At 44.4% G+C, this 144,179-nt stretch overlaps 2 protein-coding genes and 1 pseudogene across 2 annotated transcripts; all 3 read right to left on the bottom strand.

Annotated features, from left to right (window-relative positions):
* Positions 1 to 36,361: 36,361 nt before the first annotated feature.
* LOC132321033 (E3 ubiquitin-protein ligase RBBP6-like) lies at positions 36,362 to 54,950 on the bottom strand. The gene is made up of 11 exons (XM_059834637.1): positions 54,785 to 54,950; positions 51,481 to 51,580; positions 48,813 to 48,849; positions 45,342 to 45,386; positions 42,880 to 42,968; positions 42,665 to 42,761; positions 41,685 to 41,824; positions 40,922 to 41,112; positions 38,998 to 39,101; positions 38,423 to 38,551; positions 36,362 to 36,376 (listed from the first exon to the last, which is right to left on the bottom strand). Exons 1-11 carry the CDS (start codon positions 54,948 to 54,950, stop codon positions 36,362 to 36,364), a joined length of 1,113 nt encoding a protein of 370 aa, XP_059690620.1.
* Positions 54,951 to 60,460: 5,510 nt separating this feature from the next.
* Positions 60,461 to 63,899, bottom strand: LOC132321034 (outer dense fiber protein 3-like). Its single transcript, XM_059834638.1, has 6 exons — positions 63,794 to 63,899; positions 62,792 to 62,992; positions 62,469 to 62,570; positions 61,634 to 61,755; positions 61,062 to 61,202; positions 60,461 to 60,547 (listed from the first exon to the last, which is right to left on the bottom strand). Exons 1-6 carry the CDS (start codon positions 63,897 to 63,899, stop codon positions 60,461 to 60,463), a joined length of 759 nt encoding a protein of 252 aa, XP_059690621.1.
* An 11,245-nt stretch (positions 63,900 to 75,144) lies between these two features.
* Positions 75,145 to 100,990, bottom strand: LOC132321035 (ATPase family AAA domain-containing protein 2-like; annotated as a pseudogene).
* Positions 100,991 to 144,179: the final 43,189 nt, after the last annotated feature.

Raw genomic sequence — 144,179 nt, forward strand, 5'->3', positions numbered from 1 at the left:
ATGTCTAAGTGCCAGGCGCAGTTGTTACGAAGCATCTTCTTTACATTCTTCTAATTCTTCTTACTTGCTTTTAATACTTATTTTTCAAGAAGTCCTGTAACATTCTCCCCTTTTCTGTCCCCTAAGCAAATTCTTTGGCTTTTAAAAGTGGTTTGTTATGTTTCATCATTATTTTTAGTGTCCACACTTGTCCAGTAAGTTCCTTGAGTTTACACCAAAGGGTAAGATTTACTATTGTTAATGTTGTCACAGCTATTAGTAACACCAATATCGGGTGGGTCATTATGTTTAAGATTTTGGTAGCTGACGGGGAATAACCCCTAAACACATCCCATCTGCATCATGATGGACAGTAATTAAAGTCTTTCTTCCACTTTCTTCAACTTAACAACCTTTTTAAATTTTCATGATGCAATAGTTTTCTTATTAGAGTGAGATTCATTCCAATAGGGGTGGGCTTTTAAAATCAAAAGAATTTGCTTAGGGGAAAGAAAAGAGGGGAATGTTACAGGACGTCTTGAAAAACAAGGGTTAAAAGCAAGTACGAAGAATGTAAAGAAGATGCTTCATAACAACTGCACCTGGCACTTAGACATATTAGAGATAAAGACTGTCTGCACTGACTCTCTGCTAACTAGCTGTACCGATTAGCACAAGGACGAATCTTAGAAAAATAGAATGGACTGCCAAAATAGTGCCCTAGAGTTAACCTGTCTCATTATAATCTCATTCTAATGCTAAGGAACACACCTCCTAGCTAGAAAAGCCCCAACCCATTTAAGGCCCCTACTCTCTGAGCGTGCGTGGTGAATTAAAAGAGAACTGTAATTTTAAGATGAAGTAAGAAAAGTATTAACCAATAGTTAATTAAGGGGTAGCACCAGGAGGCTAAACTAACTTTGTTAACTGTTTTAAATACCTGTCATGATTTTAACCCGGTGTGCATGTTAGGAGGAGAAATCCCCCTTGCACCCGGCGCTGCAATAAACCAATGTCAGCTTTATAACTCTGTGTGAGTTGTGAAGTTTGTTTCCGCATGTCAATCTCCCACATACAATCCCAGCAGCACGCAGATATCAATCCGTCTTACCTGAAATTCTTATTCCGACACCGACAGAGGATGTGACCTGAGCAGCTGAGGTTTACAAGAAGTCTGTGCGCTCAACAGTGAAGTGACACAGGATATACGTCTGGATCCGCATCGCCTGAAAGAAAATGACTCGCCGCTAAAAGGCACAGAAGGGGTCCAGAACTGGACTTCAGTTTCAGGGGGGAGTGGGGTTTTTTTTTGGGGTGGTGGTGTTACACAAAGACGTACCTGTCCAGTGCCAGCAGAACACAAGTTGGCGAGATCTCTGTTTCAAACGTTTTTGAAGCCGTTTTCAGCACTAAACAAGCATCGCAAACACACGTCGGTGAAGGATCCACAGCCGTCAGCAACTAAATGAAGTAAATCCGACATGAATTTCATACCTGGACTTGAACTGGGGCTTCTGGCCCCCGCGCACCCCCCCCGCGAGCAAACCCGAGGGGCGGCCCGAGGGAAGGAGGCAGGGCCCCCCTTCTCTCCAGCACCTCCAGCCGGGGCTTCTTCCGCAGCCGCTCCCCAGCCCCGCGTCTGCTCCGCCCGCCCCCCCCGCCCCGCTCCGTGCCGGAGAAGACCTTTCCCCGACGCCGTCCACCCGGGGAAGAAGCGGAGCCGAACCCCCGCGGGAAGGCGTTCCGGGCGAGCGCTGCCCGCAGCCCCGCAGCCCCTCAGGCCCGCTCGCCCCGGGCAGGGCGGAGGGCAGCGCAGCCCTCGGCTCAGCGCGGGGGGCGAGGGGACGCGGCCCGGCCGAGCGGCAGATGTCCCTGCCCGCGGCAGGGGCGGCCCGGACGGCCCTGAGGGGTCCCTTCCGACCCAGGCCCGGGCCCGGGCCAGGCCCGTGGGGCCCCGCGCGGGCGGCGGCACAGCCCACGCCGCGGCCGCGCCGGGGAGCGAAGCGAACGAGGCCGCGTTCCCCGCCGCTCCGCTCCGGGCCGGGCCGGGCCGGGCCGGAGAAGACCTTTCCCAGACGCCGTCCACCCGGGGAAGAAGTGGAGCCGAACCCCGGCGGGAAGGCGCCGGCCCCCCCCTCACCTCCGCCGAGCCGCGCCCGCCCCGCCCGCGCCAGGGAGGGCTCCGGCAGCGCCCCGCCGCCCTCAGCGCGGGCCGGGGGGCCCGGCGGGACCGGCCCTCCGCGGCGGGGCCCCTCCTCGGGGGCGGCTCTCCCGCGGCGAGCCCGCCCCGGGAGCGGGCCGGCGGGGCAGGGCGCCGGCCCCCGCCGCCGCCTCGTCGGGGCCGGCGGGAGTCGCTCGGGAGCGCCCGGCCTGCGGGAGGGCAGTCTGCGGACCCCCCCGCGAGGGGTTCCGCGGCCCGGGGGGAAGCGCCGGGAGGGCAGCCGGCAGCCGGCAGCTCCCCCCCGCCGCCCCCCCGGGTCTGCAGCGCCGGGGGCCGAGCGCGGAGCGCAGACGGGGCGAGCGGGCGCCCGCGCTGCCGCCTCCCGCGGGGCCCTGCCGGGGTTTCCCCGGGGACGACCGGCGGCTCGAGAGGCGAAGGAGCAGCCGCCCGTACAGCGGGAGGGAAAGCACCGTCCCTGGGGCCAGACCCAGCCCTGCCGCGGCGGCAGAGCTTGGCGAGGGGCGAATCCGGTCCCTTGGCCGGGAGGGGAGTGGGGCGGGAAGGTGCGCGCTGGGTCACCCCTCCTCCCCTGTCTTTAATGCACAGCTTTAGCTCCCTTCCCCGTACCCAGCTCCGCCGGAGCTTCACCAGAGGTTTCTTCTTTGCAGGAAGAACCCGCAGCACAAGCTAGAACACAAGCGCCGTGCACCTCCAGGTAAGCCAAGTTGTTTAACACAGCTCAAAGGTGGGGGGGGGGGGGGGGGAAGCCAACCCCAACCCAGCAATGGATGGAAAAAAAAGGGAATGAAATGCTTTCAGCTACTGTAAGTGAAGAGCACTGTATTTGCAGCTTGCTGCGTATTACGCTTCGCTCTCGCGAATTAAAGATGGTATAGTGTGGTATTACCGGATCTCTGTATTCTGCTTCCCCCCCTTCAGAGCTGGAGTCTCACAGTGAAAACAGGGAATATATTCAGGAGTTACTGAAGTGTTTCTCAGCATTTCCAATGGACACTTTGCCTTTTTTGGTGCTTTTTCTTGATGATTGGAGTTGGAGACTTTTTCCGCTTGAAATCCCAATGCAATAAACAATTCAGAGCGGAGCAGAGCCGTCATGGCAATTTAATGATAATGTGTTTTACTGCAAACAATCGGGATTATGACATTTTTAAGGAGAAATTGCACCCCGGCTGTTACTGAAATTCGTAACCAAGAAAACTCTCCAAACCAAATGATAGTTTAGAAAGCCGACACTGGTTTATTGCAGCGCCGGGTGCATGGGGGATTTCTCCCACACCGGGTTAAAATCATGACAGGTATTTAAAACAGTTGACAAAGTTAGTTATGCTTACTGGCTCTACCCCTTAATTAACTCTTGGTTAATACCTTTCTTACTTCATCTTGTAGTTCTCTTTTAATTCACCACGCATGCTCAGAGAGTAGGAGTCTTAACTGGGTTGGGGGCTTTTCTAGCCAGGAGGTGTGTTCTTTAGCATTATCATGAGGTTATAGTGAGACAGGTTAACTCTAGGGCACTATTTTGGCATTCCATTCTATTTTTCTAAGATTCGTCCTTGCGTTAATCATTATTGCTAGTCAGTAGAGAGTTAGTGAAGACAATCTTTATCTCTAATATGTCTAAGAGCCAGGTGCATTTGTTATGAAGTATCTTCTTTACGTTCTTCTAACTCTTCTTACTTGTTCTTAACACTTGTTTTTGACCTTGTTTTTCAAGATGTTCTGTAACATTTCCCCCCTTTGAAACGTACGGATATATTTTATAATGTCCAGAAGTCTGAATCCTTCTTACTTGGATTTCAGCAACTAAACAAAAGGTGATTAACCTTGTCACACATTCTCAAATCTATCCCGTCCTCTTACAACCTGGAAAAAGAAATAGAATATAAAATATTTCAACTCTAACCTGATTATGCACGCAATAATACTATTAATATCATAATACTATCAATATTATTAATAATAATTTCTAAGAGCCTTACTGAAGCAATTGTGTGGAGAAATCAGTTATCTTATGCATAGTCGATACCAAATCTTCTCAGTGGTTTAGATAGTAGTTCAGTCTGAAGTTCTGGTATTATCATTATATCAGTTCAGCGATGCAGTTAGGGTCATTAATTGCTCGTATGTGATCACGGTTTAGGCTTGGCAACTTTGTTTTTTTTCTTAATTCTTTGGTATCAGTCCCCCCTTTTGAAGTAGTTAGATTTTTACTACTTCCATATGTTTCTTTCAGTGGTTCTTTTAGTACAGCCTATGCAGATTCCTAGAATAATGACAATCACAACCACATGAATTATTCCCTCCAACAATGTAGCTAACCATCCTTTTAGAGACCACCCACCTAATTCTTGGAGAATTTTGATAAACCAATTATTTTCCGCTGCCTCTTTTATCACTCTATTGTCTTTTGCTACTTTTCTCATTTTGTCTAATTGTTCTTGCAGGTTTTCAGTGATATTTGGGATGTGGATACAGCAGTGCTCTTTGTCTAACGTACGATATCCACACACTCCTTGTTCTTTGACTAATAGCAAGTCTAAGGCCAGCCTATTTTGTAATGTCATTTTAGTGTTAGCTTGGATTTGTTTGTTGATAATTTGGAATCCTTTCTGAGTGGTTCTTGCTAAGGCTTCCACCTGCCAAGTCAGATTTTCTATTAACATTCGATTTTCTAAAGCCCTGGTAATGGGAAACTTTGGAGTGCCCACTCAAATTGTACTGCTGCAGAAGGCTCCGTCCAAGTATCGGGGTCCTTTTCTGTCTCGGTATCTCTTTTAATTCGTCCCCAATATTGAGCTTTGATTGGATTCTTTTTCCATATAGGACATAAGGTCAGTAATCCTAAAATTACTTGTCTAGTTATTGTACTAAGTCGTAGTCAGGTAGTCCAATAGCCATCTGATGTGACCCAGGTCGTGTAGCCTGGGGTTGGAACGTCTTGTTTACAATCATTAGTTGAAAAAATTTGTTTTTTACAACGTTCTATCTTTGTCAAGGTAGAATTTAGGATTAATATTTCACTATAATTTAGAACATCGGGGCACATCCAATTGGTTCGGCTAACATAAGTAGCCTTCGTTCCCCAATTAAAGCACCAGTCCACATTCCCTTTATGTTTCCAATGTCCTTCCAAAGGTCTAGTCCAAATTTTGAGTTCTGTTCTAAGGTTAGTACATTCTGGAGCAGAGGTTACGTTAGGTACTGTATTATTAGTGACACAGAGTTTCAGTAATCCTGCGGCCTGTCCGCCAGAGGCTGCCAATGCTATTTGCAGAAAATGGCCATCTAAGGGGTGTGATCCCTTGGGACGTTGTTTTTCCGAGCCTCTCCCAAATACTGTTCTGTTGTCCCCTCATCTCCAAAAAGTAGCATCTTGTAACACATCGCTTCCTCTCTGTCTACATTTCTTGTCTTTGTCTAAATAATAAGAGACACTGGCCTGCTTAAAGGCTCCTGTGACGTTGTCATATTCCTCTAGTAAAGATAAATTTACCGGTATAGTGCCCCATGGGATGGGCTGACTGGCCAAGTGAGGGATTGGGATGCATGCTGTAACACTGGTAAGATTATGCATTTTACCAAACCCTTGTATCAAAGTTAGCATTAGGTTTTCATCCAAATCTGTATTGACCTCTCCATCTGTATTGACTTCCGCACTTCCTGACATCGCTGCAAGAGATATAATCCAGAACTTCATGATTCCTGCATTAATTGTAAACGTAAAGGTCTCTCTTGTTTGACAGACTACTGTGGTGACGCGACTGGCTTGATCCTGCTGTGCTGTGTCCACGGAGCGACTCCCTCAAGCTTGACAGCAGTATGGGTGGTGAGTAAAACTTGAAGAGGTCCTTTCCACTTCTCTTTCAACGGCTCGTCTGACCATGTCCTCAGATACACCCCGTCCCCTGGTTGGTAGTGATGCACAGGCACGTCCAAAGATAGTGGCGTGCTCACAGTGATGCACCTGTGGAGAGAGGACAGAACCTTTCCCAGAGAGATAACATATTCTTTTAGGTAATGTCGTCCTGCAATTTCAGGATTAACTCCTGTTTCAGTCATCTGATAAGGTTTACCGTATGTGATCTCAAAAGGACTAACCTTTTCTTTGGTTCTAGGCTGGATGCGTATCCGTAGCAAAGCTAAGGGGAAAGCATCCAGCCATTTCATCTGAGCCTCCTGGCAAATATTACTTCTCTGTCTTTTTAGGTTTTGATTCATTCTTTCTACTTTTCCACTTGCTTGAGGTCTCCATGGGGTATGGAGAGCCCATTTTACCCCTAATGCTTTAGTCAAACTTTGAACAGCTTCTGCTATGAAGTGTGGGCCCCTATCTGAAGATAGTCCTATGGGTACCCGAAATCTTGGTATTCTTTCCTTCAGTAGCACTTTTGCTACTTCTTTTGCCTTGTTGGTGCGACAAGGGAAAGCTTCTGGCCAACCTGAGAAAGTGTCTAACATTACTAAAAGATACCGGTACCCATTTTGCCGCAGTAATTCGGAAAAATCTATTTGCCAATAGTCTCCTGGACTGTTTCCTCGCTTTGTCACCCTTGGTAAAGGTCTTCAGGGTAGGTGAGGATTATTCTTCAGGCATAACTCACATTTCTTCGCTATGCTCTTAATTATTCCAGTCATTCGAACACTTAGCACTTGTGTTTTTAGTGCTTCCACCATGGTTTCTATTCCCCAGTGAGTTTCTTGGTGTTGTCTATTGGCTATTTCACGCACGATTTCTTGTGTAACTATAACTTGGTGCGAAGGGTTCACCCACCATCCTTCTTGATTTTTGTTTGCTTTCAGTAGGTTAGCCAATGGATTGTCTTCTGGTGTATATTGCGGACTCTTAGGTCCCAACCTCTGAACCTTTTCTGGCCAAACTAGCAATATTTGACCTTCAGCTGCTTCTCTCGCAGCTCTGTCTGCCTTGCGGTCCCCTACATGCGTTGGGCTATTTCCAGTTTGATGTGCCTTGCAATGCATAATTGCCACTAATCGGGGTAGATGAATTGCTTGTAATAGTTGTTGGATCCTTGGCCTGTATTTGACTGGGGATCCCTGCGATGTTAGAAGTCCCCTTTCTTTCCAAATGGCTCCGTGAGCGTGGACCGCTCCGAAGGCAAATTTTGAATCTGTCCATATATTAACAGTTTTACCTTTTGACAGTTCTAATGCTCTCAGTAAGGCTATGAGTTCTGCTTTCTGGGCTGAAGTGTTAGATGGCAGAGCTTTGGCCTCAATGACTTCCTTACCACTTATTACTGCATAACCTGATTTTCGTGTTCCATTCTGCATAAAGCTGCTACCATCTACGAACGGGTCCCAGTCCGCATTTTCTATTGGTAGGTCTTTCAGGTCTGGTCTGCTGGACTACGTCTGTTCTACCGTTTGCAGACAGTCGTGTGCTAATTCTTCTCCACCAGCATCAGTAGTTAGGAAGGTCGATGGATTCAGGAACGTGGTTACTTTCAGCTCCACATCGTCTTGTTCCAGAAGAACGGCTTGATATTTCAGCATCCGGCTTGGTGACAACCAGTGTCCTCCTTTTTGTTCCAGCACTGCTGACAACCAGTGTCCTCCTTTTTGTTCCAGCACTGCTGTAACTGCATGGGGTACCAATACAGTTAAGTTTTGCCCGAGCGTCAATTTTCAGGCCTCTTGGATCAGTAATACTGTAGCCGCCGCTGCTCGGAGACATGCTGGCCATCCTTTGCTAACATTGTCTAGTTGTTTTGAAAAATCTCCCACGGATCTTCTCCATGATCCCAGCTTCTGGGCCGATACCCCTGAGGCAATATGCAGTCTTTCATGTACAGATAATTCAAATGGTTTTTCCAAATTCGGAAGGCCTAGGGCTGGAGCATTCATTAAGGCCTGTTTCAATTTTGTGAATGCTTCTCTGCACTCCTGAGTCCAGACAAGGAGATTTCCTCCCCTCGTACAGCTTCCTATAGGGGTTTGGCAGCGAGTCCAAAATTTATTATCCACAGGCGACACCATGCGTCCATTCCGGGAAATGCTCTGAGCTCTTGTTTGGATGTAGGTTCGGGCGTTCTGTGCCTTTTTCCGGGATACTTTGTACCCTGCCAACCCTAAAAAGTTTAGGAGATCTATGGTAATTTGTATGGAATCTTCCTTGTTACTTGCTGCTAGCAGTGTGTCATCTCCATATTGCAGTAAGGTGATCTTTTTATGCATCTTTTGCCAGTCTTCTAATTCTTTGGCTAATTGATTTCCAAGGATCATAGGACTATTCTTAAATCCTTGTGGTAATACTGTCCAGCACAAGTGAGTTTTTCTACCAGTCTTAGGGCTTTCCTACTCAAAAGCGAACGGTTCCTGACTCTCAGATGCTAACGGAAGGGGTGTTTTATTCTGACTGACATTCTGTTAGTAATCCAAAATTTACAAATTGTTCTATTAATGGTTCTAAGCCTTTTCTTGCTTCTAATTTAATTGGATACTGTTTTTGTCTTACCGGTCTGGCGCCTGGTTTCAACTGAACGATTACTGGTTCTGCCGCTCGGGATCGTCCTGGTGTTCCTGAAGGCCATACTAGAGGGGTTACAGCATTTTCAACTTCTTCTGGTATTTCCTGTAACTCGGCTTCCTTCTGTAACATAAAAAGTTGAGGGTCCAAAGCTTTATTTTCAGGAATATGGATTTGGATTTTTCCTTTTGAAAAAGTAATTTGTGCATTCAATTTACTTAATATGTCTCGTCCTAATAGCGGCACAGGGCAATTAGGAATATAAAGAAATTGATGGGTTAACACCCTTTTGCCAATTCCAAACTTCAAAGGCCGGAAAAATGGCCTATTTTCTTTCCGCCCTGTGGCACCAATAATTGATGTGCTTTGATTACTCAAATTAGCCTTGCCTGTATTCAATACTGAGTAAGTGGCCCCCATATCTACTAAAAATTTTACTTTTTCATTCCTCAACTTTACTATAACCAGGGGTTCGGTTGGGGAGGGTTTCTGAATCTTCCCCCGGTCTCCCTCAGTCTGACTCTAATGTCATCATGTTAACAGCCTGACTTGGCATTTCCTCCAGGCCTTGTCCTCTTAACTGTGGACGCTCCCTTTTCCAGTGTCCTTTCTGCTTACAGAAAGCACACTGATCTTTCTCCAAGGATATTCCGGCCCTTTGTGCTTTACAGGGAAATCTCCTCCCCTTCTTAAATCTGTTATCACGTATTTAAGAATTATCATTAAAATCCACATTCATCACACAATCTTTACAAACTTCACTCACAGCAACAAAAAGAATTCCCCACGCCAAAATCAAACCCACAATTACAACAACAGAAATCCACATTCATCCCACTCTCTAACATTGTCCAGTCCATGCTTTGCCCATTGCCTCTCCCAATTACTATCCTTATCTCAAATTCCTCCTCCTGTTGCTCTTCTTCCCATTTCTCTTTATATTTCTTGCATCGCCTGCCGATGCTACATGCTGAACAACAACGCTTAGGTGTTTTCTTATTTTCTGCCTCTAGCGCCAATACAGCACTTTCACCTTCCATCAAGCCACGCTCCCTATGTATATCATAATTATCCCGCAACGCAAAGAACAAATTCACATATGGTATCTCATGCCATTTTCCTTCGCATCTACAGAACAGCATTAATTGCAACACAGTATTGTAGCTTATACTTCCATTCTTAGGCCATTTCTCCTGATCATCCGGAGTATACAAGGGCCACCAATGACTGCAATATTCTACCAGCTTTTTCTGAGCAAGGGATCACCCCCCAACTTGCTCCAGTGGTTTAGTATACACCCTAGAGGAGAGCGCTTAAGAATTCCCCCTTCAGTAGACTGTCCATCTCCCACTGTATAAAATTACCACGTACGTGTGCCCAAGCCAAACCAAAATCCAGACTCCGGGCGTCCCCGTAGTAGTGTACGGATTACACAGTCATGCACTGCCAATACCAATAGCTCAACAACGCGTACTTAATTCAGATATGACTTCCTTGCAGGCAACCAATATCAATACCAATCCAATATCAATACCAATCCCAATACTAATGCCAATACCAATGATGTCGTTAGTCTCCCAGAGACTCTTCTCCAGCCTATGTTGGCCGTGCATTGGTTTACGTGCCTCCCCCCTACCCCCCCCACCCTACCCCCCCACAGTATAGACTCTGCAGGTGTGTTCTCTTCTCCAGCCTATGTTGGCCGTGCATTGGTTTACGTGCCTCCCCAGAGAGCTGTCGCAGAAACTCACCCGACCAGGGAATCGGAGGGCCTCCCCGAAAATACTCCGGTGCGTGCTGGAAAATCGTAGCGAAGAAAACTCTCCAAACCAAATGATAGTTTAGAAAGCCGACCTTGGTTTATTGCAGTGCCTAACATGCACAGCGGCTTAAAACCATGGCAGGTATTTAAAACAGTTAACAAAGTTAGTTACGCCTACTGGTGCTACCCCTAAATTAACTATTGGTTAGTACCTTTCTTACTTCATCTTAAAGATACAGTTCTCTTTTAATTCAATACGCATGCTGAGAGTAGGGGGCTTATTTGGGTTGGGGGTGTTTTCTAGCTAGGAGGTGTGGTTTTCACATTACAATGAGATTATAATGAGGCAGGTTAACTTTAGGGCACTATTTTGGCAGTCCATTCTATTTTTCTAAGATTCGTCCTTGCATTAATCATTATTGCTAGTTAGTGGAGAGTTAGTGGAGACAGTTTTTATCTTTAATATGTCTAAGTGCCAGGTGCATTTGTTATGAAGTATCTTCTTTCCATTCTTTCCCTTCTTTTCCACTTGTTTGTGACCTTGTGTTTTGAGATGTTCTGTAACACTGTGGCAGTACCTTGCTGCCTGAACTTCATCCAGAGCCTGCCCATCTTCTTGTGCATTGTCTCCAGGCAATCCCAGCCTCAGTTACTGCCCTGCTAACCTCTATGTCAGACATTCCCCTTGAAATGGGATTACCTTCTTGAGGCTTGTCAATTTTCTTCTGCATTTACAGAAAGAGAGCTGGCTGGATTAAATGGTTTCATAGTATTAAGGATAAGGAAAACCTAGGAAGCATTACACTTGTTGGGGCCAAGGACTTTGTTTTAAAAAGCAGTGGGGAAAAAACCATTTACTCTTTTTGGGTTTCATGGCTGTACGGCTAATGTCAGGGTCTCCAAAATGTAGGCATTTGAAATCTTGTCTTGATTCAGAGCAGGAGTAGAGAAACAGTTCAGGGTTTGGAAGTGAGATGTAAACTAAGCAAAAAGTGAGGAAACAAAACAGATTCCCAGCATGGGAATAAAAAGGGAGAAAGGAAACCCAGGGCTGTGCCTTGAGGTCTGTGCTACCAGAAGGATCAATGTTCTCTCCTGCAATGGGGGATTGCATTGCTCAGAGGAAGTCAGGGGGAAACATGGCTGAAAGGGGCCAACTTTATTGTCCTTCTTTTTTCAGAAGAAAACAAGTATGAACGCTGCTTGGACAAAGAGGATTATGGGCTGCCTGTTTGGGACTTCATGATTGGCACTTCATGAGGTTGCAGTTAGGTAAGTGATCTCACTGCAGTTATTCAGAAGGAAAAGTTTTGATAGCATCTAAAATGAATGAGTGTTGCAGTCGTATTCCTTTCTTTAACCGAGTGCTGGAGTTTTTCCTTTATGGGTTGAAGTGGGGGTAGTGGATGCTCCCATCTGCATCCCTGTGGTGGTGTAAGCTGTCTGCGCCAGCACTTCCCTGCTCTCCCTGGATCCTCATTGCAGCTCTGGTCGTTGCCTTTGCTGTGGCTCTGTCCTCTGCAAGACGCCAGACATGTCCAATTATTCTGTGGGTTTGGTCTGGTGAGTGCAGCACTGGTGACAGGAAAGCTATGTTTCTGATGTGCCTGTTTCAACCCCCGCCAGGGGCTCTGGTGTTGGTGTTCAGAAGCTAGACAGTGCCTGTGCTGTCAGGTCTCATCTCAGAGCCTGCAGCAGGGCTTTTGGGGATGCTGGCTGATAGTGCTCTGTGTCCCTCTAGCACTGCAGCAAAGGAGAGGTTACTAATGCAACATGGCTGCCTGTTGCCCTTGGCTGTATGCTCATTTGTTTCTGCAGGAGGGTAAGAGCTATGTAAACAACACTTCTCAGGGGTTGGGGGGAAGGTTTTGGAGCCCTGTAGAGCAGCTCCCTGCATGGCTTAACTGTTACCTGTGCCTCTAAGGAGACCAGGGCCAAGAGCCTGCTTTGGTCAGACCCTGCTAGGGTGGAGAAGGGTGGCTTGTCTGAAGTGCTGAGGTGGGTGGCTTGCTTCTGCGCTGGGCTGTGTGCAAGTGTGATCCTCCCCTCTCCGTTTTCTTGGGACTAGCTGCAGTCTGTGCTGCTTGAAACGTGTCCTTTGAGCCAGAAACACAGGCAGCCAACTGAGAGCCACGTGTGAATCGGGAATGGTGGCTCCAAGCTGACCCTAATGGTGAGAGTTGGATATTGTGAAGGAAAACAGAGGCGAGCTCATGGGGCAGAGAGGGTGTTGGCAAGGGGAGAGGGGCTTGTTGGTCCCTGTGGGGTTGTATGTACAGCCCCAGGAATGGAGAAGGAGCAGCGATGTAAACCCTGTAGCTCCTCTGAGTTCATGGTCCTGAGCTACCGTGGTGGTGTGAATTTCAGCTTCTGGGCTCTCTTTTTGAAAGCGTGGGTCTCCCCTGGGGAAGACGGCTGATGCTTCATTTTGTGGCTAGCTTGCAAGTGTTCTTGGAACTGATAAGCCCTGTCCTGAGGAAGAAGCCTGGAAGAGACGTGGTCTTCCCTGTCTCAGCTACAACTGTGCATCTGGCAGCAAGCTCTGTGAGAGGGATGGTCTGTCTTATGACTTTCCACCTGCAAGCATGGTGAAGCCCAGGACTGGGTCAGAAAGCGGTGGCTGCAGTCTTCTACATCCTGCAGGGCATCCTGAACCGTGTGTGTAGGTTTGCAAAGTACGTACACCCATGTTGATTTTAATTTCAGGTCTGTTGCTGTTTAAAAATGGCAGCTGGGCAGGGCTGCCTGGTGTCTGTATCCACCAAGAGCCATGGTTATGGTGAAGAAGCTACTGGACAAGCTGGCTGTGGCCTCCCCCTGCTCAGCTGCCAGCACTCTGGCTGGTAGCGTACACCTGCAGCGACACCTCCCCACTGTGCTCTCTGGGAATGCAGTGTATTCCTACCCCTCAAAGTCCCCGTTAGCTCGAAAAAGTAATAATCTGCAGTGTTCACCTTCTGTGCCATCAGAAATGAAGCAGCTTTGGCAGAACGTGTGTGTTTTGCAAAACGCCGGAGTCCACTGAGGGCTTTGTGTGCAAAAGCCGAGAGAATCCAAGAAAGCTGCTTTTTGCAGAGAGCAGCGGTCCCCTTCAGCTTGCTCACGAGGGTCTCCGTGGCTCCCCTTTCATGGGGCTGCATCAGCTATTCTGTGCTGCCTGCCAGGATTTCGTCTGGGTGTTTAAGGCCCTGGCAAAGGGAGTTGACCTCCCTCGGGGCTGGGAGCAGGTTTTGCAAGGGTTACCCAGGCTCTCCCTGTAGTGATGGGTGCTGCAGGGAGGCTGAAGAGCCTGGCTGAGCGCAGGGATAGAGCTGGGGCCCTCTGGGTGCTGCGCTTCTGTAGCCTGGGTGGCTGAAATTAGCTCCTGCAGAGTGTCTTGGTGTGGTCTTCCCAAGTGGTGACCTCTTCAGGGCTGTCATTTGGAATTTCCAGTGATAAACCGTGTTGCTGTGTGTGCTGGTGTAGTTGCCCTCCAGGTGATGGGCTTGGGTCTGTCCAGCCCAGGGTCTGGCAAGAGCGGATGGAGATTTGCTGGGAGTTGAAATAAGGGAGTTAATGTATGAGAGTTGGGATGTGGGAAGAGGAGCCAAGGAGAAAAAGGCTTTGGAGTCAAGGCATGCGCATAAAAAAATGTCAGCATATGTTTCTCCCTGTCCGGCATGTTTGAGCTCCCCTGTCCCAGGCTTCTCTTGTACTGTGAGTTCTGCTTTACTTTGGATTGAACCTGTCTAGGAAAAAAAAACCGCCTAAACTTTGTGCAACATCTGTAAGATCTCGATGGTCTTCATCTAGATGAGAAAGTACAATGAAATAGCCAGGCTATGGGATCCATATCCCAATGTCCACCTGGTAGAGTGGGGGTGAATAAGCTGGCCTCTGCTGCTGTGAGGCGGATGGAAGGACAGCAGTGGCTGGGAAGAACTGCAGGTCACATCTTGCCCCGGTTACCTGACCTCGGAGCCCTGCGTTTCCCTCTGTCAGTTAATGACCGGCTCGTCTCTGTGGCAGTGTAGGGAACATAAGGCAAAAATGAGTTGACGCATGGTGGGAGGAGGATGAGCCCAGGTTGTGCTCATGCTGAAGGCACCGGAGGGTGATGTGCTGCCTACCAGGGGTGACACTTTATTGCGTGCATTTGTATTTTGTCGCTCAGTCCTTGGAAGAGACTGTACGCTGAGAAGCAGACGTTGCGCTACGTGCCTGTCCTGTGGCACTGGGTGAGCCCTGCCTGAAGGCTTGCTGTTCCCCAGGAGCAGAATGCACGTGCCCCCAGGTGAAGTGCGTTAACGGCTGTGGGACTTCTCAGGTCTAGTTGTTTAGGCAGGAGCCTTTTTGTTGGAGAGGAAGTGTGGGGAAGAGGAACAGGTGACCTGTTCTTTTAGATAATGATTTCACACTTTGCAGTCCTGTGGCATTTGCCCAAGGCTCAGAGTTTGAAGTGTCCTGGATGGCTTCTTAATGAAATACCAGTGATGCTGACTGTGAAGCGGGAATTAACCTCCAGATATCTGCTTTGGAAGTGCTCTTGTTTGCCATCGTAGGCAACTTGAGTTTTCCACCATGATGGAAACAGCCGGTTCTGTTTTCCTAGTCGCAGAAGCATCTCTGGCCTTGAAATGGGCATGAGGGATTTGAGGAGAACTCTGCAAGCCCTGAGCTCCCTTCAGCCCTGTGTCAGACCCTGCACAAGAGTGCTGGGCAGAGGCACTCGGGTGAAATGCATCCGTTTGAGTGGACCAGGAGTGTGCCCCGTGATGGAGCTCAGAGCCCATCTGGAGCTCCTCAGTGAGGGAGTGAGGGGGAGCCTGGCTTCAGCGAAGAGTGTAGAGCTGTGTCTGTTGGGCTGTGCTTGTCGGGGTGTACTTATTACAGCGCTTCCCTGAGAAATGACAAGGTTGGCTGTGCCGGTTTGTGCATCGGTGTCACCTGTGCCGAGCGCCCCGCCACAGGCAGACTGGGAGGTGCGAGGTGGCAGCCGAGCAGGTGAGCCGGTTGGACTGGGGTGCGAGTTATCACCCAGTGAGCAGGAGAGGAGCAGATAGTCCCTTTTGAGGGCAGAGCTGGCACCTCCGTGGGGCGTGTGTGAGTTGATTTTTAGGCTCTGTTGGCACACGGGCTGTGTCCAGGTGACGTGTGGCTCTTTTCATGATCAGTGCTGCGTGCTCGCTTGCTTGCTTTTCCCCATGGGATGCAGATGTGACTGCACCGGGGCTGCGGGTTAAATGTGGAGGGGGATGGAGGCTGCCTGCCTCGCCGCTGCTGGTCTTGCCCCCCTCGTCTCGCACGTGGGCTTTCGGATGTTTTGGCCTTAAATCTTTGTGTGGCCCAGTCTGTAAATGAGGCACAAGACGATTTATTCTTGCTCTGTCTATAAAATACCGTGAAGGCTTGTGATGCAAAACGCAACAAATGGCCTAGCTCGAAGCGACTGCACAGCCAACTCACCCTAACTATCCTTTCCTTGCCTTCTAAATCCATAGGTGATTTCCTGAGAAGCAATTCCTGTCTACGTCGAGGGAAAATCCAAAGGCTAGACTACTCCAGGAGGGTGCAGCTTGCTCCTAACAGGTTGTCCAGCCTTGCCCCCTGACTGAAGGGTGGGAAATAACTCGGTGAAGCCAAAGTCTGCTCTGTAGCACCTCGGGGTTACAGCCAGTGCTGTAGTGTTACAGTAGTAATCCAGTCAATAGGGAATATTTGCTATTCTGGCGGCCAGTAACATATGTGTGCTGGACCATTGGGTACGAGGCTGGAGCCTGCCAAAGTGAGGCCGTGGGGTGGTGGTCCTGCCTCTGCTTACCTGTCTGCTGTTTAGCACCTTTGAATTCAATTAATGTTGATGTTTTTCCAGAGCTTGAAACTCCTTTGAGATCTGGGCATGAATACGCATAAATATTTCACTCGGAAGGTTTTGAAAATTGAGATTAAAAGAGCTTGGCTTGGCTTGAGGTTCACAGGAGCTTGTCAGAGAACTCGGCTGATGCCTGACCTCTCAGGGTCCTGGCTGGTGAAGGCAGCTGGTCAGGATGTGAACATCATCAGCTCTGACCCTGCCTATGGCCACTTGCTCCTGACCTGCAGACCGATTCGTAGTCCTTTGGTTTCTGCTTTTCCACTCCAAAGTTGCTGCCTGCATGGAAGATGCGATGCATTGTGAACCAGAATGAAATGTGGTCGAGCTGCCAGGAAAAGAGTAAATAAAAAGGGAGAGCTGTTGCAAGTAGCAAAGCCAGGATAGCAGAGATCAGGTGCTGGGAGAGGCAGTTGGGAAAGGGAAAACAGTACTGTAAATACTTAAGGCAGGAGCCACAGTTGTGAATTATAGCATGCGGAGCTGTGGAATCTCCAGCAGACCCTTGGAAGGGAGCTTGGTCCACCTCACTGACAGCTGAGGATTGAAAGTTTATTAAAAGAAAGAAGAGGAAGGTATAACACTAGGCTCCTATTAACTATCTCGGCTGTGGTAGAGCTTTTGTAATAAATGGCAGGATGAAAAGCTGGGTATGGTGTGTTGTAGTGCAGAGTATCTGTAGAGTATCCCCACCCTTTAAGTTTGGAGGGCGATGGGTTGGTATCGGACCAGCTCAGAGGTTGGTGCTGCTGCTTCAGCACAAGTGATGTGGGGTCCCTTGAAATAAGAGCACTGGCACGTGGCATAGTGCCAGCCACAGGATCTGTATAGACATGAAGCTGTGCCTTTAGGTGAAACTTCCCGTTTTTTTTCTTACCGCCCATCAAGAAATTGACTGTTTATTCTTAATTTCCTGTCTTTTTCAGCACAGCATCATCAGAGAGCAGTTTAGTTCTATTGTGATGAGGGAAGCTGTTGGACACATGCACAAAGGGATCTGGATGCTTAAGGGCCATAGCAAAGTGCTCACCTTAACTTTTTCCTGAGCGCAGCTTTTGCCAAGCTCACGGGCCCTGAAGGGCCCCTCTGTGCCTGTATTTGTGCTGCTGAGCCTTCTGAATTTTCCAGGTCCTGGCATGACTGTGTGACATATCCACACACGTGTTGGTTGTGAGCGTTGTGCAAGGATGGAGTTCAGGGATTTCTGATAACTCCTCCCCACTCTCTTCAAAGGCTCAGTCTGGCTCAATCCAGCAAAACTAAAGAGAAAACAAATGCCCAAAGAGAAGTAATCCCCCAAACATGTCACATCGAATCATGAAGGAGAAGCTAATGGGGCAGAGCCACTTGGTTAGAGCGTGTGTATTCCGCTCTATATCATTAATTTCCTGGTGTTAAATATTTCAGCAGAAACTTGGGGACTTCCAGGACTATCCAGGTGGCTGTGATCACAAATTATTCATCAGTGGCACTTGACCAAGAAAAGTCTTTCTGAAGAAAGGCATTTCTGTAGCTCTTGCTGGTGTTTTGCATTTCAGCTGACTCCCTCCGCCTTCCTGAAAGAGATATGTCTCTCACCACGGAGCAGAGGCTGGCCAGCACTGGGGAGATGAGGCGGCCCCGGATTATCCAGCTTCTAGAGAGGAGTGAAAGCTCCCATTGAAAGGTAGCCTTTTCCTTGCTCTTTGATGTGGCATTTGAAGAGGGTGCGTGCTTGTGACAGGCTTGCCTCCAGCTTATCTGAATAACTCAGTGACTAGGTCCTGTTGTCCTTTCAAACTGCTGGTGGTGGTGGAGTTCCTTCTGCCTTCTGCTGGGGGAAAGGTAAAACATTTTTCCCCGGTGAGACATTGAAGTCCTGATATGCTTAGTAGCCAATACAGATAACCTCTGGTGAACTTGGTGGGTTTTGCTGGAATTTAGCTACCAGTGCTAAAGCCCGATACTGGGGGAAGGCTGGGGCAGGACACCAGGGTGCGAGCTTGCCATTTTCCATCCTCCTGCTGAAATAGCCACATCTCGCTTTGGTGTAGCCTCTGTCAAATGCTTGGGGTCATAGGACTCCCTCAGCGGTGGCAGCATTGGCCTTCGAAGGCTGAAGGCCTATGGCAAGTATTAAAGATTTAACAAAACCAACTGCATTAATGCTGTGGGTTGGAACAATGTGTGGGACCCTTGCAGGTGTTAGAATTTGCAGGCTGCCATATATACAGGGGAATGACCCTGGGCAGAGGGGCGTGGATGTGCTCTATCTGGCTCAGTGTTTACTCAGATGTATGTTTAAAGCTGCTTTTCTTTACAGGACTGCTCAGTACAACGCGCAGTCCAAATGGGTAGATTACTGAGGTAGGCTGTTGAGTGGGAAATTGCCAGCCAGAGACCTGTAACAAATTGGTTAAGGATTGCCCTAGACAGCACGGGAGGTTGGGAATGTGTCAGACGAGTGCACAACTAACTGGCAGTGTGGCGTAGCTACTAGCTTCCGCGCGACTCTGACTTCTGTGGAGAAGCAGGAGACCTGCCCGTGTCTTTTGAGTGGGAAAAGTGCAGCTGGAACAGGGGAGGCAAAGCAGGGAGGAATTTCCTCAAAGTAATGCCTCTGCTCTGTAAGCATTTGCTGTTTGTGTATGTTTTCAGCCATGCTTCTGCAGTGGTATGAAATACAACAGCAAAACCAGAATACAAAAAAGCATCCCATTAAAGCCCATGGAAAAAGGAGATACCAAGTCCAGTCTTGTTCAAGTTGCCCAGTAATGCTGAGAAAAGAGCTAAACTTTATCACCATCCACCGTTCACCTCACTTGTCTTTTTCCTAACTAGTGTGTTACTTTCTTGTTGGCCTTACCCCCCCTGGTACTGTTCCCTTCTTACTGGTTTCTAGGCTCTATATCAAAAAATGTATTTGGGGATGTGTGGGGCTCTGTCTCAGAGTAAAGATCATCCCAAAATGGTTTCCCATGGAGTCTCACGTAAATTCTTGGGTTTCGCTTTCTCCGTGAGCGCTCGTGGCTCTTTCAGTAAATGCTCCGGCACTGTGTGACCCCATTAGCACAGGGCTCTGCTGGAGGTAAGCGCTGCCTTGCATTTTGGAGAAGGAAACCTGTAGCAACACCTCCCAAAAGAGCTTCTTAGCTTGAGCCTGCTGAGCATGGTGCTGAGCTCAGAACACAGGTGGGTGAGCTCCTGCTTCCCTAGTGTGAGCTGGGCAGACGTACTCACCAAGAGACTGTACTTCACTGGAGATCAATATAGGAGTCTCATTCATGAATCTTTCTCCCAGTAGCTGAACCTCTCACTGCCCTCTCTTGCATCTCCAGGTCTCCTCAGTTGACCTGGAACAGAGCTTGTTTCAGCCTTTCCCATCCGAGGTGGTATTTCAGAGCTACGTCCCCTGCGAGGTCTATGAAGTGCCCCTGATTCTGAGGAACACCGACAAGGTAAGTGCTGGGAGGTGGAGGTTTAATGCTGTGCTGGAAGAGGAGAGCAGTGTAGTTCACGTGGTATACAGCATAGCAAGGTATCTGCCGCAGCACAGCATGTCAGAATAAAAAGCCTCACCACCTTTATTTTGCAAGATGGTGGAAATCTTCCCATGCTGGGGCTTCTCCCCCTGATTTTGGCCATGTGTTGGTGGTATCTAGCAGCAAGGAGCTTTTCTAGTCAGCATCCTTCCCCTCGAGAGCCCCGGACTGAGGGGAATGTTGAGGGCTGTACAGTTCTTGCCTGCCGCATGCTTGACCTCGAGCGTGTATCACGTCTTGGTGGCTCCTTGGTTAACCTTGGCTTCTGGCAGGGCATCTCTGCCTCTCACAACCTGTTTAGCTGCCTCTGTGCAGCTCAGTGTCAGAGCACAGGGGTTGAGTCTTCTCCGCTTTATGCTGGAATAAGTTACAATTAGTGGTGTTAGCACTCCAGGAAGGGTGTTTTGAAGCAGCAGTGGAAACGGACTGATTTAGGAGGAGCAGTGGGAGGCCTTTAGGGGCCACTTTAGGCTCCTGCTAAGTTTAATTCAGTTCTGCCCAGGTTTTTCTAAGGCAACGTGGCTCTCTGCTTTCGCTTTGGAGAACCACAGCCCATCCACAGTAACATGCTCTTGAAGGTCTCCACCTTTGCTTGAAAAAATTGTGATTGTTTTGAGATTTCCCAAGGAAGTTGAGAAGGGAAAAGTTGAAAAATATCAGCAATTTTGTTCCACTGTAAAGAGGAAAATTGAGACCTTTTGAACTTCAGCAGGGGAAACATTTGCTGGAGTGAGGCATGTGCCAAGAGCAAGCTGGTGGGAAAAGACAGGAGCAAGGAAAGGAGCTGAGTTAGAAGGTGCTCTGGGAGAGAACATTGTACAGGCAAGGGTTTCTCTTGACATGTAACAGTAAGTGTGCTGGCAGCAGAGAAGGGTCAGAAAAAGAAAGGTGTAATTAAAGACACTCTTGTGTACTGAAGAGTAAGATGTATCCATGAGAGGAGGGCAGGATGGGAAGATGGAAGTGTGCACAAGAGCAGGTGAATTAACTCCTTCTCCAAATCTGCCTGTTGGGGGAACAAACAGGTGGACAAAAAAAAGCTGTCGGGGCATATGGCAGGTGGAAGAACAGCAAGAGAAGTCGAAGTATATTCGGAGATGACAGGTTTTGACATGGACACAGTTGAAAATGGAAGCCCCTTTGGCAAGGAAGGATGCAGGCGTGGTCCCTCAGTTACTCCTGGAGAGTGCTGCACCATCCCTGGTCTGGCGTTCAGCTCGGGGATATTGGAATAATGCAGTGTGGATGCCCATGCCCCAGGGATACCATTTGTGTGGTCCACAGTGATTCTGGGCACTCTTTGCTGTAGGTATCCTCTTTCCTGATTAAAGTGTGCCTCAGTTTCTCTTTCCCTATGGCTCATTCCCACTAAGTCTTTTGGCTTCAGCTGCTCCGTTATCCATGTGGCACTTCAAAATGTTTGTCTTTGCCAAGTAGCAGCCAACAGGCAAACAGTTAATTTGCTCTTTTCCTGCTTCCTCAAGTGGAAAGGAGCATCTGCATCAACACTTTTGCCATTCCCAGTAAAAAATCATAAACTTGTACAGCTGCACCTTGGGATTTGTATGCCCTGTAAAGGGGAGGCAATGTGTGAACTGTTGATTTTTTTTTTTTCCCCACAATGAATTAGTTTTGAAGCTAGTAAGACTTCAACCATTGGACAGCACTGTGGTAAAAGTAAGATCAGCTCTAAGGAAAATCCTTGGCATATTTAAGTACACACAGATAGAGATGATAATGCCAAGAGAGGTTAAATCATATCCGTATGTTGTTGGCTTTTCGGAATGTCCTAGAGAAAAGCAACATGGTGCTGTGTCTCAAAGTTTTCTCACCAGTTTCCCAGATTCCTCTGAATCACACTGACTTATACTGCGTGGTAGCCTGAGGTTGTCTGCTCCATCAAAATCCAGCTGACAGCAAAGTATATTCCAAAGAGAGGCTCTGTAATCATTCAAATACAGAAGCGCTTCGCCATACACTTACTGCTCTTACTTGTGTGTTGTAAAATTGCTTTTCTGTCTTCAGGCTGCTCCTCGCCACCCTCACATCTTCTGGGTGGCTTTTGGTGAAGGTCTTGGCCACGTGCACTCCTCTCCCAAGGGACTTGGTGACCAAAATGTTTGTCTGCAGTGTGAAATTGGCCCTGGGAACCCGCTGCCTCACGGCATTGCTGGGAGCAAAGGGCGTTTGGAGAGTTCAGGACTGCCTCAGTCATGGGTTATCAGGCTCGGGTGGGTGGTGCAGAATGAATCTCCACTTTTGCCAAGCCTCACGTGGGTTTGTTGTTTCTCAGTGAAGCTGCCTGTCAGTCAAAATCACCTGTTTTAGACTTTCTGAGATGAGATTTGGTGCTCAGGGGTTGATACCCGTGTGCTAGAAAACACCTGTGTGCTGTCTCTGTGCTTGTGGCATCCCAGAGGGCAGAAACTTGCAGCAGGGTGCCTGCAGGGACTCCCGGGTGTGGGGAGGAATGCCCAGAGATCTGCCTTGCCTGCACTGGCAGCTGCCTGGCTACAATCAGCAGGCAGTGAGAGCCTCCGGAGAGCTGAGATTGGCTTTTAGTAATGAAACCACAGTGTGAGTCAGTGCTGGTCATGTATCTCAGAAAATGCCTTTGAAGCCCATAATTGATAGGCATAGGCTGGGGGGTCGTCTGGCTTGCCATTAATTGGGTAAGTTGACTCCTCGGTCTTCTGCATCAACCTTTCCTTGTAGAGTATCATGCTTCTTCCTTGCTTCTTTACAGCCCCCTTTAAATTCTCTTAGCCATCTCCTTGTTTGTGGGGTTGTCCCTTTGTTTTCCTATGTTCCTCCTTTTGCTCCTCAGCTTGCTTTTATTCCCAGTAAGGCCACAATGTCTGTGGTCTCCTTCTCTTGTTGGTCTGCCTGCACAACTCTGTAGCACTGCAGCTTGATTGCCCCGCTCAAACCAGGTAGGTTAGAAGTTAATTTCTTCCTTGCCCCAGTATAACACATCCTGTTTTGCCTTCAGATAATACATTCCCCCTCTAGAGGCGTGATGGCATGGATGTGCGCAGGCAGAAGCAAGCAGGTTCTATGGGCTTGTTGACTATGCGGATGACTTGATTCGGGTATCATATCGCCATGCTGCTGGTGTCTTATCTGCTTGGCACTTCCTTCACAGCAGGGCATTGCCCTACTGCCTCTGGCCTGGAGCTATTTTGCCCGGGCAGAAGGGATTCAGGTCCACCCTTGTGTATTATGTGCATGTACCTCGAGAGCTAAAAGTGCTTTGGAAAGGTGGTTGAGGAAGGATGTCACCAGGGCATGGCCAGGTCTCTTCTCCTCGTGTTTCCACAACTGGCAAAGTCACAGTTTCATGTCTTTCCTGCAGGTTCCTCAGCTGGTGAAGGTCATCTTGGAGAGCTCACCTTATTTCAAGTTGATCGGCCCCAAGGTTGTGTACCGTAAGGTAGCACCTGGCATGTGTTCCACTTTCTGCATCCTTTTCACCCCTGAGGAGAACAAGGTGAGACTGGAGGTGCCAAGAGGTTGGTGCCTTCAGGGGAAGCTGCACCTGCAGGGCCGGATTCAGACCAGGGCATCTGGTGTGGGTTTTGAGGACCCATCCTGGTTTTGGTGGGGTTGCACTGGATCTGGAACTGGGGGAAACTCTTTCCTCATGGTGAAGATTATGCTCTCATAGGCTGGAGGCTCTTGTGTGTTTCAGGCTGTTTTTATCCTTCAGCGCTGGCACATTTGATGTAATGTCTATTGGCTTCAGGGATAAGAGAGTCTACTGTCTGTGGTGGGGCAGCCTCTCAAGGTGTCGGTTTCTAGTATCTGTCTGTTGCTGCATAATTATGGGTTTGCTCCACTAATTATAGATACAAAGGTCTGTTTAAAAGTGACCTGTTATTTGGAGGACCCGAAGTGAGCCTGATCAGATTGAGGACCACCACCTTCGAAAACTGCAGTCACCTTGATGTATATCATGTTGGACACAGTAGTGACACAGCTGAACGTGGTGTCTAAAGTAATCACTTTTTTTGCACGTTGGTTCTAGTCCACCCCCTGCTGTGAGGTCTGCTCCAGGCTATGGTCAGGCAGTCTGCAGCTGGTCACATCTTGGCATTGCACGGTGCTGCTAGGCGCTGCACAGGGACTCGCAGGCTGTGCTTTCCCTCCCTGCGCTTTCTTGAATGTTCGTGAGGGAAGGTGCAGGTGGAAGAGTGGGAAAGTGTCAGGGAGGGGTGTTGATAAGATGTTTAGCCATCTCAGTGGTAGGAGTTTAATTCTTATGGAAAATCCTAGAGGCACAAGTAGATCCAGAGAGCTTTTCTCTTTCCCATCTGGCAGCCACTTCCCTGCCTGGCTCTGGACTGGAGCAAAGATGATGCTTTTTCATCCCCTGTGTTTCCAAGCCTTGCAGCCGTGCTGTCCCTGAGCATACTTGCCTGCCTGCGATCCAGCTGCGAGTCTAGGGGAGAGGGAGTGCTGTGCCCGTGGCAGGTGGCCAGCCTGGTGCAGAGACACTGAGCTCTAGATGTCCTTAACTCAGCAGGAGGGTGGTGTGCTGCAGATGACAGTGAGACATCTGCCTGACAGAGCATGTCTAGCAATAAAGGGGCAGATACAGTCTGCAGGCAGACACCTTACTCCAGAGCCTGTAGTACTGGCAGTGGTACTGGGCAGTAGTACTGGTGTGGCTGTGTCTTCATGCTTGTTATTGTGGTTGCTCTGTCCACTGGCACCTATTCCGTGCCACACATGCATTTGCTTGGAGGTTTGAACATCAGTGCTGTGGCCCTGGCAAGTCTGATTCTCAGTGCAGTGATGTGAAGGGTCAGTGCTGTTACCGGGAGGCTTGTTAATACAGAGGATTTAGTCCATGGCGCGGAAGGGAGGAAGCATTGCAGGCAGACAAAGACAGGCAGGCTGACTCCTTCCATCAGCATCCTGCCACCTCTGAGCACTGTTTTTCGCATGACTTGGTTGGAGAGGCCAGGTTAGGGCATAGCTCTGAGCCAGCTGGTGTTTCTGCACCAGGCCAGAGGTGCAAGATCTCTTTGGGCAGAGCTGTTTTCTCATCTTCCATTTGCAGCTTAGATTCAGTTTAACACTTTGTCCTGTCCTCAAACAGTATGGATATAGAAAACTAAAGAGGAAGTGCCCTGTGGTGCCTGGCTCCCCATGCTTGTGAAATAATCTGTTCCTTTGGAGGGACTGAGAAATTACTTCACATGAACCTTATTTAGGGTAAAAATTATGTTGGCCTAGGGCAGATTTCTATGCTACCCAAGTGACACAAGAGCTTAATCTCACTGAGGTAGGCTTTGCAACGTACACTGGTGCCTTTAATATGTGATTTATTAGTATAAATTACTGTTGATTTTTGGGATGGCAGAGGTAAACGGGCGCCCATGAAGGGCGGCAAAGTGCTGCTCTTCAAGTTTCAAGAGGCAGCAGAGCAACACGTGAACATCACCACAAGTAGAAGTAGGGTGACATAACCCTCAAGAGCACTGATGTCCAATACTTTGTCCCTTGTCTTGCCCTTGAACAGGCGAGTGTCTGGAGTAGGGAGCTCTGCCAGCGAGAGGTCCTCCTCACAGCTTCGGCGACACCCTGGCAGGGTTCTGAACTGGGTTTTGTGCCCCTTGCAGGGGTTGTGCAGGGCATTGGGAGAGGGGTGAGTGCTGCTCGGTGAGGAGCACGTGGGGATTTATACAGCAGAATCAGCATTTGGTACAAATGGAACGTTTTGTCTCGTCCTTGGTGGAGCGTGAGTCAGCGAAGTACCCGAGTGCTGTAGCTCAGCTAGAAATGCATGAGTAGCGCGGTCAGGAGGTGCACAGCACCTTGAAAACCCCTTAGCAAAGAGGCAGGCTCTGGGAAATGGTTCTGTAAAGTCACCTGCATTGGGCTTGCAGTTGCTTGCATGCAGAATATCTGTGGTTTAGCTGTGGAAGGCTTATGAGTGTTCCCTTTGAACAACATCTGCCTCTCTGCTGCTCCATGATCCACCGGGATTGTGGACAACCCAGTGAATCGGGATGCAGGTATAAACGCCTCCATCAAGGTTGGTGAGTCTTCCTGGTGTGGAGCTGGTTTCTATAATTCTCTTGCTTGGAATCTGTTTTTCCCCAGGGTACGTCTGACTTCAGTGAAGTCAGTCATGCTTCAAGGGAGTAAAATTGCGGCTAAGCCCTAAATAAAAAGACCATGTGAGTTGTTAGTGGCTGAAGACCAAAGGACCCTAGAAACAGCAAGAAAGGAGGCCACCTACCAAACTCCTCGACCACAGACAACTAAAGAACTCCATATGTTTTTAGGGATGACGGGGTGGTGTCGTCTATGGATCTATAACTACGGACTCTCGGTAAGACCACTCTATAAACTGTTAAAATCTAATCCAAAAGACCTCACCTGGAATGGGGAAGCAGAAAGAGCATTCCAGCAACTGAAAAGGAAATTAATGGAAGCCCCTGCTTTGGGGTTACCAGATATTACTAAGACATTCTGGTTGTTCTCCCATGAGAAACAGGGAATAGCCCTGGGAATCTTAGCCCAAAACTTGGGACCATATAGAAGAGCAGTGGCATATTTCTCCAGACAACTTGATGAAGTAAGTAAAGGTTGGCATAGCTGCTTAAGGGCGGTAGCAGCATCGGTGCTAAATATTCAGGAAGCACGTAAATTTACATTGGGCCAAAAGATTACAGTGCTGACATCTCATACTGTATCCACAGTATTAGAGGTGAAAGGGGGGCATTGGCTCTTACTGCAGAGATTCCTTAAATATCAGGCTGTTCTGGTGGAACAGGATGATGTGGAAATAATTGTTACTAACATTGTCAATCCAGCAACTTTCCTCAATGGAACCACGGGAGAACCGGTATCACATGACTGCCTGGAAACGATTGAAGCGGTCTATTCCAGCTGACCAGATCTAAAGGAGGAGCCACTGGAAGGCGCTGAGGATTCCTGGTACACAGATGGAAGTAGCTTTGTTCGACAAGGTGTCTGCAGAGCAGGGTATGCAATAACCACCATGAATCAGGTAATAGAATCCGCAGCCCTTGCCCCAAATACCTCGGCACAAAAAGCAGAAATAATCACTTTAACCCGAACGTTGGAGCTAGGCAAAGACAAAAAGATTAATATCTGGATGGACTCCAAATACGCTTTTGGGGTAGTCCATGCCCATGGAGCCATATGGAAAGAAAGGGGACTCCTATCCTCCCAGGGGAAACATATAAAACACGCTGAAGAAGTTCTTAGGCTCCTGGAAGCAGTGCAGCAACCCGAAAAAGTGGGTATCATGCACTGCAAGGCTCATCAGAAAGGAGGTACCGCTCAAGAGTTGGGCAATGCTATGGTGGTCGAGAAGCCAAAAGAGCAGCTGAGAAAGGTGAATTAGAGGTGCAGTCATTGGTTCCAGACAGTAAAATACAAATTGATTGTGAACCCAGGTATTCCAAAGAAGATCAGAAATTAGTTGAAGACGTAGGTGGAGAAATAGAGAAAGGCAAGTGGGCAAAGGCTCCGCAGGGCAAAATAATAATCCCATTTGCGTTATTGTGGGCCATAGTTATAGCAGAACACAGGAAATCCCACTGGGGAGCTGAGGCATTGTATAAACATTTGAGTCAGCGCATAGTTGCCCGGAACCTCTACACCACTGTTAAACAAGTGACAGAACAGTGTGCGATATGTTTGAAAAATAATCCTAAGGTAAGCCCTAAAGTCCAACCTGGACGAATAGGGAAAGGAAACTATCCAGGGCAGCAGTGGCAAATTGACTTCTCTGAACTTCCAAGAAAAGGGGGGTTTCGATATCTGCTGGTTCTAACAGACACCTTTTCAGGCTGGCCAGAAGCATTCCCTTGCCAAACTAATAAGGCTAGGGAAGCAGCTAAAGCACTATTACAAGAAATAATACTGAGATTTGGAATTCCTGCAACAATATCCTCAGATAGAGGATCACATTTCATTGCAAAAAATTGTTCAGCAAGTTAGTAAACTCTTGGGAATAGATTGGCAGTTACATACCTCATATAGGCCACAAGCAAGTGGTCAAGTGGAAAAGATGAACCACTTAATTAAGTTACAGATTGTAAAATTGAGCAGGAGAAGGCCGGATTGTCTTGGCCACAATCATTATCTTTGGCACTCCTGAGGATTAGAACTAAGCCCAGAACTAAAGAGGAGTTCAGCCCTTTTGAAATACTGTACAGGAGGCCCTATATTGTACAGGCGGGAATATCAACTCAGATTGGAGACGAAATGTTATCTGATTATATTGTAAACCTGCAAAAACAACCTCGGGAGACAGAGAAACTTGTCTTAGGAACCAGAGCCAGAGGTCTTGATGGGCCGGTGCATAATATTAAGCCTGGTGATTACGTGTATGTGAAGTCCTTTACAGATTCACCTCTGAAACTTAAATGGGAAGGCCCCTTCCAGGTGCTGCTGACATCCCATACAGCGATCAAGATTAAAGAGCAGACCTCGTGGGTGCATCACACCAGAGTGAAGAAAGGCCCTAAGCCACGATGGGAATCGACACCTATGGGACCATTGAAGCTTCGCATTCGAAAGCGATGATATGGATTCTTATGACTCTGCTGAACTGTAACCACTGTTGGGAGTGGCCTTGGACAGACGCTTATTTTGGGTATACGGGAAGCTCGGGAATGGGTTGAATTTGGCAACTGTGGCAATATGTAATAATAACATGACACTGTGACCAACTAAATGGGAAAGAATAGAATTGGTCTATACCTGGATGATTGAGAAAGGAAAGGAGGTCCAGATAGGTTGTTGACTCCTTAAAGTAAGTAACCCGCCTCCTCTCCAGACCCAAATTACTGCCAAGAACGGTGCTGTCTGGGACTCTGCCAATAGAACAGGCAGCACGATATGTGAAAGCAAGGAGGCTTGTTGGTATCCCTTCAATATAACTCAAACGGTGACCATAGTATGTCTGGGGGCAACTCAAGAGGGGGCCCAAGCTCTAACTTTTAGATTTCGGTTGCAGACACCAGAGGAAACCACCACTCGCCCTGCCTACACTACCTCGACTCAGGCTACTAAATCAAGTCCCACAGAGCCTGAGCAAATGGGACCATATGTGTATCCGACAGGACCATACGTAATTAAATATGTCAGTCAGCAACAGATAATGTCTAATCCAATATGGTCTCTTAAGCAAGTGGAATTATTAATACAGAACGATATTTGCACCGTTCAACCAGCCTGTTCATCATTTATAAGACCCTTACACATAGGGTGGGTGTCATGGTTACATAAAAGGACCCTTCCTTCCCAAATGAGGAAAAGGAGACATGCGATTGGTGCAGTAGGAACAGGACTGGGAGTTTTAAATCGTATAGATACTGCGATAATAAGGAACAAACTCGCCACAGTGACCGGTGGTCTGAACAAAATACAGAACCCTTTAAGATCTTCCCTCCTAACTTTAGGAACCGGCCAATGGCTTACAGCAAATGTGTTCCCACAGTGGGAAAAGCTTAATGAAAAGGACAATGAATTGATTATAAATGCATTAGACGTGGCTCAGACTAATGTTTCTACAGCACCTAGTTGTATCCAAGCTCAATTATGGATACAGACAATAGCAGCTGCAATCATTAGGGAAGGTGGAGACGGAATCCTACCAAAAGAAATCCAAAAGGTGATTTGGAGTAACGCAACAGAATTTGAAAGGAGATTCCCATCGTGGTGGCATTTGGTTAATTTTACCTTTGACCCTACTAACAACACAGCTACAGCTTTTGTACTAACAATATATAAAGCTTTAGTGTATAACATATACCGGATTGTTGCACTAGGATTAAATTACCATGGAACTGTACTTCATCCCCTAGAACATAGGGTATGGGCTATGAAAACCAGGAATAAGTGGCAAACTATTGATGTCGAGGCCTGTGTCGTACGAGACCAGCAAGGATTTATTTGTGAAGGAAACACCATCAAAGGGCAAGATATTTGTCTTGACACTGAACAAAATGTTTGTCACTTTGAGGTGCATCCCAACGAGACCCTAAGAACCATCATAATTTACAGGGGTATGGGATGTGTTTGTCGGAGAAGTCAATGGGATTTTGTACAAGTAGATGATCAAATGGTGGACACGAGCAACCATTCAAATATTTGCATTTGCAACTTTGTTAGTCTTACAGGATGTGATTTTACCTACACGGCTCCTGTTACTACTTATCAATTGCTACAGTTTAATTATACATTGGTTCAGGATATACAGCCCACCCCTATTGGAATGAATCTCACTCTAATAAGAAAACTATTGCATCATGAAAATTTAAAAAGGTTGTTAAAACAAGTTGAAGAAAGTGGAAGAAAGACTTTAATTACTGTCCATCATGATGCAGATGGGATGTGTTTAGGGGTTATTCCCCGTCAGCTACCAAAATCTTAAACATAATGACCCACCCGATATTGGTGTTACTGATAGCTACGACAACATTAACAATAGTAAATCTTATCCTTTGGTGTAAACTCAAGGAACTTACTGGACAAGTGTGGACACTAAAAATAATGATGAAACATAACAAACCACTTTTAAAAGCCAAAGAATTTGCTTAGGGGACAGAAAAGGGGAGAATGTTACAGGGCATTTTGAGAGACAAGGGTTAAAAGTAAGAAAGAAAAGTTTAGAGAAGATACTTTGTAACAACTGCACCCGGTACTTAGACATATTAGAGATAAAGACTGTCTGCACTGACTCTCTGCTGATAAAGATTGTCTTCACTGACTCTCTGCTAACTAGCAATAATGATTAGCACAAGGACGAATCGTAGAAAAATAGAAAAGACTGCCAAAATAGTGCCCTAGAGTTAACCTGTCTCATTATAATCTCATTCTAATGCTAAGGAACACACCTCCCAGATAGAGAAGCCTCAACCCAATTTAGCCCCCTACTCTCTGAGCATGCGTGGTGAATTGAGAAAGAACTGTAACTTTAAGATGAAGTAAGAAAAGTATTAACCAATAGTTAATTAAGGGGTAGAACCAGTAGGAATAACTAACTTTGTTAACTGTTTTAAATACCTGTCATGATTTTAACCCGGTGTGCATGTTAGGAGGAGAAATCCCCTTGCACCCGGCGCCGCCAGAAACATGCCTGCTTTACAACTCTGTGTGAGTTGTCAAGTTCGTTTCCGCGTGTCACTGCCCACTCGAAGGCCCTCGCACAGCACCGCTGTCTTCGCCAGGACGCGTATCCCAGCGACCAGGGTGAGTCTCCGTCCCCGTCCTCAGGGATACCTGATACAGACAATAGCAGCTGCAATCATTAGGGAAGGTGGAGACGGAATCCCACCAAAAGAAATCCGAAAGGTGATTTGGAATAACGCAACGGAATTTGAAAGGAGATTCCAATTGTGGTGGCATTTGGTTAATTTTACCTTTGACCCTACTAACAACACAGCTACAGCTTTTGTATTAACAATATATAAAGCTTTAGTGTATAACATATACATCCGATTGTTGCGCTAGGATTAAATTACCATGGAACTGTACTTCATCCCCCAAAACATAGGGTATGGGCTATGAAAACCAGGAATAAGTGGCAAACTATTGATGTCGAGGCCTGTGTCGTACGAGACCAGCAAGGATTTATTTGTGAAGGAAACCCCATCAAAGGGCAAGAGATTTGTCTTGACACTGAACAAAATGTTTGTCACTTTGAGGTGCATCCCAATGAGACCCTAAGAACCATCATAATTTACAGGGGTATGGGATGTGTTTGTCTGAGAAGTCAATGGGATTTTGTACAAGTAGATGATCAAATGGTGGACACGAGCAACCATTCAAATATTTGCATTTGCAACTTTGTTAGTCTTACAGGATGTGATTTTACCTACACGGCTCCTGTTACTACTTATCAATTGCTACAGTTTAATTATACATCGATTCAGGATATACAGCCCACCCCTATTGGAATGAATCTCACTCTAATAAGAAAACTATTGCATCATGAAAATTTAAAAAGGTTGTTAAAACAAGTTGAAGAAAGTGGAAGAAAGACTTTAATTACTGTCCATCATGATGCAGATGGGATGTGTTTAGGGGTTATTCCCTGTCAGCTACCAAAATCTTAAACATAATGACCCACCCAATATTGGTGTTACTAAGAGCCACCTCAACATTAACAACGGTGAATCTTATCCTTTGGTGTAAACTAAAGGAAATTATTGGGCAAGTGTGGACACTAAAAGTAATGATGAAACATAACGAACCACTGTTAAGAGAAAAAGAATTTGCTTAAGGGAAAGAAAAGGGGGGAATGTTACAGGGCATTTTGAGAAACAAGGGTTAAAAGTAAGAAAGAAAAGTGTAGAGAAGATACTTTGTAACAACTGCACCCGGTACTTAGACATATTAGAGATAAAGACTGTCTGCACTGACTCTCTGCTGATAAAGATTGTCTTCACTGACTCTCTGCTAACTAGCAATAATGATTAGCACAAGGACGAATAGTAGAAAAATAGAAAAGACTGCCAAAATAGTGCCCTAGAGTTAACCTGTCTCATTATAATCTCATTCTAATGCTAAGGAACACACCTCCTGGCTAGAGAAGCCCCAACCCAATTTAGCCCCCTACTCTCTGAGCATGCGTGGTGAATTAAAAGAGAACTGTAAGTTTAAGATGAAGTAAGAAAAGTATTAACCAAGAGTTAATTAAGGGGTAGAACCAGGAGGCGTAACTAACTTTGTTAATTGTTTTAAATACCTGTCATGTTTTTAAGCCGGTGTGCATGTTAGGAGGAGAAATCCCCTTGCACCCGGCGCCGCCATAAACATGCCTGCTTTATAACTCTGTGTGAGTTGTCAAGTTCGTTTCCGCGTGTCACTGCCCACTCGAAGGCCCTCGCACAGCACCGCTGTCTTTGCCAGGACGCGTATCCCAGCGACCAGGGTGAGTCTCCGTCCTCAGGGATACCTGAATTCCGTTGCTATAATCTGGTTCCAGTCACAGCGATTTCCCCCCTTTTGAGACTTATGGATATGTCCTCTAGCAGAGGACAAGGTTTTCAGTGCGATTTCTGTATTTGATACCCAAGGGAAATTTTTCCCTCTGCGAGGGTTTCTGTGCAGGCACGTGCATGAAACACGGGTGTTTCTCTGTGCCCTAACTGGGACTGGTGACAGCCGGGTGGGTGGGAACGTGTGCAGTCAGGGAAGGAACTTCACTCTGTTCACAAAATTGTAAACACAGATTCAAGTTCTACGGTCAAAACAGAGCAATAGTTAACCTCTACTGTAGCCTGAAAGTCTGCACTGTATCCTCTGAGTGTCCCTGACAGAGGCATTTCCAACCTAGTGTAATTTGTACTTGTTCAAAACAAAGTCCAAACCTATTGCAGCTTAAGAGTACCTATGTGGTTAGTGAGAAGAAACTAAAATAACCAAACGCGCTTGAGATCAACTTATTGTTCCGGAGTATCTCAGAGAGGGACCCTTGTCAAAGGGTCTTGTGAAACTTGTGAAAGTCCTTAAAAGTCGAAGGGGTAAGGAAGCTGTCAATTTGCTGCTAAAAAAGCATTTAAAAAAATATTTCCGTTTATTTGAGAAGGAAGCATCACTACAGGAAACTGTTTTTCAGTGTAGTTTGTAAATTAATCAGTTAATATCTCATCATTTATAAATGCACAGGGCTGTACTTTATGAACACAGTATAGTTGCCTGTCAAAATAAAGCACGGGTGTATCAGCCCTGAAACATGAACTCTGCCCCTCCTGTCAGTAAGTTTAAAAATGCCAAACTCACCGTACCCCACAAAACCCAAATAAAAACACCAATCCAAAACATCAGCCATTAAAGTAACCCACCACTTTGCCTAGAAAAAAATAAACTGCTGAAGGTATTGAAATGAAGGTGTTCACCACAACAGAGTAGCCCATAAAGACTGAGAAAACGGGTTTCTTGTATTTTATTAGACCACAGGCCATACTATCCCAGTTTGTTTGGGAATTGTGAAAACTTAATATTATTCTCCTTGCTATCAGACCAAAACCCATTTCTACTGATGATGTAAACATGGATTCAGAGCACAATCCTGTAATAGTTTTCTCCACTGCAACCACACTCCTCCCTCCCAGCTACCTACTGGAACAGCTTGCAGGAATGAAGTCCTCAGGCCACTGGTTAGTAATGGACTGCAGTGTTTAGTGAGAACTAATGCTGAAGGGCAGTTTTTCCACAAGTAAAAAGGGTAACTCTTGTCTTGCTCCTTTTCCAGTATATTGAATTACATTACGCCACAAGCAGCAGCAGTTAAGCTTACACTAGTAAAACATTATCAGAAAGACACATCGCTGCTCATTATGTCTGAAGTTGTTCAAAAACATAGAAGAACATTTCACCGTGTAAACTGAACAGCTCTCCTCAAGAGGCCACTAAATCGATCAGCAGAGAGATTAAAACCCCTCCTTGGAAAAAGCTCCTGTCCTTTATTCCCTCATGTGGTGGAAGAATTCAAGAATTCAAGGGAGCAGTTTTAGCAGTCTCGGGGGGGAAAAAATACCTACATGCAGAAGAGGATTCCTCACTCCAGTTAATCCTTCCTTCTCCATATATTTAGGAAAGCACATACAACATTTCTGTATTACCAGCTCAACAGTTCTTGAAGATGTGCCTTTGGAGAGGAGCACCCAGATCTGGAAACAGACACCTTCTTTCCATTGCAAGTCTTACCATAAGACCCACCCTTCCGTCTTTTCAGAACATTTTGCACCCAGTTCTGTTAAAAAGGAAGCCTGATCAAGTACTTTGAAGCTTCATGCACCGTATGCCACTCTTTTTTACATGTGGGAAAGACAGGCCTATGTTTTTACCACTATCATTTTGTGTTTTTTCAGAAGCCAACAAGAAATTAGGAAAACTCTCAATTGGAGTCTTGCGTTAAACAGTCCAGTATTGGTAAGATGCTACTTAGAAATGTAATGCAGATGTGCCAGGGAACACACGAGTCTAAAAGAATGAGAACTCTATTTATGAACATGTGAGTTGTGTTTATGCACATGCTAGTAAACAAAGAGAAAAAACAGCCATGCAATTGTCCATGTTCCAGAAACGCTTCTATTTTGGCTCTTGCAACCCCCCCTGAAATGTCCATAACTTACAGCTAATTAAAATCCTCTGCGAACATTGTCTTAGTTAAATTAACGCAAAATTAACAAAACATACGAAAACCAGTAAACATCCTTTTAAGAGGAAGACGTTTTAACAGTGCCTGTCTTTGGCGACTGCCCCTTCACTTTTTTCACAGGTGGTTCCATTCGAGGAGATTTTTCACAATCTCTCTCTGCCTTCCCTTGGGAAGCTTCAGCTCGTTTTCTGATATTGCCTTTCTTAGGAGATGAAGCCCTATAGGGAGACTTGGACCTTAAAAAAACCACAGGAAACATAAATGAAGTTAATTCAAAACAGTCACTCTTCCCATTTTTTTCCTTCCCAAATTTGGTTTGGTTTTCTTCTCCCTCTCCATATGCTTATGTCAAAGCTTCTTTCAGCTGTTGCCATAATGCTCCTGCAAACTGAAGATCTTGATCACATGTAAAAGGTTCTGCTTACAAGACAGAAGAGCTGCTGCTTTGGTAGTGTGAAAACAAACAGGAAGGGTAAGGCTATTTCCACTCCCTTCTAGCACATGAAACTCCCACAGCTATTGATTGGTTTCAGGTGGTGTATCCTGGCCTCTACTGGTACGTGAACACGCACATTTTTCACTACTCCGCAACGACATGGGGTGCAACTCATTTTTGCTGCAGTAAGATGCAAAAAGAGCAAGTCTTAGTGGCTACAGTGCCCTATCAAACATCAAGAAAACGCCATTTAGCCTGAAGAGAGTAAAACTCCATTTTAAAATGCCAGCTTAGTCTATTTACCTTCACTACTTATTTGGCAAATTGTACAGGGTGCAAAATACTTGTACTGCAATCCTACGTACAGGACTATTTAATCAACACTTCTAGCCAGACATCCTAGCAATATCTTGCATGTACCTCTGGCTCTAACCAAGGATAGTGACCGCATTTCAAGAAAAGTCCTATCTAAAAGCTTCTGAGCTCAGCCTCTTGCACTATGACTCAATGCCATTCCTCTAGGAATATGAGCCTCCTATCACTCCTCTAGGAATATGAAACTCCTATCACTGCTAATCCCTTGACTCATCCAGTCCACCTAACGATAGAGGGGTGGAGTGGAACTCCTCCCGATTTTTCTCGACAGTCTGCTTCCCCATTACAGACGTGCAAAGCAGTTACCTGGAAAACGAGCGCCTGCGCTCCTCTTGAATCTTTTTATATTCCATCAGCTCCTTAGCAAAATCATCTGTAAACTCCTCAGGCTTGGACTTTTTCTCTTCCCTGTTAAAACAAGTTTGACCTTTATTACAATTAGAGTTTGACCTTTCTTACAGGCAGACACCAAGAAACAAAACATGGCCCATATGAGAAAATGTATGCTGCATGCAAATGCAGAAGGTGAACATCCAATTTAAGCAAAAACAGTTTAGAATTCCTACAAGTTTTAGGGAAAGTGTTAGAATGACGTTTGTCTTGGTTTAGTTTTAGATGTTTACCATCTGCAACGCAAAAGCACGGTGGAGAAAACACTGTGTCATTTTTGCTTATGTCACATGCACTTCAGTGTAACTGCAGTCCGACACACCGTTGAAATACAAAAATGAAAGCCAATGCAACTTGATTGAGCCAAACACTTACTCCTCTTTAAGTCTCCGTTGTTCTCTGTAAAACTCCTCCCTAGATAAGGGAGGCCAAGAGCCCCCTGGCTTGTATCAGAAACAGAGTGGCCAGCAGGACTAGGGAAGCGATCGTCCCCCTGCACTCGGCACTGCTGAGGCCGCACCTCAAATACTGTGTTCAGGATTGGGCCCCTCACTACAAGAAAGACATTGAGGTGCTGGAGCGCATCCAAAGAAGAGCAACGAAGCTGATGAAGGGTCTGGAGAGCAAGTTCTACGAGGAGCGGCTGAGGGAACGGGATTTGTTCAGCCTGGAGCAAAGGAGGCTCAGGAGAGACCTCATCGCTCTCAACAACTACCTGAAAGGAAGTTGTAGCCAGGTGGGTGTTGGTCTCTTTTCCCACGTAACAAGTGATAGGACGAGAGGAAACGGCCTCAAGTTGCACCAGGGGAGGTTTACATTGAATACTAGGAAAAATTGTCTTCACCGAAAGAGTTATCAAGCACTGGAACAGGCTGCCCAGGGAAGTGGTTGAGTCACCATCCCTGGAGGTAGTGAAAAGAGGCGTAGATGTGGCACTTGGGGACAGGGTTTAGTGGTGGACTTGGCAGTGTTAGGTTTGCGGTCGGACTCGATGCTCTTAAAGGTCTTTTCCAACCTAAATGATCCTGTGATTGTATAAAGGAGGTGCTTGTGTCGTTGGGATGGTATTTGCATGAGCCGTTGGTACTGCTGTTGGTAGCCAAGCTGATGACATGCTTGCAGGAGCTGGGGGATTTCCTGGAGGGGGGACAGTGTACCCAGCAGATGGAGGCTGACCAGGTGGAAACTGAGCAGGAAACTGTGGTGGTGGTACCCGCAGCGGAAGAGGAGTGCATGGGGTGGTGGAGGAAACAAGGGATGGGTCCTGGGTTTTGTTTTGATTTATCTTTAAGAGTTTATAAACGCAATGCACCCTGACAATCGATGTATAACAGACATATACCAAAAGGAAGGACTAACTTGACACGGCAATAATAGCTACAATAGACTCCTCTCTCGCCAGCTGAGAGAAAGCAGCTTGGCCATGCGAGATGACTAAATTGAAGAAATTCAGATTTGCCCTAAAATGACAGCGTTGACTTTTCCAATAGTTTGGTCAATCAGTATCAATTGAGTTGTTAAAAAAAGAATGTTGGCGGCTGATTCCTATTGGGAAATCAAGTTCTTCTCCAGCCCTATTCAGCCAGTAACCAAAGGGTGGCTTTCCACCTGATCCTTTAACTGTATTTCATTTTTATATGCAATTACGGTTTCCCCAAAAAGCCTTCATTTTTCAGAGTCCTCTTTTAAGTCATGTACTGGAGGTGTTTTTTCAATAATCTCACTGCAAGCGCCGATCCCCTTTGTTAATGCCAATTCAAATGAAGCCATTTAAAAATTCATTACCCTTTGTGTTCTCCACAGCAGTCTGTGCACACTTATTTCATTATAAATCAGCTGTTGTGTAAGTTATGTGTTACCGCCTCATTTAACAGGTTACAAGTAGTAAGATACTGAATGTCTGCGGAATACTTACAGTTCCCAGCCTGGTCTGCCACCTGCTGAGCGAGTTGTACTGGCTCTCGTTGGACGACCTTTTGGAGTGGGGAGAGGAAAAAGCAAAAAATCCCATTCAGTTTCTCTGAAGACAGCTTCTTCAAAGAAATTCTGCGGTTACAGGTACTTACCAGTTGTGGGTATGGATTGTCCTCGGGGGCCCAGAAGACTTGGTAACGCAGGTTGTTCGGGAACCCGACAGCCCTTGTGAATCAATGCAAAGAGTTGGGAAATAAGCTCTACTAAAATACAAGAATGACTGCGTGTGTTGAGATACAACTTCCCTTCTCTTCCAACAAACTGCTGACTGTCAGAGGGGAAGATTTAGAAAGTTCAGCAGCACTCACCAGAGCAGCAGGAGATATAACAGTCATGAGCGGTGGTGGAGGTGGCGGCAGTGGCGGCTGCTGTGGCTGTTGAATCTGCTGACGGAGCCTTTTTGTGTAGCCAGTTCCATTTTTGAAGTTGTTCACAGCCTAGAGGCAGAAAAACATTGACAGAAAGGTAGTATGAAACTTCAGTAGACAGACGGAGAAAAGCCTGCACAGAGTAAAATTCCTTGCGTCCTTGCTTGGTAAATGCTACCAATCCTAAAATAAATCAGCATACAGATACATGAACACATCACATTAAACCCTGATATTAATGATTGGTAACTCAGAGTATCTGTATTTAAAGTACTTCTGTGTAAACCCCAAACTTGAAAGTGAGGCAATCATGTCAAACAAAAGGGTGACCTGAATTTGCCAGATTGTCTCTAGAGTTGTAAGCTTCTGTGACAACAGATAATGTATTTGAGCAGTAAATTGAGCCTCATTCAATTCAGCCTTGCTTAAGGAGATGGAAATTCTTATTTTCTTCCCTTTCCGCTTTTTACAGAGACTTTTCCTACGAACAGTTTACGTAACAGTCATCAGGTTACCTTGCGTAGGAACTGGTTGGCAATTAAAGAATCAGGAGAAACATCTGTCTGATGACACGTTGGGCATGTATGTTCCTCAGAGTCCAGTAACACTGTTCTAATACCTGTGAATCATTAGAATCGTCAAAATAGTTTTCAGCCAAACTAAGGAAATTTTGGGGGGTTCTAATCCATTATAAAAACACGCATATGATTAATGGGTGAATATGGTCTTGAATTGAAGGAACATGAAGCTCTAAATGTTCAATCGTGCAAAAGATTTCTAGTATGCAGCAAATGACTCTACAGTTTTGATATTTCACTATTGTAACATTTGAAGATGTCTTGATGTTTCGACTAGCCTTTTTCGCACTACCTAGTACAGTGAGAAGTCACCAACCACAACGTTCATGAATAAAACACATCTCAAAAAGCCATTAGTAGGTTTGAGTTGGGAAGGTTTTGAGCAACTCTCCTGTGGAGAAGAATGTGGATTAAATGCCTAACCATCCATTTGTGGCAGACCACAGCAAGTCACCGGAGCTGGCTATATAATTTTGTGTGAGAGAACAGGCTGTGGACAAACAAAATGCGCTCGATATCTAACACTGTGATCACCTGCACAATTCTGCACTCTTCTCACGCTCGTTCTTCTGCACGTAAAGAGGATTTAACTAGAGACGCAGAAAGGGAAAAAAGCTCTCTGCCTTTTTTTTTTCCTTTCCATGAGAAGAGTCCTTTCCTATCCAGGGTATTGTGGCGAACGAGTGGTTTAGGCCACTTAAAGAATCACCGTCAAGGGTATTGGCAAAAGGGATTTTAATAGAAGTTTATGAAAAGGTGACTGATGAGAATTCATTGGCAAGGTTCACTCTATTACTTACTAAAACATAGAAAGGAAAATGGAATTAGAAACAAATCAGAATGATTTCTACAGAGAGACGAGAGAAACAAAAGGGTAAAGAGGACCCTCCCGTTGAGTCACGAGGTTCAGAATGCACCCCCTTGCTTTCTAAACTCCTGCTCAGAGAGGAGTTTAAGTGCGACTGAATCCAGACTTAGTCTCAGACTTGGTCAATGGTTCATGTCTAAAGGATTCTATGTATTTAGCAGCAATCTAAGGTTCGTTCACAGTTTAAGGTGGATCACAAGATTTTAGCAGCACTTCATCATTGATGAGTCTAACGTTTGCAAAGTGAGTTAATAGAATTTACTACAATCACAACAGTGACTTGATTACAGATTTGAAATGGTAATATTTATACTGTGCTTGTTATCGGGTATTCAAATTGATTCACACACTCACGCACACAGTCACAAATAGAGAGTGAGAGATGTACAAAGGTACCTGTTAAAAATTCCCCTCGAGTTCTATGAAATATTCCCTTGTCAGCATTTCTCAACGGGCGAGGGTTGAGCCTCCAGGAGGAGAGGTTTTCAGCCCATGTCCCATCGCCAGCTTTCGGCGGCAGTCCTCTGAATTTCGCAAACTGGAGAGTCTGCGAACTCCGAGAGGCGTCCCACTTGGAGGGAGATGCTGCTTGCTGCCCGCTGTGGTCCAGGAGAGCTCAAAGGGCCTCACTTGGGACCGCTGTTTAAAGGTTTGCAAGATGATTGGCTTTAGTCACTAGCAAAATGATGGAATTTGGGTAACCGTGGTGTCATTCCACTTGGGCTACGATCCTGATAAGGAATGTCCAGGGCTGTCGGGGAGTGACTGATTATTCCATTGTTCCCGCTCCCGCTACCAGCCTCGGTCAGGTAACAGCAGTGCTTGGTACGGTCAGAGCGGCCCATGACGGGGTGGGGGGGAGCCATGCACTACCACAGGTATACTTAAGTATTAAATGGAACTGGGAACAAAGTCATTTCATTATCGCCTCTTTCTGCTTTGAGAAGATCAGACGTGATGTTTTGAATTAACAAACATGGGAGTAACACTTACATTCGTCACAAAAACTGTTTCCGCAGCAGGGAATAACAGCGGCATCAGTCATGATATCTTTACAAATGACACATGACAGCTCCTCTGGAAGAGGATCATCTGAGAGGGCGGAGGAGGAGAAAGAGGAGGAGGAGGAGGGCTCCTCTGGTAGAAAGGGAGGCTTTTCCTTCTTTCCTCTAGCATAAGCTTCCCTGGAGGGGGGGTGAGGAAGGAAAAAGAAAACAGTTAGAGGTGGGTAAAGGAAAACTTTTCCGAGCTTTGGATTTAATCCAAGGAAGATAACAAATGGAATTCTCCTCACTCTACATTTGCCTTCTAAAACGTAGGCATTTAGTTTAAACTACTTTCCTCGAGCCACCATACTAGAAGAGGGAGGGGGGGACAATTTTCCTTCTGCAGAACTCTGCCATTCAATGGATCAACTAAGACATTAGCTCAGACTAGACAAGTCCTTTTTGACAGCTAGAAAGCAGGTGAAATGAATCTCACCTCTCTTTGCCAGAGGGTAAATGTAAATTGCAGGCTCAGGAGAAAGTTAGTCTCCGAGTAATTACGTTTTATAAAGGGAAGAAGTCTGTGTTACAGCTTCTACAAAAGGAGATCCATGACAGAAAACCAGAAATGCTACCAAGTGCGTTTTCAAACAGCCCCTCTTGTCAGCACACAGTAATATGCTGGCCAACTTGGTTGCGCTGCCACTCAAACATTTATGCATGGTTTCTCTCGCTCACTTTTTGGTCAGTCCAATTAATGCCATACTTACGCATTAATCGTTGGGATTGCATATTTTCCCCTGCTTGTCAGCATAGCACCCTTTATACTGGGATCTTCCACCTCCATCATGAAACTCCTTGGAATTCCGGTGCTCATTTTAATTCTGGGAACAGACTCAAATTTTTTGTCCTGTTCAGAAAAGAAATGCAGACATATCTCATCTTAAGACCCACACGTAAAATGGCATTTCAATGATTATTTGAAGCATCAAAAGCCTGTAATCCTCTCCTGTTGCCTAGCGTAAGGGTTGCTTGACTAAAAGACTGATTTTCCTAAATGAATATAGCCAAGACGTTCCAAAGGCTTGAGCAGCATTTTGAACTCAATCGACATTCTTTGGCTCATCTTCAGGTTCCTTAAGGGTGAAATATCCCTCAGCTCACCATCCATTCAGAGAAGAGACACAAACCCGCTGCTCCTCCACAGCGCAATTCAGAGTGAGAGCTTAATTTGGTGCTCTGAATCAGTCACTGGAGAAACTTACATTCACCACCTAGACAGGAAGGTTGAATTCATAGCTCAAGCACATACATTCCGTGACTAACCTTAAATGGCATGAATACTCACCCAGAGACTTGTGTAATTAACACATGCAAATATTCAATAGATGGGGTCAACAGAAACCGCCTATTCTTATACAAAATACTACAAACTGTGAACTGCCATTAAAGAGAGTCAAAAGCATAAAAATTTCCCCTAATATTGCAATATATAAAAATATGCATGAAAGTTCACAGAGAAAGCTCTATGCACACCTTTAATGTCTATGACCTCGAAAAAAGAAAATTTCACATTTGTGATTCCAGGTTTCCCTTGAATTTTGAAGGGCTTTGCAAAATTGCCACATAACCTCTATATTTCACCCCAAGAGAAACAATTCTTCCTAGGAGCGTTCATGGACTTGTTACCTAACTGCCAAGATAAAAAAATGAAAAACTAAGTCACACCACAAGTCCCCCACAATCTTACCCCAGTTGTTGGGCAGTTCTTCCTATAGTGGCCCGGTTTTCCACAACGAAAGCAAGTATATGATGGTGGAGGTGGAGCCAAGGGTTTCTTCATGTAACTAAAAGGTTTTGGGGAAAAAAAGAACAAGGTATGCCTGTGTCTCTCGTGTTGAAACAAACATCTCTACAATTTTTCCATCAGCTTCAAAGGACAGATTTGACATTATCAACACTTACTTGATTGGATCATACGCACAGCAAGACTGCATCATCATAGCTTTTATTTTCTCTTCTTCAGAAGCATTGGCTTCAGCCAGATCGGCGGTCTGTCGAAGAGGTAATTATTGGACACACACATTAGAAACACATTTAAGCCCACCCAGCCAAAGACACCACCACTCACCCAGTCCTGTAAAGAGCAGCACAACGCTAGCTGAGGTTGCATGAAAACAGCTGCTTATATAAAATATAGTTGCCCTGAAGACGTTCTGGGGAGTCCTGATGCCATTCCGTGCTGTTTATGTGCCTCTTAACCTACTTGAAAAGAGCACTCTTGGGCACTCAAAAGCTTAGGCTCTGTTTGGACCTTATGTAAAGACCTCTGTAAGCAATCCCATTTTCTGCCAAGTGGACTGAGGCGATGTGTAGAAAAAATGAGACTATCCCCGATGTTTAAACTGATTTTTAAGCTCCAGACTATTTGCAGGGGAAGATGTCCACTGGACATTTAATTGAGAAAGATGTATGCAAGTATCATTATTTACATTTTGCAGCACTAAAGGACACACAAGAGTCGGGGGAGTTGTTTCTGCTTACTGAAAGGCAGCTTCAGACACAGACGCCTTAAAAGGAATCCAGCTTTTTATAATCCCTCAGCAGGACAAAAGATGCTTTCCAGTAGAAATTTGACCATCATGTGCAGCAGGCAGTCACAACTGCATGCCCCCCCCGCCTCCTAACTTCTTCATGGAAAGTGAGTTAACTACAGTAAGCAAAACCTGCACTTTTTTCCAGATGACTGTGGCCTTTTAACATACAAATTGTAATCTAAACCTTATGCAGAACTAGAACTTCAACTTAATGAAGCCAGCTGATGGTTCTTCAGTAGTATTTGTTCAAACCTTTTTATTACACACTGGTCCAGGCACAAGCAGGGTCTAAGGGAGTGACTGTAAATGATGTGGACCTTCAAGCACCTAGCATTCAGATCAACCTCTCATGTTTTTGTTTTTCTAGGCATGCAACCAGCTAGTTTCCACGTTTTACTAAATGGGAGTTTCACAGACACAGTTTTTTCTCAATAGTAACATAATCCAGGTCGACATCTATGAAATCATCTCCATTAACATATAGAGAAAACTTTACAGATACTTGACTAATTTCTCTGAACCCAAATGGCTTACAAAACACATCCAAACCCCACAAAACATTCCTAGGAATAGACCAAATCTCCAATATGGCATTTAATACACAGTAAGAATAAAACAGAAAACTTCTTACAACGCATTGCCTCCACGCTAAGCCAGACTGCACTAAAGAGGTTAGAGGAAGTCATAGTTTTGAGCTGCTTTAGGTTATGTTCCTGCATTTTTCTGAAATACTTGAATTTTCTCAAAAGCTGAAATGTGTACTCCACTTGGACAGGTTTTCACATTTCAGAGTAAAACTTCACATGAGTTTACAGAACCAAGGACACGTTTAGGGACAGCACTAATGGAGACCGCTTTCTTTTGGAGGTTACCTTCCAAACTAATTTTTTTGGATTTTTTTTGCCAAATGTACACAATTTAATTTCTGCACTGAGAGTGGGAAGAAGTTACCAGAGGGAAGAGATTTCTCTTTCTTGGAAATGAACCCCTGCCTCACTTTTCAGATGAAAGAACTAGCTCCTCTGCATTAGGCCCTGCCTTCTCTCATCTTTGTAACTCTAAAGACTAGGCATTTCATTGGCTAGCACTGTGCCTTTTCACAAAGCACGATCGCTAGTGCTTTCCCAGACAAAGTTACCCATTGTTGAGCAAAAAATACAAGCAGTTCCGTAGCAAAACATGGCATTACAGCAGTTTCAGAAGCTCACATCTGCTAATATGCCACACATGCACCTGGGTATGTTCCTCTAAACAATTAGGTACATTTATGCAATTTACACAGTCTGCGATCAAGCAAATTAGATTGTGTTGTCCACACTCTATATACTACAATTTAAGAAATTGTGCAGCATTCAAATAATGGATCTACAGTCTGTAAGGACTAGAAATCCAAAAACAGCCATGCAATTGTCCACGTTCCGGAAACGCTTCTCTTTTGGCTCTTGCAAACCCCCCTGAAATGTCCATACCTTAGAGCCAATTAAATTCTTCTGTGAAAATCCTGTTAGTTTCCAACACAAAATTAGTGAAACATATGAAAAACAGTAAACAGCTTCTGAAGTGCTGCTTCTTTGTGTCTTGAAGATGAGTAATACTGCAACGTTACATTGAGCCTGGAAAGGTACTCCCCTTCTATCTTCCCAAACTGGCAACTACTCTTTACGGGATAGTAGCAGAACATACAGACATTTTACAGTTAAAATAAATACTTTAAATGATTGAAAATTAAATTCAAGCTTTGCTCACATTACAAAGGTTATCCAGCCCTAGATCACAGTATAAGGTCTAAAAGTACGAAGCAAATGTTGTTTGAAGAGAATATGTATGTACCTTAATAAGCTGGGCCAGCGAAAGAGGTGCAGAAGGGTCATCAATCTGTTCACAAAAAAATAAACACATATTCAAGTTCTACAGTCAAAACAGAGCAATAGTTAACCTCTACTGTAGCCTGAAAGTCTGCACTATATCCTCTGAGTGTCCCTGAAAGAGGCATTTCCAACCTAGTGTGATTTGCACTTGTTCAAAACAAAGTCCAAACCCATGACAGCTTAAGAGTGCCTATGTGGTTAGTGAGAAGAAACTGAAACAACCAAACCCGCCTGAGATCAATTTATTGCTCCGCAGTATCTCAGAGAGGGACCCTTGTCAAATGCTCACAAGTCCTTAAAAGTCGAAGGGGTAAGGAAACTGTCAATTTTCTGCTTAAAAGGATTAAAAAACATATTTAAGTTTATTTGAGAAGGAAAATGTGCCTTTGGAGAGGAGCACTCCGATCTGGGAAAAGAGACCATTGCAAGTCTTACCAGAAGATCCACCTTTCCTTCTTTTCAGAACATTTTGCACCCAGTTCTGTTAAAAAGGAAGCCTGATCAAGTACTTTGAAGCTTCATGCACCGTATGCCACTCTTTTTTACGTGTGGGAAAGACAGGCCTATGTTTTCTCCTGGCAGGCACAGCCACTATCATTCTGTGGTTTTTCAGAACCCAATGAGTAATTAGGAAACCTCTCGATTGGAGTCTTGCATTAAACAGTCCAGTATTGACCAGTAACTGAAACATAACAGTTAATAAACTAATAGTGAGTTCTTGTATTTTTTCAGGAAGCAGTTATGCTCTGGCCTGCAGGCAACAGTCTCGTTTCTTCGAGGAGGTGATAGCACTCCTTTCTACTGAACAGTTACCAAAAGCAGCAAATAGATAATTAATGTGCTATTTAGAACGTTTGCGCAACAACCATCTTCCAGTGATCCAACATTCGTGGGTCTTTTGTTTTTTCCTTTAAATTTCCATGGAATTATATCCTGCCAGTCCCTCCAGTCAGTCACGTTGAAACAACATCTCCATGAAACTTGTATACAACCCCAAGATAATACTGCAGAAGAATTGGGAAAAAAAACCCCAACCAACAAACAAACGTAAAACCCCAGACTCGACAGTCAATGTATTAACTCCCATTTCAAACAGAAGACTAAACAGCAACGAACACAAAGCAAGTGGGAAAGGGGAGGCAAAATGGGAGGAAAAGGCTATTCTCACTGCTGGAGTGCCACATTTAAATTACAGTGGTTTTCTAAAACCTGATAGCTTGGCTAAACTAAAAATTCAGCCAGGAAGGATCCCAGCTGTGCTTGACGGTGCTAAATCAATGGGCACAACTCTCTGCATTTCTGCAGCCTCTAAGGACAAACACCAACTAGAGCTCCTTGCAGTTACTGAACTCGTAATCCTAAACCAAAAGGGATCCCCTTTCTTGCTTTGGCTGTAGTTAACAGTAGGACAGCAGCACAAATGTGGAAGTCTAGGTTGCCAGCTAACATAAGAGCAAGACAATTAAGAGTCAAAGTATAAGCTATTGTGCATCCTTTTTAAAAAAATGTTAACTCATTTTCACTTTGCTGCTTTACTGTTCAACAACAATTGCCAAGCTTTCCAGTGATTTATTCCCACAACACTAAGATCCAGGTTCTGCTTTGAAATACATACAGAAATACGTGTATTAACAAACCCAACCAAACAATAGAAACCCCCCACCCTTTAGACCAAGACCTGAGCTAGCTTTAAGAATAGAGCTCAGTGTGTCTCCAGCGCTAGAAGCACCTGAGGCTGCTGTGCTTTGACAGGGAGAGAGAGAGAGGGCTTGTAAGGAGAGGTGCAAGGCTTCCACCCACCCTGTGGCTACCCACAACCCAAACCAGGAACAGTCAGAGTAAAGAAGAAGGGAATGATTTTGCCTCGAATTTCATTTGCTTTAATTAGTTCTAACTAGTCTTCCCTCCCACCTCAGGGTTTTTACTTTTCTTTTTTTGTTTTTTGAGACATCTATGTTAGCTTATGGTAAGATGCTACTTAGAAATGTAATGCAGACATGCCAGGGAACACACGAGGCTAAAAGAATGTTTTTTTTCTGAACACGTGAGTTGTGTTTATACACATGCAAGGATACAAAGAGAAAAATAACTGTTTTCAGGAAAGAAAAACCCGTCAGAATTAGATCAACTACTATAAACGTGGTTTATATAAATGCATTACATTGACTACTAGGGTCACTGGGCCAGTTAAACTAACTCAAACTCACAAGGAGAGGCATTAAAAACACCACATGGAAATTTTTACAGTATATGGAATATTTTGAAATGCAGAGTTACACATCGTATTCGAGCCAAGTGGCAAATCAAGATCTAGACCACTACCAGTCAAGTATTTCCTTCTATTACTTATTTATATTTAGCAGCAGAATGACAGTGTTTTCAAACCTGAAGAAAAATGCTGCCCCTTTTCCAAATGTACATTCAGAATGGTGCTATACTAAAGAAGGGCTTAACCTTTGGGAAATTAAAGCAGCATCCAACCCTGAAGTCACCCAGATCCAAAAATGGACTGCAGGCAGAAGTTAAGAGAAATGACAGGGATTACACCCACTAATGCACCAGGCTCTAACCTTGTGCCAAAATTTGTACACTGGGTTTTAGATGCTTTCGTTTGCAGGCAAACTATTAAGCTAAACTGATTAGTCAGATGAAGTGATCAAATGCAGAACTTGACAATATCACTTTGTGTAGCAATGCTATTTAAATTCACCGCCATCTATTAAAGGCATTTACGTACTCAGAGGGGCCCAAACAATATAATTTCAATTATACAGTTTTTGGAACAAATACCCAAGTATTTACAGACCTGAAAAGGAATCATTTAGCTGCACAGAACTGTCCTCACAATGTACGGGATATGTTGGTTTTGGTATTTGTTTGAAGCCCCAAGTCAAAATTAAGAAAGAGTACCAAGTTTAACAAGAATGGTTTCTCAGCTGTTTTTGATAACACTTTCAAGAACCATTAGGCAAAAAAGGTATTTAAAAACAACAGCTAAGTGATAGACTGTGAAAATGGCAAAAAATACACTCCAAACAATTTGTATTTCGAGAAAGACAAAGCACCCAACACCCGATACAAACATCCAGAGTACTAGCAGTAGACAGACAGCTGCAGAACATGGCGCCATGTTCTAACACGTTCTAAAAACCATCATACATTATCTGTACAACACACAGTCACACAGGAAATATTCTGGCATAGTCAGTATGAAATACAATGCATTACTAGGCACAAATACCAAGATTCCCATGAGAACTGTGCAAATGATGGCATGACTCAGTTTTTACTATGTTGAATCAAGGACATGCTATTTACAACATATTTACTGGAAAATATATTAAGCTAATGTTTGGAAAATTAATACAAGGCTACATTGTTTAGAGTGAAGTGCAGTGTGTAGGAAAAAGCCTGAGATTGTGTTTTTACATACTGCTTTTGGTGTTCCGCTCACTGGCGCAGTTCGACTTCTAGAAGAAGAAATAAAGGTGATCAGAACTTCAAATAAAGCACTTGTACCCAACATCGAGCAGTGAAAGCACGTTGTAAAACCACAACATCAGAAACATTATCTTCTCATAGTCTAGTGAATATGGAAATTTATTCATATACATAAACTCTTCTCTCTTTTGATAACACTCAGTGCCACTAATAAAACCACCCAAAATCCCATTTCTACTTTGTCACAAATTCCTCTAAGACTTACAGATCTAGAACACAACAGTGCAAGAGGAAGTCCTCGGATATTTTGTCTCTGCTGCATTAAGTATCTAAAATATGAAGTCTGTAGTACAGCTTTGTGTTCTTAAATAATCGAGCATCAACATCTGAAGGTAACTTTAGCCAAGCTGTATGCCCCTAGTCTTACAAATAGGCACCAGAGAGAGCACTTCAGTTTCTAAGAAAGAACAGGGATAGTCGAGACCCTTTGAAGTGCAAGTTTACTTAAGAGTAAAAAATCAGTCCTCTGACAAAGAAATAACAACAATGTCAGCAGCATAGTCTTTAGAACAGTGTTTCTTTGTGGAAGCCCAAGCACTGTGTTCAGACATTGACCATACTTAGCCATGAAAGTGCCAAAATACTACATGTGTTACATATGCTATGTTAACTAAGAATAGTAGTAGAAATGTCACCTGAAAGCAGCTCCTAGGATTTTGTGCGATTTAGGAGCCCTGTGGGGAAAAAAAAAAAAAAAAGGTCTTAATTGCCAGAATTTGCTTTAAGATAGTCTTGAACATGCTACAATATCTTAGGAAATATTTATTGTGTTTGAAAACCTGCTGAGATTCCACATACTCATTGATCTGTATCTGCAGGCTGCTCATCATGAATCAGACATTCAACCACTGATGTAGTTAACAAACAATTCAGACATCATCCAAATTGTCCCATGAGCAGAGGCAATTCCGAGGCTGCTGTGGAACTGAGGCACAAATAGAAAGGCTCATGCTTCCTGCCACTACTACAACAGCACCAGGCTCGCAGCTACAGCCACGTACCTCCTGAAGACGAGGAAGCATGAGGAAATACTTTAGATGGCCACACATGGGTTTCTTCATCCACTGAACCTGAAGAACATACTACAAGGGGAGTAACGCACTTTGAAGGCCTCTCCACCATTTCAGCACACATTCATCATTCCCAAACACTAACCACTCTACCAGCTGTTTCTGCAGTGCTTCCAGCTGAAGGAATAGAAAGTTGATCTGCCTGGTTAATTTTCAATGTTAGAACAGCAGTACCATTCTTTCCTTATCCCCACATCCAGCTATTTATTTGACCTTTGATGCTAGCAGCACCTATCCTCTCATTTTAGGGCAGCATTACAATAGCAAGAGAGGGCACCATCCAACCAGAAACAGAGGATGCACTGACGAGGCAGCACTAAGCATACGTATTTCAATTAATCCCCCAAACAAGGCCATGTTTATAAGCACCACGCTGTGGCGTCCAGAATTACTAGCGAGTGCCTGAAAGCAGTGCAACAACCATGGCACTAATATGCCCAGAGTTTACGTGCAGAGCCACATAACTTCAGGGGTTTTTGCTTGCAAATGCTTCATGGACACCAGGATGCTGCTGTACTGTTTCTTCCAGACACACTAACTCATCAGTCTACTTTATTTCTTGAGAACCCACGTTACAAAGACGTGGCAAAACCACAAGCTAGTAACAGCTACTCATTGTGGTGGAGACGCATATCTTTAAGGCGGCTGCAAAACATGACCATTCAAACAATGCTAATGTAGCTGATACAGAACTGGACTGTATGAATACAGAAATGACAGCCATAATCCTGCAGTCACGATTGCATTTGCATAGCTGTAATTGTAATCAATGTACCCCATTCTCTGTCCTCCATAAATCTTAGGAACACAGAATTAAACCCTGGAGCAGAGATATCTGCTTAGGGGAAAAGCAGGCTTAGACAGACAACTAGTAACATTTGGGAAGGTCCTAAACTGCTTACACAGTTTCAGGTTTGGAAAGGATTCACTGTTCCTTCATCGTACTCGCACAAAAGGCAGTACACTTTAGGATATTGTTCTTTTTCTCTGCCTGAAACGGGCATTGTCTTTAGGAAACTAAGAGGAATCACTTATGAATGCCACTTGTTGTTTGCGTGGTTCATCAGCAGGCAACCTTGGTCTTTCCTCTCTAGCTAGTATGCAAAACCCCCAGATTTGGGGCAAAAGAAAACCTGCCATATCCTACCCCCTGCTCCTCCAAATGCCAGAAATAGTCAAACACTCAGAATCAGACTCTTCTGAGATGGCAACAAATTCGAAGTTTACACTACAATGCATATCTCCCTCTACTATAAAAGCAATAAAAGCAAACACACAGAATGAGGAATCTCTCCACCGAGAGGAAACGGGGTCTACAACTTGGCCCTCAGAACAACCAACCCCAAGAAGAAACACAAAAGAATCATCGCACAGATTACCAATGTGGGAGTTCGAACCCCATGTCCCAGCAGGCCCAAAAATGTAAGTCTACTTTGGGACAGATGCATTAAAATCTACCCCACGACAACAAAACTTGACAGCAGCTTTAACAAGAAAGAGCCCATCTGAATGTGCTTTATGGATACTTACAGAACACAGGTTTTGCTGGTAGCTTTAACTCCTCCCGCAGGGATTCTTCTAACAATTACTGAGGAATTCTTAGGAATCAGGGCCCGATCATCGGTGTATTCTGAAAACAACATAAAACCAGAAAAAAACAGGAGTCAATTCCTAAGAATGTGTATTAATCTGCAATTATATAGCACTTCAGAGAATCCCTTTAGGGATACAGAAGCAAAACTTTATACGTAACATCACGCTGTTACCGTCTCAACACACTAATGGTACATTTCAAGAAATCTTCAGGTTTGATAATCAAACACAAGCAGCAAAATCTTTTCCAGTTTTTTACAATAGTTTGAACGCCAACAGCAAAATAGTCTCAAAGGTCACTAAAGGAGAGCCTGCTAATGCACGAGGTTCTTTCCTGACCTAGCTTAAGTTGCTTTTGCTTCCATTAGGCTACAAAACCAATAGATCTTTGGAGAAAACCAAAGCACAGCAAAGTCTCACCTGCATAAACCAGACTCTAAAGTCTGACTAGCTTGCCCCGCAACAAAACAGGCACTTAGCTAAAGCATGAAAACTGCGCCAGCGCTTTTGTGGCTGTTGACTAAAACCGATACACCTACACTGCTAGTGCTCCAGACTGATAGAACAGAGAAGAGAGTCTGCCATCGCTGCCTATTTCTTGGAGCTTAATCCATCAACAACCACACTTCTCAGCTGCTCAGTGCTTTCCATTGAAATGGAAACGAAACTGGCAGGGCTAGAGGAGTCTTTCTGGTCCAGATCACAAACCACTGGATGAAGACCAGTTCAGAGCCCCATTTTTGGGTTTCTAGCATTTTTTTTTTGTATTTTCCCTGATAAGCAGAATAGCACATTCTCCGAGTGCTTGGAGTCAGAATGTTAGAGGGCAGGAAAGAGTACTCAAGAGACCTGAGTTCTGGAGTCTGCAGCCCTTCCACTATATTGTGAGAACATCTAGTATAAAAAACAGGTCAAGAAATTCAGATCAAATTCAAAGGAGGCAAGTTTAAATGCCTCATTCCTGAGTACAGGCTTTTTGAAGGGAATTCTGCCTTTCTAGAATGTGTCTCTAGAGTAAGCGTGGAAGAGGACACACAACCCCCCACCTTTTAAAATGGGTCCTAACCATCCATTTTGCTTTCCCAGCATCTTAAAAAGAGTCCATCAGAAATTTTTTTTCCACTGATACTTAAAATCCTGTTTACTTTTAGCTTGTATTAGCATTGCTTCTATGACTAGATTTCCATTATGAAAAGTAACAGTTACTGAACTGTAAAAGCTTAGAGGAGTACTCAGAAAAATCTGAACAAGTAGGCCATCTTCACTCAAGGTCCACTTGGTTCTTTCCAAGATCACGTCAGCGTTTAGTCAGTCACAGATTATGTTATAAAAACCCAATACTTCATGACCACATGTAAGAATTCCAAACATCCCATTTAGGCAGAATATCCGGGCCTAGTTTGTTCCTTTATCTTCCGAAGGTGAGTTTAAGCATCTACGTCTGATTAATAACAACTGAAATTCATGGTTACCCATCTAAACCAAAAATTTGACGTAGACATAGATGACACTGAAATGTATTCTCCAGCTTTAGCTCTGAAAACCCCTGGGGGATTTTTGCGTTTTCACAAGGAAAACACCCTTACCCCTTCCTTCAGTAAGCACCTGTGTCTCTAATATAGCAAGCGTAAGATTTTATGCTCATTTTACAAAGGTCAAAGTGCAACACAACCTGCCTAGAGGAGGATCTTGTCGCTGTTAAACAAGAGTGATGCTCTTTAAAGCAGGAAAGATACTCCTGCTTGAACTTCACCTTCAGGCAACGCCACATTTAGCAGAACCTAGTGAAGCAGATACTTTGTCTTCACTGTCTTCGGCTTACATATGAAAACAAAGCAACACACTTTGTAAAATGGCTATTATGGATATTAGAGTAACGCTTTGTGGGGGAACATATTTACGAGCATAAATTTTTCTTCTGAAATGTTGCGTTCTGTTCCTCACCTGCTATAACAGAACCCACGTGCTTAGCCTATTTCAAAACATTTTTTCTTCTAGTGATAATAATTGGGCTCCTTCAAAGTTTATTACCATCCAGCATTCTGGTTTTAAGGCTCTGTTTGACACAGACCCAACTACTACAGGACTGACGTCAGCCAGTCGGCCATTCAGCCTGCTAGCATTTGTGAAGCTGGAGGTACGTTAGCAACTGATGAAAAAATTCAGAGACCCTTCTGCAGCAAAGCCCTTAAAGCAAATTAAACACTGTTCAAAAGGTCTTGACCATTTTCTTCAATACTACTAGAAAAATTCAAGCCTTGTGAAATGTCTCTCTGCCTACGCATGTCATGCAATGCAATGGCATCCCTAAGACCCCTAACATCGTGCCCTTAAGTCTCTTCGCAGACATTCTCCTGAAATAGTTTCAATACCTGTAGATACACAGCGAGCTTTAAGTCCAATCACTTGAAAGGCCAGGGCTGAAGTTACAGTTACCGCAGCGTACATATTTTTCTGTTTAAGTTTTAATACATCAAAGAGGAAGAGGAAAAAAACCACTAGTCCACATTTCAAAGAAAGGCTGTTGTAAGAGTGTCAGAGAACCACAGGAAAAAAACAAAAAAAGAACTTTAAGGACTGAAAACACTTTATAAGTCTTTTTATTTCTGAAAAGTCACAACCCAGAGTCTTTAATCACATTTAAACTTACCAAGATGGCAGATTACCAAACTAAAATGTCATGCCAAAACCATTATCACCTCTGAGAAAGAAGCACCATTTATTAGATTTAAAAGAATTTATGACTGCTCTAAGAACATTTCTTACGTATATTCACCGTAAATGTTCTGCCATAAAACCTCAGTATTGCCCTGATGTGGTTAGCATGTAGTACCAGGAAAAAAATCACAGTTAGAAATGGATGATACAATGATGTTCAATAGCATCACTTTCAGCTTACTCTGTTTTTATAAGATATCCTCCCACATTTCCTTATCATTTTACCTAGAGGAATTCCAGGAAACCAAAACTTTGGTAAGCACTACATGTCGCACGTCAACCACGTCTCCTTCTACGCCTAGCTCCGTGTCTAAAACACAGATCTGAAGGTAGCTGTCGGAAGAGCAACTACAAAAGAACAGCTCTGTGAGGCCCCCAACACAAGTCACAGCTACCGATCGTGGCCGAATCGCATTACCGCTTCCCATCCCGCTTCAGCCCCGGCGCCGCTTGCCCTCCTGGTCCCCCGCACGCCGGCGGGATGGGCCCCAGGCTGACTCCCCCCCCGGCTGCCCCCACGCACCTTCTTTGCTCTGGGCGTTGGTGATCTGCAGGTCGCAGTTGGCCGCCTTCAGCTTCTCGCGGCCCATGATCTGGCGCTTGAGGTCGCACAGGGAGATGTGGAGGCCGTTGAAGGTGACCGTGGCATAGTTCAGCTGGGAGGAGAACTTATAATGGACGCACGACATGGTCGGGGCCAGGCGGTGCCTGCTTTGCGATGGTGTCTACCACGGCAGACCGCGTCACGACCTCTGTGCTGGCGGCTTGAGGAAGGGCCCACTGAGGGGGTCGGGGAAAGCAGCACCCCCTGAGGTCGAGCTCCTCCTCGCAGCCCAGGCGGGCGTCAGGCAACGGGGAGAGGCCTCTGCAGCCCCGGCTCAGACCCACTCCCTCTCTCGCACACAGCACTTCCAGGCCCAACCGCTCGCTGTGGCGACTCAGGCGCCCCTGCCTCAACATTCCGCAGAGGGGTTTCCCTTGCCTCAACATTCCGCAGAGGGGTTTCCCCTGCCTCAACATTCCGCAGAGGGGTTTCTGGGCCTCAACATTCCGCAGAGGGGTTTCCCTTGCCTCAACATTCCGCAGAGGGGTTTCCCTTGCCTCAACATTCCGCAGAGGGGTTTCCCTTGCCTCAACATTCCGCAGAGGGGTTTCCCTTGCCTCAACATTCCGCAGAGGGGTTTCCCTTGCCTCAACATTCCGCAGAGGGGTTTCCCTTGCCTCAACATTCCGCAGAGGGGTTTCCCTTGCCTCAACATTCCGCAGAGGGGTTTCTGGGCCGACAACCGTTGCGCACGCACAACAGCCCCCCGCACCCGGTGCATTTTGACAACAGGCCCGTGTCACGTGAGCGCGGCGGCCCCGCCGTCTTCTTCCGAAGTCTGAGCGCCCCATAGGGGAGGGCCGTTACCAGTCCATGTCACCGCCCGTCAGCCCCGGGCCTGTCACTGCCCCCGGCTGCTCGTGTCCCTGCTGCCCCCCGGCCCATCACCGCCCGGTGTCCTGTCACCCCCCAGGCCTCTCACCACCCGCTGTCCCTCCTGTCACCCCAGGCTGGCACCACCCGCTGTCCCCTCCTCTCAGCAGCCAGGCAGGGCAAGGCAGCCTGGGGAGATGCAGCGGCCTTTTCCTGGGGCCCTCGGCTAACGAGGACGAGCTTCCACGACAGCTTAGTTTAGATCTTTCAATGCCTTTTGGGTTTCCTAAGTCAGGAAAGCCTTTTGATTTCAGTGCTGTCCTCTATATCCAAGGGAGAGTTGGTTTTGCTCTTTGTGTCTGTTTGTTTTTCCTGTTCGTAGTGGTTTGGAAGCCCAGGTTTTAATAGGGTAGCATTGCTTAAAAGCCAGTGGTGGAATATGGATTATACATATTCGTTCCATAATCCGGCCATAGCCACAGTCCAGCTACAGCAGCAGAGGCAAATAAGCCCGACTGTTGCATATGCCCTAAAAGCCCATCCTCTTCCAGAAATCAACTCCCCTGGGTATCTGTCCCATTGAATTCTCAGTGGTACAAGGACGGGCATCTACATTAGGAATTTTCACTGAAGAAAGGAAGGATACCACCCTGCTGCCAAGAAGGGTTTGTCGCTAGTCTGAAAGGAGACCCCTGGGTCTATCTACTGCTATCTACAAGAAAAAGTGTTACAGCCCTCTGATAGCATGTGGCACTAAGTTCCACCTGCCTGTAACAGCTTTTATCCCACAGTTAGGGGTTGCAGAACTAGAAAGAGCTATTGCAAATGTGTCAAGGGAATTAGAAAAAGCCATTACTGAAAGCACAGCTAGTATTACAGCCCTACGGGAAGAAATCAAATTCTTATCACAAATGGTAATATAGAATCCATTAGCCCTAGACCACTTTTTAGAAGTACAGGACAGAGTATGTGCATCATTGAATAACAGCTGCTGGGGTCTTATGTAAATCACGCCCAGAAAAGTGAAACTGATAGAAGCAAGTGTCTCTAGTGATCTCCTTGCCCATCCACCTGTGGTCACATCTACCTGGCTGGCTGTGCCTCCTCATCCCATGCCCACCTCTAGCAAATGAAGGTGGGGTGTTGCATGGGAACATTTTACAGTCAATGTTCAAAGCATTCCTGAGTTAGGACTGAGAAAGAAATGAACCTGTGTGGCATCAGGTGCTTGTTAACGTCATCACACTTAGCAAAAGCCTTCCTAGAAGATGGTCTCTCCTGGAAGTCCCTCTGCAACCACGCTGAAATTGAGATGCAAGAATAAATTCATTACCGTTGCTGCACACTTACCATCTCCCAGGGGAAAGTCACTGAGCGTGGAAGGCCATAGCAGGAATCAAGTGTCCTGGACGTTTAGTAGGGCCTGCTGAGGGCTTCTCATAAATGAGTGGTTTAGGCCGCTTAAAGAATCACCATCAAGGGTATTGGGAAAAGCGATTTTAATAGAAGTTTATAAAAATGCGACTCAACAGAATTCGATGGCAAGGTTCACTCTACTACTTACTAAAACATACAAAGGGAAATCAAATGAGAATCAACTCAGAATGATTTATACAGAGGGAGAGAGCGGAGAAACAAAGGGGTAAAGAATAAGGAAGACCCTCCCATTGAGTCACAAGGTTGAGAATGGACTCCCTTGCTTTCTAAACTTCTCAAAGAGGAGATTAGCTGCCGCTGAACCCAGACTCATTCCAAGGCTTGGTCAACGCTTTATCTCTAAAGGAAAAGAGAAGATACAAGGGATGAAGAGTTCCTCCCGTTGAGTCACGAGGGTCGGAATTGACCCCCTTGCTTTCTAAGCTCCTTCTCAGAGAGCAGTCTAGGTGCGGCTAGGTGTAATCCTAGTCCCAGACTTGGTCAATGCGTTTCATCTAAGGATTATGTGTATTTAGCAGCAATTTGAGGTTCATTCACTGTTTGAGGTAAATTATAAGATTTAGGCAGCACTTAATCAAGGATTAATTTTAGGATTTACAAAGCGAGCTAATCACAACAATAGCCTGAAGCGAGCTAATCACAACAATAGCCTGATTACAGATTGATCCACGCACGCACGCACACAGACATAAAGCTATAGATACATATACAAAGGTATACCTGTTAAAAATTCCCCTCGAGTTCCGTGAAATATTCACTTCAAATGTCTCAGTATTTCTCAGGGGGCCAGGGTTGAGCCTCCAGGAGGGGAGGGTTTCAGCCCAGGTTTCGTCGCCAGCTTTCGGTGGCAGTCCTCCAAATTTCACAAACTGGAGAGTTTGCGAACTCTGAGAGGCGTCCCACTTGGAGGGAGATGCTGGTCGCAGCCCGCTGCGGTCCAGGAGAGCTCAAAGGGCCTCCCTTGGGACCGCTGTTTGTAGGTTTGCAAGATGATTGGCTTTAGTCATTAGTAAAATGATGGCATTTCGGTAACCGTGGTGTCGTTCCACTTGGGTTACGATCCTGATAAGGAGTGCTCCAGGGCTGTTAGGGAATGACAGATCATCCCATGCTAACACTAATGCCAAAGCTGAACCCCTCACCAGATGCCTGAAGCCTAAACCCTCACCCAACTCCCTAATCCTGTCCCTCACCCTCCCTCATCTTCAACCCCTCTCCTAAGCCTAACTGATGTTTCCCAGGATCTAGAAGCAGGGCAGGGATTGTGAGGTTCTGAAGGGAAAGGCCAGGGAGATGAGATGAGAGGTTAGGCAAGAGGAAGGTGAAGGCATAGGTGACATTGCCGGAGAGTAGGTTGTGATGTCATTTCTGCCGGAGGAAGCTGGCTGGTGAGGAGCAGCATTGTGAGGATGCTTGTGAGTGACATCAAAGAGAGAGATGGGACAACGGGGTAGGCCAAAGGAGAGGCATGTGAGAGGGACAGCACTTGCTTGTTGTCTGTGAGGTCCCTACCCCTCAAACGCTAGCCTTAACGGCAGCCCTCACCTCTAGCCTTAATGGCAGCCCTCACATCTAGCCCTAACCCAACCCCTCAACCCACAAAGCTAGTCAGTGCTCAAATCAATTACAAGAAGCTCTAAGCAGAATCACAAACCCTCACACTGAGCCTCACCCTGATCCCTAACCCTAAAAGGGGAGCTCTCAGCCCTAGCCCTGCCCTGAGCACAAAGCCCAAAGCAGAAACTCTCCCCAGATGCCCGAACCCAAGCTGCTGACATAAACCCCTAACCCCTAAGCCCTAGCACCCTCCCTCGAAGCCCCTAACCTTCCACCTGTCCTCCATGGCACTGCAGATGCCATTCCGCGTGCAAATACCAAGAGAGAGAGCACTGCAGGCGAACACACTATCGCAGAAGGAGATACCCCTGGAGGTGCAGATGTCGATGCAGATACCTTTGCAGATGGATGATCCATTCCTAGTAACATTGCAGATGCAGGTGCCACTGCAGCACAGGAGGCTTTCCTGGGCCCTGTGCACTTGCTAAGGTGCACTTTTATAAGGCGACCTGGAGGACGCATCCATCATCAGGTCTGTTGATGTCATCAAATGGGGAGAAGCATTCCTGTGCCTTAAGGATGCCATTCAGAGAAGCCCTGCCGGGTGGGAGGGATGTCTTGCCACAAACCTCCTGAAATTCCACAAGAACTAGCACTGGGTCCTGCACCTGGGCCAGACCGGCCCCCTCCAGTGATATGGGCTGGGGATCATCTGACCAGGATGCAGTTCTGTGGAACATACCCTGATGCTCCTGGGCGACAGAAGACAAAACACCTTCCAGCAGTGTGCCCTGGTAGCAAAGAAGTGTCCTGGGCTGTATGAACGGGGGCCTCACCCAAAGATGGAGGGAAGCGATTATCTCCCCCTACTCGTCACTCATTAGACCACATGCACAATACGGGGTCAATTTTTGGGCTCCCGGTACAAGAAAGATGTTAATAAGTGGGAGCAAGATCAGCAGAGGGCCATGAAGATGCTCGGGGCCTGGAGCACTTCCCTGCAAGGAGATGCTGCAGGACAGGGCATTTTCATTCTCTAGAATGGGAGGGCTTTGGGACCCTGCCAGCAGCCTGGCCAGTCCCTAGGCAGAGGTTTTCAGGAAAATGGATCCAAATTCATCCCTGTGGTGCTTGGCAGGAGGACAATAGTCTAGACGATGTTGAAATATGAAAGCTTCAGACTAGAGGTAAGGAAAACCTTCTTCCCCTTTGGAGCAGCCCAGCATTGAAGCAGGTTGCCCAGAGGGGCTGTACCATCTTCATCCTGCCATATTGCCAATTCCTTTCTGGATAGCTAGCTTTTATAAGGCAACCTGGAGGACGCAACCATCATCCTGTCTGTTTAACGGTCAGTGTTTTGGGGACTTGCCTGTGGCATTTAGCCCATGGCAAGAGGTCACGCAGAGCAGCTGTGTTTCTGGCCGCACCCTGGAGAGAAGCCACCTGTGTGCACTGAAAAGGGGGGGTGCCAAGATGGGCTGTGTCCCTGGGGGCAAGCCTGTGCCTGCGGGATGCTCGGCCATGGGGTGAGAGCATGTAGGGAAGGGCTGGACTGCTTTCACGGGGCAGTGTTTAGGTTCGGTCAGGTGAAACGGTGCTGTCAGAGCTCTCTGCCTTGCTTATGCTGTTGATCTCGGTGCTCTCCTCTCGTCCTTGTCTTGCAATGTTTTGGCTGAGGCATAGACATGAAATGGAGGGAGCTGATCGTCCTCACTCACGCACATGCCCTCTCCCTGCAGCTGAAGGTGACCAGACAAGGTCTTTGCGGGGGGTGTTGTTTTATTAGTCTCATATCAGAGGTATTAGAGGAATTGTGTAGAGGGAATGTCGGAGTCCAAAAGTGGGAGCAGGTGCCTGGGGCTTGATCAGCGTCACCTGGAAGGGGAAAAGTGAGGAAAAAATCGGGTGACCGTGGTGCCTTGTTCTTAAGAAGACTTGTCTTCAGAGAAGGCCGTCTGGCATAACAAGTTGATGTAGGTGCATTTGCCCAGAGCTGAGCTGGCACTGGAACTGGCTCCAAGTCCAGAGTCCTTCTAGCTCCAGCCAGACTTTGCTAGATGCCCCTGCCCTCCCAGCTGATCCCCAGTGCATAAGAAAGGTCTGCTCTTGGGTCTGCTTGTCCCTTCTGCGGCAGTGTGTCCTCCTGAAGAGCTTGTGATGTGTGAGCGCCTATCAGCATTGAATGGCTCAGCTAGGGGAGATGCAAAGATGGGGGTTTTGGCCTCCCTCTGCTCGGCTTTGGGCCAAGGCCAGGGAGCAGGCCTGCTGTCCTGTGTTTTGTCACTCCACTAAGGTGGTCTTGAGTTCTCAGAAGCCCCGTCGGAAGGGGGAGATGCTTAAGGGTTGGTTGTTGCAAAGCGAAGGAGGAGAGGTGGGCAGGCTGCCTTACCTTTCCCGGGTGGTAGTCTGCTGGCCCCGGCTTCACTGTTTTGTCACCTCCGAGTCTACTGTTGGTTCCCATCGTGTACACGGGAGCCCTTTTTTTGTAGACGTCCAGTTCCACCTTGGGGAATGCAGCAGGACCTGGCGTCTGTAAGAGAGGCAGGGAGGTTGTTGGGTACAGAAGGCGGGTGTTGATTCTTGCTGGGTGCCCACACGGGCTGTGCTACTTGAGCTGGCTGGCCAGAGAAGTGGTGTGAGAGGCACGGAGCGATTGTAACAAGGGAACCTCCATTTAACCTGCCAAGAGGCAGATTTCCCAGACGAGGAGGGAGATTCCCATTAGTGCTGATGAGCTTTGCCCCACCAAAACCGTTAGTGTTAGGAAACGAGGGACCGCAGGTGTCGGCAGAGCCTCCCCTTTCCCGCTGTTAAGAGCAGGAGAGCCAGGGGACCCGAGGCTTCTTGGGTTTTGCTGCTGGTGCAGGGAAGTGCGCGTTAAGAGAGGCTGCAGCAGGCGCTGGAGCCCTTCTAACCTGAGCTTCAGCTGCTGACGTGAGAGAGCAGAGAAGCATAGCTCACCTTGGAGAGGTCTTCAGCAAAGCCATTGTGCTTACTCTTCCCTTTCATGGAGTAGCACGGGCTGGCGTGGGTGTAGGCTGTGTTGGGTCCCACCAGCCGAGGCAGGGTGTAGGTGCCAGGACCTGGAAGGGGAATGGGAAGAACGCCTGTGTGAGTCCTGCGGGGAGAGCAGCAGCGCTGGGGTGGGAGAGGAGCAGCCTGTCAAGGCTGCTGCCAGGAGCAGGAAGGATGTTTTGCCCCTCCTCCCAATGTATTCGTCTTCGGTCACACGTGGCATGTGTCGGCAGCTCCAAGCCTGAGTTGCCGCTTCTTCTATGGGATGAGAGAAGTTGGTGGTGTGGAATAATTGCTGGAGGTAACTTAGGAATTAGATTTATATTCGCATTTTACGGAAAGGCACTATTCACTAATCTAGCCGTGAGAGTTCTCACTGAACGCCATAAATCCCTTAAGTGTGGCCATGCTAGGTCATGGAACACGACTGGACTGAAAGTGCATGGTGTTACGAGTGCATCTGTAATCATGAGAGTTCAATACATTGAACGTGACCGGACTTGTAACACAGAGCATTGGGCATCACTCAGAATCTAAGCCTCGCCGCCCCCAGCCCCTCTGATATCTGAGGACAAGCTGGAACGCAAGGGGGTTTATTTTCTGCCAAATTGCCTTGCCCTTTAGCGCAACAGGTGGTCTGGGACATCAAGCAAGCTTGTCAAGAGGCTGTTGCGTCCTGCTGTGCAGGCTTTTCCCTAGGCCTGTTGAATAAGCTGTCCAGCAGATTTTCCTGGGAGGACACGCAGGCTGCAAGTGTGTGTATTTCCCCAAGTTCCTCTACCTGGAGTTTGGTCGGTTTTGACAGCCTTGTGCCGGAAGGCCATGGACTGTGCCGGCGCGCATTTGTAGAGGTGTTTGTTGGCCTTGTCGGTGGAGTAGTCGCCTAGGGCAGAGGAGAAATGGAGAAAAGCAGTGAAGCTGAGCTCTTTTCCTCAAGCCAAAGAGGAAGGGTCAGGTGGAGGTCTCAGCCTTGTTTGCTTTCTGTCTGGAAACCTCTGAAGCTCCTTCAGGGCGTGAGCTGATGGTTTTGTACCCCGGTAGCACAGGGCAAAAGGAAGGCGTGCTTGTCTTGCCTGAAAGAAGTGCTGGAGAAATGGTACTCACTCGGTCCAGGGGTGACCTCGGTCTTTATCTTGGGAAGTCCGCACATGTGATGTGCTGGAGCCACGTACTTCCCGTTCCTGGTGATGGAGGGCTGGACGTAGTACCGAGGACCCGGAGAACAACTGTCTGCGACGGGACGTTTGGCCCCTTGAAACGTGTACGCAGGTGCTTTGGTTTTGCTGGGATTGTGAGCCAGGTAACCTAGGAAGAAAAGCCTGTGAAAGGACACCTGCCTGCAACTGCCTATTTAAAGCTAGTTTCTAAGTGGAGGAGTCGGAGTTGCCGGCCTCAAGAAAGTCCCTTCCTGTGTGACTTTTTCCTCCAAGGAGGATACCAGCAGGCCAATACAATGGTACAATGACCTCCAGCAAGAACAATGTAGGCACCGTGCAATTAATCAGCATATCTCCAAAATGCTATTGTTATGAAGTAGTAAACCCCAAAACAGTTGCTAAGTTAACTTAAAGCAAACGTAAAGATCGCTTCTGTGACATTTTGCTTTCCCAGCGCCCTGATGGAAAAGAAAATGAAACTTTACTGCTATGACAGAGGAGGAGAAGAAGAAAGTGAAGGAGAAGAAGCAGAGAAGTTGAAAAAGAAGGAGAAGAAGAACAGGAAGAGAAGATGAAGTACAAGAGGAGAAGATGAAGGAGGAGAAGAAGAGAAGGAGGAGAAGCAGAAAAAGAGGAAGAGGAGGAGGAGGAGAAGAAGAGAAGAAGAAAAGGGTGAAGTGGGAGCAACAAGTTTGTGGCAAAGATACAGAACAAGCTTCCTCCTGTGCACTCAGGCGTTAAGGGGCTGCTAAGGCCACCTCTGGGCTTTGCAGAGCCAGGCAGCTCTTCTCCGGGGCTTTCCCATGAGCAGCCTGAGCTTCCTCTGGCAGGCCTGTGTCCTTGCTGCAGCTGAGAACATGGAGGATTGGAGCAAAGGGGAATGGGGCAGTGGCTACTTGTCCCCTGGAGGTAGTGGATGTGGCGCTCCCCCCTTGTATGGTGGTTTTACCTGTGGTCCCGGGGATTGAGTACTTGGGTCCTGGGCTGGTAAACTGGGCCATGATGGGGCCGCGTGGGCGATGAGGTCTCCAGGTGCCCACCCAGGCTCCGTCCATCTTGGAGGTGGCTACAAAGCCTATGGCAAGAGCAGGAGAGTTGTTGAGGGGCTTCTCTGACAGAGGCCCGGTGTGAAACCTCCCCGGGAGGAGCAGCGACGCGTCACCTTTCTTAGCCTTGGCCATCGGACTGGGTGCGGACGAGCTCGTTGGCTGCTGCAGCTCTCGGTCGCAGAGCACAGTGAGGGTGAGGGCAGGCAGCGATCGGGCAGGAGAGGTTGTGCTGTCAGCTGCCAGGTGGCCTTGGGAAGAGGCCTTCACTCATCATGGGGACGCACTGTGACATCATACAGGCTCCTGGCGCCTGGCATACGTGCTGTTGCGTGATACGGCTGATCAGGAGCTGGGGTTGTCCAACTTGCAGGGCTAGACCTTCATGAGGTCTGCATGGCAGAAACATGCAAGGAGGGAAAAACTGATGTGATTTGTGCATTTCATCTAGCAGCCTTAGACTGTTGGGCTCACGTAATAGCATGAATGTGCATTTGAGCACCTGGAATTTTCTATTTCATGTCTTATTTTCCAGATGTCCCTGAATCTACCTTTTTTTCTTGGGGAGGGCAAATTGGGCCTGATGTTAGTAAGAGGAAATTGCCGCTGGCAGCTCTCAGTTACCAAGGCTGAGGAATACCTCTGCAGTGCCACTTTTAGGAGGTTGTCCTTGGAAACACAGGCACGAGAGGCCTTTCCCAAGGTGCAGAAGAAACCGTGCAGACTTGTGTGTACTTTCTTGGTCATGCAAGGAAAGCTAGATGCCAGCCACAGATCAGGAGCGTTTTCACATTTCTCCCCAGGAAGTCACATGTCCTATATTACATGGGTTTCTCATAGGAATAAAAATTGTGAGAGGGCACAGAAGGGTTTCTGTACTGGGCCTGGCTGGGATGCAGGTAATTTTTTTCCTCGCAGCCTGCATGATGCTGTCTTGAGTATTGAGGGTGAATAGGGAATGGGAATCAATGAGAAATGCAGGAATGAAGGGATGTCTTGCAGCTGTGCTGGACGGCGTGGAACTGTTTGAGGAAGATGTCAGCAAATGGGATGACCTGGAAGAAAAAAAATGTGAAAACTTTCCTAAGGAAGAAGTCTTTTTCTCAGAGAAATGTTCTTGGAGCTCGTCAGCTTGGCCCCATTTCCACCCTTTTTGTTTGTCCACTTGTCTAATTCTGTACTGCCAACAGTTCAGATAGTACAGAATCATAGAATCACAGAATCATTTAGGTTGGAGAAGACCTTTAAGATCATCCAGTCTAATGGCAAATAAACACTGCCATGTCCACCACTAAGCCATGTCCCTAAGTGCCACATCTACACCTCTTTTAAATACCTCCAGGTACCACTTCCCTGGGCAGCCTGTTCCAGTGCTTGATAACCCTTTCAGTGAAGAAGTTTTTCCTAACATGCAATCTAAACCTCCCCTGGCACAACTTGAGGCCGTTTCCTCTCGTCCTATCACTTGTTACCTGGGAAAAGAGACCGACACCCACCTGGCTACAACCTCCTTTCAGGTAGTTGTAGAGAGTGATAAGGTCTCCCCTGAGCCTCCTTTGCTTCAGACTAAAGAACTGCAGTTCCCTCAGCCGCTCCTCGTAGAACTTGCTCTCCAGACCCTTCACCAGCTTCGTTGCCCTTCTTTGGACTCACTCTAGCACCTCAGTGCCTGCCTTGTAGCGAGTGGCCCAGAGCTAATCACAGTATTCGAGGTGCGGCCTCACCAGTGCCGAGTATACAAAGGTACAATCATTCCCAGTGGGTCTTGCTGGCCCCACTGTTTCTGATACAAGCCAGGATGTCATTGGCCTTCTTGGCCACCTGGGCACGCTGCTGGCTCATAATCAGCTGGCTGTTGATCAACACCCCTAAGTCCTCTTCCACCAGGCAGCTTTCCAGCCACTCTTCCCCAAGCCTGTAGCGTTGCATGGGGTCGTTGTGACACGAGTGCAGGACCTGGCACTCAGCCTTGTTGAACTTCATACGATTGGCCTCGGCCCATCGATCCAGCCTGTCCAGATCCCTCTGCAGAGCCTTCCCACCCTCAAGCAGATCAACACTCCCGCCCAACTTGGTGTCGTCTGCAAACCTACTGACGGTGCATGCGATCCCCTCATCCAGATCACTGATAAAGATATTAAACAGAACTGGCCCCAATACTGAGCCCTGGAGAACACCACTTGTAACCGGCCATCCACTGGAGATAACTCCATTCCCCACAAGCCTTTGGGCCCGGCCATCCAGCCAGCTTTTTACCCAGTAAAGAGTATGGCTGTCCAAGCCATGAGCAGCCAGGAGGAGAAGGAGGGAAAAACAAGAGGCCACAGGAAGGAAGAGAAGGAGGAAGGCAAAGGAGGCTACGGGAGGAAAAGGGAGAAGGAGAAGGAGGAGGAACAAACAGAGGCTACAGGAAGGAAGAGAAGGAGGAGGCAAAGGAGGCTACAGGAGGAAAAGGGAGAAGGAGAAGGAGGAGGCAACAGGAGGCCACAGGAGGAGAAGGCAAAAGAATGCAAAACGAGCCAACAAGAGGTGGTTTCAACATGAGGAAACAGCAGGAGGATGAGGAGGCAAAAGGAGGCAATAGGAGGAAGGGGAGGAGGAGGAAACAGGAGGCAACAGGAGGCAAAAGGAGGAGGAGGAAGAAGAGGAAAATAGAGGCAACAGGAAGAAACAAGAGGAGGAAGAAGAGGAGGAGCAGGAAATGGGAAGCAAAAGGAGGGAACAGGAGGAGGAGGCAAAAGGAGGCAATAGGAGGAGAGGTTACAGGAGGCAATAGGTAGCAAAAGGAGGACACAGAGGAAGGAAGAGGATGAGGCAACAGGAGGTAACAGGAGGCAACTGGAGGAGGAGGAGGATGAGGAAGCAACAGAAGGCAACAGGAGGCAGCTATAGGTAACAGAAGGAGGAGGAGGGAACAGGACGAGGAAGAGGAGGCAACAGGAGGAGGAGGAAACAGGAGGCAAAGGAGAAGGAGCAGGAGGGGGAAAGAGGAGGCAAAAGGAGAAGGTAGAGGAGGATGTAACAGGACGCAGGTGGAGGCAGTAGGAGGACAAGGAAAAGGAGGCAAGAGGAGGCAGTAGGAGACAACATGAGGAGTGGGAGGAAGAGGAAACAGGAGGCAACAGGTGCCAACATGAGGAGGAGGAGGAGGAGGAGGAGGAGGAGGAGGAGGAGGAGGAGGAGGAGGAGGAGGGAACAGGAAGCAACATGTGGCAACAAGAGGAGGAGGCAAGAGGAGGCCACAATAAGAAGGAGGCAAAAGAACGCAAGAGAAGAGGAAGGGACCAGGAGACAAAAGATGGAGGAAGAGGCAACAGGAGGCAAGCAGAGGAGGTGGGAAGAGGAGAGAAGAGGAGGCGAGGGGAGGCAAGAGAAGGCAACAGGATGCAAAAGGTAGAGGAGTCCACAAGAAGAAACAAGAGGAAGGAGGCTACAGGAGAAGAAGGGTGGCGATGAGGAGGAAGCAATAGGAGGAGGAAGAAACATGAGGCAACAGGAGAAAATAGGATGAGGAGTAGGAGGAGGCAACAGGAGGCAAGAGGAAGCAACAAGAGGAAAGAGGAGGAGGAGGAAGAGGAGGCAGTAGGAGGCCACAGGAGAAGGCAACAGGATACAACAGGAGGACAAAGGAGGAGAAGGAGGATTCAGCATGAGGAAACAGCAGAAGGAAGAGGGTGAGGAGGCAACAGGAGGAGGAGGAGGAAGAGTAGGAGAAGGAAACAGAAGGAAACCGGAGGCAACAGGAGGAGAAGGAGGAGGAGAAAAGAGGAGGCCACAGGAGGCAAAAGGAGGAAGAGGAGGAGGCAACAGGAGGCAATGGTAAGAGATGGGAGAAGAGGAGGAGGAGAAAGAAGAGGAGGCAACAGGAGAAAACAGGAGGAGGAGGAAGGGTGACAGGAGGCAACAGGTAGCAAGATGAGGAGGAGGAAGAGGAGGCATAGACACAACAGGAAGTAACTGGAGGAGGAAGAAGAGGAGGACACAGGAGGCAAAATAAGGAAAGAGGAAGATGAGGAGGCAACAAGAGGCAACAGGAAGAGGAGGAGGGAGCAGAAGACAAATCATCCCCATATTCCCTCTATATTTTAAGCACATCAAAACTCAGGGATGGAGCACCTGCCATGTCTGGCTCTCTTCAGCAATTCAGAAAATCCAAGCCTAGTGCTGAAGTCGTTACTCACAGCAGTCCACATCACAACCATCGCTCCTCTTGGCCACACAGGGGAAACCTCTGGATGACAGCGGATGTCAGGACGCACTCCAGAAAGAGACGATCAGGGCAAGAAGATCCCCGTCACCTAATCGCAAAGAAATAATTCTAGCTCAATGAAATGACTACCCAAAACAAAACGCACAGAACAGCATCCGCCATCAGAATTATTTCAGCGGTAGTTTTAACTGCTGCAGAGCTGCAGGCTGACGACCTTACCATCACTGTCACAGGGCCCCAGTTATCAGGAGGTACAAAGGCCCTTTTGAGAGAGTCCAATGCATGTCACCTTCTCTGAAGAGGACCTGCTGCTTACCTGTTGCCAGCATTAGCAGCAGAGCCCTCCGGCTCTCCAGCCCACACTTTCCCACCTTGTATGCAGCAGCGACCAGCTTTCAGCTGCTACTTTAACAGCTCTCCTGGCCGCGCTCCTTTTCTGTCTCCCTTCCTACCATATCAGTCAGGGTGGGCTTCTGGTCATTCTAGACTGGGCCCAGCTTCTCAGTAGGAGGACTACACTGCTGTCCCATTGCTTGCCTGTTTTAGCATACGAAAAGAAATTACAATTAGCAAACAGGAACTCTACCCATGGCCCATATCTATCTCGTCTACAGCCCACAGCTCTGAAGGTATAGAACAGCCTATACTTATATCCTGTATTACAGGGCATTTTGAGAAACAAGGGTTAAAAGTAAGAAAGAAAAGTGTAGAGAAGATACTTTGTAACAACTGCACCCGGTACTTAGACATATTCGAGATAAAGACTGTCTGCACTGACTCTCTGTGATAAAGACTGTCTTCACTGACTCTCTGCCAACTAGCAATAATGATTAGCACAAGGACGAATCGTAGAAATATAGAAAAGACTGCCAAAATAGTGCCCTAGAGTTAACTCGTCTCATTATATTCTCATTCGAATGCTAAGGAACACACCTCCCAGATAGAAAAGCCCCAACCCAATTTAGCCCCCTACTCTCTGAGCATATGTGGTGAAATAAAAGAGAACTGTAACTTTCAGATGAAGTAAGAAAAGTATTAACCAAGAGTTAATTAAGGGGTAGAACCAGGAGGCGTAACTAACTTTGTTAACTGTTTTAAATACCTGTCATGATTTTAACCCGGTGTGCATGTTAGGAGGAGAAATCCCCTTGCACCCGGCGCCGCAATAAACCAATGTCAGCTTTATAACTCTGTGTGAGTTGTGAAGTTTGTTTCCGCGTGTCACCTGCCAGGACAGACTGGGCCCTGTCCCAGTCCGAACTGGATGCCCTGGCCCCCTCCCTGGACAGACTGGGATCATTCCCAGTCCAAACTGAATCCAATGGCCTCCTCCCAGTATGGACTGGGATCATTCCCAGTCCAAACTGGAGCCCCTGGCCACCTCCCAGTACAGACTGGGATCATTACCAGTCCAAACAGGATCCCCTGCCCCACCCCCAGTATGGAGTGGAATCATTCCCAGTCCAAAGTGGATCCTCTACACCCCCCTCCCAGGACAGGCTGGGATCATTCCCAGTCCAAATTGGATCCCTTGGCCCCCTCCCAGGACAGAATGGGATCATTCCCAGTCCAAACTGAATCCCCTGGCCCCTCCCAGTACAGACTGGGATCATTCCTAGTCCAAATTGGATCCCCTGGCCCCCTCCCAGGACAGACTGGGATCATTCCCAGTCCAAACTGGATCCCCTGGCCCCCTCCCAGGACAGACTGGGATCATTCCCAGTCCAAACTGGATCCCCTGGCCCCTCTCCCATTCCAGACTGGGATCATTCCCAGTCCAAAATGGATCCCCTGGCCCCCTCCCAGTCCAGAACGGGATCATTCCCAGTCCAAACTGGATCCCCTGGCCCCCTCCCCGTACAATCTTGACCCTGTCCCAGTACAAACTGGATCCCCTGTCCCCGTCCCAGGACAGACTGGGCCGTGTCCCAGTCCAAACTGGAGCCCCTGGTCTCTTCCCAGTACAGACTGCAATCATTCCCAGTTCCATCTGGAGCCCCTGGCCCCTCCCAGGACAGAATGGGCCCTGTCTCAGTCCAAACTGGATCCCCTGGCCCCCTCCCAGGAAAGACTGGGCCCTGTCCCAATCCAAACTGGATCCCCTGGCCCCCTCCCAGGACACACTGGGCTATAACCCACTCCAAACTGGATCCCATGGCCGCCTCCAGGACAGACTGGGATCATTCCCAGTCCAAACTGGATCCCCTGGCCCCATCCCAGGACAGACTGGGCCCTGTCCCATTCCAAACTGGATCCCCTGGCCCCCACCGAGGACAGACACGGATCATTCCCAATCCAAAATGGATCCCCTGGCCCCATCCCAGGACAGACTGGGCCCTGTCCCAGTCCAAACTGGTTCCCCTGGCCCCCTCCCAGGACAGAATGGGATCATTCCCAGTCCAAACTGAATCCCCTGGCCCCTCCCAGTACAGACTGTGATCATTCCCAGTCCAACCTGGATCCCCTGGCCCAAACACAGGACAGACTGGGATCATTCCCAGTCAAAGCTGGATGCCCTGGCCCCCTCATAGGACAGACTGGGCCCTGTCCCACTCCAAACTGGATCCAATGGCCCCTCCCAGGACAGACTGGGCCCTGTCCCAGTCCAAACTGGATCCCGTGGCACCCTCCCAGTACAGAGTGGGATCATTCCCAGTCCAAACTGGATCCCCTGGCCCCCTCACAGTACAGACGTGGCCGTGTCCCAGTCCAAACTGGATCCCCTGGCCCCGTCCCAGGACAGACTGGGCCTTGTCCCAGTGCAAACTGGAGCCCCTGGTCTCTTCCAAGGACAGATTGGGATCATTCCCAGTCCAAACTGGATCCCCTGGCCCCCTCCCAGGACAGAATGGGCCCTGTCCCAATCCAAACTGTATCCCCTGGCCACTCCCCGTACAGACTTGGCCCTGTCCCAGTCCAAACTGGATCGCCCGGCCCACTCCCAGGACAGACTGGGATCATTCCCAGTCCAAACTGGATCCCCTGGCCCCCTCCCTGGACAGACTGGGATCATGCCCAGTCCTAACTGGATCCCCTGGCCCCTCTCCCATTCCGGACTGGGATCATTCCCAGTCCAAAATGGATCCCCTGGCCCCCTCCCAGTCCAGAACGGGATCATTCCCTGTCCAAAATGGATCCCCTGGCCCCCTCCCCGTACAGACTTGGCCCTGTCCCAGTCCAAACTGGATCCCCTGGCCCCGTCCCAGGACAGACTGGGCCGTGTCCCAGTCCAAACTGGAGCCCCTGGTCTGCTCCCAGTACAGACTGCAATCATTCCCAGTTTCATCTGGAGCCCCTGGCCCCTCCCAGGACAGAATGGGCCCTGTCTCAGTCCAAAGTGGATCCCCTGGCCCCCTCCCAGGAAAGACTGGGCCCTGTCCCAATCCAAACTGGATCCCCTGGCTCCCTCCCAGGACAGACTGGGCCCTGTCCCAATCCAAACTGGATCCCCTGGCCCCTCCCCGTACAGACTTGGCCCTGTCCCAGTCCAAACTGGATCCCCTGGCCCCCTCCCAGGACAGACTGGGATCGTTCCCAGTCCAAACTGGATCCCCTGGCCCCCTCCCAGGACACACTGGGCTATATCCCACTCCAAACTGGATCCCATGGCCGCCTCCAGGACAGACTGGGATCATTCCCAGTCCAAACTGAATCCCATTGCCCCCTCCCAGGACACACTGGGCCCTGTCCCAGTCCAAACTGGATCCCGTGGCACCCTCCCAGTATAGAGTGGGATCATTCCCAGTCCAAACTGGATCCAGTAGCCCCCTCCCAGTCCAGACCGGGATCATTCCCAGTCCAAAGTGCATACCCTGGCTTCCTCCCAGTATGGACTAGAATCATTCCCAGTCCAAAATGGATCCCCTGGCCCCCTCACAGGACAGACTGGGCCCTGTCCCAGTCCAAACTTAATCCCCTGGCCCCCTCCCAGGACAGATTGGGCCCTGCCCCAGTCTAGATTGGATCCCCTGGCCCCCTCTCAGGACAGACTGGGATCATTCCCAGTCCCAACTGGATTACCTGGCCCCCTCCCTGGACAGAGTGGGCCCTGTCCCAGTCCAAACTGGATCCCCTGTCCCCACCGAGGACAGACACGGATCATTCCCAGTCCAAAATGGATCCCCTGGCCCCCTCCCAGGACAGTTTGGAATCATTCCCACGTCACACTGGTTCCCCTGGCCCCCTCCCAGGACAGACTGGTATCATTCCCAGTCCAAACTGGATCCACTGGCCCCTCCCAGGACAGACTGGGCCCTGTCCAAGTCCAAAGTGCATACCCTGGCTTCCTCCCAGGACAGACTGGGATCATTCCCAGTCCAAACTGGATCCACTGGCCCCTGCTAGTTGTATTGTGTTTGCATGGCAGCGCTTTGGTAGCAGAGGGGGCTACAGGGGTGGGTTCTGTGAGAAGCTGCTAGAAGCTTCTCCTATGTCTGATAGAGCCAATGCCAGCCGACTCCAAGACGGATCTGCCACTGGCTAAGGCTGAGCTAATCAGCAACAGTGGTAGCGCCTCTGTGATAACATATTTAAGAAGGGGGAAAAAAACAGGAAGCGGCAGCCGGAGAAGAGAGGAGTGAGAATATGTGAGAGAAACAACTCTGCAGACACCAAGGTCAGTGAAGAAGGAGGGGGAGGAGAGGCTCCAGGCGCCGGAGCAGAGATTCCCCTGCAGCCCGTGGTGAAGACCATGGTGAGGCAGGTTGTCCCCCTGCAGCCCACGGAGGTCCACGGTGGAGCAGATATCCACCTGCAGCCCGTGGAGGACCCCACGCTGGAGCAGGTGGATGTGCCTGAAGGAGGCTGTGGTCCTGTGGGAAGCCCATGCTGGAGCAGGCTCCTGGCAGGACCTGTGGAGCCGTGGAGAGAGGAGCCCACGCTGGAGCAGGTTTGCTGGCAGGACTTGCGATCCCGCGGGGGACCCATGCTGGAGCAGTCTGTTCCTGAAGGACTGCACCCCATGGAACGGACCCATGCTGGAGCAGTTCGTGAAGAACTGCAGCCCGTGGGAAGAACCCACGTTGGAGAAGTTCGTGGAGACCTGTCTCCTGTGGGAGGGACCCCACGCTGGAGCAGGGGAAGAGTGTGAGGAGGAAGGAGCGGCAGAAACAATGTGTGGTGAACTGACCGCAACCCCCATTCCCCGTCCCCCTGCGCCGCTCGGGGGGGAGGAAGTAGGAAAAATCGGGAGTGAAGTTGAGCCCGGGAAGAAGGGAGGGATGGGGGGAAGGTGTTGTTATTTTAAGATTTGGTTTTACTTCTCATTATCCTACTCTGATTTTGATTGGTAATAAATTAAACTAATTTCCCCAAGTTAAGTCTGTTTTGCCCATGATGGTAATTGGTGAGTGATCTCCCTATGTCCTTATCTCGACCTACGAGCCTTTTCCTCATATTTTCTCTCTCCTGTCCAGCTGAGGAAGGGGAGTGAGTGAGCAGCTGTGTGGTGATTAGTCCGGCTGGGCTTAAACCACGACACTATGGCATATGTTTGCCTGTCAAAAAAACCTAACTTGAAACAAAGCAAGATGTACTACTGTAACTTTCTAAGGTAAAGTTGAGTCTTGCTTGTAATAATGACAATCTTCTTGATACCAGAGAATTGCATTTTAATATGAATTGTTAGTTACAGGTCAGGTGGCTTGTAGTTGAATTAAACTGTAAATAGTTTTCTAGTTACCTGGGGAGAATTACATCTGTTTATTACATAAAAGTGAATATATTGTTAGTGATAAGTATGTTTAAGTAAAAGCAAAGCAGTACCCCGTTTTGAAGATGTATGCCTCTTCAAACCAGCAGAGAAAATGTCTCTGTTAATTTGACAGCTATTTTTTAAAAAATTGAGGATAGGCAAAGTGTAAGTTTATGAGAATAAAAGTTTATATCAGCTGTGATAAAGTATGTGGCATGATACATTGCTGTTATGTCACCTCACACACACAACGTCTGGTGACACTGAATGCCTAACTGTGCAATCCCTCCGTGCTTAGTTTCTTACACATGTTTTAGTTTCCTTTGTTTGTTTCTTTCTAGTGTGTTTGTGCCAACATCTGTGTACTATGCAGAATTTTTTCTTTTATCTGTATTGTTTGGATGGGTGTTAATAAAAAATGAATCACCTTTTTGGGGGGTTTTGTCTGCTCTATTTTAAGCACAGAATAATTTTGATCATTAACAATGTTACACTTGAAAAACAGCATGAGCCTTAAGACTTTAAAATAAGAACTGTACATGAGCTAGGTGTAGCTAGCTACACCCCACTCTAGGTGTATTGGTTATGTGGCCAAGGCAAGCACAGGAGGATGAAAAATTATATTGAAAATTTACATTTTAATGTAACGTATTACATTGGAAAGGTAATAAAGGAATTAACGTAATTTTCCTCAACTTCATCTCCACCTTGACTGCTGACAGCCATTTTCAATGGGACTGTGGGGGTGGTTTGCTGACCACGTTCCCCAAGATGACTGTTTGAAAAACTGAACAGGAGTGACAGTGTGGAAACGAGGAACCAGAAACATTCCTGCGATCAAATCTTTTGCTTTTCAAAGCTTTGACCAAACTCTTTCCTGGCAGTAGTCTGGACAGGATACTGTACCTATACAGTTTTTTAAAAAAATTGTAGCTCTGTGTATCTTGAGCTTCCATGACCAACTGTTAACGGTTCCCACAAGGCACACCTTTATTTTTCTTCCTCAGGGAAACAGTCGTATTCTAGTGTCTGAACCAAAATGGCAAGCAGCGATCAAAGAAATAGTATGTAGAAACGCAACATTTTTGACAAGTAGGCAGCGGGAGTCAAAACTAAATATTGCCTCAGTAGCTAGGTTATGTACTAAAGGAAAAGGTCCCCATTCTCCAAGTTCTGTAACTAAACAAAGAAAAAGGGGGGGTGTGGTGTGGTGTGGGGTTTTTCCCTCAGAGCCGTCACTTTGTGCTCATTCGCCCCTGGTTTGGGGCTCTGGACCCTGCGGCCATGTCCTCCCTCAGCGACAGCTCAGGGCGCCTGAGAGAAACTCGGGGCTGGCGTCGGAGAAAAACCCTTCACGGGGCTAGAGACGACGCTGTCTTTAAAAGCCGTCTGGGTGCGTGGCGGGACGGTCTAGCGCGGAGCCGAAGTTTGGCGGAGAAGGAGCGGGCTGTGAGGGCGTCCCTGCCACCCGAGAACTCCCAACCGAAGGACGAGGAGACGCCGGCGGCCACCAGCCTGCGGCGCCAAGGATTTCTGTTTATCGGGAATACAGTATCAGTGAAGTGTCCTGTGCCTGGAATACAGTCTCTCTCTGCAATGACAGAGACAGACCCATTACCATTTTTTCACTGAGAAATGCTTGACTTTTACTTTCTTCCTGGCAAAAGCCAGTGCTCCATAAAAATTAGAAATTCAGGCACACAGAAAAGCACTAGAGAAAAAGGCAGGGTAAAAACAGGAAAAAAAATAGAGTCACGTTGCCATTACAGCACTGCACGGTAAAACTCCAAAGTAATTTAGGTTAGGAAACACATCCTGCATTGCAAACATTAGGACAGAAGTCTTCTTTTCCACATGTGACTCTGGGTCCACATTGCTTGAAGTACAGCTTTTTAACTTACGCTGCTCCTTAGTGGAACAATACTCATACAATAAAAGAAAGTCAATGACTGTTTTTCAATTAGGTACCATTTGGAAAAACAAACTTCAGAATCAAAAGAACAGCAGCTGCAGAAAAACATGAGTTTGGCTACTATAACTAGAGGGGCAGCACCATTATGCAAGAAACACTGTGTGCTGATTTTAGAGAGATGCAACAGAAATAGCAGAATGGAATTAAAGAAGGCTAAAACCTAATAAATAGTGTAATCCTCCTCAGGAAGAAAAAGGAGCTAAAGGACCTGTTTGACCTTTCACTTACCGTTTGAATCTCCGTCTTCAGAACTTTCTGCTATTTGGCAATCTGGCATTTCACTGTCCTCTCTTAGGTCTGAATGTTCAGAAAGCATGACACTCTTCTTTTCAGAAGCAGATTTAGCCACAAGGAGAACCCTCTCTCTTTCATTTTCTGACCCACATTTATTTTCATGCCCATTTTTCTGTCGTTCTTGACGTACGCTTCCATTTTCTTCCATAGAAGAATCCTGTGTGGACTCAACTTCCGTGCAATCCATGTTAGAAACATGTTCTTCTGGAGACTCTTCCGCACTCTCTACTTCATTTTGGTCTTCTGGAACTTTATTCTCTTTATTGAACTAAAATTTCCTCCTCTTTGCTGCGATACTTGAAGATGCTTTGTTCTTTCTGCGTTTCCTTTTTGACATCTCTACAAAGAGATATCAGAAAAAGTAAGCCAAAACATTACCAAAACAGTTCTTCCTTCAAAATCCAGCATCCTCATCTTACTTGACTTACAAGGAAAATTATCAAAGGAGCTCAGGTAACATTGTCTGTCTCCCTACATATGTCTAGAGAAAGAGTTGCAAGTTAATGAGGTCAATTTGCTATTAGATTTTAAAAAGCCAGCTACAGAATTTCACTCACAAAACCATCAGCTTCAAGATTTTATGAGCAGAAAATTCTTACTTTAGATAGGAAGTATGACCAGAAAGCAAAGTTATTAGGTGAAGTTGCTTACTGTCTTACTACGTGAACTAATATAGATGAACAGAAAAGCATTTGGAGATGAGCCCTTCTTCAAATCGGTTATAAAGCTGTAAACTTCAGAAGCTAAACACATGTTGGGCAGAGTTAAAGAGACAATTTTAAGGGAATGTTTGCTGGAGAAAAATTTGCCTGTGAAGACTTACACCTCACACGCTTTCTGTTAACCTTGTTTAAAACAAACTTAGCATTTTTGCCTTCCAGAAAAACCCACCGTTCTTTGTATCGATGGAGTACTGCACAAAGCGTATGGGTGAAGTCAATGGCAAAATTCCTAGTCCTGTTATGGAGACCAGGAAAGTTCACACCATGTCATGCGTTTTAGCCGAAAGAGACCCAAGTCCCTTTGTTCTTTCATGTCCTTTTCACAGGAAAAGTGGGGAAATAATTGTCTTTCCTTTACATATCTATTATTATTGCTCCCTTATTTTTCTGCCCTTTCCCCCTTCAGTTGGAAATCACACTAAGAGGTGGCATAGATTTTAGCATTTGAGGGCAGGGAAGGGAAAAATACTGTTTCTCATAACTAAAAGCTAGTTGAGTATTCAGAAACTGCCATGTACAACATTTTTGACTTCAAGAGAGAGCAATTTAGGAGCCGTTAAACATCAGTTGGGTCATCAAGTCCAGTGTCTTACAATGTAAACCATCCAATGTACTTGAACTTCATAACTATATCGAATGAATGACCTCTGGATTTATCTCACGTTTTGGAGCAAATTAAAAACACTGAACGCCTCTGGCACAAAGAACCAGGCATCACAGAAACATGTTATGTCACAAAACCAGAGAAGGTATCAGTGACTTTAGCACCTTCTCCAAGAAAGTCTGAATAAAATGCAACTTGCCTTCAGAGCACGGTGTACTGGAATCTACAGGCGCTGCTGGCATCTTCATCTTTTCGTTACACTTTGGGTCTGTTTTCTCACAGCCAGGAACATAGTTCTGCTTTGGCATTACACGGTAGTAAGGCGGAGCATACTTTGAAGAGCTACAACCTTGCAATAAAGAACAGATAGCAAAGAATTGTGTCTTGCATTGTTGGTTACAAATACCGAGACAAGTCTTAAAATCATTAGCGTCAAAAACCATACCTCTTTTCTTGCGAGATTCTTGAATTTCTTCACAGCGTTGTTCAAAATCTTCATCCATTTCCTCTCTCACGATGGCATATGCAGTATCTTTCAAAGCACAAGCTCTGTGCCTAATGAGACGATCTGAAATTTTACAGTCAGAACTGAGTCTTTTCTACCAGCCGATGAAATCCTTTATTTTGATTACTTATCGAAAGATTTTGCTCTTTTCATAGATAGGTTCTGAAGGGTTATCTCAGTGAATATTTTCAGCATAACAACATAAAAGTTAATCATTAAAGCAAAAGCACTAGTTACTGATCAACACTTCTATCACAATTTCTTGTCCAAGTAGTTTAATGCTCCAACATTTACAACCTGGCAAGAAATGCTCTCTGTGGATATTTAAAATGATCGAATCCCAAGTCTACTGTCCACAGACGACGTTTATCAATTTATACATTTTTAATTTTTCCAAATTAGGGATCAAAACACATTCTTACCTCCAGGGTCTTTATCTGGGTTGTACTGTAAAGCATTACTGCAGATTAGATCGATATCTTTTAGAAAATCTCCTGCAGTTAGGTACTGGTGCAAGTCAATCTTCGAGAGAACTGCCGAAAGGTCCATGGGCTGTTTAATAACTGCGTCATAATCAGGTACCTACAAATGAAATATGCGTGTTCAGAGATTTAACACAGTATCTACCAAAATTAATTATTTTAATAACGTAAAATAAAGGACTTCTTCAAAACCCCAAATATTTATGACACATCCAAAGATATGGAAATTAACCAGTTAGTTGCTTGAAAATAGAAGGGCTATTTCAACTGGCTTTGAAGAGACAGACCAGAAGAGGGAAAAACAAGAAGCAGGGAGGTCAGAAGCACGTGTGGGGCAGAGAAGGGAGCAGACACCCAGAGTGGGATTCATTTCACTTTGCTTCAGAAAATCACAGCAAAGAAAGCTTTCTCAGTAGAGTCACCCGAGATTCTCTTCGTTGTTGGCGGGAAGAAAAAGGTGCAGGAATGCACCTTTGAAGTATCTGTCCTAGGCATCTACTTTTGCATGAGATAACTGGACCGAGAGGTGCCGATTTCTTTACTCAGACCATAAAAGGAGCCTAATGACTAGTAGAGATGAGGACATCTAGGTTTGTTTAGGTTATTTACATCTCAGAAACTAGAAGTAAAGGGAAAGACAAGTCAGTGGATGTTTAGGGGAACAGGACTTTGCTGAAATGCAAAGCTCTATTAAAACGACAGCTGACTTCGAAGTATATGCCCCTGGCTTAGACTTATTCAATACATTACATGAGAAAAAAAAAAGACAGAAGCGTATGGGAGGAAGAAGAAACCACACAGCCCTTATGGTTGATCTTATACGGAGGAGCCCCAGACGAAACAGAGAATAGAATCTTGGAATTTATTTTAAAAACTGCTGTTCTTACTCCTGTTCTCACAGAAACTACTGACAGTCAATTAAAGAGCTTTAGGCTTTATTAAAACAGTCCTATAGATACTGTTTATAATTATAAAGAAAGAGATCTCTCTGCTTTTCAGTGCTGTAAAATGCCTACATGTCAAAGCCTTTTCATGAGTGAACTGTGTTGGCAGTTGGTCTAACTGGCAGTCGGTCTAACTGGCAGTCGGTCTAGATGATCGTTATAGGTCCCTTCCAACTGAAATATTCTAAAGTTCTGAAGGCATTGCAGAAGGAACCCGGGGCTTTCAGTGAAACTCAAATAACAGACATTTGAGGGCCTCAAGGAGTCAGCAAAAGTAAAAGCAAACTTCCTGCTTCTTGAAAAATCAGAATAGTACGGTCCTAAAAACAAAGACAAACCTTCCTATAAAGAGCACACAAACTCTGAGAAATATAAACATGCAGAAATTATGAATACACGCAGATAAAATGGTATTACAGATCAACACTAATTTACCTCCTCTGGGTCGGCACGCTTTGTAAATGCTCTGAAACGTCTGTCACCGGCAAGTCTACGAGTCACATCCCTTAAGAAAATCCTCAGTTCACGCAATATATCCTCCTCCTGCTCCTCCAGCTCTCTTATTTCTTCCTCTGTCAGCTGTGGAGGCTTAGGCGGTGGTGCTACAGGCAGTACTTCCAAGTACTGCCAAGCTTAAAAGAATCAGAAACTTTTAGTCAATTTACGGTACTCAAATACAAGCCTATGAAAAATTATTGATAGAAAATTACCACCAAAGCAAATGCTGTAGAGCTGTTAACTTACAGTTAGCAAAGTTTTCTATGTAGAATATCCTCACCTGTCTTAGTTTTTGATGCAGGAGGTTTAGCAGTTTGATTTACAATTAAGTCCTCAAAAAATGTTCTTCTTTCTTCCTCATTAGGCAAATGGATTTTGAACACTTCATCATCATTAATAAACAATTCTTTTATCTAAAGCATGAGGAGAAAAGATATTTCAGATGTAAGGTCACACAAATTCATGTTCTGTTCCAAAAAGATGAGTGCCTTTCCAAATTAAACTGAATAATCACCTTGATAAGACAAACTGTGAAAAGGTGTATTCTTGGCCTTAAAAGGTTGGATTTTCATAGGTTAGCATGGCAAATTAAAGTATCTTCTCTAAGGAACACCTCTAGAGTTAAAGCTCAATGAAGGGACCCTATGATACACTGATAAAGTGCTGACATTCAGCACCTCCTAGACTGCTTATTTTGTATTTACCTGCCTTGCTGTCCTTTAGTTTGAATCTTTATGGCAGCTATCGAAGGAACAGGCAGGATTCAGGAGACAAGTGTGGGCTTTTTTGGTAAGGTGCTGTGGGTTTTTTTTAAATTAATTTAAATGAGGTGTCTAAAGCTGCACACTTCCAAGTTTTACTCCATTTTTCAATCTCTACTACCAGAAAGTATGGAAGGAATTTCAATACTTATTTTAGAAAGAAATTATTAACCGTAGAAGAATTTCTGTAGAAAGTTAAGCCCTTTCAAAGCATTTGATGATAAACACGTCTAGGCAACCCCCTCTCTCCCCCCCAGTAAATGAGACAAAGTAACCAGAGCAGCATATTCACATTTTGAACACCTTCCTTTAATGCACACTCTCAGATACCTAGAAAGCTAAGCACATACTCTTACTGAATTTGTTAAGAAATACAACTAAAAATAGATTTCCAAGTTACTTAAACAGAAGTTGGAACTTAGCTTTCTGATTTGTAAAGCTTTCACCGATATGAAGAAAGAAATTGAAATTTTTAATAAAGAATTTAAATTTGAAATTACATTCCATCATTAAGAGTGTGACCATCGTACTTTCTCTGTAAAACTATCTTTCACTTTTCAGTAAAAGTATCTTTTTCCCATGTACATTTCAAGCACCGTATATTCTTGACTAAGTACGTACCTAACAATCTTGAAGTCACTGGAATTATTGTCTGAAGTAAATGTTTATGTCTGTCTAATAAGCATGAGTGTGTGAGAAGGGGGAAAAAGTTGGGTCAAAGTCAATCTCTTTACTCAGAAAACACTTTAGGCAAATGCTGTCAAGCATTGTTTTGTCTAAGCAAATTTTAAGAGACCTGGTTAGGGTGCCTGAGTAATAACAGTATGAATTTGCTTAAGAGTGCACAGTACTCCAATGTTTAAAGGATTTATAAATTAACAAAAAACTGACTAAAAAAAGTAAGAAAAGTATCAACAGAAATACCTCTTCTGGGAGATCTGCATGACACACATCAGATGTTGCAAGCAGCAAAACTGGAGCAAATGCTGGAATGTTCTGCAGTAGTGTTGTAAAAGTAGCTCTCAATGTAGCTCCAGCAGCCTCCCACCACAAATGGATATGTGGAATATAAATGATACTTGGTGCTGTTCTTTGTGCTTCTCGCATCAACTGGTAAAATCAAAGCTTGGATAAGAAAACTAAACCATGTAGAACAGGCTAATAAATAACTACGTGTCAGTCAAACTGTCTTATGAAATAGGAGCACATGCAGCCAAAACATCAAAACAATCCAACAAAAGAACAACTCCTTAACAATAAGGCAAAATTTTCACTTTACTCAAATATGGACATTGCTACACAGCCAGAAACTGACCTGAATCTCTGCCTGATTTCAAAACTACTTAGGTGTAAGGTAATGCCTAAAGAGCCTTACAACTCAGCTGCTGTGGTGGTGTGCCTGAAAAAACAAGACTAACCCTTGAGCAAGATGTATTAGCCTGGGTAAATCACTACACGACTCTGACTGCACCATTTTCAATTCAGAGTGCGCACATATCCAAGTCACTCTGAAGCACAGTTTGAACAAGCAAAGACCTATGTGAAAAGATGAGGGCTGACACTGTGAAAGAAGCCTGGTTACAATTCATAACTTCACGTACATTTTATAAGAGGTGACCAGTCTGAATAGCTGCCTGAATAGCTAAATCACTCACAGCCTCTCATTATCAATCAGACCAGATTACGTGCTTTGGAAGACCACAAGCCATTGCCTACAGATGGTACCTCGATCACAGAAGAGGACATGCATCTACCACATGAGGGAAGCGGCAACAGTCCTTTCACATGACAAATTTCTCCGTGCACCCTTTCAGATTATCAATATTCAGGGAGTTCCTGTCACAAGATGGGAAGTGCACGTGGTATATCCGGGCAGTGACTAGACATGCTAGTTATATGACCGCAGGTGCAACCATCACATAACACAAAAGGAATTGTTCCTCTTATGTGACAAATGAGTATCCAGTCATGTAACATGTCCATCCTTACTTGTAGAGCTCTCAAATGCTGCTACTAAAGGTGAAAATATTTTAATACAGTGATGTCAAACAACGAAACAGATTTCCTGCCTAAAAGTAAAAAGGAAAACAGCACTAAATCTGCTTATATTTAATTTATAGTATACGAAAACCAAACGTAAGCGTTCCATGAATTTTAACGCTTTTACTGCATATACTGCAGCAGTACAAGCTGTATATGTATATATAAGAAAAGAAACACTTCTTTTCCCCAAAAGCTTGATTGCCTTACAAATATAATGAAAATGAAGGTTACAAAAAGTGCATGACAGGCAGTCAGGCTGCTGCAGAGCCATCTACTGGGAGCACAGATTCTTAAGCAGCAATGAAAACAACTTTCTGGATCCCACCGAGATGGGGAGGACTTCTTGCTATAAAGAGGGGTTTATTAGCAGCACCTCCCAGCTTCCCAAGCTGCTAGCAACATCCTCACTTTCCATTCCTTTGGAATGAAAGATAGGGCCACATGTAACATCCTCATTTGGTATCATTTGATCTAGCAGAAAAGTGGCTTTTCAGACAGAAGTAAACCTAACAGCACATTCAAACCAGGGCACCTCCATTAACAATGAATTTTGCTTACTTTACTAGTTTATATACAGTTCATGAATCCTATGAGATTAAAGAAAAAAAAAGGTACCTGTGCACATGTTTCTTCCGATGGTGTGATGCTAACAAACAAAACAGATAGGTCTAGTGTATAGACTGGAAACTTTTCCAGGGCATGTAGTACTGCAGGTGCCAAATGAGAAGCTTGCCCGTATCCTGGCTCTCCAACTAGTAAGAACCGTGGCCTGCAAGATGTTGGCTGGTAATAAGCATTTCTAGAACAGGAAGAAGAAAACAAGTTTAAAAATGAGGTGATGAATAGGCACACAGATGATAAGGTTTTTTCCTATACACCTTTCTTTCTTTTTTTTTTCCCTTTCGGTAAATACTCTCCATGTTCCAGCAAATAATAAGCTGGTCTGTGATCAGGAACACTGTCAAAGCCCATTTTCTTTTTAAAAAACTTGTACCATACCTCCCTTAAGAAATCCTGCCAATCCCCAGCATGTCTGCTGTTCCTTTGGCTGGGTTAAGTAACGGCTGTTAAATCATACAGGGGGACTGTCCAGCTAAATACACATGTGACAACTCATCAGTAACCCGATATGGGGGAGAATAACAACTCTATCTCTCAGCACATGCCGATCTGGATCTCCTCACTGCCCGTAGACACTGATTTTCAGTAGGTCTTGAGTTTAAGTAGCTGTGAGATCTCTACATCTGTCTAGTTTAGCTGAAATTTGGCCATAGTTACTGGAGATAGTGGGAAGGAAGGAGTAGAACAACATTTCTAGAAAAAAATTAACGTGGGCACTGAAACATATTAGCTGTATCTGAAGAAGTACACAAATGGACTGGTTAAATTACAGCAGTACACTCAATATGTATTAAGATGTATATTTATTTTATTCAGTCATTCTAATGTTTCATCTTTGAATTGTCTATTAATTTCCTAGTAATCCTGCTTTACTAGCATGAAACACATTGGTGAAGAGCATTCGTTTTTTTCCACCACAATACTATTGTACCTTTGCTGGCTGAAGTCAAAGATCTAGAGACCTAACCAAGCTCAGCAGGTCAGAAGATTTTCTGGACAGCGCAGCAATAGAAAGTGAGAAAAATAACTGACCCACCAGTGACGACAATAATCTGTTTTTTCAACTGTCAGCTTATATGACTTCCACATTAAAATGTTAAAAAGTTAACATAAACTTAGTCAGTTAAAGGTACAAAATGCAGACATTGTTTAAGTTTTTCTCACAGTGTTTTAACAAACCATTTCTCAGTTCTGTTTCTGCTACATAATTCGCTGCTGGTTTAACAATCTTGGAAATTAGAAGGGCAAAAGATGTCTACACGAATCTGTAGGGTTTTTTTAGCTAAAAGGACAGGCAGCACGTTTCTTTGGTCTTGAGTCTTTCAAGGAATGCCATGGATTAAATCGACACATTCTAATAGTCTGTGGACCACTTTGACTTAGGAAAAGAGGGCTGGGCCATTCAGTTTGATGGGTTATGGCAGTGTACTCCATTAGAACCTCAGTACCCAGCTGGATCTTCACGCTTACTTCTTGCAAATATTGATCACCCCCCCACACCCCTCCCCTCTACTTCTTCATCTACCACCCCTCACACCAAAACTGTTTACAGACACGGCCATCTGAATAATGCAAACATAAAGGGACAAATATGTACCTGCTAAAATTGAGGAATTTTTCCTTTTGTCTACCAGGCATTTCAGGAGTTGGCTTATCTTCAAAGATTAATGGTGATTCCTCATCACTGTCAATCGCATAATTTCTTAAAATATGATTTAAACTGTCTGAAAGACAAGAGAGGTTTGTTAACTTTCCTGAATAGTCCATAGCTTGCTCTCACATTAATACAGCTTCTAAATCAGTGCTGGAGACCCCTTATATTGTATTTCTTCATTTGAGGGCACATGCCGAATGTTATTTTCTGAAGAGTTTATCCTACCACAGATCTAAGGAGATTGCACAAGTCTCTACAAAGCTGTCCTACATCGCATGATTTGCATAAGGTATTCTCTCTCTCTGTTGGTGAAAACAACAGGAGGTTTCTTCCTTAGAATAAAGATGATTAGGAACTTCTGTAGTTCCTAGACACCTGAAGAACCCAACAAGGCCACTTCCTTCTGGAGCAGGTTCCCCCACTGGATGTGGGGAAATTAAGTGAACGTGGTGGCCACAGACTTCCCTTTGTCTAGGACTAGTGAGTCAGAATATACAGATCAACACATCTTCTAAATAAGGCTCCTCAAAGATCCCCGAAGGAAGAGATCATGAAAGGCCGACAACGGAGACGGGATGCAATTACCAATCCCTTAGCCTCTCTGCTTTTATATTGTTGGTGGGTTTCTGCCTCTTTTACCAATGCAAACAATCTACCAGCTCTACTGGGAGTAATACTGATAGGATATTCTCCAGGGATTAGGATAATAACTAACTATTCATGGATCTCCGTTAATCAGCAGTGCAGCGAGTTTATCAATTTATTTGCTGTCACCAACCGACAGACAACTTGGTCAGGGTTGATGCAGTCAGGAGTGTGAGCTCACATACGCTATGCAAGCCAAGCCCCAGAGTATACGTTACTGAAACATTCTGATCTCATGTGCAGGCGTACAGTGTGATCCACAAACATTCAAATTAAGAGACTATGGTTAAAAATCACGATAGCTGTAACAATATTTAGCTTAAACCACTTATACTTGTATTGTGGTTCTGACATTCTTCACAGGAATTAGAAGCATTCATGTAAAAATGCCCTCTCCCCCCATTTAAACATTTATTTTGAAAGAGGTGCCTCACACATTAAACCTTAAATCCATCTCTACGAATGATAAACACGATATTAGCTACTGTGAGAAACAGGGTGCTCTAGGAGAGAATGCGTAGTTCTCTCCTAGGTATTGCGAGTCATTCACAGCTCCCATCCAGCACTTCAGTTTAGAATCCAGAATAAAAACTATGCACGATATTCCTGAAATAAAGGCGTGCATGTGCATATTATAAAATCCTACTGTCATTATGGCTGAGAGGTTTCTGTATGTTGATTGCACAAATCGGAAGTTTTTGCTTTGGCAGAAGTTTAAAGAAGCGGCTACTATTGTTATACCTTGCTGTTGGTCCTTCTTTAGAGCAAGCTCTGCGTGGGGAAATACTCTCTGCAAGGCTTGTAAAATTCTTGCTAGTGTGTTTTCAAGCAGTGGTTTTGAAATAGGTGATAGTGCTCGCCCAGGTGAAGCCACAGCCCTCCGTGAAGCTGGAACAGTCTTCTGCATAGCCATGACAAAATCCTTCGCTGTTATTTTAATAGAAGCAATATCTAACTGCAGTTTCTCACTGCTTTTGTATATTTGAGGATAGCGGCGGCGCAGAGCACAGAGGGCAGCTTCAGCACATAAGCATTTAATATCAGCACCACAGTATCCTAATAAACAAAACAAGAATGAAATGTTATGTCAGTCTCAGGCAACACAGAAGTCAAGGCCAAGGTTTCCAAAGTGCAACACTGAAAGACTTTGTATGCAGCTAAAAATTAACAGGCTAAGAGATAATCCAAAGCGTTACCGAGCTGCAGAGAAGTTTTGTTATGTGGCTCACAGCCTGATACCCTGCGCTTATGAAGCGGCCTCCTAATCAGAACTTTAGTCCTGAGGAAGATGCCCCAAAGCTCTTTAATGTTCTGAGAGACAAGAAGAAAATGACAAGAAAAGAAGCATCTAACTTTGTTTGCTCCCAAGGCGTGTCAGCTGCCTCACTCTGCAGCAAGGCACAAGAGCTCGGGTGCTGCCTGGTACAAGCTCAGATTCCTTAGGACTCAGTCACGTGCAGTGACTGACTTTGTTTTCAAACTTACCAACACATTTTTCAGCTAGCTCTTCAAGAAACATGTCCAGTGGCTTAGGGGTCCAGTCTCGTGTGTGAATCTTGAAAATATCTTTTCTAGCCTGGAAACAAAATGGTTGCATTTTGGTTTGTCCTAAGTTTTCTCTTAAAAATAAAAAACAAAACACAAAACCACCTCACATTAATAAAAATACTTTTTCTCTCCAATTCAGCAAAATCTCGTGATGACAGGCTCATTAGTTCATCAAATTTGGTCTTCTGCCAGTTCATTCAAGGAAGACAGTCCTAGCACTACCTTTCAAATTGCTACAGTTACTACAAAGAACAATAATTATGACTCAAACTCCTGTCATTGATCCAGAAAATGTCAAATGTTGCCTGTCTTCGTGTCTGATCTTAGCAAGACTTTCATTTAAGTATTTCCTGGTACACAGATTAATTATGGCAGATTTCTAGAATTCTTCCACTGTAGGGAACTGTGTATTATATCCGTTTCATGGCACCTCCTCTCCTGTTCCTGAAAGCAGATAGAAACTGGAGGCAAATGTGTGTGTTAACTACACTGCTCAGTGCACTTTTATTAGCCTTCACTCCAATAAGCATTTTATCCTTTTTCCAAAAAGTGCTACTAAAAGAAAAAGCAATATCAGCGGTAGCCAGAGAAAAACCACAAAAACAGGGTTCCAGTTTTGCACACTATCATCCCCCCAATATGTTTTTGTTGCTATATACCTATTTTTTCATTGCTTAGCTATTGCCATTGAACTAGAAGCTTCCCAAGCCCTGCACCTGTGCAGTGTACTTCACATCTTTGTCCAAGTCGCTGTTAACGAGTACCAGTAAGAATGTCAGATCCCCAAATACTTATAGGTAACGCCCAGGATACCCAGCCTGGGAACAGTCCAACACAGGTACGTCCGCTATCCATTCATAAACCAAGAACTGAGAGCAAGAGTGCTTCAGGGTGAAAGTGCCTAATTGGATTAAATAAGTAAGCAAACATGAACCACTTTGGGAATGAAAAATCTTAAGTTGCTCCAGCACCAGCCTTGGTAAAAGTTGTTGTTAGCAAAAAGGAATTCTTGCGTGCACACCATTTCTGTCATTTTCCAGATGAGATAGCAGTAATTTATAGCTAATTCAGACATTGATCCTTACTTAAACATTTCAGCGACTAGCAGCATCCCCTTTTCTTGGCTGGTCACAGTGAAACCAAAATTAATTCTAGAACTACCTACTTGTTGAAATCATCTTAGTCATATATATTCAGTACCAGGTCTGCCCTCCACAGCACAACGCAGCTCTCTCCAGACATGCCTCTTTTGTCCAAGTTGTACAACACTGATTTCGACTTTAACTGCTCCGTGATACTGCACTGTTATGTGATTTTGTTACAAAGAGGGACTTTGCCACATTAGCATTAGGGTTGAGTTTAAGTTCTGACCTCTTTATTTGGCAGGCTGAAGAGGAACTCTCGATCAAACCGTCCGGGTCTTCGTAAAGCAGGATCTATAGAATCCAGCCTGTTGGTGGCTCCAATTACCACAATCTCTCCTCTGCTGTCTAACCCATCCATAAGTGCCAGAAGTGTTGATACAATAGAGCTAACAGAAAAATGTAATTTTCATTCACTGGTTTAGTAAATTTTGTTACGTTTTACATGACCTTCTCCAATGACCACTCAAAAAGGACAAGCTTTTATTGATGAGATGCTCCTTACTGAAAGACTCGTTTTAAGACATAAAAAACCAGACAAGGTAACACAGGTCTTGTGCTGCTATCAAGCTTAGTGAATTGTTTTCAATTATTGTTTAAAAACCATCTGAAGTTTAGTAGCATTGAATTACTAGTTTTCAGGACAAATGAATGTGTCACATGAAGTTAAATAGGTTGTGGTCTTCTTTTCACAAAGATCTAGCAGCTTCTATGTAGGTACAAAAAATGTACTACCTATGGATTTCGTCTTGTTCACAGGACCGCACAGGAGCAAGACCATCTATCTCATCAAAGAAAATAATTGAAGGTCGCATCTGGTAGGCCTAGAATGAAAACACAGGAATACTGACATAAGTAAACCAGCACAATTTTAAAGAGAAAATGCGTGAAAAACGTCATGGTTGGAAAGTCACTGGAGCTAGATTTTTCCAGCTAGCATCAGGGATCTCTACTAATGGAGCTAACGGAGTAAGTGGCACGAGTAACAGAAGACAGCAGCTATGTCAACCCACTGAGACTGGGTGACAGGAAACAAATCATACCAGTAGTATTTACAGCTATTTGGCAACCACCGAGAACAGAGCCAGGACTTAATTCAATTACAGGTTCTGGAAGCAAGCTTCTGTTATGAATTTAAATGACCATGCTTGCAGCCTGCATCTGTTTCCCTCTGATCTAAAGCCACTGTCTCTTGCCTCTTGAAACCTTTTTTGTGGCTGTTTGATGTTTTTTTTTTGGGGGGTGGGGTGTTGCTTTGCGAGGTTCTCTCATTTGTTTTATTAATCTTTCCCAATACATCTCAAGATTTCAAGCCCCTAAAAAACCCACTGAAAAAAGAAACACTGACAATCCCGTTTCAGTGGAAGGAACTGACAAAACCCAAAAAAGAGTGAGTTCTTAAAAATATTGACCACAGAAAACTACAGTTACAACTCGGACAGAACACGTGGCACGTTTCCACCTTACCTGATCAAACAATAAACGAAGCTGTCGTTCAGATTCCCCCGCCCATTTACTCAGGCAGTCGGCACCTTTTCTCATAAAAAAGGCTATTCTCCTGTCACCTTGGCTACATTCATTAGCAAGTGCACGAGCAACCAGTGTCTTCCCAGTCCCTGGAGGGCCATAGAAGAGACAGCCTCTGCAATTAAAAATACCAAAGAGTCACATAAGAAAAAACATCATGGCAAAGTACCTATTACAACCCTCATCCCTACAACACACAACTCTTCTCTCTAGCTTACACTTCACATGTAAGAGAGCAGTAACAGCTGAAGCGTGAGAAAAGTCAAACCAGATGGAAGTTTTGTGTTTCTACACAACTCAACAAGGCAGTAAACAACATGAATAAAGAGGATCATGCAGATGTACAGAACCTTGAGAAATGATCGTAGTGTCCCAGAACAACACTTCCAAAACTGCTGACAAACTAACAGGGGTGGTTACAGCACAGTGGAGCCAAACAAGAACAAACTTCAGCACAGAATCTAAGACTGGGCTAACTTATGAATCACCAGTTCATTCTTCAATGATACACGGCACATTCATTCTTGTTTTCACAAAAGGCAAGATTTGATAGTAAAGCATTTAATTCTCCCGTAAAAAGCTTTAAGTTAGTGGACTTGGTCTCCCATTGCTGATGATAAACGAGGAGGAAGTCTAAAGCTGGGATATATAAATATAGCCATCAGATAAATATAGCCATCAGATAAATATAGCCATCAGCTAGAAAAGCCAATACACTGCTGTTTCAAAAAGAATTTAAATTAATAAAGAAGCAAAACACAGATTTTGTTGTCGTTCTTTGTAATACTTTTAAAGTTACTGAAAGCAAAGGATTAAAAGTTGTATTTCAATATACCATGATTGAGTTTTGCTGACCAAGAATATGTAAAGCTAACAATTAAATCTCTAATAATTTCATTTCGTAACTAAGTACAAGAAACGCTGCAAGGTTCTAGTTGCAAGTCCTATCAATTGTAAACTTGATACTTGAGCACTTGAAAAAAAAGAGAGTCGGTGGGAGAGACAACTGGACTTCCAAGAAACAAATTACAGTTGACTACCAGTAGGTAATTCCTTCTTCCTGCTTATAAACTAATGAAGTTGACTTGTACGTAGAACTCAAAACAAAAACACTCCAACCCTGCCTTTTAAAGGCAAGACACTTTCAAAGTATATTCTCCCCACACAGTACATCTTTGAACCTACATATATTCTGGATTCTATCCATTTTTAAGAAATTACTTTTTACTACTGCTAAAAAACCCCATCAACACTCCTGAAAATTTTGAAGCATGGAAACATATTGATACCTCAGTTGAATAGTCTCATGAAAATGGGGGGCCAGCAGGTCGAGGGAGGTGATTCTTCCCCTCTACTTCACTCTCATGAGACCCCACCTGGAGTACTGCGTTCAGCTCTGGGGCCCCCCACGTAAGGACAGGGACCTGTTGGCGCAAGTCCAGAGGAGGGCCACAAAGATGATCAGAGGGCTGGAGCACCTCTCCTATAAAGACAGGCTGAGAGAGTTGGCATTGTTCAGCCTGGAGAAGTGAAGGCTCCGGGGAGACCTTAGAGCAGCCTTCCAGTACCCGAAAGGGGCCTACAGGAAAGCTGGAGAGGGACTTTTTGCAAGGGCATGTAGTGACAGGACAAGGGGTAATGGCTTTAAAACTGAAAGAGGGTGGATTGAGATCAGCTATAAGGAAGAAATTCTTCACCATGTGGCTGGTGAGGCACTGGAACAGGTTGCCCAGAGAAGCTGTGGACGCCCCAACCCTGGAAGTGTTCAAGGCCAGGTTGTATGGGGCTTTGAGCAACCTGCTCTAGTGGAAGGTGTCCCTGCCCATGGAAGAGGGTTGGAACTGGATGATCTTTAAGGTCCCTTCCAACCCAAACCATTCTATGATTCTATGAAACAATGTCTGTTACCTTGGAGGTTGAATTTTGAATCGCTCAAAGACTTCTGGGTAAAGCAAAGGAAAAACGACCATCTCTTTTAAAGCTGAAATGTGGTCAGAAAGACCACCCACACCATCAAACCGTACCTAAAGATAAATTCAAAAGAACACATTTTATATGTTAAAGAAAGCTGCAACCTTGATAAGGTTCCATCAGAAATTGTATGTCAGCACAAAGGAAATGCTCTGGGCAATTTTCAAACTGCTTGAGAGAAAACTGTAAACCAAGGTAGCTGTAGACAGCACGTTATTGAAAGCTTTCATAAGCACTGGAAACATCTCACTGACACAATGAACTAAAAATACTTACTGAACAATCTGTTTGCATTGGATCAACGTCAGCCAGACTTGCTCCAATTTTCATTCGATCCTTGTGAATTCCCTTCAAATCATCTTTCCGAAAGTTTAGTGGAAGACACCTGATTTGAATTAAGGAGAAAGAGAAAAGCGCTTTCTAACTTACGATGCAGCTAGAAGGTTTTTGCTTTTATAACAATGGCAAGTGAATGCAGAAAACCTTACAAATGAGCTTAAACTTCCTAAATAGTTAAATACTTGTTCAAATTGTTTTATATTTAATGTCTGTGAGTAAATAAAGGAAAAAGGTCATTGCAGGCATTAAACTGGGTTTACTTTAACAACTCTTAGCACTTACGAATAGCCACACCAGTCAACACAGCACATACATTAATGCAAGCTTCAAACAAGTTATTCCCTATGTGGAGACTGTGAACTGACCTCGATTTGTGTGATGAAAGAACCCCCCAAAACACAGTGACATCTTTCAAAGATTTTTTGCTTCTACATTCAAAAAGTTACAGCCCAAGGGGATACTTATTTCAGTGCGGATTAACATTATAAAGGCTGCCCACCACTGCTGGTCCTTCCCAAGGACTTTGGGATGCGTGTGCCAGAAGACACACATGTCTGAAAGACACTGGGCTGAAAACCTGTTTCTTAGATTGTTATCAAAATAGTTTTTCCAGACCAATTGTTAAGTAATAAGAGCGCCGTCATTTCCTCTATTTATAACATTTTCTGTTACGATGGTTTTCTTTCTGAATAAACTACTGTAAAGCACAGGAGCAGTAGAGTTTTACATTAAAAAATTACATAAAAGTGTTCCTCCCCCCATTCCCACCTAGAAATCAAATTGCTTATTAAAAATCAATTCTAAAAATCCAATTTTAGAGAGTCCAGTTACAGTCGTCAGTACCAAGAGATACGATTAAATACTGCCACAATTTAGAAACTGTACAAGATGAAGAGGATAACAGTTCATGGTTAGACAGGCGCAGACTCCTCCCAAGTAGATTTCTCCCTCCCCTACGCTCCAATTTCATTAACCTTTTTGAATCTCTGTTATGGCTGCGCTTCCTACGCCTCTCCAAATGCTCTTCGTCATCAGATGAGGATGTGGAATCCCTGTTGTGGACTGTGTGTCTCCGTCTGCAAACATTTAAACAAACAAGTGAAAAAAATTGAAGTACAGACTAAGTGATATCAAAATTTAAATGAATTGTATCTCAGAATTTACTTTGAGATCTATTAAGTTTCCAGATCAGTGTACTCCTTATGAACCTGATTTCAAAGTACATTACATGATTTTCCTTGTGACAGCAAAATTCAATTTTTTTTAGGAAGGGAAAATGTTTAACTATTTTGCAAATAAATTTCATGAACAAATGACGCATTTTGTCCAATCTCTCTCTCTCACACACAAATAGAGTTTCACTTAGCATTATGTACCCACTCCGTGAAACATAAGCCTTTTTAACTGATTTAAAAATCTGGCTTCAGAAACCCTTCCTTCCATAACTGTCTGCTTTCAGGGATGCTAAACAAAGTTCTCATATCTAGCAAGAGACAGCGTTCTCCATGCTTCAGCTGCTTACAGGACCCAAACCCCCTTTGTCATTACTCTTGCCATTTATCATCTATAATTTCATTTAGTGTTTTTCTTGTTTAATGATAGTTTCATACAGAAACATTAACTGATTGCAAAGAGAAACCAGAATCAGTATTTGAGTGATTAAAAAAAATTCCACTAAAACTTCCATACAGGCTCTCCCTCTAACTAAATTATCTTCAGTTTTAAAAAATAATTGGTCTCCTTCAAGACTAAAGAGTCTAAAATTTTCAGAGTGAGATTCTGGTTTCAATTCCAGAACAAAAGAATTTCAGTTATACAATCTCAGCCACGACCTCCATAATCACCTCATCAGTGACCACAAATACTGCATTTAAAAAACGGCTAATAAAACGTATAGTCTCCCCCCCAAGATTTGTTTTCTTTATACCCTCAGACTACCACAGCAATAATCATACTACTAATCTGTAACTACCACCAATTCAAAACCCTTGCCCCTTGAAAGCATTATTCAGTAATGGGCCTGACAGCATTCTTGATAAATAAGAACTATCACTAACCATACACCAACCTGTTAGTTCTTTTGCAGCAAGAGCCTTGTGACTGAGCACTTCTAAATGAGTATCTCTGTCTGACAGGTGAAGACCGGCCCGAAAGATAGTTCTTACGTTGCCTTGGTTCTGTTGAAAGCAAAGACTTTAGAATAATGTTACAAACAAGTTTAAGAGAAAGCAGGATAGTGAAAGAGGCAGAAAATGTGATGTGTTTCACCGATCTCTCATTTCAGGGGAAGTTTCAAGTGATTGGGGCGGGGGGGGGGGGTGTGTGTATTTATTTTTTTTAAATCAGCGCACAGTAGAAGTGAAAAAACACGCACCTACTTTTTAAGGAGATCTGAAAACCACAAGAGTAAGGTTATCAATTCTGTTTAATTACCATTCTTTCAAGGATACATAGGTCATTTTTTACTGAAAAACAACAGGAAGCATGCCAAATGGCAAAGAAATACAATGTGCAGAGGATACATACATTTAATAAAATTTAACTGCAGAATGAAGGTAATAAATTTAAATAGGAGTTGAGTGTGTGCATACATTTTCATTAAAAGAGTAGCTCACTTATATGCAAGAAATTAGCTCTTAAGAGAAACTGTGCATTTAACCTACTTTCCAGTGGAGCTTGGTAGCGCTCAACAGTTTTCCTCTGTCGAAAGTCATAACGCTTTCGAGTGTCTTCGCTTTCTTCTGATGAAACTACTGTAAATCGACATAACGTTAAACTGTTTAAGTACTGTTGTAAATGATACTAAATTCAAAATGCACTGCACAGATGCCTATAGGTTTTACTATTACCTTCATGTTAATGACACAATAGATCTGAAAACCTGCAAAACCTTAAGACCAATTTATGCAAGACACATTCCAGAAATTACAATACACAGAGGAACATACATATAGATATTGTTCTGTCCTCACTGAAACTGCTGGGTGACATCTCATCAGTCTTAGTAACAACAATACTGTCATCTTGCTTAGCTAAGATGCAGCTCCTGTGAAAACCACTATTTCAGAAAGTAATTCCTTGTTATTTTGAGAAAGTGTTTCACAGAAATGTTTTTAATACTCTACAGTGCTAAGACTAAGCATGGTAATCTAGCTGCCAAACCCTAGCTCAGCCACAGATTACATGAGCAATAATGGGCAAGCCACAGGTGTGAACCTCCCCAATCAGAAAACAATGTCAAATGCATACAGTTTATGCCACTAGCTTCTGTAAAGTAACATGAAAGACAATATGAATGCAAAAAACAGCGTATAATTGTCTAGCAGGTTCTTAATAATACCCTCTCACATTAATAGCTGGACACCAGGTGAGGAATGTACATGCTCTGTTCACCTACCTGCTCACTAAAATTAAGTAAAATTTTGTTCCTTGGAAAGCACTACTCATTTTTTTCTTCCCCCCAAAAGGTCTCACTGCTTTCTGAATGCAAGATAAATTACACAAGATATATAGACAGCACATGGAAAACTGAAAAATTATTTTGGCACCACTACCATCCCAAGTCCTTGGTACTCCAACGCTCCTGTCACAAAGGCATGAATTTCTCTGCTTTTCTGCTCCTCTAGTCCTTCCCCTTGCTCCACTCATCTTCTTTACACCAACACTGACATGCTTTCCTTTCCCCACTCCTTCCTGGCATGATTTTAATTATAGAAGTATATTTTAGTTTTTTCCTAATTTGAAATTCCAGAGTTTTCACTTTGATCACAAATGAATTGCCCCATACTCTTTCTTTCTCATTCAACATACGATTTGTAATTACTTTCTACAAGTCTCTCCTGCCCAGCACCCCTACATCCACACACTTGAACGGAGCCATATAGAGGAGGTCTGATCACCAAGGTGCGCACCTGGGAGCCACGGGTTCAATCATGAACAGGCCACGGACTGTTCTCTGAACAAGATCACCCCAGTGCTCACTAACACCTGGACATCTAGCTTGAACCTTTTTGTAGGTCTCCATTGCCAGTGGTCAAGTCTTACACAGGCTGTGTAACATGTCCAAGATACTGCCCTCACTGCGTATTGCATAAATCATCTCTTATTCAAGCTCTGATGGTCTGATGGTCAGACAGGCGATCAGGCGCAGGGCACAGTCAGACAAGCATACTGACCAGCCAACTATTTACACGTGACTGGCCCTTTTTATACCCTTGCCCCTCTACTTGCCCACTCTTGTTCCTCCCAGAATCACCTAAACCCCACCCTTGTCCCGCCTTTGGTTCCTGCCCTAAAGATCCCATAAGTCCTGGGCGAACTGCTTTTCCCCTGCATCCCACAGTATGTCCCACCCCTAGGCAGTAACCCCTTAGTCGGAAAGGTGATCTGGAGAGCTGCCCCCGATGACTCATCCAGATGGGTTTCACATCTGGACGCTGGGGCGGATGGGGCAGATGGCTCCGCTGAGACAGCCCTGGGAGGGGCCCAGACAAGGTGGCTCTTCCTCCTTGACTGGAGTCCTTGGTTTGGGTCCCTGCCTGCCGTCGTGCACCCCTGTGCTCCTCTGGGCTTGTGCAGATAGGACTTTGATGGGTTGATGGCCCTGGGAGTAGCCCGGCGGGGTATTATTTGGGCTCCCCCTCCTGCCACTGTCTCTCTGAGCTCCTTTGTGGGTGTGCAGAGGAGGTCTACCACAAAACCTAACACCCATCGGCTCAACTACCGCCACATCCTTTTCTGTCCTTGAGTACAGTCTCGACCCATTCTGTTCCATCCAGAAAGCTCCTACAAGGATCGTTGGACTGACTGCCTTAATCACAACTATCATTCTCCTTAAAACCTTAAAGTTTTTCCCCCTCACTTCAAACATAAAGTTAATATGGCCTTTTACCATTTAACCTGATTCCTTGTGTTATTTCCCGCTGAGTACTGGGATGACAGCTCCTAATTACAGGACCAGACAGCAGCTTTCACTGACTACCTGCTGAACACAAAAATGAACAACACTATCTTCTCCCCTGCTGATCTTCATCCTCCGGAGGAGCTTTCCATACACACCGGGCAGCGTCCCTTACTTCCTGAAAACTCTTGCTGTGCTGCTCAAAACCATGAAAACTGTCATGCTGCTGCTGTAGCAAGATCACTCTTTCTCATTCTGAGTAATAACGTCCATTTCTTGTATTCCCACCTGTTTTTTTCTCTGAATATCTGTTCTGAGCTCACTGCAGTACTGCCCTGAAGTCCGTGACTTGTAGTGTCAACAGCAATATAGATTTTTTAATAGATGAAAAATACCGAGTAGTTCAGCTCATCTCAGTTGTTTAAGACAAGGCTTTTGGCTACAGCGTAGTAAAGAAAATTTAAAACAGAACTAATCTACAGTGCCACCTTGATTATCAGCTATTTCTTCAGCAGCTCTTTGGATTTCTTTCTCTCCTTGGGAGTACATATCGAGGTTTTCCTAATTAAAAGAAACGAGAAAGATCAGTGACAAATATGCAGAAAACCCGACATAGGCATATTTCCTGCCTACAGAGTAATATTATCAAGGCACTCCATAGACAGAAAAGATTAAATCAAGGTACTGGAAGAGAGAACTGGAACATCATTCTGGCATCCAGAATTAGTAACAAGAATTTCTGCTCTAAAATAGAGTTTAGTACATGCGATAGTTAAATACTTATCCAGATACAAAACTGAGGGTATCAGTTAATTACAGGTTAATAATCCAAGAGTGTGGCAGAGCCCAGGAAAAAGCAATCCCTAGCAGACAAAATAAAATTTGTGCGGGCATTTGAGAGATGATATACAAAGTACTATGGACAATTCCGGTTTCATTAAAAAAAAGGATTTCAGATCTAAACAAAAAAACCTCTGAAAGCAGGCTATGACGATGTTTAAAAAATGAAGTGCTTGGCATTCAACAAGACAGGAGAAGAACTTAATTTAATAGAGCAAAACTAAGACAGAGGAAATATGATTGCTGTATATAATTTTAATGTAAGTTCCTCTAAGGACAGAGGACTATTTAAGCTCACAGGCAAGGCTGGCACAAGAACAAACATAGATAAAGCAGGCATCAATGAATTCAGCTTTCAGTAAGATCTGAAGTGAAAACCCAAGCCCTGAAAGAGCTGTTTGTAAACAGTGTCCATTCAAAAATCATACGGCAATTCAGAAAGCATAGTATAAGACTTGTATTTCAGCATATCACTGCTCTTTCGTGTCTTCCGAAGAAGGTATTTCCTTCACCCTTAGAGCGTATCTGTAGCATGATCATACTAGTAAGATGTTAAATTATAATTAGAGAGCAAAAACAAATGTTATTTTAGACTACGCTATTCTTTGGAAGAACTTATTTCAGCTCAATTAAAATTACAACTACGTAATTCCCCTACGTGAAATACACTACTTATACAAAAATAGTAAAATAAATTAGTATCTACTTCTTCTGCATCGTGGAACACCCCAAGGTCTTCCATCATTCGCCGCCTACGCATTTTCTCCGTGTCATCCATTTTTTGCAAGACTGCTTCTGCAGTACTAAGATAAAAAGTTAACATGTAAGAGCAAAGACAGGCAAGAACAAAAACACCCATTTAAAACAGTACACATAATCAATATGATATTTTAATACAGTATTCATAAAGCAAGAATCATTGACAGCCAAGTTTTTAAACACTACTTAAAAATTAGATCAAATGTTCAAGGTTTTTATAGATTTAAGAACAAGCGTTTGAGATTTGCAAAAATACACTGTTTTCAGGTTTATTTTCCCTCTCAGTGAGCACAGTAAAAAAAATCCATTTAAGCAAGAGAAAAATAAGAATTCTGAAGATCATAGTAAGACAACAGAAAGAAATTATGGCAGTTTTTAATAGCACTTGTGTTGTTCTGCATGATAGCATTAAGTAATTTCCAGTTCACAACCTTCCTCAGACAACAGGCTGCTGGTTCTTCTCTTAACTGTAATCTAAGTTTTGTACTGGTTTTCCATGACTATACATGCTGGAAAAAACATCCCACTGCTGTTACACTTTGCAAACCTTTCCGAAAACAATGCCCATTTGGGCTTCACAAAGAGAATTAAGCCATGGACAGACAGGCAGAAACACTGGGACTACTTCACTTTGGCTTTATCCAACTTTCCTCAGTATCTTAACTCAACCAAGCATTATAAGAACATTCATAAGCATGGAAGAAAAGTTAATTAAAAATGAAGGCACTTCTGATGCTAAGAAAATTCATTTAGAGGGCAAGTTAAATCTACCAAAAGTCAAAACGGAAAGTGATCTTCTTGGTTCACAAGACAACACGTAAACCCACCGAGCCCATACATAAAAGATGCTCTCGTATGAAGACCTCTCTGCAACTGGCAATCCCAAAACAGAGACACCAGTGGCAAATTTCAACATTGGCTGTGCCCAAATTCTTTACACATGAAACACCTTCCAAATACATTCTCCCGCAAATGCTCTCAGACCTGGAAGTCTTAAGCAGCCACAAGCACCTATTTCCAAAAAACAGGTTAAACAGTTTTGCTGCCAAGTACAAAGGCCCACACCTTGCACAAATCAATGTATTAACAATAATTACAGGACATACCAGTGCAGGCAGAGGACGAGGAGGAAACCCTACCTGATCAATGACCACGGAATGTTAGCGGAGGTTGCCAGTAACAACCTGGAAGTTCCAAGCTGCACCACCCTGTTGGAACTCTACTATGGAAGGCACCTGCAGCCCAGCAGTTGTCACACGGATGTACCGTATACGTAAGGGCACGTAGGGAAGTCTCAGCCTGAGCACTGAATACATTTAGCTCTTGCTGCCAGCAATAACAATACCTTTTTCTGTTGTCAAAAGAAGGAGAAAGTCCCTAGCCAATATTACGCCATAGCAGAAAGGCTTGCTAGTAAGGCTCATTTTAGTAGCTTTGTAAGATCATGAAAAAAACTCACTTACTTTGTTATAAGTTTGTTGAACAAAACAGATTGATTTGTAATGGTGTAACGACTTTGTTGAAGTCTGCAGCTCAGCGGACCTCCAAATCCCCATTTTCTTCATGGACTTGTGCAGCTTTTGCATCAGCTCCGGTCTTCAGTGTTCTGGTGACTACAATGCTCGTCTCCGCCACACTTTTCTTGTGGACAACTTGAGCTTAATAGCCTTTGAAAAAATTATTGCGGCAAAACCTTTCAGATAAACTTAGTGTTTCATGAAAAAAACCCCACCTTTTATTTCAACATTGGTTCAGAGAAGCAGCCAAGCTTGACCTTGCATGTCCTGGGATTAAAATCTAGTTAGGAGAGTTTTTCTCCTCTCTCCGTTCCATTTGTGACTGCATTTGGAGGGATATTAAAAGATTTCCTTCAGGAGGATGGCATTTATCCACAGGAAGCCAAAGGGAACTCAAGATACACTTCTTTTATTACCGTTGATCTTGTTCACATTGGTATTTCTGCAAGGAGGATGAGTACTATCACTTCTACTATGTGAGGAAAGCTGTGATGACCATGAGAGGTGGCTTGTTCAATTTACAACCCAAGGTTTCATTAGGAATATCCCAAACTACATCTCACACTGAAAAAGGCAGAAAAACAACCAGGTTCTTCTACTTCTTGACACTAACTTTACCAAGAGGTACTTCCATTAGTAGTTGATGGAGATGGTGACAGAAGCGTGAAGAATGTCACTACAGGAGGGCAGTGATGCATGCGTAAGGCCCATGCAGGGCCATGCAATGAGAGCTGTGGCCACCTGCTGCTGAGGGGTCAGCCCTGAGCCACAGAGCTGGGCAATCCTGTAACTGTCTGACGGTCTTCTCCTCAGTCAACCTTGAACAAGTCATCCCCACCGTTCACCTGACAACTTCTCCTGATAAGACAGACCTTTTGCACAAGGCGGATTTCCATCACCTTTCCTTCATGGCTCGTTTTAAGGAGCACCTCCCTTCCAGCAGTCCTCTGGGCTGGTGGAGCAAGGCCTCATGAGACGCCTCCCGTAACTGGCTTTTGAATTGGGGCATCTGAGATGAAACCCCTGAAGACATTTTCTGCTTCTCAGATCCAGCACAGATGGATGTAACAAGACCTAAAGCTTAACAAGAGGCAGTCTGATATGTCAGAGTCACCCTTAACATTTTTCCTCTCAAAGGTTTAAGAAAGAAATCATAACAGAAAGCCTTTCAACTATTTTTCAATTTGACAGAGCCCTAGGTTTATTTGAAGAAGGCAGGGCTTTGTGCACACTCACACACAGGAGCATATAAAGACTTAAACCAATACATTCAGTGTTCATCACTGAGACAACTAGAAAAAAAAGCCTAGACCAAGAAATAATGATGTTCTCTTACCTGCAAACACACTCAATAGTATTCCTACAGCTGGTATGACTATGGCTTATCTATCATCCTATAAAATCTGTAGGCACGCCTGGGAACTACCTAGAATGTTAGGTGACGTGATTAAAGGCTAATCTGCACAAACAAAAAGCAGCGAAGCACTGGCGGGCAGAGGCACCCCGGTAACTCAGCGCGGGGGGAACAGCCGGGCCCCACTCCTCACAAGGCCATGGGTCAGCCCAAGGCCTGGCTCCAGGGTGAGGGACCCCCCAGGGGCGTGGGCAGGAGAGGCCTCAGGGGTCACCTCACCTTGTAACAGGTTCTGGGTGTTCACTTCCAGCAAAAGCTGGAAGTTATAGTCATTTCTGCCCTGTTTTCATGAGAACTCTATTTCAGGAATATGACAATCAGCAAGTAAAGGAAGAGGTCATGTGTCAGCAGGGATGAATTTTTGGGGAGAGTTTAATCTGTGTTAGTTGTGGTGTAAGTTGTGAAAAATCACGACCACTAAATACTACAACTGTATTTTGACATAGAATGTTTATTTTCCATAAAAATCTGAAATTGAGCATCACATAAAATATTGCAATTAAATATTACATAATATAATTAACAGACATTGAACTGAAGTCTACATGCAGTGCTTGCGCAGTATTTTGCTTCTGTTTCTGACTGCCCATTTTATATTTTATTATTGCCTATGACATTATTCATCTACTCATTTATGCGTTCTCAAAGCAGAATCAATATGATGATCTAAAGGAGTGAAATATTCAGCTAAGGTAAGATACTGGTGGCTTAGGCAAAAATAATTTGAATCGGTGAGAAGTGTAAAATAAAAATTTGCATGTGTGAGCACTGGAAGTCATATGAGCAGATGCAGCGCAGCTTACACAATGCACGTAACTATTGTGGCTCTGTCTTATGAAGAGGTAAATTCTATCACATTAAGACTAATTTGATTATCTTGTGTTTTTAGAACAAATTATCTTGTGTTTTTAGAACAAATAGTGCATCCTGGCTTTTGTTGAAATGATTGCAGGAGTATACTTGACATTTACTTTCTGTATTGTAGTTTTATTTGTATGCTTTATAAACGTATTTCACCGGAAACCCCATTCTTGTATAGCTCTCTTGTCCAAGGAATATCGGAATGTGCAGGCTGATGCATGAAGTACAGAGGTTCAGCTATAATTTCTGGATTAAATCCTTCATTCACCAGATGCATTTTCTGATGCTTGAAAGTTGCAGTGATTTGCATAACATCCTAACAAAGAAGTAATTCAAGTAAAATGCAATGTTCCATTTCAGCCTGTGTCAGTGAAAATTGGATGCAATTACTGAGTAAAATGAATCATACCATTTTACTATGGAATGTCTTCAGTTAGACAGAATGATCTGATTCACAGGTACAGTGAAATCTCAGTCTAAGTGCAGCATTTATTTCTTACTCATTTCTCTATCAAAGCCACATGCGAGCTTGGAAGTTTGTGTTTCAAAATAAGAATTTTCTTTAACTTTCATTGGTGCAGCTGATCACAAAATCTCTAGTTCATGGGACACTTGGCGATGCTCTGCAGAGAGCTGGCTGATTTTATGGTACTGGCTCTCCTCTCATTTCCAGCTGTTAAACTTCATTTAAGACATTAAATACAAATACGCTAAACGCCTTCCTGTGTTATTTTTCTGTGTAAGCATTTGCTGTACAGCAGTGACTCAAATGCCAATTCATGAACAAGTTGGTCTACACACGATAGTCAGTGTACGAGAGCAGAAGTGGTATATAAAATAATCTCATTAAAAATGTGGCTTACATTAAGGGAAAAGCTCAAAACACACTGTTCTCAAGCACTGTTATTACTTGTACGGTGTTTTCAATGTAGCCAACATTTTCTTTCACTTCTCTTGCTGAAACAGGCCACTTTTCAGTTCTTGTTTTTCCGTCTTGATCTGTAACATGATCTGTAACATGCCTGATTTCCTCTTCACACTGCTACTCCATTTCCACAGCTCCCAGATCATTTAGTCTTTGGCTTCTGAGCTGAGACTGCTAATAAGTTTGCCAGCTCCTTCTCTCTTTTGGCAGCACTTAGGACAGGATCCACGCTTAGACCACCAAGTCATTTCACACAGGCACCGAATAGCTGCCAGATGGTAATAATGTTCAGTCATTACCAGGTGGGATTGCTTCAAACTGAATAGCTAGCATGAATGTGTCTTGGTAATTATTTAAAAAGTTGTAATGATAAGATTAAAAGTTCAATAAAGACAGGTACTAAATATTTTAGATGTGTATTATGAATACAGGTTGCTGAGATTTTCTGTTTAAATGATCCCTGGATGTTATTTTAATAAAGTCAGATTTTTCTACATGGAAAGACGAGTTTTGGAAAAAAAAAAAAAACCCCAAACCAAAAAAACCCTAAAAACCTCAAACCAAACCAGAGCACAAATAATGCAAAACTGAAATCACTCCCTGCATGCTCTTAGAAACCTCTTCCTAATATCCTTCTGCAAACAAGAAATAAAGCTAGCAAAAGTCAAGTGAAAAACCTACTATCTCAGAGCCTTGGAGTACACTGGTTCTATGCATCATTGTCCCTGGGCCCCTGCTCTTCTTCTAGAGTCAAGTCAGGGAGGTTGAGAAGAACAACTCTCAGCCTGTCTGGTTTTCACAAAATCAGTCAACCATGGTTGCAAGTTATATTAGAAAGAGCCTACGTATGGACTGCTGAAAAATTTTCAAGATTGATTTGATCTTAAATCCAATTTTGCATGAGAATTTCATATTTTTGTTTGTCACTCTTGATTAGGATGAACTCTTTCTCAAGACACATCTGGTTTTTTCAGAAGGGACTGAATTATCTGTCCACTCAGAAAATTGTGAGTTCAGCATTCATCCTATTATCCTCCCCTAAGATGTTTTTTAAAGTAACGATATGTTTTTTGTAATTTTGAGGGTTTTTTCTAAGATTGTTTTTATCTGCTTTAATAAGAATTTACACATGTGTAGATGTTCATCAGTTAGTACTGATAGTATCTTTGGTAGTAAGCTAGCTAAAAAAAGCTTTAGTCAGAGAACACATCAATGCAAACAGGTTTAATCGGTTCCACATATATAGGCCCTAGAGCTCCATATAGATTTTCTCCATCTAATGGAACCATAAAGACAAGTCTGTTCCAAAGGTTTTTCCGAGAAGAGGGCACTGCTGTCCTGAGGCACCGTAGATAACCTATGCTAACTGCATTTGAAGATACATTTACTTAGTACAGTAACCTATTAGTGAAAAAATAGCTTTCCTCAATTCTTTAAACTCTCTAAAAATTACACTTCTCTCTAAATGTATACTCTCTCTGTGTGCTTTCTCCGTTAGGTTCCCATCTTGTTCGCAGTCAAATTTGTGCCTTTCAGGCAATTTGTCAGTATTTAGGGAGAGGCAAAACTGCCGAATGCCTCTCGGCATCCCCTAACAGCACAAAACAGTCTGCTCAAACTTTCAGAAGATGTAATGTGGGGCCCTTTCCTGCTCTCTGCAGATGATGCTCTCCTGTCCTGTTGCAGAAGGTCGTCCTGTGGGGAGTACACGAGGGGTGTATTCCTTGCACTTTTAAGGTGCCTTTTCCTATCCCTTTTGTGTTTTTGTTAGGCAGCAGCAGTCTTGGGATCAGTTGCTGTAGCCCAGCATGCCTGCCCATGCTGTTCCCTAAGAAACAAAGCACTGAAATGGCTTTTAAAACAGTCCAGGTGTATACTTAGCATACCAAAAACCAGCATCTGGGCAAGACTCTAAGGACAGGACAGGAGGACATACCTGAAAAAACACCTGGTTCCTAGCTCTCTACAAATAACCCCTCTTATCAGAATCAAAAGGGGAGGCTCCGTTGTTCTTCCTTTCCTTCCCTTTAATATAAAGAATCCAATTCTGTAGGTGTTACTCAAATATGTGACTCAAAAAGCTCCAACACAGATTTAGTTGACCTTCTTCTGAAGGTTAGTTAAAGCTTCCGCAATGCATTTGTACCTTCTGACACTAAAAATCAAGCCTGACTGCCGAGATGCCTATGTGAATGCCCTTTTAGACTTTTGGTACAGGATACAAATAGGATTCTAAGTTAAACCTGCAGAACATACGCAGTGGTATGAGCAATACGCAGACCTCAAGTCATGTTATGGTGGATCTATGTAACGATTGGCATCTGTTCTAAGCTTCAAAAACTAGGCATGTATCTTAGATATTGTTTGCAGACCGTAGAAGGTGATAAAAATGAGAAAATGACACAAGTGTATTGGTAGACATAATATTTGAGTTACTCACCAAACGGAGATACTTGCCAAACAACAGAATGTTACAGCATTCTCAAGTTAATGAAAATTCACTAGAAGGCAAAGATTGCCTAATTCAGTGCATCCACTGATGCCGAGAAGCACTCATGTGGTACAAGGGAAGAGTGAGCTTCAGAATATGCTGAGAAACTGCACCACACTGAGTAAATGCTAAGCAGGCAGATAGAGCTCTTAGATGAGTGATGATAGCGGCTTTTGGGAAACCTGTCAATGGGAGAAAAGCAAATAATTATAAACGTGCTGCTTGCATTAATAATTTTGCTGCAAACAGAATTATGTTTGGAAGGTAGAGGGAGAATTGTCTTTTCTTCTGAGTCTTTGTCTGTCCCGTCCTTTAGTCTTTACCTCATGAGTACATCTCCTTAGTCTCTCAGCTTCTTTAGTCTTTCTGCCTGTAAGGCTATTAAATCCTCTCATCTGCTGTGTCTGTGGGAGAAAGTCCATACCCTTCACAGGCGAGTGCAGACCGACCGCGCACACAGTGTTCCCTCGCCACAAAGCGAGAATGGGAAAGCTTCTGAAGAGCCGCTGTGCTGCTCGGCTGCTATTTGCAATAGGAAAAACTTTTACAAAGTTGATTGGCTTGACAAGAGGAAGGATTCCCCTTTGCTTCCCAGGGAAGTAAGGTGAAGCTTCATTATTCAGGTCAGTCTCAGAGGAACACTTTTCTCCCAAGGCCCAAGCACTTGTACTACCCATATTTTTTTTTAGTATAGACCTGTGAAATTCTGTCACTATGGAATCTGAGCAGCTGTTAGAGACTGACTTTATTGGCCTTATGTTTAAGAAATAAAGTTCAGCCATGGAATAGCTATGTGAAAGGTCACTAACTGGAATTACGCCCTTGTTATGCCAAGACAAAAATGGTTTAAAGTGTACTAGGCTTTTAACTAAATGAATTCCTCCCTATCTTGGCTTAAAAATTCAAGTTCTGTCTTTTTGTGCGCCTGTTTTGTTGCTAAATTTATACCAGCTAAATTTTCAGAGAGCTGCAGTTGTACTTTGTTAGCACACATCCTCACCTGTACTTCCCGATGTGAAGATACACGAAGCAGTGTTTCTTGTGTTACTGAAAACTTTACGGTGAGATGGAATGGGGTGATCTGGCACCTTGTCGAATTTGTCTGGCGTAGTGTGAAGATGCTGGAAAGGAGAGCTAGTGCTCATCAGCCAGACAGCAACATTATTTTCCAAGAGATGAAAAAGAAAGTCTTTCTCTGTTGATCCCAAACAATCTGCCAAGTTAAAGAATTTATATGCTTATTATTAAAATAAGAACAACTACAGACCCGATAAGCTGCATTGGAATGCTAGACACTACTGCTGCGTACAGTGAACCTGCGTACAGCAGAACTAACCCATCTATTCGACAGTGGAAAAAAAAAATCATGGTTTAATCTCCCTCTATTTATCTTGTGGATTTAATTGTAGTAAGTAAAACTCCCTGTTCTAAAACAGACAAAAGACTAAAGCAGGCTACATGAAAGAGTTTTGGTCTTCAGAGTTGTTTCAGGATTAATTTAGGTTCACCCTTTTCACACTTGAATGTGCACAGGAAGGCCCACCAATTCCTTGTTTCAGAATTGTTTGAGCGAGGTACTGTCTATGGGGCAGAAACATTAAATACAAGCTAAACAGAGGAGATGAAAGGAAAAACGTAGGATATATAGATGGAGAAGAAAAGGAGGGAATATTAGGAAAGAGTGACTCCTAAGAAAGAGTATGCATCTCTCTGAGTGAGACTACAGGCATACAGTCAGCTGCAGTCCAGAAGCCATACTGCCATGACCTCCCCTATGCCTGGAATGACAAGCTTGATACCTGCTTTTGGCTGCAGTATCCTGGCGGTACCACCTCGCTTGCTTCTGATTACTGGACTTCAGGATTCTCCAAAACATTCACAAAGGCTACGTGCCCAGGAATTTATAACACACTCCATAAGAAGGAGCTGCTCAGGACAGTGAAGCATTTTCTTAAATCTAGACAAACTCAAGGCATGCTGGAGAAAATAATTATTCATATACTGATGAATAACTTGGGATTTAGCTGTAAATGCATACAACTCAGTTGTTCCCCATCTTACCCAGTGCATGCTTAATTGGCAGTCTCAGCAAAGCCTTTGTATTCTTCTTACAGTATCGACTAACGGTCAAGTTTTGGCATGGTTTGGTTTGGGGTTTTTTTGCCAAGGCCCTCTGTCAAAGTAAGAGGTAACTGCTTGCAATGTGACTGTGTTACTTCTCCTTTGCGTTCTTTTCACCAGGTTTCACAAAGGGGCATTTTGCTGCACGTGTACCCAGATTTGTATCTCTGCGTGGTCAGAAATAAACTTACTTGTTCCAATGAGTCGGTAGACTCTGGTGTACTTTCCCTGAAAGCAGGGAGGCAGGGGAAGTCCTGGAGAGAGAAAGAACACATGAAGCATTCAGTCAGTTAAAGAGCAGGTAAGACTCTCCAGAAACGTTCTGCAGTCCCAGGGAAATGTAAACAGCCCTGTGTGTGTTGGCCCCGACGTCAAGTTCATGTCCTACTTCTCTGAGGTATCTGAGATGTCCCTGAGATACCTGAGGTACATAGCCTTTAGGTAATTGCCCATGTAGTTAGTATTACAACGAGCCTAGAAGTGCGTACAAGACCAAGGATCTCTCATGCAGACTTTGAATAGTGATCCATCAGGCTGCCCAAATGTCTACTGTGGCAAAAAAATATTTTCAGGCTAGAGCTAGCCTTTTAATAGCCTTTTAATAGCCTTAGTGTTTTGAACAGGTGCTACATAACCTCTGCTCTGAAATTTGGAAAAGTTGCAAAATTTTCAAAATTGCAATTGAATTCAAGAAAATTGGTCACCAAACTCCCTGGCTTTGGTTTGTCGGGGTTTTTTGGTGCTGTAGAGTCAGAAAGTGGGGAAACCTGGAGTTTTGTTTACTTACTCTCTCTGCTTTGCTCCTCTTTGTTTCTTTTCAGCTTTTCCTCTGCAGTCACAAGGATCAAAAACATTTCCTCATAATGAAAACTGAGATCCTTAAGCATCTCTGGGTGTTCAGAGCTTGAGCTTGAAGTAAAACACAAAAGGCTAAGACAGTAGTCAGCGGCATCGAAATGCACAATTAACTATCTTCCAGTATTTAGGCAACCACAGGACTAATGTCAAACAGGAAGGCTTTCCAAACACAGTGAGCCCAAACATTCACTAAGAATTCAAGTGAAGGTTCTGTTTTCCAAGTCATCTGCCAGCTTTTTCAGTTACACAACATGCTACCCTTGCTAAAAGCAATCTAATCAGCAGGCAGCAAAAGTTCCGTTTTGAAGCCTACCCTACTGTCTCGTTAATAGGAATAGGTTAAGAAGTTTATCTGATTAGGCAGAGAGGCACAGAAGACAGCTTCAGAAAAGTGTAAGGCAAGCAAAGAAAGGAAATAATCTAATCTGACTTCAGCTATATACAGTGGACGTTGTTCTGTGTAAGTACTGAGAAATTACCTATAAAAGACATGAGGACATTATAATTTAGCTAAGTGTATAACCAGTGCTTTTTCCAGCATCTGAATGATAAGTAAACAGATATTTTCTTACCAACTTTTTGATTTTGTATTTTGATTAGCATCCTGTATTCGGTTAGATCCTTTCTGCCCCTGTGCATCACTCATAGGAAGGTTGCGTGGGTAATCTGAACATACTCAGTTTATCCAAGCAGATGCTTTCCTGAAGCTCCACACCCGTAGTGTTTCACTGGTGACTGCGTGCCCACACATACAGCTGAAGCCTCCTTTCTGTCTCCTGGATGTCCCAGGTCTCCTGTTCTGTAGTTCCTCAGCTTTGCAGCTATCTTCAAGCATCTGACTGAAAGGGAATCGGATGTTGCACCTTAGAATGCAGTGTGTTTGCTGACTATATGGAGAGTGAATTGTTAAAAGCAAAAGCAGTCAATTACGCTCTGTTAGTTTATATGCTTAAGAGGACCATAAGCAGCAAGGCAGGGCGTTGTACCAAAGGAAAGGACTACTCTGTTGAAACGACTGTTTCAGTGTAATGGAAGAAGTGTAGTGATGTTGCTGTGTACTCCTAACTACAATACATTCAGTATACAGCAAATGTTTCCACAGCATTTCTCTCACATTGTCGTATGTTCTCTGCAGTAGGTACAAAGGCCTCATTAGGTTGAAGAGTATTTTCTGACAAACACATTTTTTAAGCTTAGTCATACAAACCTCCGAGGACAGTCTTGTTACAGACTGTAAATGCTGAAAAAGGACACTATACTATATGCCTCTGGCTGCCTAATGGGTTGAAGAAGTAGGCAATACTACATGAATACAGGAAGGCATATACACTGTTGGCTAACAACTTAAATCACACGGACTAAGCCTTTCATTTCTAAAAGTCAAAATCACAAGCTGAACAGCTTTTGAAAAAGGTTGCTAAATACACATGGGTGTGCTGCATTCCTGTTTGTGTACTTTTTACTTTTTCATAAGAAGGATCTTCTATCACTGTATGAATGTTCTCTGAGGCATAATGGTGGTGTTTGGATTTTAGAAAAGCTGTAGGCCATTACTTTTTTCCCTACAATTCATTTTACTGAATAATTAACAGATTACATTATGTCACCTGATTAGAATATATTAATTAAGCTTAGAGACTTTGTTCCATTCACATACTAAATATTTCATTTCATTTGCTGTGTTTGGAGGACATAATTCTGGGCCGGTCGTATCGTACATTGGCACATTATGGAAGGATTGGACTCTCACCCTGACTGGAGGAAAAGATTAAAGAAGCGGTAAAGGAGACCACATGACTATGGAGTAGGTTGTCTGAAACCATGAATGGCCTGTCAGAGAGCAAGAAAAACAGGAAGCTAATGGCTAGGAGGGAGGGTCAGGCAGAGGAACGGTTTGGTTTATTTCTAATAACGGAAGTAGAGATGTGCGATTTTGCTGTTGCTGTTCCCTTGTGAAGAATGTATTTTAAAGGTGGGTTTTTCTGTCCTTGAAGGCAAGGACAACACTGGGAAGTACGCACAAAGTGAGGTCAAGAAGACTGAACAGTCTCTGCTGAAATAAAAACGACAGGATCAGCAGAAGAGAGAGAAAACATTTATCTAGAGCGTAATATGGTTACGGGTCTTTCCTAGCAGTCCTAGATTTCAGTCCATTTCCTTAGTAGCAGAAACTGCACCTCTGTCATACATCCTGGTATGTGTCCTGAGGAACTCCCTGTTCCTACTTGGTGATGCTAATATACAGGATTTCAGTTAGTCGGTATGTTAGAACATTTGTTTTAAATCTTGGTACACATACCAACTAATGAGCCCTCATGGGTTCATATGGAGTTATGGAAGTATTGCCAACCTGTATGAAAGATGGGAAAAGAGGAGTAGAAAGGTTGAATAAATTGCCCAGTATTACCTAATACGCCAGTAAGAGGGCCAAAATTACAGCTCAACATGCTGTACTCTTTGCTCCAAGCAGCGCTACCTTGGGACCACCACTTTAAAAGAGTTCTGAAGTAACCATAAATTTGTATGTGAAAATATTGAGCTGAAGGAAATCACCACTAACAAAGGGAATCTGAGTCTCCCTGTAGTCAGTGGAGTTGTAGCTACCTAAGCCAATAAATAGAAACGGCAATGAGATGATGCTGAAGCATCTGCCCAGGCTGTTCTCTTGCTGATGCATGATTGTTTCTGCTGGTACATTGGAGAGTTTCGGATCTGAGTCCTTTATTACACTAATTAATTCCACATATTTTTGGTGCTTATGCATTTGAAATTTAAACAAGACTATCGCTTTCCATCTTTTTTATCCGGCATATGTGTATGTCTCTAGGAAGTGCTTGCAGCTTGGCATGGCTCTGATTTCCTGTTTTTGAGCAAAAGCATGAAGCAGTAGAAAGTCAGTAGTAAGTCAAACACAGTCCAGAACTTACCTTCTCCTATCACCGCTGCTTTTGCTGCACGTGTATTAATGCAGTGCAGGAGAGATCTAGGGTGGATGCTGAAGCTGAGAAAAGCCACCACACAGCCCAGCTTGGCCAGCCCGAAGCAGACGTAGATGAAGTCAGGTCCATTACCCATCAGCAGGGCCACTGTGTCGCCTTTTTTCAGATTCCCAGAGTGTAGGAAGACCTGCGCTACACTGCTGATCCTCCTGTCTGCATCCTGGTAGGTGTTCACCTTCCCTTCGGAGATGAGGAACAGCTTGTGGGGAATCTTTCCCACTCTCTGCATGAACAGGTCAATTATGGAGAGAATTCCACTGCTTGCCCACTTCTTTGCTCTTGCTTTTAAGCTCTTGCGCCTCAAGAAGTAGATCAGATCTTCCCGGAAAGATGGGAAAAAGGTCTTCAGAGACACAAGCAGCAACACCAGTCCTCCAGCAACTGTCAAAAGCCACGTGCATAGCCCATATTACTTCCTTGGGGGGGGGGTGGGGGTGGGTGGGTGGAGGGAAATAATAGATTAGCTATTTCAGAGGTATAAAAGACATTACTATAATTAATAATGAGTTTTAAGACAGAGACTGGGAGTTAATAAGCTAATTACAATTCCACCATTTAATTTGAGAACTTTTAAAAATACCATATTGGAGTTCACCAGAATACAAAGGCCCAGAACAATATAAAAAAGAAAAAGGCAGTAAAGAGTGAAAAAGATTGTGCAGTTTGTCAGGACAGAGGAGTTCATCCAGAGTAAAGAATGTGGCCAAGGTGACAGTAGAATGAAAAAGACACTGGCAATTAAAAACAAGTTGGAAGTTTAGAAATGGAAAAAGGATCCAAAACCCAAATGAAACAAAACGAATTCAGGAAGCAATTTGACACTTTTTTTTTTTTTAAACTTGGAGTCATAATTTTGTCTAGATTGTTTTTTGTACCCTGGCAAATCCCAAAAAAGTTGGAAACAAACAGTTAATTCATATGGTATCGTATGTGTATTATGGATGTATGCTAAGTATTGTGCATCTGTAAGATGCGCCCAACATGCTCTTCTTCGCTGCCTGCATTGTTTTTGTGGTCCCATGGAACCAGGTAGCCAGGTTTCACCTCAGGATTTTCTGGCATTTGCAATACATGGTGATTCATAACTTTGCATTATTTATCATCTTTTCAGTATTTAGAACAGCACCCTGAAGTCTCAAACAACATCATGCACAAGCACGTACTAAGATTTGGAAAAAAACCTTTCTAGCGTCAGTGTTGTTAACTTTGTTAGCGTATTTCAGGCAACCAGTAATTGCCATCTTCTGAAACGGTCGTCGAGGAGGACTTGTGAAGATCACACAAGATCCCTACAATCTGACGTGCATAACATCGACCGGTCTCCTTTTTGAAGTTTCAGCCATGATTACTACAAATGCTTGAAACACCTTGTGTGACAATCTAGGATTCAGGAACACTTGAGCAGTTTGGGAGCCTTTTCTAAATGATGTGGCCTCCACTCTGCAGTTTAGAAATATTTTACTGACAAGCTGGACTTTTGGTATGTTCATCAAGCTTGCTTACATTTTTAACAACATTCCGTGACTATACTCACTTGTGGATTTTTTTGCCGCAGGCAGGGTCTTGTATGTACCATAAAGCATAGGTAAAGTTGTGTGGGTAAAAGAGCAGGTAAGACTCTCCAGAAATGTTCTGCAGTCCCAGGGAAATGTAAACAGCCCTGTGTGTGTTGGCCCCGACGTTAAGTTCATGTCCTACTTCTCTGAGGTATCTGAGATGTCCCTGAGATACCTGAGGTACATAGCCTTTAGGTAATTGCCCATGTAGTTAGTATTACAACGAGCCTAGAAGTGCGTACAAGACCAAGGATCTCTCCTGCAGACTTTGAATAGTGATCCATCAGGCTGCCCAAATGTCCACTGTGGGAAAAAAATATTTTCAGGGTAGAGCTAGCCTTTTAATAGCCTTTTAATAGCCTTAGTGTTTTGAACAGGTGCTACATAACCTCTGCTCTGAAATTTGGAAAATTTGCAAATTGCAAGTTGCAAAATTTGCAAAATTGCAATTGAATTCAAGAAAATTGGTCACCAAACTCCCTGGCTTTGGTTTGTCGGGGTTTTTTGGTGCTATAGGGTCAGAAAGTGGGGAAACCCGGAGTTTTGTTTACTTACTCTCTCTGCTTTGCTCCTCTTTGTTTCTTTTCAGCTTTTCCTCTGCAGTCACAAGGATCAAAAACATTTCCTCGTAATGAAAACTGAGATTCTTAAGCATCTCTGAGTGTTCAGTGCTTGAGCTTGAAGTAAATCTTTTTACTTCCAAAAAAGTAGGTGCCCCCCAGGACCTCCAGGGCTGTTTCTGCTTTCCAGCCAGGCAGCCTGCCGCAGGTGCTGGTGCCGGGGGTTGTCCCTCCCCAGGTGCAGGGCTTTGCGCTTCCCCGTGCTGCAGTTCTTGGGGCTGATGCCTTGGCAGGGTACGACCCCAGGTTGATGCAGAGAGCAGCACCATTGGTGACTCGGCGCAGGAGGAGGATTTGGGTGCCGCCGTAGGGAGGCTGCCCCGGGCAGCGCAGGCTGGTAGGAGAGCGGAGCCCCCCGACGTGGGGCAGAGGGTGCGGTGAGGAGGAGGACGGGCCTGGGGTGATGAGCGATGGGGCACGGGCTGGCCCTGGAGACCCCCGGCTGGAAACATCTGTCCGGGGACCAGCTGCAGAGATGCAGGCCTGGAGCTGGGCCGCACTTGCCTGCGGGCAGTTTATTTGGATTGATAGATCTGGGGCCTTCTGATGGACTTGCAGGCCGGCTGGCGCCCCAGCTGCTGGCCCGGCCCTGGTTTCGGCAGCTCCTGGGGCCTGGTCCTAGTTGGGCCGGTGGGGTGGCCTCTTGGGTGGCTGGCAAGAGTCCGGGGAGCTGCCGGCCCTCCTCTTCGGGGCTCGCCGAGGCCCTCCAGGGGAGCGGTCCCTGCCCCGGCTGGGAGTGGAGGGACCTGCCCCAGCCTCACCCGCATCCTCCTGCGGCTCTTCCTGCTCCCCGTGGGTGGGAACGGGGGCGTCGGGGGGGCTGCTGGGACCCCCACGAAGAGCAGCGCTTGAGGTGCCGGGGCGCTCCTCTTCGCCGGCTCCCGCAGGGCTGCCGGAGGGGCCTGGGCCAGGGGCAGGAGACCCCCTTCGGGAGGCAGCAGGCCGAGGGGCAGCCGCAGGGCTGCCCTCCCGCTCCTCGACGGCATGGCCGTCCTCGAGGCCCAGCAGGCGGTGGGCCTCCCTGCTGCAGCGCTGCACGGCGACGTTGATCAGCTGCCGTACGAACGTCGCCGCGCGCTCGTGGAGGCTGGCCTGCAGCAGCCGGACCAGGACCCCTTCGTCCAGCCCAAAGAAGCCCACGGCGGAGAGGGTGAGGTCCTCCAGCACAGCTGCCGTTGAAGGCTCCTCCGCAAAGAGGCCTGTACCTTCCTCCTCATTGGTTTTGAACCATGTGGCCAATTTCAGACCAATTTGATGCAGCGGGCAGCAGAGATCGGAAAAAAATGAATGCTCAGGAAAACAAACTTCATTAGTTTTCGCAGCTCATGGAATCAGCTTGTTTAAACTCCTCATCTAATAACGATAGGAGAAGCAGAGGGAAATTCCGCCTTTATCCTGAATTTTGCAAGCACCTTAAGTCTGCAGATGTAAGCTTTCAACGTAAGCGGAATTCACCTGGACAGTGGAACAGTCTGGGAATGAGTTTCTAAACATGGTAAAGCCAGAATAACTACCCCATGCTCAGCCGTACTCTCTCTTAATTTTTGTTCTATCCTTACGAAGTCTAACAATATTTTTTCTTATTTTAGTGAGAAATTTTGAATATAAATATCTCTCCCCAGGTAATGGACTTGCTGTCTAAAACCAGGAACCTGGTGGGCACAGGATTAGAGAAGACCAGCAGCAAGGTTGTTATGTGGACAGTTTGAAGGTGGTGCCTTGTCGTAATTACGCGCAGATTGAGAGGAACAAGGGAGTAAGGTGAGAACAACGGCTACGACTGCCATGAATGCCACCAGCAGTCGGTCTCGCGTGGTCGCACCATGCGATTCAAACAGGTGTAGTGTGCGGGCACTGTTTCCTCTGTTCAGTGTAGCTGTTTAGCACTCTTAATGAATTTAGTCCTGTTAGATGCACCATAAAATGAACTCGTGGAAGTTTTTGCAGACACAAAAGCCAGGGTGGCTCTGTTTTACCTAGACCCACCATTGTTTATTGCCACCTCCAGGACAGCGAGCAGATGAGAGCATGTTGGGTTTCCTCACCCTGGGCTGCAGGGTCAGCCTCGCCAGCCCACCTTTTTGGCGCTCGCACCCTGCCCACCACTGCTGCTCTCAGAGTGAGGATCACCAAAGGCAGAGACGTCCTAAACCACTGCCTGTTTGCAGATGGACTCCGTCTTTAAGATCCTCTATGTCCCAAATATGACAAGTGGTCTTGGAAAATCTCTCACTGGTGTCCCGAAATAACCTACGGTCACTGTTTATCTGTGGTAGCTGCTGCTTGCCCGTTAGCGAAACGCAGAACTCCTGGCCTCAGTACAACAAGCGGCCCTATAGCGAGCAAGCTCATACAGCGCGGCACAAGTGTGGGGCAGTCTGTGGCACCTCCCCGAGCCCGCCTAAGGGAACGCCGCAGTGGGGCAGCTGCAAAGACATGACCCCAGAGGGTCACAAGGCCCGAATCGTGCTGTCCTCGCTGTGTGTGCCCGGGGCCAGGCGGAGGGCTGCTGGGTGACCGTGGTGCTGCTGCTGACGCATGGCCGAACCATCTCAGAGCAGCCGTGTCGGGGGAGACGACTGCTCGCGGCTCCGCTCCGGAAAAGGGGCCTTGCTCCTGCCATCGCTCCCCCAGTTTTTCCCCTTGGTAGACAGATACCAGAACTACAGGCTTTGTTGAAGTCCCCTGTCGACAGAGGCAGAGAGGTGTCTGCAGGGCAGCGTACACAGGACAACCCTGGGCTGGGGCCGGCTGAGGAGGAGGGGGGTCCGGCTGGCCCGGACGTGCACGACCCATCTCGGCAGCACGAGCGAGCTCAGCACCCCACGGCTGCTCGCGCAGGCAGCTCCAAAAGCTGCTCAGCCCTGGCAGGCAGGGCCAGTCCTGGGCTCATCTGGAAGGGGAAGAGGAGGGAGACATCTTCTTTGCAGCCAGGGGAGGCTGGGAGCCAGGGGTGTTTCCATACTCCCTTTCTGCGGGTGCAGGGGATGAGCGGTATTGCCTGTTGCTTAATCCCGAGAGACGGGAGGTCATTTCTTTTCAGGCACACCTTTGCAGTTCTCATCTTTAAAGCAATTCTGCACATAGAAGGTGTTCCAATACCGGTAACTATCCCAAGATATTTCCTCTGAGTTTCTGCAGAGTATCGTTTTCTGTATCTTACTTAATAATGTCTGAGCAATTGATTTGGTAATTGTTCCTGCTGTTGATACCATATTTTAACAGATTTTTCTCGACTGAAGCAATCACCAAACGGTCAGTTATAAATCTGGTGGGCTTGGCAGGAAGCAAAAGGCAAAAATCCTCAGGACTGGGAAGAGACAGATTGAAGGAAGGAACACGTGTAAATCTAAGTCTAACCACATAAAGAACTGTCATCAGGTTTTTTTGGGTTTGTTTTTTTTTTTATCCTTTCCTGTGAAGTAAAAAATAAATTTCTAGATATGAAAAAAATCTTCCCTCCATTCAGGATTCTTTGCTGCATGGTTAATCAATGAATAAAGCCTGAGGTGTACATAAGAACAAATATAGTGAAGCATGGACATAAGCATGAATATACTGAAGTTTCTAATCTGGTAGCTTTCCCCCTCTGTGCCCCCCTCCCACACCCCCCCTGCCCCCCAATTTTATTTTGATAGTTACGCTTATATCGTTCACATCTTTTCACTTTATTTTCCCTTAGTGCTCTGGCCGAGGTTGCTACGGAAAAGAAGGTGCTGCATATCCCATGCAGGGATTCGGTCCTGAGGAAACAGCAGGGCCCATCATGGTAAAGTGATTCTTGACTTTATAACCCAGTTTACCTGTTGAAATAGAATTGCATGGCTCGAACGTTGGTGAAAGTGGGTGTAGCTTCAAACTTAACTGTTTGCTTTCTATGCAACATAAAGGTGAGAACCCTTCTGCTGGTCAAAAGTTTCTTGCCACTATTAAACGCACTACTCAAATGGAGAGCACTTCTGTTTTCAGAGCAGAAATGTGGCTGGCACAAAATCTCTCTCGCTCGCTCGCTCGCTCTCTCCATTAGAGATACAAACCCCATTTCTGCTGAAAGAGTTTTTGGCATATTTGTAAAAATGTATCTAAATGCAGATAAATCTAGCTAGATAACTCATAAGCACGTGTTTTATAGAAAAGCCATGTTCTTTACATAAAACTAGGCAGTATTACGAAACAGCTACTTTGTTTCCTGAATGCTGAGATTATTGTTTGTGCTGCGCACCAAATATTGCATTCCTAAATAAGATGCAGCTCCCATAGGTTCTTCTTTGTCTCAGGTGGATTAACTGTATACTCCAGCATCTTTGAAGAGGTATTTTTGTTAAAGAAAGTACTATCAAGTGAAAGATGGAAGGATACAAATAGAAAATGTGCCCATGTGAAAACATTGCCTGTAAATGCTGGTAGTCCTAAAACAGTTTACTTGAGCTTCTTCAAATGCTAACTCCCGTAATTCACCGAAGATGTTTTGAACAAATTTAAGGACAGATTCTTCAACTGTTACTTGTACAAATACCATCAAAGTGGCTTTGCGAGGTTGGTTTTTTGCGTTGATGCTAGCGTAAGCCAGAGTTACCAGGATTCAAGTGCCTCCAGTATTAATTTTTGCAAAAGCCACCTGTATCCTCTCATCTTTCTGTCTGTCGGTCTGTCTGTCTGTCTGTCTCATTTCTTGTGAAAGTGTTAAAAAGAGTTAAGTTATAGCCAGATTGCGAAGATGCTAGGGTTCTCCTTTTATGTTTAAGGACCTTAATGGTTGATTTTTCCATGTTAATGCTTATCTGATTTTTGGTAGTGTTGACAGCTCTTTCAAAACGCCTCCTTCAAAATCTAATGTCAGTTCATACTTTTCATATGCTTACAGATTGTGGACGTGAGTCCAGCAGACGTCTGTTACGAAGAAACTCTGTCAACTTTACGATATGCTGAAAGGTGCACTTCCGTAATTTTTCCCTCTCTGGTCTTGGTGCAAATTGCAGCCAGGTGCTGGGCAAAACGACAAAAGATACCAGTTCAAAGTGATTGACAGCTCAGGATGAAGAAAGAGTGAATCTGTCAGTAAGCAAGGGCAGCATATGAAGAGCTTATTCTGTATTCTTATTAACGAACGGCATATATTTTCACAACTACGTTGTATGACAGCAGTAACTCTTTTTCCTGAGAATTCTGGGTCTCTCTCACAGGTGTGACTTAATTCAGCATCTTTCCTTCCCTTTCTCTCCCAGCACCTCTAAAACTAAGCTGTAGTTTGGGGTCCCACAGACCAAAGATGGCTGAAACATAGAACATACAGATGATCCCTGCTGCCAGGCATTTGTCGTCTCTGTTTCCCAATCCCAGATCCCAGCGATAGTGCCACGCAGAGCTATTCCTTCCTGCCCAGGAGCCGCTTGCTCCCCGGCCACTTTCCCAGTCCGTCGGCTCCTTCTGGAGGAGAGGGTTGCCTCTCTCCTCCCCTTTGCTCTGCTCCTGCCCTTTCTGGGGCTCAGCACTGAAAACCGCTCTCTTTGCAGTCCTTTCAGTCAGGCTTTCTCTGGGACTCCAGCACTAATTCCTTCTTATTCCAGCTCCCATAAAAAGAGATCAGGCACTTACACGTCTCTTATCCCAAAGCGGATGGATCGTGGCTCTGCAAGCTCGTAGCCGCAGCAGCCTGGCTGTTAGGAGATATCAGGAGCAGAAGTTTTAATGTTTCCAGCACCAGTTCAGTGCTGCAAAGAGCTGAATTGCTTTCACGTGCCGATGAACGCAGACCAACAAACTCCCCACGCCTGAGCCAGCTCCATGCCGGGGCAGGTGGACTTGTCTCTGCAGGGGATTTGTCTGCCTACCTGGCGTACCCACAGTTACAGTGGATGAGGGCTGGTTTTCAGGTATCCCATCCCACATTGCCCCGCATACTGGAGGCACAGCAGCTATGGCTACGTTGCTGCCGGTTAGGGTTAGCTGGAGAAGAGAAGGTTTTTCCTGGGCTGGCAGGGGCAAAACCAAACCAGGCTGTGATTGCTGGTAACAGTACAAGAGAGGGCATCAGATGCTTCCACCCGAGGAGCAAAGTGGCCGTGAGACCTTTTTGCTTGTGAAGTTCCAGAGCTACATGGGATATTTCTGAACAGGGAAAAGAACAAAAGAAGCCCGGGGGGGTGGGGGGGGTGGGGGCGGGGAAGGGGAAGAAGAGTAATTTTTGACAGGAAATCTTGCTGTTTGCTGGGATTATCTGGGTACCGGCTTCTGTTTTGTCTTTTATGTAGTTTCATATTACCACAAAGCAGTGGTAAATGCAAGTCTCGGTGAGAAGCTTATAAGAGACCTGAAGGCTGAAAATAACAAAGTGTTGTCCAGTCTGGCTGGGCTCGGGAGCACAGGGCCACCAACAGCTGACGAAACACGTACGTATTTCAGCATAAATAGCAAGTAGATTTTGACTTCCCCAAGCGTTATCAGGAGGCATCTTTGGTAATCTGTAAGATCGAGGAAGTGTGGTGGGAATGCAGCTGAGGTAGGTCCACCGGTGGATTTCTTACAAAGTGGGTGGCAGAGAACATTTTGAACAACTGTGAACACGCTGCGTGGCTGCCACGGTGCTGGTCCTCGTCCCTCACGGGGTTTGCTATCTTACACGTAGATACCCTGGTTAAAGCTGTTCAGAAGAGGTGCGGTTTTTGCTGGCTGAGCATGAGCGGCAGATCCGGAGCACACGGGCAACGAGGGAGTCCCGGCTGGAGGAAGTCCGGAAGGAGTGGGAGCACCAGTATGCCGCCGTGGCTCAGGCGAGTTTCCCAGTAACAGGCATCGCGGCCAGATACCTTAACCTGTGGTCTGATGTTTTCCCCTTCTTGTCATCTTTAAGATTTGTTACTCACACACCTCTCTGCCAGCAATGCCCCGACAAGACCTTCCAGGGGCTTTTAAGCCTGGGTAAACTGGCAATAACGTAGCCCTTGGTTAGGGGTCCACAATGTAATATCAAATCTCTCATGAGTTCAGCTGACAGAATATGCTGTCTACTTCTAACTACATTGTAGTTTCTTGTCTTCATTTTGTAGTTATAAGAAATTATTACGGAAATAAGAGATGCCAGTGAATGCACCGAGCCATGTCGAAGCAGCTCAGGCTTGTGTCATTTCAAAGTCCTTGACAGGGAGAACCAAAGATATTCCCTGTAAAACCAGTCATGAGATAAACACCCTAGAACGTGGGGCAGACGCCTTCTTTGTTCTTTTTCTTAAAAAAGGTTAATACTGCTTTTAATTTGGGGCATGTTTCTGAAAGCAGCCGATCTCAACGTCACTTATTTAGCCAGACAGAAGCATTTCAGTAGGAGGCTGTGGCGTGTAAGAGCCAAGGAGTGCGTGACAGGCTGCTCTGGGAAAGATGGGGTCTGATGGTGACTTGCTTAATAAATCGTTCAAGGCACACCTTCACTGAAAGGCCATATGCTGCTCCCCTCCCAGTTGCTCTACGCGAAGTGTTTCTTTGCTTCAACATGGGTAACTGCCAAAGGGAGGCGTCAGGAAATTCGCTATCTGCGTAGAGCGGCGATCGCGGCAAGAGGGCTGGGTTTAATGGGGAGAGCACAGCTTTACAGGAATCCAGCGCGTTTTGTGCGGGTCTCTTGATTTTTGCACGAAGCACGCATCACGCAGCAAAGTTGCTGCCTTAAACAAAAGTGCTTGACTTCTTCCTTAATGAAGGAAGGTGACTCCGGGTCTGGAGCTTCTGCCAATGGAAAGAAGCATGGTGTCAGTCTTTCAGGTCTAATAATTGCTTCCTGATCGTGCTTGGTAAACTTATGGGAAATTTAGGGACTTAATTCTGTGGGGAATGCTGAACCCCACGTGGTGTGTATGGCTAAACGTGGTAGTTCAAGTGCCTTCTTAGTCTGGACGGTTGTATCAGTCTTGGCTGGCAGCTGCCACAGGCGTTTGGGCACACAGGACTGTATCCTGTTCTGCTGAGGACAGCTCCTCATTCACTGACTGCATCAACTCGTTTTCCTGCATTGATTTGCCTGGGGTTTGCTTTTTTAGGACAGTGAAATGAACTTAATCAGGCATCTATTAATTTTGTTTCTTCTACCTAGTAAGCTGTCAGGTACGGTTTTAGAGAAATAACGGTGACAAGGCTTTGCTGGTGTGGTAGTGTTTTCCTTATGTGGTGGAGAGAATGCTTAAATTGGTAGGAGAGAGTCACCAAAAACCAGGGCCTGTTGCACGTGTTGCAAATGCTTTTGAGGTTCAGCTTGTCAGGTTGCTGCTCGTAAAAGTACGTTTCAGAATGAGCTATTCAAAAGCCGTGTGGGCACAGTGCTGGGCAGCCTGCTCTAGGTGACCCTGCTTGAGCGGGGGGGTTGGGCCACATGGGTTCCAGGGATTGGAATCCTCTTTGTTGTGATTCTGTGATTCCGGAACTTGTGCTGAGAGGGGCAAGCGGTGTGGTACGCTGGAAATGCCTTATTAACTACTGTCTCCCTGTGCTGGAAGGCTGCGTGTTGTTCTGTACCGCGACACTTGGCACCTCCATCCATCTGTCCAGGTAGAACAAGCAATGTAAAAAAGAGCGTAATTTCAGAACTGGCTTTAGGAACTTTTGCTAGCTTAGCCACGTTAGGCAGGGACTGCAACTCTTGAATGGAAGTATAGTTTTGTTAGAGAATAACCATATGAGGTAGCTGGGTAAACTGGCTCTAGTGTCAAATTCCGATCTGTGTTGGTTTTGTTTGTTTTCTCATTTAAAGGGAAATCAAGGCTACAGTCTGCATCAGACACAGGATCTTAGCTGTTGGGGGCTGTTGGGCTAGAGAGCTAAAATTCTTCTTCTCACCTTCTGCTGTAGATCTGTGCTTCTTGGAGAACTTGTGGAGCATCCGCACAACCTCTGCAAGACGTGTAGGGTGCACTTGTGTGAAGTAAGCCTGACTCCAGAATTCTGATACAGACAGTCTCTGTTGTGTTAGTGGCTTTTAAGACTAAAACTTTGGTTTTGGATTAAATGTAGGGGTTTTGCCTAAAACGTTTGGGGGAGGTTTTCTGCCTAAGTGGGAAAGAAATGACCCAGTGATACTCACTAAATCACCGGCTAACTCGCTCACAAAATCCTCTTTCTGCAGGAGTAAAATATGGCAAACTTCTGTCAAGCTCAAAACTATTTATGGCTGACATGAGTCTATTTTTGCATTGTTTTCTTTATTTACAGTGAAGAATGGGAGAGCTAACGGCTCAGGCAACGAGCAGTCTGCTGCAGTTTCCAGAGGTGACTCTTCAGGCACTTGGGGAAGATGGCATACCCCTAGATTCTGTGCTGTGCGGGAAGCTTTCTAGAGGTGAGCATTTTCCCTTAAATTTGGTGGTGGTATAAAGCTGTTACGGCCTGGAGGTTACCTGAAGCATAGGGTCATAGTATCAACTGTGTCAGGTTGGCGCTGTTAAGATGCATCAAGTTTGGAGAGAACAAAAAGGATGTTGTAACGATTGAAAATGCTAATATTAAAACACTAGTATAGTTAAACTTTGAAATTACAACCACGTGCACTGATCTTGTGCTATTAGAATAATTTACTTAAACCTGCTGAGTCAGTGAGCCCTCCTCAATTTCTGCTTAAATACAAGGCAGTTTTGCAAAAAGTAATAGTGTTGGTTTGGGCCGTATTTATTTGCACCAGCTCAAGCTCTATGACCATCATAACATCACACGCAGAAATAGTTCTCCCACAATGTTACAGCGGCAAAAGCCCCTGCTTTTTCTTTTCTAGTCTGAATAAAAACAGAAGGAAGAGGGCAGCACTGTTAAGCGCTGCAGCCGTATTTCCAAAGTATTTAATAGGATGCAGATGAGTAGGCAGCGAGAGCTGCTGGAAGTGGCTAAGCAGATTAGGTAGGTGACTTTCCAGGTGATCTGAAAGCAGAGCTGGGTGCCGAGCTGGATGTCGAGGCTTCTGTCAAGACCAGGTAGAATCTATCTGCCTAACTGTCAATGCAGTAATGGAGTTAATACTTCCTTCGAGTTTGAAGCAGTTCAGTGGAGCAAATGTCTTAAATTCTTTCTGTGATCGGCACGTGTAAAAGTTTAAAATTACTAATGCAGTGCCCGTTTTAAGACAATTTCTTGCTGAAATCCAAATCCCTGCCCAAAGTAGGCACGCGTCAAGTGAAATTTATAAACTAAAAATGAATTGGCTTAGATTTGTTATGTTTGAAGTATGCTTTAAGACTTGTATTCCCGTCTGTATGTAGATGATTTCTAGCAAAACCAAGCCGACTATGGTATAAAGACTATAGATCAATATATTGTAATCTTTATCCCAAACGATCAAAATTCTTCAGTGCAGGAATGACAAGTACAAATGCAAAATAAAAAGGTGGTTGATGTTAAGATGTGTTGCTTGAGGATTTCTATGGGTGATTTTAGAGAACCGACCAGAATTAGGGAAGTCGGTCTTCCTCCGTTAGGGCCTTTTATTGAAGGAAAGGGGCAGTGACTGTGACTTTTTTCAGTTGTTTTGAGTCTTGTGTTGGAAAGTTGCTTTAGTCGGCTTTCTTTTCTCTTACAGGGAGAAATGGCCTAGCATGGTTGGCGTGTGGTCCTCAACTGGAGGTGGTGAACTCTGTGACAGGAGAGCGGCGCTCTGCATATCGTTTCAGTGGAGTAAATAAACGGCATCCCACTGTTCGTGTGGTAAAGGAGTTTTCCTGGCAGAAGAGACCTGGACTACTGGTTGGGTTGGAAGAAGCAGTGGGAAGTGTTCTCTGTCTGTACGACCTTGGAATATCGAGAGTGGTTAAAGCAGTTGTTCTTCCAGGAAGGGTACGTACTTTTTAAGCGGCGAAAGGAAGCTTTTATGTTGTTAGGTGCTGCATAATCCTGCTTCAGGAAAAGCTTTGGAGCGCCTCTTTGTAGGAGGTGTTTTGTTCTGTACTGCATTAACGTACTGTGACTTCAGAGAATCCAGTCGAGAGAGCCTTGATGTAAAATCTTGGGCTTAATGGTACCATTATCTTCTGAGTCTACTGAGAGTAAACCAAATTTCCTGCTTTTATTGTAGAGCACATAGTTACCTAATTCTCCGCTTCCACAAAAAGGCATTGCAAAATACCTTTTCCTGGCCAGAGTGAGAAAGGAAAAAACCCCACTCTTTCAAGCGTCCATAGCATGCATTTCCTAAACGGTTAATTTCTGTCAGAAATAATGTCTTTAAAATACCTCAAACTTCCACACTTGTGCTGTAAATGACTGAGACACATTCCCATGAATCTCAGGCTAGCAAGCAGGTCTGACTTTAGAGCAGAACACATTTTTGTGTTGACCTAAGTAGGAAAAACGAGCCTTGAGTGAGGTATCTGACAGACTGTTGAAAGATTGACTTTCAGTCTGAAGTCCTTGAATCTCTGCTCATTGAATATTGTGTTTGTGTAGATGGGATGCACTGGTGTGATGTTACTCATTCTTTTCTGTCTTCTGTAACCCAAAAACTCAAGTGTCGTAATGTCCCCTAGTCTCATTGTCTTAATGTAAACAAGAATCAGCATCAGTTAATAGAAAACCCAGATTCCCTGTATTTTTCTCACCTTAGAATCTGCCACAAATAAATACTTTTCTGTTACTCAGCTTTCCATAATGTGATTTGGTTTGACTTGCTAGAATACAGCTGGAGGGAGTTTTGTTTGTTTGTAGTGCTACAGCACGATTACTAGCAGTAAGCATTTGTATTGTGGTAATTTCTAAAGATATGAGTTGGGTTGGTGCTCCGCTGTGTTAGTTTGCCTATCATCTTGATAAATCTTAGAGTTTGAGGTGGAAGGACAAGCTGTGTGCTGACATCAGCGTATAATCAGTAAGTAAACTATGTTTGTGAAAAAGGTCATAGCTTTGTTAAGTTTTATTTCTTTGATCTACGTAAGCAGGGAATAGGAAAAGGAAAGGTTAAGAAGGATCACGTCACATACCGAATCTGTGTCTAGCAAAGTGATTTGAAATAGAATGTAGTTAGACCTGCACGTTGTATTGGGGAGTTCTATACCGCAAGATAATGGTTCAGGAGAAAATACGAAGAAGCCTCGGGGGGAAAAGTTGGCTGTTGTGTGACAAAGGTTATGGATTTTGGAATAAAGCCAAAGCTTACCTGAAGTTCTGCTCTTATGCCCTCAACGCTCTTGATGACAAGCATGTTTAGCCTGTTGCTTTCGTTTTGCTTCCTATCTTTTTGCTATTAGCTTAGTTAGATCAGCATAGACAGGCCACAGGTATTGCTAGTCGGACTGTTAACTTCTAAGTTGTGAGTGGGAGTAAGGGTTAGCAAAAACAAGTAGATAAAACTTGCCCTTGGCCACTGTCCCTATGCTTTGAATTTATTCTGTAACTCATACTTCCAAATTATACATTACGTAACATGCGTTTTTAATCTGCCTGAACATTTCTCTGATTTTCGTAATGATTATTTTTAAAACTAAACTGCAGACCTAGTCTTAACATCACGTTCTGCAGTTTTTGTTGTTACTGTTTTAAGGCTTTGATGAGCACCTTAATTTCTGGACTGTTTTCCGTGTGGGTATATCTTCAGTGGACAACTAAGTTCTACAGGTTAACCCTAACTTTGAGCAACTCTGGTCCAAGGTGTCAAGCCATTAGTGTATTAATACAGGGTATTTATAGTGACTGTATGACTGCCTTTTAGTGTAAGAGTAGATGTGTAGTCATTCAGAGAGCAAAGAATGAGTTAAAAAACCGAAACTCACAAGCTGAGAAAGAATTTAGGCATAATTTTTTTTTTCTTTTTTTTTCCTTTTTTTTTCCTTGGTCTCTTCTCCCATGTATCTAGCAATAGAACGAGAGGAAACGGCCTCAAGTTGCGCCAGGGGAGGTTTAGACTGGATATTAGGAAAAATTTTGTTACTGAGAGAGTGGTCAAACATTGGAAGAGGCTATGCAGGGAGGTGGTGGAGTGACCATCACTGGAGGTGTTCAAAAAACGTGTAGACGTGGCACTTTGGGACATGGTTTAGTGGGCATGGTGGTGTTGGGTTGATGGTTGGACTTGATGATCTCACAGGTCTTTTCCAACCTTAATGGTTCTGTGATTCTGTGCTCTCTAACTGCCCTCTGGATATACGGGTGAAATGCCGCAGACAACTGAAAGAGTTAATGGAGTATTATTTGAACTGGATTCTAGTAAAAGCAAATCTGAATTTAAAACATTCATTATATTGAATTGGTTTCTAATGGTTGTATGTTTCAGAACTATGGAAGGGTTCAAATTTTGCTGGTTTGTATGAGGCAGAAGGGTAGCATTCAGATTCAGTGAGGTGAGAAAAGCGTCCTTTCTTCATTCCCAGAATGAGTTGGCAGTAGTCTGGGAGAATATGAAAAGCCAGTGCATAGCGCAGTGGAAAAATATGCAGTTTCAGGAGCTTCTACGTGGAAAACTGAAGTGTTAAAACCAGGCAACATTTTTGGAAGACCGTATGCAAAAATGGAAGAGATTCCTTTGGGGCCAGTTGTACAACGAAAGAAATCTTAAAAGAAAAAGAAGTTAGAAGGAACACTTGACCTTTGGCTAATTCTGCAGCAAGATATGTACAGTATTTTGAAGATTGGAAATTTCATTAGCTTTCCTATAAATCTGACAGAAACCCAAGTTGTCCAAATTACTGTAGGTACTTCTAAGATTAGAATTCTCGTGACCAAGATGAAAGGTAAATTCTGTGGTAGATTTCCAGGCAGTGTAGTCCCAGCAAGTGCTTGATATGGGAGAGGAGAAAACTTTGGGGCTTAGGGGTTTGGTTATTTTTCCCCACCTCTTGGGGGGTGGAGGGGGGCGGGGGAAATGTATTAAAAAATGGACTGCCTTGTGATGCTCACTTCTTTGTTTTACTTTCCTGTCAAACTGTGCTGTTGATGTAAAGGTTCCTGGTTTTGTTGTGCTGCTTTTTGTAAGAAGGCTAAACCATAGCCTCTGTTCTTTTGTTGTATAGCTTTAGTGCCGGAGTCTTTGTGCGCTTGTATCTCTGCTAGAGCAGTCCGTATAGTCCTGGGACGTGTTGCAGGTGCTGAAAGGTCTGTCTTCCCCTTGTAATAAAGCTGCGTGCAGACTGCTCCACATGTTCAAGAGCAGTGTGCGCTTCTTCCTTAGCTGGAGTTAGCTCTTTCTCTAACAAGCTGCTGTTCTTTTTGCCGTTGTTTTAGGCTGGCTTTTAACATTTCTGTTAACATTCCTAAAAGTGCTGGTGTGCATTTACACCTTTTCTGACTTTATCTGGTGGTTATTTTTATTCTAAATGAGGACTCGTGTAAATTTTGCTAAGCTACTATCTCCCTTCAACACTTTCCAAAAATGTTTCATTCCCATGGAAAATGGTGTGTCTACCATGCAGCTTGACCGCTGCCTCATCTGACTTACAGCCATGATGTCTCCGAATACCTGTTTGGCAAAGAAGGCGTAGACTGTATCGCAGTGCTGATGGGCTGTGAGCAGTGGGAGAACTAGGTGTAGCTTTGTCTTTCTAACTTAAGTCCCTTAAATAGGATGAAGTTTCTTGCATATAACTGGTTTTCTGTGTTTAATTCTTAGAGTTAATTATGTCTAAGTAGGGAGTGGCAATTGGTAAGCTGTAATAATAGAATGGACCTTTTCAGCTGAAGTTAATTCAGTTCAATATTAACTTGTCGCTTTCCTGCAGGTAACTGCCATAGAACCCATAACTAATCACGGAGGACCCAGTACGAGCACTCGGCACCTACATCAGAGTCTGCGATGGTTCTTCGGAGTGGCAGCCGTGGCTACAGATGTTGGTCATCTACTTCTGGTTGACCTTTGTTTGGATGATTGTTCTTGCACTCAGAATGAAAGAGAAGCATCAGGTAAGCTTGCCGTTTTTAAGCTTGAATTTAAAAGTCAGAAATCTTGTGTCTTTTAAAGAAACTATATGCATCCCGCTTTGAAGATACTCGTGTGCAGACATTCATGGCTACTGGTTACAGGCGGCGGTTTGACACCGTGTAGTGCTGAAGTGATTAAATATGGGAGTGGCTTAATACGCCTTCTAATGTTATAAATGCCCCCCTCCCACCAAGATCCCCATGTCACTATGATTCTTGCCAGTGAGGTGTAGGAATTTTCCCATCTGAGTCAGTGCAGCTGCCTGATAGGACGTTGTGTCAGAGGTGCCCTATTTCTTGGGAATGTTCTTCTGCTTCTGTTAATTGACTTGGGGCAAATTTTAGGCTTGTTTTTTAAAATCAACCCGACTTATCAAAAGTCATGCGTTTGGATGAACGAAATCTCTGATTTGTGTGTTCAGATTGCATAGACTGTTTTGGCTATTACAACAGTGGCTTCAGGAGCTGATGTCACTTCAAATAGCTTCGTCATGAGGCCCAAACTCCTGATTTACAGAGTCCAAGAAGAATTTGTCTATGAAGGCTACACTTTTACCTGGTTTTGAACGACGAGTGAGAACAAGTTTCCGATCAGAGAGTTGTTGCGTTCTTTGAAAACGTACAAAATGGAAATAGCAAAACCAGTGTTGCATAAAGGGGTATTTTGCCTGGGACGGTAGAATTAGGTTATACACCTTGTCACGTCAGTGTTTAAAATGCAACCTCAGTGGCATAACGCATTCATTTATTGCGTGGTGTTGGGTGTCTAGGTCTGGAAGCTGTCACTGGAATTCCTGCTGAAGTTGCACAAAGAAGAGAAACTGTGGCCGGAGAAGGGAGACATCTCTGTTTGCAATTACAAAATCCTTCAGGAACAGCAATATCAACCCTGTGCTACATAAGCAGAAGCAATCAGCTCGCTGTGGGTTTTTCAGACGGCTACCTGTCACTATGGAATATGAAAACTTTGCAGAGGGAGTAAGTAGGCCTTTACACTTGGCCGTGCCTGGAGGTGCAGGGCTCTCAATGTTTTGCTTAAGGAAGTATGTTAATTTAAAGAGAACTTTTTCGGGGACTGAAATTCTGAGTATAGTCTTGGAAGGTTTAGCAATCCTCTTCTGAAATAATTGTTACGTCATACATGGACTAAATGGGACCGCCTTTTCTCCACTGGACTAGGATTATTTTCCGTATTGTGCCTGTGGATTGAGGAATTGTGGAAAGCATGCTTCTTTGGGTTATGCCAAGCAGTTAGGATGTGATAGAGCTGGTTTCCATATGACAGTTTGTTCTATCAGTAGTATTCAGTGAAAGCAGGAAATGTGTGTATTTTGACAAAACAGATTTTAAAAATTATTTTTCAGAAGAAGTTCCTGCAATTAGGGCATATGTTTTAAGGCTTAAGTATGTTAATAATGTGATTTAACCTGTAGGCACCACTCTCAGCTTGAAGGAGGAAGGATTCCTGTCTATGCTGTTACTTTTCAAGAGCCTGAGAATGATCCTCGCAATTGTTGCTACTTGTGGGCTGTTCAGTCTACACAAGAAAGGTGAAGAAAAACTTACTATTAGCCCCTGAATTAATTTATATATATATAGATATATTTGTTCACGTACAGTTAATACCTGTATATTTGTTTTGTTTGTTTAGTTGTGCGGGAGATTCTCTCAGGTAGGGAAGCTGTTAAGCTTACAATGCAATTTTGACAGGATTCAACGGACGTGAAGGAGGGACCTAGGAGTTCCTCTCTTCTGAAAGAAGGCAAAGCAACAGTGGCTGTATTTTAGTGCTTGCATTCTTAAGTGATTTCCTTTGTTGCTTGATGACTGCTTCATGCTTTGTCTGATATTCACACCATGGCATTAACACAGTAGTTGAGGCTGCACACCTAGAACACTAACCGTGCCGACATAACAGCCTGCTGCCCCTAAAGGAGGGAGGTGACGGTACTGCCCATTACCTTGTGCCAACTTTAGCAGTCTCTGGAGCCTTCATGAGCCAGTTCAGCTCACCTAGCAGAGAACGATCACTGTTCAGCAGAAAAGTCAATGGCTTCCTGCTGGGCTAATGGATGAAATCGATATGTGGAAGGGTGCAGCATATGCAAGAGAGGGACTGGAACTCTGGTGGTGAGGGAAGGAGAGAAAGGTATCTCTCTCTCTCAGCATCAGCAAGCTATTTAATCAGCTCAGCTGTTCATAGGGTGGCAATCTTTTTAAGTTTGACTTTAAAGCAGTTTTCATTGAGAACTCTTCCCTGTGAAGAACTATTTCCGACAAGTTTTAGCCCATACAACACAGTAAAGCTTTCAAAGGGTATGGTTAGCATTTGCCCCTGAAGCGGTTAGCGTCAAAATTTCCTCCTTTCTGATTCAGCGGCCAAATGTGACCAATTATCATGTCTTGGGAAGTGCTGTTTGTCTCTTCAGCAAGAGAGCGCTATTAAGAAAACTTCAGTCTAGATCTAATAAAATGATAATGAGGACTATAAAGCAGCTTTGTAATCAAATTTCATAATGTACACCTTTTTCAGTGAAGGTGATGTTGTGAGTTTACGTCTGTTGCAGTTAGCATTTGGTGACCGAAAACGCTTGGCATCAGGACAGGTCATGTATGAGGTAAGACGTGCACGTATGTGAAAGGATGAAAATCGTAGTTTTCTCTAAGCGAGGATCAGTTAAGTTGGCAGGGGTAATATTTACCATCAAAATTCAGAGGTGACTAAAAAACCGTAATCTTTGGCTGCGTCTTCTTGGGCATGGCCTTTGTCCATACTTTTTGACAACAACTCACGCCATTTCATACTGCGGCGTCGTGTGTTCCAACTAGATTCATCTGCAGAGAGCCCGCATAAATTCAGTTGCTGAGGAGGAAGCAGCTTTTACAAATAAAATTATTCTTCATTTAAACACCAGATTAACGGCATGTCAGAAGAGAAGATAGGGCTTTGAATAGCTTTGTTTAACCAAACTGCAAGCTTCTGTCTGTCTCCCTTTCTTAAAGTAAGGTCATGCAGCTTTATTCTTTTCTGATCTTTGGGGTTATATATTCTTGTTTCTCTCTTGAGCTCTGTCAGCAGGACTTCAAATGAAACGTGTCTACAGTGTCTCTCTTAAGTGTTGGTCCTGAAATGTAGGAGCTCTAAAGATATCTCCTTCTACTTTTTGGCTGGGTTACCTATGAAATCTACTCTTAAAGCCAGCAAAATACGTCAATACAGGAACCGGTGGTATGATTTGGTCAAAAGAGTAGACGTAAATTGTTAGAACTGGCTCCAATGATGATGTTGTGTTTAAAATAGAGGTGAGGTATCATTATATCTCAGAGATGTAACAGATAGCAGACGCATCTGTATAATGTATAATTCTCTTTGGTAGTATGCTTGAAACTCTTCCAAAATCTTTTTGAGGGGGAAGCGATCTTAATTCCGAGCAATTCTTTCCTCCTCTTTTGATACTTTCTCTTGCATGTTCTCAATAGGTATGCAATGAAATAGGGGTGATTCTTGCATCGTGGTACTCCGTTTCAATAGGGACGGGGCGTTTTGATTTTTTTGAATAAGTTTAAATGTTGACCTTTTTCCTTATATATGGGAAAGCTCCTTCCTCATCTGTAAATGTTGCTGTTGAATAGATGAAGGTTAGGCGTTTGGAAAAGGTGGTGTTTCTTTAAAATGCATTACCTATCCTGGTGACAAGGTATAAATATCTTCAAGTCATTCAGCGTGGTCTAAATATGGATGTCATCTCCTTATCTTTATGTGCATTTTTTTTATGACACAAACGTACGATGCTCTAGAGGAACAGAGCACCCTGATTAGTTTTTTTCCGAATTTTAAATTAAAATTTAATTTGGTGGGGTTTTGTTGTTGTTGTTGTTGTTGTTTTGTTTGGTGGTTTGTTTGGGTTTTTTCTTAATTGTAGAGCAGCTATTTGTCCACAATACACACATTCATGTGTTGCATTGTAGACAGTTTGAAGGAATGCTGTATTTGGAGAGGCAGTATTTCAGTTAATGCTTGCTTAGAAAATGGTGGTATCAGAGGTTCAACACAATCCTGCTGGAGTTTCTGAATATCCCAACGTAGTTTGCTGACTCCGTAGGAATTCGTGATCCTAAACGCATTGCCCATGTGCATCCCACGTCCTCTCTGTTTTCCCCTTTTGCTGTTGGGTGTGCTCGGTGAAGGAACTGAGGGATATTTCACCCATTAGTCTCTGACCAGATTAGAGGAGGAGCTGGTAAGAGCTTACGTGGTTTGAAAGGAGATTGCTAAGCAGTAAGAAGTTCTCATAGCTACTAGAGAGAGAGATGCGTTTTCACTCTAGTGGTGAGCTTATAGAGAACACCTCTCAAAAGAGCTTTAGCTGCTGTAATGCCATGACTTCTCTACCTACCTCAGTTCTGTTCTCAAGACATGGAGCAAAGAGCTTTGCATGCATATGACGTGTTGCATTAGTTCGGATATCTCTTTGTAGATATATATTTAGGTTTGTAAAGAAACCTTGATGTTGCAAGGCATTCTGCAGAACATGTTTAGAAATGAATAATGTTAGGGAAATGCTAACTTTTGAAAGCGTGCAAAGCCTTTGCAGCCAAGCTTACCCGTTACGATTTGGCATTTAATTCTCTTGCATGTCAGCTGTAGTTTCTATTTGCCATCAGAAATAAGCGCGTGGGAAACATTCACTAGAATATGCATATTATATTAGAGATATACGTTCTTTCGTATTTAGGTATAATGTATGTTTTCATCTCCAAATGACCTTTTCTCTCTCCTTTCATTTTTTCCCCAGGGTTTGGAACACTGTGACGAAAAGTGCAGTTTAGATCTCACGGATGGAGCCATTCCCCTGAGAGGGGAGGCCAGCAATACCAAATTACTCAGCTGTCAGACTGTAGAAAAATTTCCCAACCATGCTGACGGAGGGGATAGCATTAACAAAGGTTTGTTCTGATGTCCGCGTTTGGCTATTCTAAAATAAATGGGTTCGGAATCTAAGCGATGAATGCTGCTCTGTACCCACAGTCTGCAAGTCTTAAATATCTGTATAGACTAGCTTGTTGGGCTTATTTAAAAAGAAAAATTGGGTGCTTAAGTTATGTGGGACTCCTTTAAAGGAAAAAATAGCCTTTATTTTATGCTTGCTGACATGCCATAGCGATGTATGGTGGGGTCATGTCAGTGTTCTATTCCTCCAGCTGTTGTCTTGGAACAGTAAGATCATTCTCTCCCTTGCTTAGGAATGTTACCTTTCTGTCTCCTTTTTATGAACTTTGAGGCATGGAGAAATACCTGTAATTTTTCTGATGGTTTCTAATGAGCTTTTTTTCAGAATCTGTCCAAGTTAAGTTCTAGGCACACATGAGCTTCTGCTGGATGTGGGTTGAGGCTAGCAATGAAGCTGTCTTCTGAATGATGAAAATAATTGCTATCTTCAAAGGCAGTTTCAGGGGCTAACAAAACTGAAACGGCACAGAAGTTCACAATGCAACATAGTAAAGTGTGTGAGGATCCCTAAACGGTCATGATGAATTCAAGAGAGAATCATTTTGCCAAACAAAGTGTCGTCTTGTTCCTTGCCCCATTAGGGTGAACGATCTACCACATACTTTGCTTCTTACATCTGGAGAATGCATTCTCCCCAGAGAAGAAAGACCATTCCACTTACTGAGAGAACTGGAGTGCAGCATTGTGAATGTTTTATGTTACAGTCTTTATTCCGCTTTCCTGTTTGTTGGGTTTGGGTTCTTTTTGTATTTATTTTTGTGTGCTAGTTGTGTTCTTTCATTCTGAATATGCTGGGGAGGAGCTATTCTTAAAATTTGTAATTGACTCAAATCTGGAAATTAATAATGCCAGCTGAGCAATACAAGTGTATACAATAAGTATTTGTCTGCTTTCTGAAAGTAGCAATGTATGTGTTGCTAGCACATCTTTTTTTGCTAAACTGTTCATCTAGCTAAATGTCTTGGTCAACTCTTCATGTATGGAAAACCGAATTAGCTAAGAAGCGTGTATTTGATTTGGCTTAGAACTGATACAGTTTGAATGAGAAAAAGGGGCAGTATGACTGAAACCTACCACAGGGATGTTTGCTACTCCGTACATCATTTTTTTTATTATTCTTAGCAAGTGGTGTGTTTCAGGAGTGATAGAACAGAATTAAGCCAAAGCAGAAAGTGGTGTTTTAAAAATATCAGCTGTATCATATTTTCTACAAATAAGAAACAATGTCTTGTCTTTTCCAGTAATATCCCCTGACACCAGCGTATCAATCTTCAGTTGGCAAGTGACTACATGTAGTCAGAGAAAACCATCTACTTATTTGGGTGTATTTGACATTAATCGCTGGTATCATGCTCAAATGCCAGATTCGCTAAGGTAGATTTTCATTAAGTTGTTCTCAACATCCCTGCAAATAATTCTTTTGAAAGTCAGCGTTCAGCTTATGCACTTGTTTTCTTTAAGGCCAGAAGAGTTCCTTCATGATTGCCCCTATTTTGCACTGTGGTCACTGGATACTGTAATAAGTATGACTTCGCCAAACCTCATTTTGGATATTCTGGTCCGTGAGCGGAGTCTAAGTCGGGGACTTCCTCCTTCTTATCCACCACCGGAGCAGTTTTTTCATCCAAGCACCTATAATTTTGGTAGGTATATCACCGCTTTTAACAGCGAGAAGCGTAAATTGAGGTCCAACGCCATTTACTGGTTCTCTTGTTTGTTGTTTTTCACTCAACAACCAAACCAAACCAAAAAACCCCAACCCCCCACAAACCCAGCTCTGATTACATTGTACCAGCAAGGTATGTAATGTTGTGAAATGCATCTGACATTCTGCTGAGTTTTGGGGTTTGGTGCTTTTGTCACGTAGCCGGTGAAGTGGTGATGGTTACAAAATGAAATGACTTTGAACTGAAGCTCAAAGCACAGCACCTCGATAGCACTAGAGATGAAATTTCTACACGCAGTAATAATTTTTTAAAAAAGGTTTGCCTGCGATCTGACGAAGAAAATGGGTACTCAGTTATAGCTTTCCAGATATTGCTGTTTAAAAAAAATAAAGTGGTCCTAATATAACTGTGAGAGCATGGAATGTTGTCAAACGTTCCTTGTTTCTGCAGATGGTTCGTGCTTGCTGAACTCCGGAGTCGTTCATATGACTTGCACTGGCTTGCAGAAGGAGGTGATCTTTTACTGTATCTTTATTGAGACTGTCAAGAGATGTAGCTTTTCTAAGTTTTCTATTGCACTGCTTTCAGTGTCAGAGACCATTCTATGCTCATCCTGCCCATCCACACGCAGAATCGCAATTGTACCCTGCCAGTTTTATGCCAATGGCAACGTTTTCGGTCCACTCTTGGGACTTTAGAACTACCATTGTCTATTGTTGAAGCACGATCAGGGATTGAGTGTCTAGAACGGAATACAACGTTGCTGTAGGAGCAAGAACAAAAATGTCGTGGAAGACGGCGAAAGCTGTTACTTCTATATTACCCATCAGTCCAACTGCCTGCTTAGGCTTGAGTTAGGGTTTGGATCCCTGATTAACCTGAAAAAGGAGGACAGAATGGAGAAAATGAAAAATTATTTGACTGTTTAAGAAGCAATGAATTCTTTGTTCTCCCAGACTTGGCCAAATCATAACTTCTGAGCCACTGCACAGATTGTAACAAATAATTTTGAATTAAGTTTGAGCTCACTAAACATTTCCAACGTCAACCAGCTTCTGCACAAACAAGCATAGAAAGGGTCTTCCACAGTGTGATTTGAAGTTGTGCTGTTGCTGGTTCAGCTATTGAAAGTATGTAAGATTCTCATTTTACTTTGTCTGTTATGTTTAGAAGGAGCAGTTAGAAGCGGTATTGTCAGCTGCTGTCCGGACAGGTTCTTTAGAACTTCTGACTGGGTGCATTAAACAGTGGGCATCTGAAGGTAATACTTCTTTACATTGTTTTTATGTTATATATTGGTTAGTTTGAAGTTGTTGATTTGTTTCTTTTTTGTTGTCTCTTTTTAAAGAGCAGCCAAGTTCTGCTGCTAATTTACGGCTTGTTCTTGAGTGGACATGGAACAAAGTGATCTCTACAAAAGAAGAATTGGACCAAATATGTGAGTACTAGTGTAGTCATTCCACAAACATAAAATCATTCCTTCTAATTGAGCTTATCCAGTAATCTGCTGGTATATGGCATTGCACGCGGTTCTTTAAGTGTGCTTTGAAACTCTGAAATTGCTCTGTAGGCTAATGCTTTAATGTTTGTTCTTGAAAAGGTGTTCCGCTCTTTGATGGCTCTTGCAACTTCGTTGACCCACAGACGTTACAGTCTCTTCAGCACTGCCAGTTGCTTTTGAGCAACCTTAGGACAATCTTAAACTGTTCTCTAACAGAAGCACAAGAGCTGACTGAAAAAGGTTTGTCATAGTATTATTAAATCTTTGCTATGCTTTCTTAAGGTTTGGAATTATGCTTGGGTTGTAATTGTGGGAACGTGAGCTTTTGTTGGGTTTGGTGATTGGAAGACGGTTAAATTTAGCTGGGCGAAGGGGCTTAAATCTGAGAAGCTGGGACGACCACTCAATATGCGTTGAGTTCAGGGAAACAGTTTCTTGTGGAGTTCATGCAAGCGGCTAGGGGAGGCTACGCTCAGCAAGAAGCTATGTAAGCACCTGGGTTGAAATTGCAGCACCTGAATGTGGTAATGCTCAACATGTTTCTTTTTAATTCTTAGCCAGCAATTTATAATTGCATGCAAATATTGAATTGCAAATTACTAAAAAAGATAAAGGAAGCGCAAATGAGTGACTTGTAAAGTAAGTTAATTGAGTTTCTATAGCTTTTTAGATCATAAGTTGTTCTTGGCATATTGAGAAAAAGAAAGACTGTCCCTTTGCTCTAGTAAAAATCTCTGCTACTTGAAAACCAGGTGTCGTCTTCCTGCGTGTATTTAATAGTTCAGGCTTAATTTTGTTTTATGTTAACCTTTAGTGAATCTGGTTCTTTGGAGGGGTTGCTTTCTCTTTTGGTGGTGATTGTGGGTTTTTTCTTCAAATAAGAAAGCGATACAGAGTAGAAAATGCAAAGACGAGAGATTTCTACCGGGTCATTTTTGTATTTTCTATGTAGTATGATGAAGGGAGTTTTGTAAAAAGGAAAGGAATTGCATAACAAAAATCATCCTATGCCTTTTTTCAGGTTTTGCAGACTTGACAAACAAGAAGGTGGTAGCTAGCCTCATTTCTTTGTACACACGAGTGGTCATCTGGTTCTGTCGAGCGAGTCTCCTTCCAGAGGGTTTAGGTAAGCATAAACCGTAAGACATTTGTACCAAGGAGACTGTGCAGTAAGTGATTCCTAGGAACACGTGCTTAGCCACGCTTTTGTAAATGTTTTGTCAGCAGCAAGTCGTGTTGGTTCAGTGACAACGTATGCCGAGAAGCTCTGGTGGTGAAATTGAGATTCTACAGGTTTTTCAAATACATAGCATAGAATAATGCAAGCAGTTTCTTTCCTGGATGTTTTTTAGAAATAGCAATAAGGCTCTGATTCAAGGAGCTGCTTGTGTCCACAGCTTGAAATACTTGGGATTTTAGACAAATTACTATTAGGCAACAAACGCCTGTTGGAATGCTTGTTTGGACAGTAAAAGCACTACCTGCATGTTTTGAACTTTTTATGTCTTGCTTGAGGAAATAATACGCCTTGGAAATGCTTCTTTATTTGGATAGATTATAAGCCCTAATTGTCTTTACAAATGCTCACATGACATGTTTAAAAAGCCATTCCCTTTGAGAACTGGTGTTTTTTATAGTGAACTTCAGCTAACGCTACATGTTCTGAATGCTACATCAACTGCAAGCTTGAAATGGCGCTTGAGACAAGAAGGAATTGAGTTTTGTCTCTTACATCTCTTCTGGCAAAGGCAGAAATGGGCTTGGCTTCTTTCAGAGTTGGAGGCTTCTTGATGCTTACCTTGTGTCTGTCTTTTTAGTCAAAAATTTTATTCGAAAAATGTGCTATTGTTTCTTTAACTTGCTTTTACGTTATTGTCTGTAGATGATGATATGCATTTGTCTCGACCTTTCTACAACTATCCTCTGATTCAGAGCTACTATGCTGGTCAGCGACAGAAACTTGAGCGTTTGTCAAGGTAAGCCTTACTGGAAAACTCTGGAACACTTCCACTGCAAATTTAGAAGTGGAAGGGAACGGCTTTTATCTCAGCCGTTGTATTTGCTGTGCTTAATGCATTTGCCGGCCATACTCGTGACGTCAGTGATGCATGTGTTCTCTTGAGCCCAGGGGTTACTTGCCCATGGTAAAATCCTTATATATCCCTCGGCTTAGTACCACTTGTTGGTATCATCGTTTTTTGTAGGGTACTTAATTCATTGGCTCATCTGTATAATTTGTCACTACTGGAAAAGATCACGTGACTAGGCTAGGATCAGTCGTGTCTGGTTCAGGAAAGCACAGCGTTCACAGAACAATTGTTTTGGACACAGAAGAAAGCATGTTTAAAAAGAAAACAAATCATCTCTTTTATGGGCTAGTAATAGATGGTAATAATTGTATTGGCCTAAAGCTCCTACTCGCAAGTACCTTTGTGTAATTTCGTAAGACAGTCAGAGTTACGTGTAGTTGGCACACCTAGCACTCTATTGGCTAGTGCATAGAAGTCCCTGCCTAACGTAAACTCTCTTTCCTGGACTATCTTACTAGCATATAGGTGATAGGCCTTGGATTAGACGATAATAGATTTTTCTTTGGAAATGGTACTGGAAACTAAGGAAAGACCTAAACAAGCTTAGGCTATGGCACTGTGAAGAAGAGGCTGCAAGATGAGTTAAGGTGGAAGCTGCAGCGTATGAGGTATTGACTGTAAAGTTCGTCTTTCTGAGCTTAATTCTCAAGTAACTTGCACACAGGCTCATGTGATCCTTAGAAGCACACAAGCTCTGGTGTGCTTTTGGCGCTTGCTGTCGTCGGGAAATTAAAGGGTAGCGTCGCAGTCAGCAGAAGGCTGTGATGGACTTGTGACGAATGTAATTGTTAAAAGTTCAGCCATCCGTAATTGTAATTCTATTTTGACCTCCGTTAATAACTGAACATGATCTAACGAACATCTTTCACCTGACTCAGAAATGTCTTTCACGTGCATTTCAAGTCCTAATCATGCCTTTGTATGTCTGTTACTTTCTTTGACTCCTGGGAGCTTTTTTTTTTGCTTTTGACTGGAGGAAATGTGTTACACTGCGAGGGTGGAATTCGTGGTTTACTCTGTCTGAATCCTTGCTACCTTCTGTTCCAGAGGAAAATGGGATTCTAACTGCTTGATGATTGATGGAATGGTTTCCCAGTTAGGAGACCAAGTTGAGAAGTTGTGGCGGAGAGATGAAGGAGGAACTGGGAAATATCCACCTGCTAGTTTACATGTGAGTGTTATGTTCACAGAAAACAAGAATGACAACAGCAACAACAACAAACCCTCACCCCCCCAAAAAAAACCCCCACCCAAAAGGCAGTGATTTATGAAAGACAGGAGTTTTTAAAAAACTTTCAATTTTTCATTTCAGGCACTGCTGGATCTCTATTTGCTAGAAAGCATTGAAGAAAGCTACAAGCATGCAATTGTATCCTTTCTAGTTATTTTTATTACACCTTCAGTATATGCACGTAAATGTTCTTAAATGCTTGTCACCTACGTGTTTCATAACATTTTTTAATTTATCCTTTAAACACAATGCAAGTGAAAACATTTAGTTTAGAATTAAGTCCTAGACAGAAGCATTGTTTTATTTCTTTGTACTGTGCATTTCTTTTTTCTTTTTTTTTTAATGTTTTGTTGCAAAGCTTTTGTTCTGTTAAAAGTGCACGCCCACAGAATAGTAAACAGAGGGAAAAATCATTGGGCAGAAACTTAATTTCTAAGCTGCGGAAATATCCAGAATTGTTTTTGTTGTTTGTTGCCTAAGCTGAGAGGAGAGCCTAGAGAGCAAGGGGTTTAAAAACTGTTGTACCCCAGAGCTGTCTTATTAGAGTACGTCCCTAAAAATGGATGTCAGAAAGCGAAGATGACACTGCCAGTGAGTGATCCACATACTGGTGTAAATCCCATTTTAATCATTCCGAGCTGAGTTGTGTTGTAAGGACACCATAACTTACATTGGTTCATATACTCTGGAAATGAGGAAAAAAACCAACTGTAGAATTTGTTTGCTTTAATAACTAAGCGTGGGATGTTCCAATGTTTTGAATGTCCAACTGGTAGCTCCACTGACTAAAGAGGGAGCCTGAGTTTCTAACTGAAGTAGTTAAATACCCGAAGTTAACCTTTTTGAATGCCTTACAGAAACCAAAGAGCCTTTCTTTCTGGTTATTTATTCAGAATGCAGTTTTGTGGTTAGGACCCGAATGTCGTCAGGTTAGAATAGCTTAAAACGGCAAGACTAAGCCATTAGTATTTTCTGCTTCCTACCACTTGCATATCCTTACTTCCTGATGTTTTTCTAAATGTTATGTGATAAATTTTGGTCTTACAAATGTATTAGCCTTAATTAGATACGTGATACCAGACAATTTACTTGCTGCTAGATGTCATGCATTCCTTTCCGAACAAAACAGAAACTTTAATCGACTCCTTCCCAACTGCCTTTGCTGTCCCTTGGGGTCTTGTTAAGCTTGTTCAAGGTTTCTGGCTTCTAGATCACAATGATTATGAAGTAAGTATGTAACAGTTTAGCGAGACATACATTGCAGTACAAAGCGATGATCTAGAAAGCAATTTTAATAAATTGGTGCTTAGCTAGTAACAAGTGATAAAACATCAGAAGCTTTTTTGTAATACTGCCACGACATCTTCAGCAATAAATTATGCTTTGAAATGTTTGTTTCAATGACTTTGACAGGCAGTTGGTGAAAAGGAAGGCAAAGTCCACTTTAATAATGCTTGATATTTGACTTTTCAAAGCCATCCGTTTAGGCTGTTTTCAGCAGACCAGTTGAGCACTTTCTCCAAAACAGTGGTTTAGGTACTTTAAATACTAAAGCTAAGATCATAGCAGCCAGAGTTGAGACAGAAGACTGCAAAAGTGACTTTTCAACCTAATCCATGTACTTTCTGATGCTGAAGGTTGTTCTTTGCCTGTCACAGCGGTTTGTCTGGAAGAACTTATTATTTAGTAGTGTATTTATAAAAAGCGGTGTTTGTATGCAGAGATATGATGAACCTAGAAAAGTGTGACCTACTCCTTTTAAAACACTCACTTTGTTCTGTATGGCTAACTGAATGCTCTAATGCTTTTTCCTGCAAATACTTGTTATTTACATGTCCCGTATCAGGTATTTCATTGGTTAGTCACCTAAGTTTATTTAACACCCGTTCACCCTTCCTTAAGAAACTTTTGAGTATTTTTGTTGCCTGCGTGTATGTATGTATCTTAGTAAACGTGATCTCTGACTTCTACAGAATTCACTGGCCCTGCTCTTTCATCCAGCTACAATCAAAACTGTGTCATGGCAACATATGAGAATTCTTCAGTCCCTCATGTGCCAAGGAGAGCATAGGCGAGCCCTCAGATACGTACAGATGATGAAGCCCTCAATGTCAAGCAGTAGTGAAGCGCGGCTTTTCCTCACTGTGCTGTTGTCCAATAGGTAAAGAAATATATCCCCCCGTTTTGGCGCTCAAATATTGTGACAGGTGGAGAACAAACAATACAAATCACGGTGCCCTAAATTTCCTTTAAACTTTGAATACCACAACTTTGGGGCATCTTTTTGGCTATACTATTAATATTCCTTTACGTCTCAAAAAAATTAATTGCAGGTGCATGGTGGAGGCTTGGGGTCTGTTGAAGCAACATACCACTAATTTAAACCTAGAAGAGCTGTTAAAACACATGTTTGAAGTCTGTCGGGAGGTGGGACTAATGGAAGACTTACTGAAGCTACCTTTCACAGGCCCTGAACGAGTAAGTGTGGACAAGAAAATAAAAATCTTAATCGTCTCTTTGAACAGAGAAGAGGCAGATTCATAATCGATTTTTGAAATGTGTTATTTCTGATAGGAGTGTTTGGAGAAGTTTTTACAGACCACTGCTGGTGTTCAGAATCGCAAACTTCTTTTAGTCCAGCATCTGCAGCGTACCAACTATATCCCAGCACTACAGTTGAATCAGACAATAAAGGTTAATCGCATGGTAAGCGTCAAGTGTGCAAGGTTCTCTTAGGTGTTACTAACCGTTTTTGATAGTACTCAACAATGCTTGGGGTTTTATACCGTTCTTTGAAATACTAGGAATAAGCTTCTACACCTTAAGTTACAGCCGAACCTAAAAGTTGAACAAAATATTCCACTACTCCAAAGTGTGTGCTGATGGGTAGCACTTGCTGCTGTTCTGTGCGGTGGATGCATTTTACTGTATCTGCAGAGGACGTTTATTCACTCATTAGAAATAGCACAGGCAGTTCTGTGCAACGAACTTCTTGTAATTCGTCAGCGTTCTGCTTTACGCTTTTCATTCATCAGAATGATCGTGATCCTCGCTTGAGAGAGACAGCGCTTGCCAGAAATTCTGTATTAGACCAATATGGCAAGATCCTTCCTAGAGAAAGGAAGCTGGATGTAGAGAGAGCCAAGACTAACCATTTGCCTTCATCGGTCTTAAGAGAAGGTAATTTTTCGGGGGGGAAATACAATGGACAGCTAACCATTGCTTTGATTACACGAGGCTGAGAGTTTTTCCCTCTCGCTTTACAGTCGTAAGACTGAAGCCATTATCAACAGTAACAAAAGAAGCTAATGCAGGAAGTGTGCACCCAAGAGCAACTTTCATCAGTAATGTATTGTCCAAAATTGGAGAAGGACGGGGAGCAAATAAGCAGAAAACCAGTTTCTCACAGCATGATAGGTAAGCAGCCTTCTAACAAAGTTTAGTCTTGAGCTACACGTTTGGAGAGAGAGAGAAAAATCCATTTGAATTGCGTTAGCGTTTTGGAGGGAAGGTGCGCCTGAATAGAGCTTTGTCTGGCTTTTTTGCGCATACAATATGTAGCATTTAAGAATCAATACATCGTAAGTAATATTTGGAGAGTGAGTTTTTCTGCTATGATAATAGAGCGGAAAAGAGGCTAGTAGTTGTCAGATGATTTTCCTGCAGGTGGTATGGTCAAATAAACTTGGATTCTGGTATGTTTGGACTTCAGGGGAATGAAAGTCATTTACATTTTCCTTTTAATTCTAGTCCTGGAGTGACAGAACCACCAGTCATAACACATCCTCTCCCTGATGCAGAGTCGCGCAATGCATCTGTTGGGGCACGAGTTAGAAAATTTTCAGGAAAATGTTCCAGGTATAGTAGATCTACAGAATGAATA

The sequence above is a fragment of the Gavia stellata genome, unplaced genomic scaffold (genome assembly GCF_030936135.1).
Source record: "Gavia stellata isolate bGavSte3 unplaced genomic scaffold, bGavSte3.hap2 HAP2_SCAFFOLD_38, whole genome shotgun sequence".
Taxonomy (NCBI): domain Eukaryota; kingdom Metazoa; phylum Chordata; class Aves; order Gaviiformes; family Gaviidae; genus Gavia; species Gavia stellata.

Excerpts from the sequence above, each read along its gene's own strand:
- LOC132321034 (XM_059834638.1), bottom strand. The coding sequence starts at position 63,899 with ATGGACGGAGCCTGGGTGGGCACCTGGAGACCTCATCGCCCACGCGGC. Across the intron at positions 62,993-63,793 it reads CTCAATCCCCGGGACCACAG|GTTACCTGGCTCACAATCCC; the intron begins GTAAAACCACCA and ends TTTTCTTCCTAG. Across the intron at positions 60,548-61,061 it reads CAGACTACCACCCGGGAAAG|GTGACGCTGATCAAGCCCCA; the intron begins GTAAGGCAGCCT and ends TTCCCCTTCCAG.
- LOC132321033 (XM_059834637.1), bottom strand. The coding sequence starts at position 54,950 with ATGTCGTGCGTCCATTATAAGTTCTCCTCCCAGCTGAACTATGCCACG. Across the intron at positions 51,581-54,784 it reads CAACGCCCAGAGCAAAGAAG|AATACACCGATGATCGGGCC; the intron begins GTGCGTGGGGGC and ends TGTTGTTTTCAG. Across the intron at positions 45,387-48,812 it reads TGAGCGGAACACCAAAAGCA|ATTGATGACCCTTCTGCACC; the intron begins GTATGTAAAAAC and ends TTTTGTGAACAG.